The 121,896-nt window shown below is 50.0% G+C and overlaps 1 protein-coding gene and 1 pseudogene across 1 annotated transcript; one reads left to right on the top strand and one right to left on the bottom strand.

Moving 5' to 3' along the window:
- Positions 1 to 4,788: 4,788 nt before the first annotated feature.
- On the top strand, positions 4,789 to 4,889 carry LOC111749180 (U6 spliceosomal RNA; annotated as a pseudogene).
- A 3,800-nt stretch (positions 4,890 to 8,689) lies between these two features.
- NKD2 (NKD inhibitor of WNT signaling pathway 2) lies at positions 8,690 to 55,207 on the bottom strand. The gene is made up of 12 exons (XM_064279267.1): positions 55,051 to 55,207; positions 54,684 to 54,830; positions 54,234 to 54,517; positions 51,098 to 51,731; positions 50,900 to 51,006; positions 14,737 to 14,797; positions 13,734 to 13,861; positions 13,241 to 13,336; positions 12,200 to 12,347; positions 11,376 to 11,460; positions 10,889 to 11,016; positions 8,690 to 9,671 (listed from the first exon to the last, which is right to left on the bottom strand). The coding sequence occupies exons 1-12, from the start codon at positions 55,205 to 55,207 to the stop codon at positions 9,106 to 9,108; spliced, it is 2,541 nt and encodes an 846-aa protein (XP_064135337.1). The 3' UTR covers positions 8,690 to 9,105.
- Positions 55,208 to 121,896: the final 66,689 nt, after the last annotated feature.

Below are 121,896 nucleotides of genomic sequence, written 5' to 3'. Positions count from 1 at the left end.
AACTTCACAGGGGGAAGGAGGAACAAGATCAACAGCCCCCGAGGCTGATTGCTATGACGTGGAGGTCAGACATGCCTCCTCTCTGCCATCTTTACCAATTCAGACATCAACCATCCTCCCCGCTCCTCCACGGCACTCTCTACTTCCCTGCTGGTTTGATAATTCATTGCAATGACTACACAGAACTTCCAGACAATACTCACAATTATGGGGTTTATTAGGGAAGTAACAGGTTACAAGTCAAGTTCAGGAATGCTTAGGATACAGTTATTCCATCAGGGCAGCCTCTTCCAAGCTGTGCCTGCAGGCACGCCTGTCTCTGGCCCTCAGCCTCTGTCCTGCTCAGGCAAGTGTTACAAAGCTCTTTAGCTTTGCTGATAAGTGCCCAGAGGCACCCCGCTCTGCCAGTAAGCCTTGGCCCTAATGAGCTCAGCTCTAGCTCTGTGTGCCAGCAAACGTAGCCCCACCAAGTGCCCAGAGGCACCTTACTCCACCAAAGGCACTCAGCTTTTTTGTTCTGTGGGCCAGGAGGCCCACCAAACTGTCTCCTGCCAGTCTCTCCTGTCCCTGCTTTTCTGACACCACTCTTTGCCACCTTCAGTGTTACAGCTTTCTCTAGGTCTCCTGGTTCTAGGAACTTCTCAGCTCAGGGATCCCAGGTCCAAAGGACGTGCTCTGCTCTTGGCTCTTCTTCCTTGGTGGTAGTGAGATCTGGGATGGCTCATTTCAAACCACCGAGATGGCAAAACTGACCAATCCCCTTGTTAGGGTTCCATATACCTTATTAGCATGGTCCCACCCAATCATTTTGTGGGAGTTACAAGACCATGGCAAGAAAGGCCACACAAAAGTGATCCATCACACTGCACAAACCTTTAGCTAGACTGACCAAGAAAAAAAGGAAGACTCAAATTACTAAAATCAGAATGAAAGAGGGGGCATTATTTCCAACCTTACAGAAATGTAAAGGCTTATAAGAGAATACTATGAACAACTGTATGCCAACAAATTAGGCAACCTAGATGAAATGCTCCAATTCCTTAAAAGACACCAATTACACTGATTCAAGAAGAAATATAAATAGACTTAAGTAAAGAGATTGAATTGGTAACAAAAAAACTTTTCAAAAATAAAACACAGGCCCAGATGGCTTCCCTGGTGAATTCTACCAAACATTTAAAGAAGAATTAATATCAACTCATCAATACCAATTCTTCACAGACTTTCAAAGGAGAGAAGAGGAGGAAACACTTCCTAACTCATCCTATGAGACCTTGATGAAAAATCAGACAAAGACATCGCAAGAAAATTATATATCAATATTCCATATGAATAGAAACACAAAAACCTTCAACAAAATGCTAGCAAACCAAATCCAACAACATAAAAAGGATTATATATGATGACTGAATGGAATTTATCCCAGGGATACAAAGTTCAACATATGAAAGTCAATGTAATACACCATATTAATGGAATAAATGCTGAGTGTCAGCATGATCATCTCAGTAGACAAAGAAAAAGCAGTCGAGTAAACCCAACACTCTTTCATCACAAAAACACTCAAAAAACTCAAAATAGAAGGGCACTTCCTCAACCAGATAAAGGGCATCTATGAAAAACTTACAGCTAACATTATGCTTAACGGTGAAAGATGGAATATTTCCCCCATGACCAGAAACAAGACAAAGAAGTCCACTCTCATCACTTCTGTTAAATATTGTACTGGAGCCAGGACAATTAGGGTGGAAAAAAAAAAACGGACATCCAGTTTGTAAAGAAATAAAATTATCTCTACTCACAGTTGAAATGACCACGTATATAGGAAATTCTAAGGAATCCACGTGTGCGCACACACAATCTATTAGAACTAATAAGTTCAACAGGGTTACAAGATCAACATACAAAGTCCATTATATTTCTATACGATAACAATAAATCTAAAAATAAAATTAAAAATTATAATAGCATCAAAAATAAAATATTAATAAATCTCGCAAAAGAAATACAAAACATTCTGAAAACTTCAAAACATTATTGAAAGAAGGAAGATCTAAATAAACGGAAAGACAGCCCGTGTTAACAGATCAGAAGACTTTATATGGTTAAGGTAGTAATACTTTCCCAAACTGTTCTACAGATTCAACACAATCCCAGTCAAAACTCTAGCAGGCTTTTTGCAGACAAACTGATCCTAAACTTCATATGGAAATGCAAGGGACTCAGAATAGTCAAAACAATCTTGAGAAGGAAGAGCAAAGTAGGAGGGTTTACACTTTCTGGTTTCAAGACATACTACAAAGCTGCAGTAATCAAGACACTATGGTAAATACATAAATCAATGCGATAGAATTGAGAGTCCAGAAACACACACATTTATGGTCAACTGATTTTTGACAAGGGTGCTAAGTCCAATCAAGGGGAAAACAATTGTCTTTTCAACAAATGGTGCTGTGACAACTCTGGATTTTCACATGCAAAAGAATGAATTTGGACTGTCTATCTCACACCATATGTATGTATCATAGATCTAAATGTAATAGTTGAAACTAGAAGATGCTTAGGAGAAAACTCTTAGAAGAAAACATAGGAGTAAATATTTGTGACTCGGCTTAAGGAACGGCTTCTTAGATATGAAGACAAAAGAATAAGAGACGAAAGAAAAACAGATCAATTGGATGTCATCAAAATTAAAAATGTTTTTCAAAGAATACCATCAAGAAGTGAGAAGACAACACGATGGGAGAAAATATTTAAAAATCATGTATCTGACAAGAGACTTGTATTCACAATATATAATGAACTCTTAAACTCAACAATAAAAAGAAAAACAGCCTTGTTTTAAAGTGAGCAAAGAATTTAAATAGACATTTCTCCAAATAAGATATACAAATGGCCACTAAGTACATGAAAAGATGCTCAACACCATTAGTCATCAGGGAAATGCAAATCAAAACCACAATGAGATACCTCTTCACATCCACTCACTAGATGGCTAGAATCAAAAAGACAAACATTAAGAGTTGGTGAGAATGTGGAAAAATTGGAAGCCCCGTGAGGAACCCCTACATAGATCAAGAGGCAGTTGTTCCAACAGAACAAGGGGATACTGGGTGGTTTAAGGTAAGGAGAATCTGCATCAGCACTGTATCATTTCACTATACCTATTCAATCTGTTTTTATTCAATCTGTATGCTGAGCAAATAATCCGAGAAGCTGGACTCTAAGCATCAAGATTGGAGCAACGACCTGTGTTATGCTGATGACACATCTTGCTTTCTAAAAGTGAAGAGGACTTAAGCATTTACTGATGAAGATCAAAGACTATAGCCTTCAGTATGGATTATACCTCAACATAAATGCAACAAAAATCCTCACAACTGGACTAATAAGCAACATCATGATAAATAGACAAAAGATTGAGGTTGTCAAGGATTTCATTTTACTTGGATCCACAATCAACACCCATGAAAGCAGCAGTAAAGAAATCAAGACGCATTGCATTGGGCAAATCTGCTGCAAAAGACCTCTTTAAAGTGCTCAAAAGCAAGGGTGTCACCTTGAAGGCTAAGGTGCACCTGACCCAAGCCATGGTGTTTTCAATCACCTAATATGCATGTGAAAGCTGGATGATAAATAAGGAAGACTGAAGAAGAGTTGATGCCTTTGAATTGTGTTGATGAAGAATATTGAATATACCACGGACTGCCAAAAAATGAACGAATCTGTCTTGGAGGAAGTAAGTACACAAGAATGCTCCTTAGAAGCAAGGATGGCAAAACTCCGTCTCACATATTTTGGACATGTTATCAGGAGGGACCAGTCCCTGGAGAAGGACATCATGCTTGGTAAAGTAGAGGGTCAGTGAAAAAGAGGAAGGCCTTCGACGCAATGGATTGACACAGTGGCTACAACAACGGGCTTATGCATAACAACGATTGTGAGGATGGCGCAGGATGGGGCGGTGTTCCGTTCTGTTGTACACGGGGTGGCTACGAGTTGGAACCAACCCTGCACCACCTAACAACATCAACAACTTTGCTGGGGGAATATAAAATGGTGCAACTGCTTGGGAAAACAGTGTGGCAGCTCCTAAAATAGTTAAACATAGGGTTGTCGTATGACCTAGTAATTCTACTCTTGTTGTTATTATTGTTGTTAGGTGCCGTCAAGTCTGTTCCAACTCATAGTGACCCTATGTACAACAGAAAAAAACACAATTGTTGCTATGCTTGAGGTCATTGTTGCAGCCACTGTGTCAATCCATCTCATTGAGTGTCTTCCTCTTTTTTGCTGACCCTTTACTTTTTTTTTTTACCAAACATGATGTCCTTCTACAGGGACTCTTCCCTCCTGATAACATGTCCAAAGTATGTGAGACAAGTCTCATCATCCTCCATTCCAATGAGCATTCTTGCTGTACATCTTCCAAGACGGATTTGTTTCTTCTTCTGGTAGTCCATGGTATAGTCAATGTTCTTTGCCAACACCGTAATTCGAAGGCATCAATTTTTCTTTGGTCTTCCTTATTGTCTAACTTTTGCATGCATATGAGGTGATTGAAAATACCATGACTTCGGTCAGGTGCACCTTAGTTCTCAAAGGAGCCCTCCTTGCGCAGTGGTTAAGTGCTCGGCTGCTAAAACCAAAGCGTAAGTGGTTCCAACCCACTGGCTGCTCCTTGGGAGAAGGATGTGGCAGAGTCTGCTTCTGTAAAGATTTACAGCCTAGGAAAGCCAGTGAGGCAGTTCCGCTTTGCCCTGTAGAGTCACCATGAGTAGGAATTCGGTGCTCACTTGGGCAGCAGAGACACTAAAATTGGAACAGTACAGAGGATTAGCATGGCCCTTGCACAAGGTGGTTTAAAAAAATAAATTTTTTTTTTTTTTTTTGCACAAGGAGGACATGCAAATTCATGAAATATTCTGTATTCTACTCCTAGGTATATACCCAAGATAATTGAAAACACATGTTCACAAAACTTGTACACAAATATGCATAACACCAAACACTGGAAACAACCAAAATGTCCAACAGCTGATGAGCAGATAAACAAAATGTGTATGTCTTTACGATGGGGTGTTAATCAACCATACAAAGGAAAGAGTTACTGACACACGTTACGGATTGAATTGCGTCCCCTAAAAATTATGTCGTAAGTCTTCACCTTTGCACATCTGGATGCGATCCCATTGGGAAAAGGGATTTCTTTGTTGTGTTAGTAAAGCCCATGTCAGTGTACGGCGTGTCTTAAGCCAACCACTTCTGGATACATAAAATAGAACAGGCACAGAAGAAAGCAAGCAAAATGGGGGAAAGTTAGACGCCCCGTGGAGATTTCCAAGGAACAAGAAGAACGCTGGAGAAGCTGAGACAAGGATTTCCCCCCAGAGTGGACAGAGAAAGAAGGCCTTCCCCTAGAGCCAGCACCCTGACTTGACTTCTAGCCCCCAAACTGTGAGAAAATAAATTTCTGTTTGTTAAAGCCACCCACTTGTGGTATTTCCATTATAGCAGCCCTAGGTAACTAACATACATGGTACAGCATGGATAAACCTGGAAAACATCCTGAGTGAAAGAAGCCAGGCACAAAAAGCCACATGGTGTATGATTCCATCTGTATGAAATGTCCAGAATAGGCAAGTCCATAGAGATGAAAGCAGGTTGGTGGTTCCAGGGGAAGGAGAGAAGGGAGGGACTGCTAATTGGTACGCTATTTCTTTTGGGGGACAATGAGAATGTTCTAAACTTGACCGTGGTGGTGGTTGTACAACTCTGCAAGCATACTACAGCCCACCGACATGTGCACTTTAAAAGGATAGACCTCACGTATGTGGACTGTATCTCAGTAAAGCGCTCAGTTACCAGGTCTGCGCTGGCCTTCCCCATGTGGGCTCGGGGGCGGCAGCAGCACAGCCGAACATCAGGGCCCCACTCAAGTGCTCAGGCCCTTGGAGACAGACCTCGAGAGCAGAGTCATCCTTCAGGCCCCAAACGGCAAGTGCCTGGCAGTGCCAAGGTGTCCACACCCTGGAAGCAGGAAGGCCCAGCCAGCAGGAGGTGCTCTGGGGCTGAGGGACCAGAGTAGGCAGAGGCCTGGAGTGGCAGGGGTGAGGGGTGGTAGCTGCGCTGCAGATCACGGAGCACCCGAGGGTGAAACACATGGTTGGTTCTGAGGCCCCATGGGAGGCTGATGAGGAAGGACGGAACAGCCTGGCCTGCCCTGCCGGTCCTGACTCAGCCCAGAACCCTCAGGTATCCACCACAGCTGGTTCTGGGGTCAAGTGAGTGCAGGTGGCTTGGTCAGCCCAGGGCAGAGGTGTCATGAGCCCTCACACTCCGCATTGAGTGTGTACAAGTGTCCTGGGGTGGCTGTAACAAAGCACTGCAGAGTGGGGGGCTTAGAATGACAGCCTGCGCCTGTCCACCAATGTGGAGCGTGTGCCTGCACGTGTGTTGATTTTTCTTCACTCTCCATGCATGCACCCACCATGGCATGCCTGCCAGTGCCTGTCCCTGAGGCCCCATGGTGACATGGACCTGCCAACCACATGGAGTTTGAAAACCCGACATGACATAGTACAAAACACGCATACTTTATTAGGCTGGGAAATGGTTGCAATTAAAAGTTGACCATCAATTTGTTCCATCCTTAAAAGCAAAGCTAAGTTTACAAGGACAGAGCAAACCACAAGTCCACAAATGGCCAGAGGCTTGTCTGCTAAGCAGGGGCCACAGAGCCGCTGGGCTTCCTGCATCAAGTGGAGTGGTTGGCTGGGCAGGAGCCAGGTGCAGGGTCCAACTCTGGTGCTCACTCCCATCTGCACCCTCAACTTACCCTCCGAGACACAGAAGGAAACTCTCCTGCCAACGGTCAGCTGTCGTGGACCCGAGCCACAGGTCTCTGGCAGCTTTTTGTCTCTATGAGCCAGGGTAGAATCTGCCCTCTCCAGCTCTGTGTGCTCTCACAGGGGGTGCTGCTATCCCATGGCTGCTGCCCACACCAGCGTCCACTTCAGAGCCGGTGCCACATGCCCCATGGCAGCACCCTCCTCCCCTGGCCTGCCTATCTGCTCCCACTGTCTGTCTAGGACCTGTGCCCGGGTGTACCTTCCTGCACTTGCCGTCAAGGAGTTGCTCACCAGACCACATTCCGTGACCTCCTCGTGGGTGAGTCCCATGGAAGGTTGCCATGCCTACGCTCACTGCAGAGTGGCAGGCATGTGCTCACAGGTGTGGTCATCACTGGCCCTGGGGACAGGCCAGAGTGCCAGGAGACAGCGCCACACAGGAAGCAGGGAGAGCACCGAGCGGAGGCCTGTCATGAGGGACTCACACTGCACACAGGAATATGCGTGTCTCCCTGTGCTCACGCATGGCTTTCGTGAAGCACACAGAGGAGCTGTGTGACTGGGGAATGTCAGTGGCATCATGTGTGTTTACCATACACGGGTCTGAAGATGGTATCATGAAAGAGGCTCAGAGGAGGATGGAGGGACAGCATTCCTGGTCCCTACAAGGTCTCCACCACCATGCCCGTGCCTAAGGCCAGAGGATGCTGAGGGGCTGCAGCCATGCTCAGGATGGTGGTGGTGAGTTTTGGTGGTGGAAGTGATGATGGTGGTGTCGGCGGCCATATCAGGATGGGTGGTAGTTTTGGTGGTGGTAACAGTGGTAATGGTGGTGGTAGCTGAGCTTGGGATGGTTGGTGGTGATGGTGGTGATGATGGGGTGATGGTGGAGGTGGTGGTAGCTGCTCAGGATGGATGGCGGTGGTGGTAGTGGTGGTAATGGTGGTGGTGGTGGTGGTGATGGCGGTAATGGTGGTGCTGGTAATGGTGGTGGTGATAATGGTGGTGGTGGTAATGGTGGAGGTGGTAATGGCGATGGTGGTGGTGATGGCGGTAATGGTGGTGCTGGTAATGGTGGTGGTGATAATGGTGGTGGTGGTGATGGTGGAGGTGGTAATGGCGATGGTGGTGGTGATGGTGGTAATGGTGCTGGTAATGGTGGTGCTGGTAATGGCAGTGGTGGTGGTGATGGTGGTGCTGGTAATGGCGGCGGTGGTGGTGATGGCGGTAATGGTGGTGCTGGTAATGGCGGTGGTGGTAATGGCAGTAGTGGTGGTGATGGCGGTGGTGGTAATGGTGGCGGTGGTAATGGTGGTGCTGGTAATGGCGGTGGTGGTGGTGATGGCAGTAATGGCGATGGTGGTAATGGTGATGGTGATGGTAATGGCAGTGGTGGTAATGGCAGTGGTGGTGATGGTGGTGCTGGTAATGGCAGTGGTGGTGGTGATGGCGGTAATGGCGATGGTGGTAATGGTGATGGTAATGGCAGTGGTGGTAATGGCAGTGGTGGTGATGGTGGTGCTGGTAATGGCAGTGGTGGTGGTGATGGCGGTAATGGCGATGGTGGTAATGGTGATGGTGATGGTAATGGCAGTGGTGGTAATGGCAGTGGTGGTGATGGTGGTGCTGGTAATGGCAGTGGTGGTGGTGATGGCGGTAATGGCGATGGTGGTAATGGTGATGGTGATGGTAATGGCAGTGGTGGTAATGGCAGTGGTGGTGATGGTGGTGCTGGTAATGGCAGTGGTGGTGGTGATGGCGGTAATGGCGATGGTGGTAATGGTGATGGTGATGGTAATGGCGGTGGTGGTAATGGTGGTGGTAATGGCGGTGGTGGTGGTAATGGCGGTGGTGGTAATGGCGGTGGTGGTGGTAATGGCGGTGGTGGTAATGGCAGTGGTGGTAATGGTGGTGCTGGTAATGGCGGTGGTGATGGTGGTAGTGGCTACATCAGGATGATGACAGTGGTGATGATGGTGGCATGGTGATGGTGGTTCTGGTGATGGTGGTGGCTATGTCAGGATGGTGGTGATGATGGTGGTGGTGGTGGGGACAACTATGTCAGGAAGGTGGTAGTGGTAGTAGTGGTGGCGATGGTGATGGTGGCTACATCAGGATGGTGATAGTGGAGGTGCTCGTGGTGGTGGTGATGGTGGTGGCTATGTCAGGATGGTGATAGTGACGGTGGTGGCGTGGTGGTGGTAGTGGCTGCATCAGGATGGCGATGCTGGTGATGATGGTGGTGGTGGCTATGTCAGGACGGGTGGTAGTGGTGGTAGTGGTGGTGGTGGTGGTGCTCGTGGTGGTGGTGGTGTTCATGCCTCTGCACCACAGGCACCGTGAAGCCTTCTCCTGCCAGCACGGGTGGCAGGTCCCGCACCACCTCATGTTCCACTGCACCGGGTGGGGTGTATATGGCCTTGAGTGGTGAATAGCTCTCCCTGCTCTTCTGCCGAGACCTCTTGTGGTTGTAGGGCTGCGGCTGCGCTGGTGGTGGGGGCTGAGGTGGGAGGTAGTGCCCATCCTGGGGGCCCTGGGCTGGTGCTGCCAGGTGGTAGCTGAAGGCTTTGCCTGGCCTGCTGCCCCCCAGCCCCACGGGTGGCTTCCCCGTGCCCTTGGGGGACTTGAGGAACTGCTTCTCCAGCACCTTCGGCCGCGGCGGGGTGTCCAGGGCCCGGGTGGCAGACTCAGCAGAGTCAGCCAGCACCTGGGACCGCCGCTGGTGGCCCATGTGTGCGTCTGACTCCTGTGAGCGGGACCGGCCTTGGGGGTGCAAGCCCTTGCTGGGGTGCTCCTGTTTGGGCTGTGCTGGCGGGGACCCTATGGACAGCAGAGACAGACGTGAGCCCAAGAGTGCTGCTGTGCCAGGTCCAGGGCACACGACGAGGGTCCACCTGCCCCTCCACTCCCCGTGAGTTACTAACTGAGGGCCCTCGGCATGGGGTCTGAGCCGGCTCCTCTGCTGCATGAACTCGCAAGAGGACTCCAGCAGAGGGGGCTGTGTGGCCATGTCTGGGACCAGACAGAACTCTTGGGCACCCACCCTGCCCTCCGCAGTGGCCTCAGCCTGCCCTACCTACAGTCTCCAACCTGTGGGCTAGCTCTAGGGACCCCAAATGCCACCTCTCAGTAAGGGGAGTGCCGCCTGCAGCAACAGCCACCGCCTTGCCATCCCCCTCACAGGGAGGGCATGTTGTGGCCATTGTGCCAGGAATCGCGGTGACCCTCACACCCAGGGCCCCACGGCAGGCCCCACAGTGGAGCTTCCGTGAAGGTTGCCCCTGGAACACACTTTGCCTAAACCTAGTAACATACCTATAAGCTGACTTGACCTAAACCCATAACCTAGATGATAAGCTAACCTTTGCCTAAGTGCTCCTTACAAAGGAGACTTCTAGGTCAACTGGGGCTGCTGCTTTTACAACGCACAGTTCATGCCTTTTGGGGCACAGTCGACTGCCTGGTGATGTCCCTGCTGCAAGGTGTGGGGGCTGTGCAGACAAGGCCCCCAGTGCTCTGATCTGGGCCTGGTCTGTGGGGTGGGGTGGGGTGTGGACACGGTCCCTGGCCTGCAGGGCTGCCCACAGTTTTGCCACAAGTGCCCTTTGCTGGAATCCTTCTGTCAGGATGTTCCAAAAAGTTGAACAGATATTTTAAAGTCTTCAAACTGCTCAGGCCACACCCTCCGCCCCCACCAGGCAGCCTTGGGGAACCCTGGTGGAGGAGGGACCACAAGTGTCAGGAGCAGGGGGCAGACGGGGCTCTGGTTCAAGGCTCTCTCAGAAGGCCTGAGGGGCAAGCGCTGACAGGCTAGGAGGATGTGTGTTCCAAATGGCAGCTGATGGCCCCTTCCAGATGAGCTGGTCATTCTTCCTTAAGGTGCTGAATGTCCATCCAAACCCAAGCCCACCATTTCCATCTCCAGCGCTGTGTACACCCCCACCCCCCACACCACGGGGCCACCTTTGCGCAGGGCTGGGTGACTGGGGGCTCAGAGCTAGTGGCCATGGCACAAGTGAGTGCAGTCTGGCACCTACCAGGCCCGAACTTAGAGGTGTAGTTCTCGATGCCTGCCAGGTCCAGGTAGTGATTCCTGCGCTCCGTGTTCTCGTCCACACAGTAGGGGCCCCTCACAGGGCAAGGGGTGGCATCGGCCCCTGGCCTCCTGCATGGAGGAGGGAGGGGTCTGAGCTCGCAGCCCACCAGGGGGATGCAGGAACACCATGCGGTGGGCAGAGGGCAGGGCTGGGCCCCACACACACCCTGACACTGAGGGGCAGGAGAGGAAGGGTGGGCAAGGACCAGCACAGCCACATGGGCCAGCTGAGCCTCAGCCAGGACACAGGCCATGTGAGTCAGGGTGGTGATCCCATAGGAGACCCAGGGTCATGGTTACCAAGCGTGTCACATTGTGGTCCTTTCTGGTCCATCTAAGGCTTTGCTTCAGGCTCATCGCAGACAGGAGTCACTTCCAATTGTCCTCCTTGCAGACCTGAAACCCCTGCGGATGGCCCCTACACTCACCTAACATGAGCAGGGAGCCTCCTGTCAGCCATCCGCTCTTCCTCAGCCTGCTCCCCCTCTGTCCGGAAGCGGCCCAGCTCCCTGTCTGCAAGAGGTTGTCATGCTCTCAGCAGGCCACTCTAATTCACTCGCACCTTCTTGCTCATCCATCCAACCGCTCTTCCTTAATTCACTCACCCTCACTCACTCACTCACTCACATTCACTCACTCAATCACTCCTTCACTCACTTTCTTACTTGCTCCCTCACTCTCTCATTCACTCACTCACTCACACTCACTGTCTCTCTCACTTTCTTACACATTGTCTCACTCACTTCCTCACTCTCACTCACATACTCACTCTAACTTTCACTCGCTTTCTCACTTTCACTCACTTTCTCCCTCTCTCTCTTACTCTCACTTTCTCTCCCTCTCTCTCCCTCACTCACTCTCACTCACTCTCACTGTCACTCTTACTCTCACTCAGTCTGTCACTCACTCTGTTACTCTCTCACTCACCCACTCTCACTCTGTCACTCACTCTGTCACTCACTCTCTTATTTACCCTTTCACTCTCTCACATTCCCTCCCTCACTAATTCCTTCGCTCACTCAGCTCTGGGCTGTGGGTGCCTTGGGTGCAGCCCCTGCAGGGGCCGGTGAGTCATGAAGTGAACGAGTGACCTGCAGACCACTGGAATGAAGGTGTAGGAGCCATGAGACACGCAGGGGTATCAGGGTGGCGTGGGGGCTGCCACCAGGGCTGGCCTCCCTAGGGTTGATGCTGTGGGGGCAGGAGGACAGCCAGGAAGCCCATGGCACCCGTGTGGCCCCACCCCACTCACCCTGGCTGACAGCTAGGCCTTCTTTCCTCTTGCCGGGGGGCTCCGGGCTGAAGGTCAGCTTTACACGGAGGGTCTTGCTGCTGCCGGAGGAGTGATTGACCGAGGCATCCACGACCTCATAGATGGTGTGCATCAGGCTGGACATGTCCTGGGGGCAGGCAGGGGCAGGCATCACAATAGTGTCCAAGCCCATGCTGCCAAGACAACCATGCACACCAGCACCTGCCCTCTTGCTTGTCCACCTGCCTGCCTCCAGACCGTTGATCTATCTGGTCACCCACCTGCCCACCTGAGTGTCTGGTTGCTGGTTGCCTGGCTGCCCACTCACTTGTCCACCTGCCTGCCTGCCCACCCACTTATCCGCTCACCTGCTTATATGGTCACCTGCCTACCCACTTGTTCACCTGCCTGCCTGCTTGCTTGGTCACACACCCACCTGGCCATCCACCCATTTGTCCATCTGCCTGCCCACCTGCTTGGCTACTCAGCTGCTGGCTGCTTTCCTTTTCACTCATCCAAGCATCACAGACATTTTATCTGGGAGACCCTTGTTGCACCCCCAGATCTAACCCCTTTGGCATTAGCCTGAGAATGGCCCACCTCTTTGTGGCCATTCACATTTCCAGCAGAACCTTTGTCCAGAGGACTGGGCAAGCAGACAAGAGTTTTAGTCCTAACAGTCCACTCAGCAGTGCCCCATGTGGCCATCCTGTGAGTCTGGCTCCTTCTGGGGCACCTGCCCCTCCTGGACACAAAGGTGGCATGGGGGACATGAGGGGGCACTACTGGGGCCTATGGTTGGCCATCAGGAGGGTAGAGGGCTCCACCAGGAAACACGGGCATAGAGAGCAGCCACCTTGGGAGGGGACGCAATCACTGAGCAGCCCCAGGCGGGAGCTGGGTCCTCCCTCTGCAAAGTGGGGCTCCGTCTGGCTTCCTTTGGCCTGGTTACCAATGTCTGTCTATCTACAAGACCCAGCTTGGCTCCACAGTATCAACATGGATGGCTGTGGTCACCTGACATCAGCCTGGACGCAGTACCTCTCGGGTGACCTTCCCACTGTTGTTGAAGTCGTACAGTGTGAACGTCCACTCCTGCCGGTTGTCCTCCTCCAGCGAGATGTCACACTGCAGCTCCTGCGCCCGTGGATGGGAGGGAACAGAGCATCCTTGGACCTGGCGTGGGGGGGGCTCTGAGCCATCCCAGTGCCCCTCCCCCACCCAGACAGGAAGGAGGCAACGCTAAAGGACTGAAGTCCAGGGAGAGCTCCTTGAACTGTTGCAATGCCATGCAGGCCAGTTTTAGCCAAGTTCACGGCAGGCGGCACCCTCCACCCAGGTGGAGCTGCTGACTCCCAAAAACATTCAGACTTCCCACAAGGGCCCCCTGGCTGTGCTCCAGGGGACAGTGTCCTGGCTGAGAATTGGGTCACACCGGCATGCACACCTGACCACGCCCACCCTCACTCTATGGTGGCCCCTTGACCCCTGTGCCCTGGGACCCTGGCTAGGGCAGAAGGAAACATAGACCCACATCTATGTGCAGGCACTTCCTGCCTGGCCCGAGGGCGCCGTCCCTGCAAGCCGCCTGGTCTCCATTCTCAGCGCCGCAGAGGTGTCTGGAACCTTCGTGGCCCTCAGCCTTCTCGGGGCTTAGCACCACTGTGGGGAGACAGGTGAGGAGGATCTCGGTCCTGTCAGCCAGCCGCAGGACATGGTGGATGGTGTAGGTCTCCAGGTGGGGTGAGAGTGGACAGATGGACAGTGGAGAGGTGTGCCCAGGCCTTGCTTTGCCTCTTATTGACAGGATGCCAGCTGAGGACCCTGCTTCAGACCTAGCAGCCTCATGGACCATGTGGAGGGTGGGGGGCCCTTGCTGGGTCATGACCGTATGGTTGGCCATCCTGCCTCCGCCCAGTGAGTTCACAGTGTCTACTGATGGGTACAGTGTCCCTTAAGCCACAGGGCTGCGTGGGGATGCCCTGCAGGCCTCAAGGGCTGGCCTCTGCTCAGGGGGTCTTCCTGGAGTTTCTGACAACCCCAACCCCAACACCAGATGCAGCACTGGGGGTCAGCTGAGCACCCTCTTCCCACGGTTCCCAAAAGAAGAGGGGAATCCACCCCCAGACAGGAGGGGCCCATCCCTGAGGGGGGGCCCATACCAGAGAGGTGAGGGGGCCCCCCATACCACAGAAAGGAGGGGTCCCATGGCTGAGTAAAATGTCTCTCAAGCATGTTGTAAGCATGTTGTGTGCATTTGTAAGGATGCTGTGCGTGCTGCAAGCATGTTGTGTGCATTTGTAAAGATGCTGTGCGTGCTGCAAGCATGCTGTGTGCATGTCATAAGGATAAGTCACATCTGACCCAAAGAGCGCTGCTCACAGCTCCCCAGCCCTGCTAGCAAACGCATCGGGAGCTGTGGACACCCAGAGGCTCGTCTGAGTTTAGTTCCACGCAGGTGAAAGACACGGAGCACTCGAGAACTGCAGGGGCATGGCTCCCTCTAGAAGGTTCTGAGGCCTGGGTGGCGTACTCACCCTCCAGGGGGCCCTGGTCCTCGCAGAGGTGTCCATCCTTCGGGTCCCCATGGGGCAGCTCCTGGGAGGAGGATGCCTGTGAGAACCATGGGCAGCTGGGCAGGGCAGGGGCTCCGGAGACAGTGCAGGGGCTGGGGCCACAGGTCCTCTGCTCCTCCTGTGGTGCTCACGGGGCTCTCAGGAAGCAGAATGCCAGGCTCCTTTCCCTGCCCTGCCTGCTGCGTCAGGCCCCGGCCAGTGGCAACCAGCCCGTGTGTGCACTGCCCAAGGGAGCCCATCTCCTGGGTGCAGGTGTTGCAGCACGGGGCTCGCACACCATGCCTGACGTGTGAGGACGGGTCTTGCTGAGAAAGCAGAGGCAGAAAAGCCAGTGGGTGTAAATGCTCAGCCGCCTGTTGTCCCAGCCCAGCCCAGGGCCACCCGCCAAAGCCACATAAGACCCTGAATCACACTGAGCTCCTGTCCCATGGCAGTCGAGGGTCCCTCCCCGCCCCGCCCCCAGGACCTGAACCACTGTTCCAACCCAGGGGGTGGTGAGGGCCCCTCCCTGCCCCCGTAATCAGTGACACAGGACTCAATGTCTCCTATGACACCCCCAACAACGCCTTCACCCAGATGCTGCACAGCACAGCCCGTCTGTTCTCCAGGCTCATCCAGAGAGCAGAGACCTCAGGGGAGGGGTGATGAGTGACCAGAGAGGCAGGCTTGGAGTCAGGTCATCACACCCCCCGCCCCGGGACGGGACAATCAGTGCATCCCAGGATGCGGTTGGTCGGTGGGCCTGTGTCTGCAGAGTGCTTGGGAGGCTGCCTGGCCCCATCTTCCCTGTTAGCTGAAAGCAATCCCTCGAGTGGATGTGGGGCCAGGGGAGGGCCTCGGGGAACGACCATGCCCACTCTGCTTGCAGACCCCCCTGGCTTTGCTGTGTCATCCTGCATAACTGGGGACCCCGACCCACGGCTTTGCTGTCGTCCTGTGTGACTGAAGAGCCCTCCTAACACAGCTTTGCTCTGTCGTCCTGTGTGACTGGAGAGCCCTCCTACCACAGTTTTGCTCTGTCGTCCTGTGTGACTGGAGAGCCCTCCTAACACAGCTTTGCTCTGTCGTCCTGTGTGACTGGAGAGCCCTCCTACCACAGCTTTGCTCTGCCGTCCTGTGTGACTGGAGAGCCCTCCTACCAGAGCTTTGCTCTGTCGTCCTGTGTGACTGGAGAGCCCTCCTAACACAGCTTTGCTCTGTCGTCCTGTGTGACTGGAGACCCCTCCTACCACAGCTTTGCTCTGTCACCCCGTGTGACTGGAGAACCCTCCTAACACAGATTTGCTCTGTCGTCCTGTGTGACTGGAGAGCCCTCCTACCACAGCTTTGCTCTGTCGTCCTGTGTGACTGGAGACCCCTCCTACCACAGCTTTGCTCTGTCACCCCGTGTGACTGGAGAGCCCTCCTACCACAGCTTTGCTCTGTCACCCCGTGTGACTGGAGAGCCCTCCTACCACCGCTTTGCTCTGTCACCCCGTGTGACTGGAGAACCCTCCTACCACAGCTTTGCTCTGTTATCCTGTGTGACTGGGGAGCCCTCCTACCACAGCTTTGGTCTCTCGTCCTGTGTGACTGGAGAGCCCTCATACCACAGCTTTGCTCTGCTGTCCTGTGTGACTGGGGAGCCCTCCTACCACAGCTTTGCTCTGTCGTCCTGTGTGACTGGAGAGCCCTCCTACCACAGCTTTGCTCTGTCACCCCGTGTGACTGGAGAGCCCTCCTACCACGGCTTTGCTCTGTTGTCCTGTGTGACTGGGGAGCCCCTCCTACCAGAGCAGTCCTCATCAGGGGATGGTGGAAGGTTCCAGATCTACCCTCTGCCATGGGGCAGAGGGAGGTACTGGGACCCTGACCCCATACACAAACCAGCCCTAAAATCGTGTCCCCTGGGGCAGCAGGACTGAGGAGGCAGGTGTGGGCAGCAGCAGGAAGTTTCTGATGTGGAGTCCAGGGTGCTTGGCAGCAGGTTCAGGGGCTTCTCAGTGGGTTGGTTCAGGGTCTGCCTGGTAGGGCCGCTCTGGGGAAGCGATATGAAGGCCACACCAGCCAGTGGGTGCACATCCCCCCACTTCCCGCTTCCGGACGCTTCCACGCCATAGCGGGCAGCAGTGCCACCATGCCAGTCAGTGACCAAGGGCACCTGTGCTAGGCAGAGACCGCCCAAGGCCGCTGGTCCCACCTCGGGCACAGGGGGCTGTTGTTGCCTGCCAGGGGCTGTGTTCAGGGGACACTGCCATCCAGGGCAGGAAAGCTGGTGGTCCTCGCTTCTGCAGGACACCACAGACCATGCAGCTCTGAGAGCTGAGCCCAGGGCATGTAAGTCATTCCTTCGCTTGTCTGGAGACATCAGATGAAAAGCAAAGCCACCCCGTCCTCTATGCGTGAAGTTCAAGTTGTTGAAAATTCATAGGAGTCTCTGGGTGTCAAAAATGGTTAAGTGCTGGACCACCACCCAAAAGGCTGGCGGTTCCAATGCACCCAGAGGCGCCTTGGAAGGCAGGCCTGGTGGTCAGCTTCCAAAAGGTCACGGCCTTGAAAACCCTATGGAGCAGTTCTACTCTGCACACACGGGGTCGCCATGAGTTGGAACTGACTCCTCGGCAATTAACAACAGCAACGGTAGCGACCTCTAAGAAAAGAAGTGACAAGAAGAAGGAATAGTTAAAAATTCAAAGTTACACTTTAGGTTTGGTTCTTAAGGAATCCCAGGCGTTTGCTTTTGGCACTTGGCATTCCAAGGGGTTATCCCACTGTGCATCTCCTAAATGGCAGGGGCAGAGAGTCTGCAGACCCTGATGCCGGCCCAGATGGGGGCACTCGGTGTCTGCGACTGATATGGCAACCCCACGTGTTCTCGTTTCCTAATGCAGCTGAAATTTCATTTGGAGAAAATACATTTCCACACTGACCCCGATATTAGAATGCTGGTACCGGTTAACGTCAACCCCAACACGTGGCGACCCCATGTGTGTCAGAGTAGAACTGCACTCCATAGAGTTTTCAGTGGTTGATTTTCCAGAGTTGATAGCCAGGCCTTTGTTCCAAGGTGCCTCTGAGTGAGCTCACACCTCCAACCTTCCAGGTAGCAGCCAAGCATGTTAACCATTTGTACCACCCAGTGTCCAATCTAACACTTAAGTCCTCAGCCATCGGTGATGAAAGAGGGCTGAGTGAGAAAGAGGTGCATTTGTGAAGAGAGCGACAGCTTGGCATCTGGGATGGTGGTTTAAGTCAGACCCGCTCCAGCGACATAACAACGCCCTCTCACCGAGTGGCCTTGAGCTTTCCTGCCCTCCGGCAGAGCCGCTGGCCAGATGTGTCCCCAGAGGTGATGGCCCCAGTGGCCATCCCTTTCACCCTGAGCAGAGTTTGCCTTGTCCCTGCTCTGCCATTCTGCCCCTCCTCCCACGGGCCGGCTTCTGGGCCCTTCCCCCTCCTCCAGTGCATCATTGGTCCCATAGCCAGTTTCCTGGCCTGGATGTTGCTCCTTTTGTCATCTGCATGAGGAGCTCAGTCACCCAACGGGCACACCACAGAGCCCAGACCCACCCTCACCCTGCAGCCAGGTGCCCTGTCCGTTTCCCTTAGCATCTGGGAGGTCTCAGCACCCGCCAGTCCCCCATCCAGTCAATCCTTGGAGGCCGCAAGGTCTGCACCGGCCTCCCTCTGGCCACGCCTGTGACCCTAGGAGCCTCACCTCCTCAGCCAGCCTCTCTCGGGGCTCTGGCTTGGCCTTCAGATGCCTCCCAGATGGCCTCACAGTGAACAAACAGATAGACACATGGACTGACAACCTGTGCTTCCCTCCTCCCACCTACGCAGCAGCCGGGTCGCACAGGGGAGGTCCAGAGCTGGCTCTGCATGCACCTTGACCCTAATGGCCTACCCCCTGCCCTGCCCTCAGCCATGCCCAGGGCCCCTCCCCCGACATAATGCAGGGCCGGCCTGACGGGGCACAGATGCCAGAGGGGGCACAGAGAGATGCCCCCACCCCTAATGTGGGGGAGCCAGGGACCAGCCTCCCCGCAGCCCCTTCCCCACCCTGGGACATGCCCCCCATGTCTGAGCCTGCACCCCTCCCTGTATTCTAAGTCTGGATCCCCACCCCACACTCCCACAGCCCCCTGTGACACCAACCTCCCCTTTCACTCCCTCTGCCCCCCACAGGCTGACCATGATCTCTGACCCTGACCTCATGACCTCTGACCCTGCCCTGTGCCAGCTCCCCTCCTGGCCAAGCGTCTAGCTAAAGGAACCTTCATGTCTGTACCTCTCTACCTCCCACTCTGGGAAGTCTGCTTGTCCTACCCAGCATGGGGCCCTGTGGCTGCTCGGCCCACCTCCCATGCTCAGACCATGAACAGACTGTCTGTTGATCCCTGGCCCCGACCTGCTCCCCAGCACCCCTGCCTGCCCAGCTGGCCCCACAGGGGCTCAGGTGCCCCCAGGGGCCAAGTCCACTCTCCCGAGCACAGATGTGAGGTGACTCCATTGTCCTCCCGACACCCCGGCCTTCCTGGACCCTGTCCCAGTGGCAGCCCAGAGCCATTGCTCAGAGTAGACAAGGGCGGCCTGAGGCACGAGCCCAGTCCACCTGAAGAGGCCTGGGCGGCCCCCTCCTGGGTAAGGCACAGGAGGCGGGCTCCTGGAGAGGCCACACAGGCGTGGGTGCTTGGGGGCGCCTGGGGCATTTGGGGGCGACTGAGGGGTGGAGAGAAGGAGAAGCCTTGTGCGCCAAGTCAGCTTTTCACATTCTTGTGCTGAGGCGCCCTCCAAAGCAGGCAGCTGTGTGTAATCTGGGCATACGCGTTCCAGAGCTGGGAGGGGTCTGTTTTCCTTGGGAGCCGGCACCTTGAAGGAGGAAGCAAAATGTTCTCCACTTTTCGGATTCCTCTGCAGAGGCTCTTCAGGAAAAGCAGTATGGTGGAGGTGCTCGTCTCCTGGGATCTGGTGTGGCGACCCTGTGGCCACCCGCCCCGTGAGGCGCACTGCTTTCACCCATGGGTCCTCTACCTCATGAGTCATTCATGGGCCGTCTATCATGAGGGCTGTGTCTGCCCAGGGCCAGAGTCTACGTGTGGGTCGGGGGCTGCATCTGCCCAGGGCCAGGGTGACAGATAAGGGTCCCCTCAGCCAGGTTCGCTCCAGCCTGTTAACATGCTGAAGGGTCTAATGTAACCCTGCTCTTGACCGGCACTTCCAGGCATTCTAGAAGGACCTAGAAAGGTCTGTTTCGTAAACTAAAGGTGATGGGCAAGGCCCTCTCTCTCTGTTGTCAAGGCCAAGCCCACACATGGTAGAGTTTCCAGCCCACACGCCCCTCCTTGAGTGTGCAGGGTGGGCAAACCTCTACAAAGGCCTGACCACGAGAGCAACAGGAGACGCTGGATGCTGGCACTCACCTGTGCCCAGCAACTTCCTGGAAGTCCATTCACACCCAGTGTCCAAAGTGGCCATGTGGGTGCTCAGCAGCAGACAAAGCTGGGGGGACACATTGAGGAGACCCTCCTCAGAGCTTCCGCCAAGGCCTGGCTCAAAGGTGCCCCAGGGGCATGGAAATAAATACCCTTGAGGGGGAGAGGCATCAGCTCACCCCCCAGTTTGTCCAGGAAGGGCACAGTGGCTGCTCATTTCCAGCCACACTTGCACCTATGTCATGTTCACGTTGGCAGGTGGGTTAGTTCAACAGAATTGTCTTTATAGGAGGTGGTGCGACCCATCTCTCAGTTGGTGCTACCGCGGTGGCTCACATGTGGCAGTGTGAATGCACAGATAGGAAAAAAGGCCCGGTGATCTATGTCCAAAAATTAGCCAATGAAAACCCTACGGATCACAACAGACTATTGTTTGATACGGCACCAGAAGATGAGCCACAAAGGTTAGAAGGCACTCAAAGTACACAGTGGCTGTAGCAATGACTTGAGCACACCAACAATCCTGAAGATGACACAAGGCCAGACAACGTTTTCGTACATGGGGTTGCCATGAGTTGACACCAACTAACAACACACATCTTGGGACCACGCTGGTGTAAACAGGGCTTGTCAAAAGTAATGTGGAGCCCAGGGTAGGTGCGGTATCTGCGGGCAGTGTGCTGGACATGGGGCCTGGGGTGGGTGGGGTGTCTGCGGGCAGCTGGGTGAAGTTGGCACTCAGATAGAGGTGGGGGTTTGGGGTCAGCAGTACCCAGGGAGAACTGGACCACGTGGGAAAAGGCAGGGGTGAGACCAGTCCTGAGGAACCCCCAAAGGCTGAGACATCCAAGGAGATGTGGAGAGTGAGCGCAGCGTCATGGGTGAAAGCCGGGCAACTCACGGGGTGGGTGGCCACAGGGTCACCACACCAGATCCCAGGAGATGAGCACAGGGAGGGCACAGCTCTGGGGACAGGGGCTTGGTAGGAGTTTGGGGACCCTAGACGCATCTCCAGAGGCAGTGGCCAGCAGCAGGGCCACTGAGAAGGGGACTCGGGGCCAGTGCTGCCGGGACCCCAGCCTGACCACAGCTCCAGGCCGAGAAATACTAGACCTTGGAGGGCGCCTGCCTTAAAACTCCTCAGAGCAATGGGACTCAGGTCTGAGGCTGTGGTGTCTCGTCGCCACCAAGGTGCCCCGTGCCACCAGGCCAGGACTGGGGTGAGGGGCACATCCACCGTTGTGTATCTAGAGGCCGAGGGAGCGGGCTGAGTGTCTTTCTTTAATAAGAAAAAGCTCTGAAAAGCCAGGCGCGTTTCCTGAGGTCACCCTCCCGTGGAATCCGACTTCAAGGTGAGCCACCGTTAGTCTGTCTGAAAACGAGACAGCTTTGAAGTCAGGTCTCTGTTTCAGCTGCTAAACAGTTTCAGATGTGACAACACCACATTACGGGCGCGATAACGCAGACACGTGCGGTCAGATGTGACAACACCACATTACGGGCGCAATAACGCAGACACGTGCGGTCAGATGTGACAACACCACATTACGGGCGCAATAACGCAGACACGTGCGGTCAGATGTGACAACACCACATTACGGGCGCAATAACGCAGACACGTGCGGTCAGATGTGACAACACCACATTACGGGCGCAATAACGCAGACACGTGCGGTCAGATGTGACAACACCACATTACGGGCGCAATAACGCAGACACGTGCGGTCAGATGTGACAACACCACATTACGGGCGCAATAACGCAGACACGTGCGGTCAGATGTGACAACACCACATTACGGGCGCAATAACGCAGACACGTGCGGTCAGATGTGACAACACCACATTACGGGCGCAATAACGCAGACACGTGCGGTCAGATGTGACAACACCACATTACGGGCGCAATAACGCAGACACGTGCGGTCAGATGTGACAACACCACATTACGGGCGCAATAACGCAGACACGTGCAGTCAGATGTGACAACACCACATTACGGGCGCAATAACGCAGACACGTGCGGTCAGATGTGACAACACCACATTACGGGCGCAATAACGCAGACACACGTGCGGTCAGATGTGACAACACCACATTACGGGCGCAATAACGCAGACACGTGCGGTCAGATGTGACAACACCACATTACGGGCGCAATAACGCAGACACACGTGCAGTCAGATGTGACAACACCACATTACGGGCGCAATAACGCAGACACACGTGCGGTCAGATGTGACAACACCACATTACGGGCGCAATAACGCAGACACACGTGCAGTCAGATGTGACAACACCACATTACGGGCGCAATAACGCAGACACACGTGCAGTCAGATGTGACAACACCACATTACGGGCGCAATAACGCAGACACGTGCGGTCAGATGTGACAACACCACATTACGGGCGCAATAACACAGACACGTGCGGTCAGATGTGACAACACCACATTACGGGCGCAATAACGCAGACACACGTGCAGTCAGATGTGACAACACCACATTACGGGCGCAATAACGCAGACACACGTGCGGTCAGATGTGACAACACCACATTACGGGCGCAATAACGCAGACACACGTGCAGTCAGATGTGACAACACCACATTACGGGCGCAATAACGCAGACATGTGCAGTCAGATGTGACAACACCACATTACGGGCGCAATAACGCAGACACACGTGCAGTCAGATGTGACAACACCACATTACGGGCGCAATAACGCAGACACACGTGCAGTCAGATGTGACAACACCACATTACGGGCGCAATAACGCAGACACACGTGCAGTCAGATGTGACAACACCACATTACGGGCGCAATAACGCAGACACGTGCGGTCAGATGTGACAACACCACATTACGGGCGCAATAACGCAGACACACGTGCTGTCAGATGTGACAACACCACATTACGGGCGCAATAACGCAGACACACGTGCAGTCAGATGTGACAACACCACATTACGGGCGCAATAACGCAGACACACGTGCAGTCAGATGTGACAACACCACATTACGGGCGCAATAACGCAGACATGTGCAGTCAGATGTGACAACACCACATTACGGGCGCAATAACGCAGACACGTGCGGTCAGATGTGACAACACCACATTACGGGCGCAATAACGCAGACACACGTGCGGTCAGATGTGACAACACCACATTACGGGCGCAATAACGCAGACACGTGCGGTCAGATGTGACAACACCACATTACGGGCGCAATAACGCAGACACACGTGCAGTCAGATGTGACAACACCACATTACGGGCGCAATAACGCAGACACACGTGCGGTCAGATGTGACAACACCACATTACGGGCGCAATAACGCAGACACACGTGCAGTCAGATGTGACAACACCACATTACGGGCGCAATAACGCAGACACACGTGCAGTCAGATGTGACAACACCACATTACGGGCGCAATAACGCAGACACACGTGCAGTCAGATGTGACAACACCACATTACGGGCGCAATAACGCAGACACGTGTGGTCAGATGTGACAACACCACATTACGGGCGCAATAACGCAGACACACGTGCGGTCAGATGTGACAACACCACATTACGGGCGCAATAACGCAGACACACGTGCAGTCAGATGTGACAACACCACATTACGGGCGCAATAACGCAGACACGTGCAGTCAGATGTGACAACACCACATTACGGGCGCAATAACGCAGACACACGTGCAGTCAGATGTGACAACACCACATTACGGGCGCAATAACGCAGACACACGTGCGGTCAGATGTGACAACACCACATTACGGGCGCAATAACGCAGACACACGTGCAGTCAGATGTGACAACACCACATTACGGGCGCAATAACGCAGACACGTGCAGTCAGATGTGACAACACCACATTACGGGCGCAATAACGCAGACACACGTGCAGTCAGATGTGACAACACCACATTACGGGCGCAATAACGCAGACACACGTGCAGTCAGATGTGACAACACCACATTACGGGCGCAATAACGCAGACACACGTGCAGTCAGATGTGACAACACCACATTACGGGCGCAATAACGCAGACACGTGCGGTCAGATGTGACAACACCACATTACGGGCGCAATAACGCAGACACACGTGCTGTCAGATGTGACAACACCACATTACGGGCGCAATAACGCAGACACACGTGCAGTCAGATGTGACAACACCACATTACGGGCGCAATAACGCAGACACACGTGCAGTCAGATGTGACAACACCACATTACGGGCGCAATAACGCAGACACGTGCAGTCAGATGTGACAACACCACATTACGGGCGCAATAACGCAGACACGTGCGGTCAGATGTGACAACACCACATTACGGGCGCAATAACGCAGACACACGTGCGGTCAGATGTGACAACACCACATTACGGGCGCAATAACGCAGACACGTGCGGTCAGATGTGACAACACCACATTACGGGCGCAATAACGCAGACACACGTGCGGTCAGATGTGACAACACCACATTACGGGCGCAATAACGCAGACACACGTGCGGTCAGATGTGACAACACCACATTACGGGCGCAATAACGCAGACACACGTGCAGTCAGATGTGACAACACCACATTACGGGCGCAATAACGCAGACACACGTGCAGTCAGATGTGACAACACCACATTACGGGCGCAATAACGCAGACACGTGTGGTCAGATGTGACAACACCACATTACGGGCGCAATAACGCAGACACACGTGCGGTCAGATGTGACAACACCACATTACGGGCGCAATAACGCAGACACACGTGCAGTCAGATGTGACAACACCACATTACGGGCGCAATAACGCAGACACGTGCAGTCAGATGTGACAACACCACATTACGGGCGCAATAACGCAGACACACGTGCAGTCAGATGTGACAACACCACATTACGGGCGCAATAACGCAGACACGTGCAGTCAGATGTGACAACACCACATTACGGGCGCAATAACGCAGACACACGTGCGGTCAGATGTGACAACACCACATTACGGGCGCAATAACGCAGACACACGTGCAGTCAGATGTGACAACACCACATTACGGGCGCAATAACGCAGACACGTGCGGTCAGATGTGACAACACCACATTACGGGCGCAATAACGCAGACACGTGCGGTCAGATGTGACAACACCACATTACGGGCGCAATAACGCAGACACGTGCGGTCAGATGTGACAACACCACATTACGGGCGCAATAACGCAGACACGTGCGGTCAGATGTGACAACACCACATTACGGGCGCAATAACGCAGACACGTGCGGTCAGATGTGACAACACCACATTACGGGCGCAATAACGCAGACACGTGCGGTCAGATGTGACAACACCACATTACGGGCGCAATAACGCAGACACGTGCGGTCAGATGTGACAACACCACATTACGGGCGCAATAACGCAGACACGTGCGGTCAGATGTGACAACACCACATTACGGGCGCAATAACGCAGACACGTGCGGTCAGATGTGACAACACCACATTACGGGCGCAATAACGCAGACACGTGCAGTCAGATGTGACAACACCACATTACGGGCGCAATAACGCAGACACGTGCGGTCAGATGTGACAACACCACATTACGGGCGCAATAACGCAGACACACGTGCGGTCAGATGTGACAACACCACATTACGGGCGCAATAACGCAGACACGTGCGGTCAGATGTGACAACACCACATTACGGGCGCAATAACGCAGACACACGTGCAGTCAGATGTGACAACACCACATTACGGGCGCAATAACGCAGACACACGTGCGGTCAGATGTGACAACACCACATTACGGGCGCAATAACGCAGACACACGTGCAGTCAGATGTGACAACACCACATTACGGGCGCAATAACGCAGACACACGTGCAGTCAGATGTGACAACACCACATTACGGGCGCAATAACGCAGACACGTGCGGTCAGATGTGACAACACCACATTACGGGCGCAATAACACAGACACGTGCGGTCAGATGTGACAACACCACATTACGGGCGCAATAACGCAGACACACGTGCAGTCAGATGTGACAACACCACATTACGGGCGCAATAACGCAGACACACGTGCGGTCAGATGTGACAACACCACATTACGGGCGCAATAACGCAGACACACGTGCAGTCAGATGTGACAACACCACATTACGGGCGCAATAACGCAGACACGTGCAGTCAGATGTGACAACACCACATTACGGGCGCAATAACGCAGACACACGTGCAGTCAGATGTGACAACACCACATTACGGGCGCAATAACGCAGACACACGTGCAGTCAGATGTGACAACACCACATTACGGGCGCAATAACGCAGACACACGTGCAGTCAGATGTGACAACACCACATTACGGGCGCAATAACGCAGACACGTGCGGTCAGATGTGACAACACCACATTACGGGCGCAATAACGCAGACACACGTGCTGTCAGATGTGACAACACCACATTACGGGCGCAATAACGCAGACACACGTGCAGTCAGATGTGACAACACCACATTACGGGCGCAATAACGCAGACACACGTGCAGTCAGATGTGACAACACCACATTACGGGCGCAATAACGCAGACACGTGCAGTCAGATGTGACAACACCACATTACGGGCGCAATAACGCAGACACGTGCGGTCAGATGTGACAACACCACATTACGGGCGCAATAACGCAGACACACGTGCGGTCAGATGTGACAACACCACATTACGGGCGCAATAACGCAGACACGTGCGGTCAGATGTGACAACACCACATTACGGGCGCAATAACGCAGACACACGTGCAGTCAGATGTGACAACACCACATTACGGGCGCAATAACGCAGACACACGTGCGGTCAGATGTGACAACACCACATTACGGGCGCAATAACGCAGACACACGTGCAGTCAGATGTGACAACACCACATTACGGGCGCAATAACGCAGACACACGTGCAGTCAGATGTGACAACACCACATTACGGGCGCAATAACGCAGACACACGTGCAGTCAGATGTGACAACACCACATTACGGGCGCAATAACGCAGACACGTGTGGTCAGATGTGACAACACCACATTACGGGCGCAATAACGCAGACACACGTGCGGTCAGATGTGACAACACCACATTACGGGCGCAATAACGCAGACACACGTGCAGTCAGATGTGACAACACCACATTACGGGCGCAATAACGCAGACACGTGCAGTCAGATGTGACAACACCACATTACGGGCGCAATAACGCAGACACACGTGCAGTCAGATGTGACAACACCACATTACGGGCGCAATAACGCAGACACACGTGCGGTCAGATGTGACAACACCACATTACGGGCGCAATAACGCAGACACACGTGCAGTCAGATGTGACAACACCACATTACGGGCGCAATAACGCAGACACGTGCAGTCAGATGTGACAACACCACATTACGGGCGCAATAACGCAGACACACGTGCAGTCAGATGTGACAACACCACATTACGGGCGCAATAACGCAGACACACGTGCAGTCAGATGTGACAACACCACATTACGGGCGCAATAACGCAGACACACGTGCAGTCAGATGTGACAACACCACATTACGGGCGCAATAACGCAGACACGTGCGGTCAGATGTGACAACACCACATTACGGGCGCAATAACGCAGACACACGTGCTGTCAGATGTGACAACACCACATTACGGGCGCAATAACGCAGACACACGTGCAGTCAGATGTGACAACACCACATTACGGGCGCAATAACGCAGACACACGTGCAGTCAGATGTGACAACACCACATTACGGGCGCAATAACGCAGACACGTGCAGTCAGATGTGACAACACCACATTACGGGCGCAATAACGCAGACACGTGCGGTCAGATGTGACAACACCACATTACGGGCGCAATAACGCAGACACACGTGCGGTCAGATGTGACAACACCACATTACGGGCGCAATAACGCAGACACGTGCGGTCAGATGTGACAACACCACATTACGGGCGCAATAACGCAGACACACGTGCGGTCAGATGTGACAACACCACATTACGGGCGCAATAACGCAGACACACGTGCGGTCAGATGTGACAACACCACATTACGGGCGCAATAACGCAGACACACGTGCAGTCAGATGTGACAACACCACATTACGGGCGCAATAACGCAGACACACGTGCAGTCAGATGTGACAACACCACATTACGGGCGCAATAACGCAGACACGTGTGGTCAGATGTGACAACACCACATTACGGGCGCAATAACGCAGACACACGTGCGGTCAGATGTGACAACACCACATTACGGGCGCAATAACGCAGACACACGTGCAGTCAGATGTGACAACACCACATTACGGGCGCAATAACGCAGACACGTGCAGTCAGATGTGACAACACCACATTACGGGCGCAATAACGCAGACACACGTGCAGTCAGATGTGACAACACCACATTACGGGCGCAATAACGCAGACACGTGCAGTCAGATGTGACAACACCACATTACGGGCGCAATAACGCAGACACACGTGCGGTCAGATGTGACAACACCACATTACGGGCGCAATAACGCAGACACACGTGCAGTCAGATGTGACAACACCACATTACGGGCGCAATAACGCAGACACGTGCAGTCAGATGTGACAACACCACATTACGGGCGCAATAACGCAGACACACGTGCAGTCAGATGTGACAACACCACATTACGGGCGCAATAACGCAGACACACGTGCAGTCAGATGTGACAACACCACATTACGGGCGCAATAACGCAGACACACGTGCAGTCAGATGTGACAACACCACATTACGGGCGCAATAACGCAGACACACGTGCAGTCAGATGTGACAACACCACATTACGGGCGCAATAACGCAGACACGTGCGGTCAGATGTGACAACACCACATTACGGGCGCAATAACGCAGACACACGTGCAGTCAGATGTGACAACACCACATTACGGGCGCAATAACGCAGACACGTGCAGTCAGATGTGACAACACCACATTACGGGCGCAATAACGCAGACACACGTGCAGTCAGATGTGACAACACCACATTACGGGCGCAATAACGCAGACACGTGCGGTCAGATGTGACAACACCACATTACAGGCGCAATAACGCAGACACGTGCGGTCAGATGTGACAACACCACATTACGGGCGCAATAACGCAGACACACGTGCAGTCAGATGTGACAACACCACATTACGGGCGCAATAACGCAGACACGTGCGGTCAGATGTGACAACACCACATTACGGGCGCAATAACGCAGACACACGTGCAGTCAGATGTGACAACACCACATTACGGGCGCAATAACGCAGACACGTGCGGTCAGATGTGACAACACCACATTACGGGCGCAATAACGCAGACACGTGCGGTCAGATGTGACAACACCACATTACGGGCGCAATAACGCAGACACGTGCGGTCAGATGTGACAACACCACATTACGGGCGCAATAACGCAGACACGTGCGGTCAGATGTGACAACACCACATTACGGGCGCAATAACGCAGACACGTGCGGTCAGATGTGACAACACCACATTACGGGCGCAATAACGCAGACACACGTGCAGTCAGATGTGACAACACCACATTACGGGCGCAATAACGCAGACACACGTGCGGTCAGATGTGACAACACCACATTACGGGTGCAATAACGCAGACACACGTGCAGTCAGATGTGACAACACCACATTACGGGCGCAATAACGCAGACACGTGTGGTCAGATGTGACAACACCACATTACGGGCGCAATAACGCAGACACGTGCGGTCAGATGTGACAACACCACATTACGGGCGCAATAACGCAGACACGTGTGCAGGAGGGTGGGGGCCAGCTCTGCAGGCGGTTCCACCAGAGGGCCGCTCCCACGGTTGTTGACCACGTTGACTTCATAATGACAGGCTTGGGGACGAGGTTGGGGACGAGGAAACCGCGTTTCACAGGAGAGAACTGAGGGGCCCTGCAGGCAGCCACAGGCACTTTAGCTGTTGGAACGTCAAACCTGGAGGCCTCTTCCTGCCTGTTGGTCCGTGTGGGTTTGGAGGGTTTTTTTAATCAAAGGTGCTATAGCAACCAGATTTGGGCTTCCATCTGGAGACTCTGGCTTTGGGATCAAATGTAGTTAAGGGGTGTCAAGTTGGTTCCAACTCATAGTGACCCTATATACAACAGCATGAAACACTGCCCGGTTCTGTGCCATCTTCATGATCATTGTTATGCTTGAGTCCATTGTTGTAGCCACTGTATTAACCCATCTCGTTGAGGGTCTTCCTTTTTTTCGATGACCCTCCACTTTATTAAGCATGATGTCCTTCTCCAGGGACTGGTCCCTCCTGATAACATGTCCAAAGTATGTGAGACATAGTCTCGCCATCCTTGCTTCTAATAAGCATCCTGGCTGTACTTCTTCCAAGACAGATTTGTTTGTTTTTCTGATAGTCCACAGTATATTCAATATTCTTTGCCAACACCATAATTCAAAGGCATCAATTCTTCGGTCTTCCTCATTCATTGTCCAGCTTTCGCATGCATATGAGGAGATTGAAAATATCATAGCTTGGGTCAGGAGCCCTGTTGGTGGAGTGGTTAAGAGCTTGGCTGCTAACCAAAAGGTTGGCAGTTTGAATTCACCAGCTGCTCCTTGGAAACCCTCTGGGGCAGTTCTACTCTCTTCTATAGGGTCACTAAGAGTTAGAACCCACTCAATGGCAACGGCTTTGGTTTTTTTGGTTTGGGTCAGATGTACCCTTGTCCTCAAAGTGATGGCCTTTTGCTGCAGATTTGCCCAATGAAATACATCATTTGATTTCTTGATTGCTGGTTCCATGGGCATTGATTGTGGATCCAAGTAAAATTAAATCTTTGACTTCAATCTTTTCTCCATTTATCATGGTGTTGCTTATTGGTCCAGTTGTGAGGAGTTCTGTTTTCTTTATGTTCAGGTGTAATCTATACCGAAGGCTGTGGTCTTTGATCTTCATCAGTAAGTGCTTCAAGTCCTCTTCACTTTCAGCAAGCAAGGTAGTGTCATCTGCATATGGAAGACTGTTAATAAATGTTCCTATAATTCTGATGCCACATTCCTCTTCATACAGTCCAGCTCCTCAGACTATTTGCTCAGCACGCAGAGTGAGACATCATGCTTGGTAAAGAAGAGGATCAGCAGAAAAGAGGAAGACCCTCAATGACATGAATTGACACAGTGGCTGCAACAATGGGCTCAAGCATGACAATGATTATAACCATGGCGCAGGACCAGGCAGTGTTTTGTTCTGTTGTACACAGGGTCGCTGTGAGTTGGAACCGACTCAGTGGTACCTAACAACAACATACAGAATGGGAATTCTAAAACACTTAATTGTGCTCATGCAGAACCCGCACACAGACCAAGAGGCAGTTGTTTGAACAGAACAATGGAATATTGTGTGGTTTAAAATCAGGAGAGGTGTGTGTCAGGGTTGTATCCTTTCACCATATTTATTTAAACTGTATGCTGAGCAAATAATTTTGTCTATAGAATCTTTCACTGTTGCAACTTGAGGCTTGGATTATTTCTTCAGTTCTTTCAGCTTCAGAAATGCCCAGTGTATTCTTCCCTTTCAGTTTTCTAATTGTAGGTCTTTGCACATGTCATAATGCTTCACTTTGTCTTCTCAAGCTGCCCTTTGAAATCTTCTCTTCAGCTCTTTTATTTCATGATTTCTTCCATTTGCCTTGATTACTCTGTTTAAGAGCAAGTTTCAGAGTCTCTTCGTACATCCATTTTGGTCTTTTCTTTCTTTCTTCCTTTTAATGACTGTCCTAGTTACCTAGCGCTGCTATAACAGAAATACCACAAGTGGAGGGCTTTAACAAAGAGAAATTTATTCTCTCACAGTCTAGTAGGCTACAAGTCCAAATTCAGGGCATCGGCTCCGGGGAAGGCTTTCTCTCTCTGTCAGCTCTGGAGGAAGGTGTTGTCATCAATCTTCCCCTGGACGAGGAGCTTCTTAGGTGCGGGGACCATGGGTTCAAAGGATACCATCTGCCCCTGGCACTGCTTTCTTGGTGGTATGATGTCCCTCTGCCTCTCTGCTGGCTTGTCGCTTTTATATCTCAAAAGAGGTTGGCTTTAGACAGAATCTAATCTTATAGATCTCATCAACATAACTGTCACTATTCCATCTCATTAACATCGTAGTGATAGGATTTACAACACACGAGAAAATCACACCAGATGACAAAATGGTGGGCAATCACACAATACTGGGAATCGTGGCCAAGCCAAATCAATACACATATTTTTGGGGGACACAATTCAAGCCACAACAATGACCTTTTGCCCTCTTCATGTATGATGTCCTTGATGTCATCCCACAACTTGTCTGGTCTTTGGTCATCAGTGTTCAATGCGTCAAATCTATTCTTGAGATGGTCTCTAAATTCAGGTGGAATATACTCAAGGTTGTACTTTGGCTCTTGTGGACCTGTTTTAATTTTCTTCAGCTTCAACTTGAACTTGTACATGAGCAATTGATGGTCTGTTCTGCGGTTGCCCCCGGTCTTGTTCTGACTGATGATACTGAGCTTCTCCATCGTCTCTTTCCACGCATGTAGTCCATTTCATTCCTGTGTATTCCATCCAGTGAGGCCCACATGTATAGTCACTATGTTGTTGAAAAAAGGTATTTCCGATGAACAGGTTGTTGGTCTTACAAAATTCTATTATGTGATTTCTGACATTATTTCTATCACCATGACCATATTTTCCAACTACTGATCCTTCTTTTTTGTTTCTAGTTTTTGAATTCCAATCATCAGTAATTACCAATGCATCTTGATTGCATGTTTGATCAATTTTAGACTGCAGAAGTTGGTAAAAATCTTCAATTTCATCATCTTTGGCATTAGTGGTTGGTGCATAAATTTGAATAATAGTCATATTAACTGGATAGACTTATGGATATTACCCTATCACTGACGAATGCAGTGCTGGAGGTGCTCCCTCATCTGTACCAAGAAATTTTGAAGACAGCTACCTGGCCAACCAACTGGAAGAGGTCTATATTTGTGTCCATTCCAAAGAAAGGTGATCTAACAAAATGCAGAAATTATCAAACAATATCATTAATATCATACTCAAGTAGAATTTTGCTAAAGATCATTCAAAAATGATTGCAGCAGTACATCAACAGAGAACTGCCAGAAATTCACGCTGGATTCAGAAGAGGATGTGGAATGAAGGATATCATTGCTGATGTCAGATGGATCTTGGCTGAAAGCAGAGAATACCAGAAAGATACTCACCTGTGTTTTATTGACTATGCTAAGTCTGTGTGGATCATAACAAATTATGGATAACATTGGGAAGAATGGGAATTCCAGAACACTTAATTGTGCTCATGAGGAACCTGTACATAGACCGAGAGGCAGTTGTTTGAACAGAAGAAGGAGCTACTGCATGGTTTAAAGTCAGGAAAGGTGTGCATCAGGGTTGTGTCCTTCCACCATACTTATTCAATCTGCATGCTGAGAAAATAATCCTAGAAGCTAGGCTATATGAAGAAAAATGTGGCATTAGGATTGGAGGAAGACTTATTAACAACCTGTGATATGCACATGACACGACCTTGCTGGCTGAAAGTGAAGAGGACTTGAAGCACTTACTGATGAAGATCAAAGACTACAGCCTTCAGTATGGATTACATCTCAACATAAAGACAACAAAAGTCCTCACAACTGGACCAACAAGCAACATCATGGTAAATGGAGAAAAGATTGAACTTGTCAAGGATTTCATTTTACTTGAATCCACAATCAATGCCCATGGAAGTAGCTGTCAAGAAATCAAAGGCTGTATCGCATCGGGCAAATCTGCAGCAAAAGACCTCTTTAAAATATTAAAAAGCAAAGATGTCAGTTTGAGGACTAAGGTGAGACCGACCTAAGCCATGGTGTTTTCAATCACCTCACATGCATGGGAAAACTGGACAATGAATAAAGAAGACCAAAGAACTGATGCCTTTGAATTATGCTATTGGTGAAGAACATTGACTATACCATGGACTGCCAAAAGAATGAACAAATCTGTCTTCGAAGAAGTACAGCCAGAACGCTCCTTTGAAGTGAAGATGGCAAGATGTTGTCTCAGCTACTTTGGACGTATTATCAGGAGGATCCAGTCCCTGTAGGACATTGTGCTTGGTAGAGAGTTAGCAAGAGAGAGGAAGACCCTTAATGAGGTGGACTGACACAGTGGCTGCAACAATGGGGTCAAGCATGGCAATGATTGTGAGGATGGTGCAGGACTTGGCAGTGTTTTGTTCTATTGTACATAGGGTTGCTATGAGTTAGAACCAACTCAAAGGCATCTAACATAACACTGCTATCAAGTTGATTCCAACTCATGGCGACCCTATGCGTCAGAGTAGAACTGTGTTCCATAGGGTTTTCAGTGGCTGATTTTTCAGAAATAGATGGCCAGGTCTTTCTTCCAAGGCACCTCTGGGTGGACTCCAACTGCCCACCTTTTGGTTACCTGTTGAGTGCTTAATCGTTCACTAGAAAAAAGAAATATTTCCATCTCAACCTTTGATCTCATCCCTGCCACAAGCTTTATGTAATTTGGGTCATTCTAAAAGAGAGAGTATGCAAGGCACTATACAGTTCGCCTGGCCCTAGTCTCTGGAGCCTGCTTTGTGAACACACCTCCCAGCCACCTGACACACACCCCTGACCCTGAGACCTCGTGTGGGCCACACTGTGATCAGAAAAATGGCTGGTGTCTGGCCAGTGGGCTGAGAACACAGGCCACCATGGTCGCATGTTCCCTACGGTCATCCCCACGATTCGTTGTGGATCAGGCTGCTGTGATCCATAGGGTTTTCATTAGCTGATTTTTGGAAGTCAATCCCCAGGCCTTTCTTCCTAGTCCATCTTAGACTGTAAGCTCTGCTGAAACCTGCTCAGCATCACAGCCACATATAGGGCCCTACTGGCAGACGGGCGGTGGCTGCGCGAGGTGCCTTGGCCAGGAACGGATCCCAGGTCTCCTGCATGGAAGGGGAGAACCTACCACGAAATCAGCACTGCCTCATATAATCCCGTCTGTGTACACAGACGACGTCTGCCCAGGAGCTGAGAAGTGACGGCACAGTACGCCGGGTGTTCCCAGGCGGCCTCAGCTCTCTGCCTCTGATGTTTCCTCTTCTCCCTCTAGCACTAAATGTTAGACAATCATTCCTCAGAGAGCCTGCATTTTGCTGCCCTCCTCCCATTTCGTCTCCAGAGCTAACAATTCCGCATTTTACAGAAACGAGAAAATCCAGCATGGTCAGCCCTTCAGATTTTGCTCCTGAGCATAAAAAGCACAGAGCTCACCGAATGCACACAAAAAAACGTCCCCGAGCCCCTGACCCAGCACACCCCAACATTCCCGTGTAGACACGTGTTAACTTCCCTGGGTTAAAATATCCAGACCCGGGAGCCAGCACACCCCAACGTCCCGTGCAGACGTGGGTTAACTCCCCTGGGTTAAAATGGGGACCTGGGACCCTGCACACCCCAACGTCCCATGCAGACGTGGGTTAACTCCCCTGGGTTAAAATGGGGACCTGGGACCCTGCACACCCCAACGTCCTGTGCCGACGTGGGTTAACTCCCCTGGGTTAAAGTGCAGACTTGGCTTCCAACGTCCTAACGCTTCCAGGGGAAACTCACCTGGAAGTCTTCTCTCATTGTCATTAAAGTCTTAAGTTTCCATTTCAAAGGAAGAATAGATCCAAAGGTGGAAGACCCCTACTGTGTTGTGTGTGTGTGTGTGTGTGTGTGTGTGTGTGTGTGTAATTTACCAGCCACCATATGTTAACATGTGGTGTCCACGCCAGAACTGAGGACCGAGCTGTTTTGAAAGAAAATCATAGACTTTTTCCTCGTGCATGGAAACATACCTCGCGCACAGCAACATAATAACCTTTAGACCCATGCTGTTGGTGTTGGTGAGCTGGGTTGGTGATCAAAGGGCCAAGCCGCCAGCTGCCCAGGGGTCTGCTCCGCGGCTCGTTCCCTTCAGCTTTGAGAGCCAGAGGGTCCGCAGATCAGTACTTAAGCTGCTCTTGCAAGCACAAACTAACATCCCTCAATAAACTGAGGAATTTAGTTGAGCCTCTGTGTGTGGAAGATAAAAGGTGTCAGGAGGAAGCCACACACACCTCTATTAGTTGGTAAGTTGTCTCGTCCCAGAAATGGCACCACAAGGGCAAGGTGGCTGGGAAATGTGGGTGGGACAGGGTGGATGGCAGAAAAGCCCAGCCTGACAGCACCTGAGAGGCCTTTGGGTGGCACGGTTTGCACTCAGCTGCTAACGTAAAGGTTGGTGGGTCAAGTCCATCCAGCTGCCCCATGGAAGAAAGGCCTGGTGATCTGCTGCCATAAAGATTTCAGCCAAGAAAACCCTATGGAGCCCTTCTACTCTGTAACACATGTGGTCACCCTGACTTGCAATCAACTCGACAGCAACGGGTTTGGTTTTGACTAATTTGGCAGCACTGGCTGGAGGGCTCAACCATGAAAGAGCAGAAGGGATGGGCCCTGCCTGGTGCTTCTCGGATGAGGACAAGATCTGGCTCCAGCCAGGACCCACTGTTGGGGGGACAGGGTGCTTGGCAGGGGCCACTCTGCTCTTTGACTAGCCCAGGGCCCCCCCAGGGCTCCGAGCCTCCCAGTCAGAGCAGGCAGCACCCAGGAGACAGGCGAGGTCTATGCCTGCCGGCCCTGAAGAACCCTCAGGAGATCCTCCTTGCAGGGGCCCTCCTCCTCCAGGGTGATGTGAGTGGACAGCGTCAGTGGGGCTTTAGCCCATCCACGAGGCCCTTCGCTGTCCTGAACCCACACGACAGACAAGTCGGCCAGTGTCCACACGCCCAGCCCGTCCACCTCCTCTGCTCACACAGCAGATTTTATCTCATACACAGGGAAGTTTGCCTCTTCCAGGTTTGACTGGTGTTCTGGAATTCATTCAGTGAGCTCCGTTATTGTGCCCTTTCCCCTGATCCATCTCGAACACGATGTTCTCTTACTCTGAAATGCTGCCTAGCACCGAGACAGTACAGTCCCAGGGCCCTCGGACAATGGGAGGAGGCCTGGCTGCAAGCCCACGCAAAGCAAACAGGACACCCTCTGCTGCCGGTATCTTTGAGAATGAGCTGGGGGGTGCCCTGGGGGCAGCACTGGGTGGAGGGCCAAGAGGCCAGGAGGACATGGCCAGAGGCACAGCCAGCGAGGACACCCCTTCAGGGAGACAGAGGGCCTGGAGCCGCAGGGCAGGGGTGTGTGGAGGCAGGTACAAGGCTCTGGGCACCCCCCACCCCATGAAGGATGTGCAGCTTGTCCGTAGAATCTCAGAGGCCCCCACCCTCTGGCAAGGGGCACAGGGCCACTGTGGAGGCGGGTGGACCTGGGTGAGGGGCAGCCCAAGGTTTTGGCAACAGGGCCCAACCTCGGAGCGAGCAACACCAAGGTGGCTAGCAAGGCCTCGGGAGCCCGTAGGGCAGGACAAGGTGAGGCTGGTGGGTGGGACCAGGTAGGAGGCAGTGAGCACAGGTCCCCCAGGGAGGCAGCTTCTCCAGGTGGGGAAGGCCAGGCCAGAAAGGGACGTCTGACAGCAAGGGCCGGGAAGAGAGGACGGCTGGGGCAAAGCAGGGCCATGCTGGGGCATGCTACTGGGACTGGCAATGCACTGGGGTCAGTGAGGCCCAGGTGTGGACAGGTGTGTTCCTCAACACCAAGTACAGGTGAAAAATACAGGTGACACTGAGTACAGGTGTGCAGAGGGTTGGCAAGACCCGGATGTGGAGGGGCCTGTTCCTCAACATAAGGTACAGGCGACAAGCACAGGGACACCAAATACAGGGGTCATCGAGTACAGGTGACACTGAGTATAGGTGTGCTGGCTGTCAGCAAGACCCAGGTGTGGAGGGGTTTGTTCCTCAACACAAGGTACAAGTGACAAGCATGGGGACACTGAGTACACGGGACACTGAGTACAGGTGTGCTGGCTGTCAGTGAGACCCAGGGGTGGAGGGGTCTGTTCCTGGACACCAAGTACAGGGGACCCCGGGTACAGAGGACACCGAGCACATGTGACCCCAGGTACAGAAGACACTAAGCAGAGGGAACACCGAGTACAGGGATGCTGAGTACAGGTGACAGTGAGTACAGGGGACCCTAAGTACAGGGGACCATGAATACAGGGGGCCTAGAGTATAGGGGACAGTGAGTACAGGGGACACCAAGTACAGGGCACAGTGAGTACAGGGGACAGTGACTACAGAGAACACTGAGTACAGAGGACACTGAGTATAGGGGACACCATGTATAGCAGACTGAGTACAGAGGACACTGAATAAAGGGTACACTGAGTACAGGGGACACCAAGTACAGGGGACACCGAGTACAAGGCACAGTAAGTACAGGGGACAGTGAGTACAGAGAACACTGGGTACAGAGGACACTGAGTACAAGGGACCCAGAGTACAAGGGACACTGAGTACAGGGGACAGTGAGTACAGAAGACACTGAATAAAGGGGACACTGAGTACAGGAGACACCGAGTACAGGGGAGAGTGAGTACAGGGGAGAGTGAGTACAGAGGACACCAAGTACAGGGGACAATAAGTACAGGGGACACTGAGTATGGGGGACAGTAAGTACAGGGGACACTGAGCATAGGGGACAGTGAGTACAGGGGACACCAGGTACAGGGGACAGTGAGTACAGGTGACACCAGGTACAGGGGACAGTGAGTACAGCAGACCCAGAGTACACGGGAGAGTGAGTACAAGGGACACCAAGTACAGGGGACAGTGAGTACTGGGGACAGTAAGTACAGAGGACACCGAGTATGGGGGACAGTGAGCATGGGGGAGAGTAAGTATAGGGGACAGTGAGTACAGGGGACACCAGGTACAGAGGACACCGAGTACAGGGGACAGTGAGTACAGGGGATAGCAGGAGCCTAGGACCTTGGGGACCTACATAGAGGTGGGGAGTCAGAAGCTGGTGCTATTAGCTGACAGATGTGCCAGGACAGTGGCCCTTCTCTCAAGAACTGCAGGGAGGAGGGCATTGTGGTGACTCGTGGCTCAGTCCTTCCGCCGAGGCCTGGCCAGCCATGTCCTGACTCAAGACAGCAGAGACCTGCAGTGCCATTGCTAAAATAACCCCTGTTTGAATGTTCGTGCAGAAATACCCTCCACTCTTCAGCTTCTCTGACTTCAGAGCACACAGCTATTACAATTTCCCTGAAGGAACTGGAGAATAAAAGGAAAATAAACCCAACTCCCTGCCTCAGGCTGCCAAACACTGGCCGTCACCAGCCAACTCCAGCACACATGGTCAAACAGACCAATTTTTCTGACATTCCCAGGCCATTGGCGGGTCCTGTGAAGTGGTCCATTGGCACGAGAGCAGATTGGAGGTCGCCAGAACCCAGGGGTCGTGCAGCTCACCCGTGGGCAGGTCAGGCCAGGATGCAGCATCCCTGTGGCACCCACGAGGGCCTGTGCCACGATGCTCTCAGACTCCATGGCACACGTCACCTGCAGGTCCTCTTGGGCTTGGTGGGAGGTGCCTGGTGTGGGTGGGATTGTGCTTGGTCACAGCAGAGTGAAGCCAGTGTTGCCCCTTCTGTCTGAGGGTGTCCAGTCCCAGGACCAGCACGGCTCTGGCTCCTCAGCTGCTCCACAGTCCCTGCTGGCCAGGCTAGTAGCGGGCAGACCCCCCACTTTGAGACTTCAGTGCCGGTGCCTTCTGAGCACCGGGCTCATCGCCACGACTGAGGGACATGCTGCTGGTGCAGGGCGGTGGGCCAAGCTGGGCCAGAGAACCACTGCCCAGATCAAGCCAAGGGCTGGGAGCCTACTGCCTCCTGACCTCTCCCAGGGTCCACCTCATTTCTGTGAGAAACTGCCCACAAAGCTTCAGGAAGCACAGAATCCAAACACTGGCTGCATCCTGAGCCTGTGGTTCTCGGCCAGATGCCCTTCACCTTAAATTCTGCCCCATGGCTGTGACTTGTAAATGGGACTGCAACCCCTGCCCTCTACCTGCAGCCCCTGCCCTCCACCTGCAGCTCCTGCCCTCCACCTGCAGCTCCTGCCCTCCACCTCCTGCCCTCCACCTGCAGCACCTGACCTCCACTTCCTGCCCTCCACCTGCAGCACCTGACCTCCACCTCCAGTTCCTGCCCTCCATCTGCAGGCCCTGCCCTCCCCCTGCAGCCCCTGCCTACCACCTCACCTCTAGCACCTACCCTCCACCTCCAGCCCCTGCCCTCCACCTCTGGTACCTGCCCTCCACCTGCAGCACCTGACCTCCACCTCCAGTACCCGCCCTCCACCTGCAGCCTCTGCCCTCTACCTCCAGCCCCTGCCCTCCACCTGCAGCCTCTGCCCTCCACCTCCAGTACCTGCCCTCCACCTGCAGCCTCTGCCCTCTACCTCCAGCCCCTGCCCTCCACCTGCAGCCCCTGCCCTCCACCTGCAGCCCCTGCCCTCTACCTGGAGCAGCTGACCTCCAACTCCAGTACCTGCCCTCCACCTGCAGCCTCTGCCCTCCACCTCCACCTCCAGCCCCTGCCCTCCACCTCCAGTCCCTGCCCTCCACCTGCAGCCCCTGCCCTCCACCTCCAGTCCCTGCCCTCCACCTGCAGCCTCTGCCCTCTACCTCCACCTCCAGCCCCTGCCCTCCACCTGCAGCCCCTGCCCTCCACCTCCAGCCCCTGCCCTCCACCTGCAGCCCCTGCCCTCCACCTCCAGCCTCTGCTCTCCATCTCCAGCCCCTGCCCTCCACCTCCAGCCCTCCACCTGCAGCACCTGCCTGTCTACCTCACAGGCTTATGGCCATTGAGGAGCCAGGGCATGAGGAGACACTTTGAAGAGTTGTAAGCATTGTGCAGGCAGATGTCCCAGAACACGAGAAAATGCAACACCTTCGTTTGCCCAACTGAGTCAGAATGCACACCTACCACCTGTCGGGGGCTGCAGTTGACAGGGCCTGGTGGGCAGTCTCCTGCGCTGGTGGTGGGTGGTGAGATGGATCGTGAGTGCTGGTTTTCGCCTAGGTCTGGACTCAGGGCACTATGTTCCAGTGTCTCCGACCTGCTCAGGACATCCCAGGCCCACCATGGCCAGTGGCCACTGGAGGTTCCTCCACACAGGTGGGAGGTGATGTGTCTGTGACATACCTCCAAGGAGCCCCAGAGCAGCAGAGTGCTCAGCGGGGAGCCAAGGTGTGCCAGGTCCCACATTCATCTCAGCTGGACCTCGGGGTGGGCTAATGTAGTCCCTGGGGAGCCGGCCCTGCTGTCCTCCAGGCGCTGCTGGGTTGGGAAGCGTGGGCTGAAATGTAAGAACGTACCGCACTTCTGCCCTTGAATATGGAGCCAGAGGGTGCCCGCAGCCACCCGGCTCTGTCCCTGGTATATACGGTGCACCCAGGTCTGTGTGGTACAGGGTCCATGCGCTCTGCCCCCTACTCAGCTAGGCATGGCCTCCCCCCACAGCCACCATGTCACAATTCCATGGTTGGTTCTTCTGCCCTCCTGGGCCACTCTCTGGGCCGTGTGCACAGAGGGTCTCTGCAGGCTGTGCTCAGGACCAGCCCGGGGAAAGAGCCTCAGACCCTGGGGCTCGCATGGGCGGGGAGTCGGGCACAAGCAGGCCCCCGAGTGGCGGTGCGCGTCCTTAGGGTTCCCTCGGCCATGAGTCCAAGTGTGCAGCCCTTGCCTTCGGTGCTAGGACATGTCAGTGACAAAGCACATCCTCTCCATTCGCGTCTCACCAACCCAGCATCATGGAGAGGAAAGAGCGCGCAGCCTGTCCTCAGAGGCCTCCTGAGAGGGAACATGGCCGGCCACCTGAAGGAGGTGAGGCATCAAGTCATGGGGTGGGCCTCCAGGCAGAGGACCTTGTGCAAAGGTCCTGGGGCAGGACAGCAAAACCTGGGAGCAGAGTGGGTGTGGTTGAGGAGTTTCGGGGGGCCAGGACCTGGTGGGAGGGTGCTGCTCCCAGAGGGCTCTACCCCAAGGGCGAGGCTGGTGTCTGTCTTATTCCACTGGGGCAGTGCCTTAGAGGTCGCGGGAAGAGCAGGAGCAGGGAACATGAGGAGGTGGCCCTGGCATCCAGGCAAGAGCTGCCACTGTCTGGAACCAGGTGGAAGTGGTGGCGGAGGAGGAGAGACACGGGCCACTGTGGCCTGCTTTAACGACAGAGCCGAAGGTTTGCTGAGGGGCGAGATGTGGTACAACAGAAGACAGCGGATGGTGCCCATACAGCTCGTGGCTGGGATAGAGGAGATCCCCGGGTCGTGTTCCTGTCCTGACTCGTCCCACCAGGAGGGGAGGAGCTGAGCGGTCAGGCAGCTACGTCCTCCTGGCTGAAGGCAGCTCTGAAGAGGGACTGCAGGGCCATCAGGGCAGGACATCACTGGCCTTCAAGGATAGGGTGACCATAGAGCTGGTCAGGGCTGATGACACTGCCCAGCCAAGGGGCATCCGTGGTCAAAGGGGACACCTGGGGGTCTCCTTTCAAGTCAGATAATCAAATGTTTTTAGATTGGTCCTAAGCTCTTGAAAGTTGTTCCAATTTAGAAAAGTCAGCTGAAGGCCACATCCATGCTGAGGTAGCACAGGTAGGTTCTGCAGGAAGTGGACAGCTTGGAGTCAGCCAGACAGCCTTGGTCTACGGCCTCCAAGATACGCTTGGCTTGTGTCTACCCTTCACCACTGCTTTGTCACTGGTTTTGCAAGGAGAGCAGAGCACAGGGCTGCCAGATATCCAAATCGGGGCGCCAAGGGGCGGGGAAACCACGTGTCTGCGAAGGGAGCTTGACCTGGGCTGTGACCGAGCGCTGGAGCCAGGCTGCCCCTCTGCAGCTCTCAGCTCTTGGGGGGGACCGGCCCCACCTGCCGCTCAGGTTCAGTCAGGGAGAAGTGGGGGGGCGGAGAGAGGGGGGCAGAGTGGGGGAAGGGGGGGCAAAGGGCAGAATGAAGGGTTCTGAGGTCTAGCCCAGCACTTGGCCCTCAGACAGTGTCCTGGACCAGTGCAGCGCATCCTCGGGGACCTGGGCAGATGCGCGTTCTCCGCCCACAAATCAGAAATTCTGGGGTGGACCCGTGCTACAGGAGCAGCCTGGGAGTGAGCCAACAGGAGCCCAAAGCTTTTCTCCTGGCCTTGGCCTCACCGCCTTTAGGGCCGGCTCATGCCCTTGCCCAGGTGTGTGGCCGCTGCTCCTCCAGGACAGGTCCTCTGCTCCTGCCCTCACTGGGCCCCGCCCAGCCCCCACACGGGACACCAGCGGACATGGGCAGGGGTGAGCCAAGAACCTGGGTGGGACAGCGGATGCCCACAGCGAGTTTGCTGGGATGTGAGCAACCTATGCTGACCGCAGACTTGGACAGGGCAGCCATTGCACTGAGCCGCATGTGACCACCAGATGTCCCCACCACACAGGGAGCAGAAGTCAAGGGTCGGTCCAAACGCAAAGGAACATGCCCATGGAGGGCAGGCGGCACCTGAGTACCCACACCGCTGCAGACCAACCACCTGTGAATGTAAGTTGAAGGGTGGGCAGACTGCCCAGACTGGCTGAGCCCAGGCCCACTCAGAGCCCTGCAGGTGGGATACCACACGGGCCCAATGCTGTGCCCGAAGGCAAAGGGGCAGGCCCAAGGGTCTTTGGGCAACATTAAGGGACACGTGGCCCCTCCCACTGCAGGTCTGTTTTCATTGATAAGCTTAGCAACTTTAGTTTTCCTGGGCAACTCCTCCCCCCACCACCTTGTCTGTCAGTCTGTCCTACTGTGGTGGCTTGCATGTTGCCGTGATGCTGGAAGCTATGCCACTAGTATTTCAAACACCAACAGGGCCACCCAAGGGGGTCGGGTTTCAGTGGTGCTCCAGGCTAAGACAGACTGGAAGAAAGACCTGGGAGATGTATTTCAGGAGATCGGCCAATGAAAACCTCATGGATCACAACAGAACACTGTGCGATGTGGCGCTGGAGGATGAGCCCCTAGGTCGGAAGGCACTCGAAGTACATGCGGCCTCAATAACAGACGTGAGTGAACCAATGATGGAGAAGACGGGGCAAAACCTGGCAATGTTTCCTTCTGTGGTACACGGGGTCGCCATGTGTTGAAACTGAGTCTACCACAACTAACAACATCAACAGTTTTCCTGAACAGATAACTAGGACATAAAGGACATATTTTTAAATCAACAGATACTAAAATTGAGCCCCTCTAACTGCTGCTCAGTGTGGATGTTGTCGGGGTGGCCTTGACATGGCTCATGGGGTTTTCAAGGAGGAGTTTTACTGAGTACACCCATCACACCCTAAGCCCGCTTCCATCAAGTAGATCGGAAAACCCTCAGCATTTTTACCTTGATGTTCTCATCGGAAGCAAAAGAGCTGCTTGTTTCTATATAAACCAGAAACAAACTTGTTGCCCTCAAGTCGATTCTGACTTAGACCGACCCTGCAGGACAGAGTAAAACTGCCCTGTAGGGTTTCCAAGGCTGTAAATCATCACGGACGCAGGCTGCCACATCTTTCTGATGGGTTCGAACCTCCAGCCTTTCAATTAGCAGCCAAGTGCTTTAACCTCTGTTCCACCAAGGCTCCTCTCATTTCTATGTAATTATCTCAAAGTATTTCTCTTAAGGCACTGCCAACAAGTGCTGGTATTGATTAGCTATGAACATACCAAAACAAAGTCTCGTGATTCCAGAAAAATCTCCCACCAAATGTCCCAGCCCCTCACTGACCATGGGGCCCAGTCTGGGTTCAGAAGGAATCCTATTTCCTTCAGGGAGAGGTATCTAAACCCTCCTGGTGGGGGCAGCTCCAACCTTCACTATCAAGCCAGAGAGTCTATGGTCACAGGGAGGAGCCATCCCAGCCTCAGGACACACACATGGGTGCCATAATTTCCCAGGCTGGGAACGGTTAGCCCTCCCCACGGGACAGAAACCTCAGCAGAAGCAGGTGTCCTTGCAGACTATGACGGCAACACACCCAAGGCAGGTCAGAGTCAGCCTGGGCCTGGAGAGACCCAGGACAGGGCTCAACTCAACTGGCCAAGCCAGGCATCCTCTTTCTGAAAAAAGAATGAAGAGGAAGAGAAGGAGGAAGAGAGGAAGCTGGGGAGGAGGGAAGAGAAGGAGGGGGAGGAGGATGAGAGGAAGGAGGAAGAGAAGGAGTGGGAGGAGGGAGGAGGAGGAGGGAGGAGGAGGAGAGGGGGAGGAGGAAAGGGGGGACGAGAGGGAGGAGGGGGAGAGGGAGGGGGAGAGGGAGGAGGAAGAGAGGGAGGAGGAGGAGAAGGAGGAGGGGGAGGAGGAAGGAAGAGGAGAGGGAGGAGGAAGAGAAGGAGTGGGAGGAGGGAGGAGGAGGGAGGAGGAGAGTGTGGAAGAGAAGGAGGAAGAGAGGAAGGATGGGGAGGAGGGAGGAGGATGAGAGGGAGGAGGAAGAGGAGTGGGAGGAGGGAGGAGGAGGAGAGGGAGGAAGAGAGGAAGGATGAGGAGGAGGGAGGAGAAGAAAGGGGAGGAGGAGGGGAGGAGGAAGGAAGAGGAGGGGGAGAAGGGAGGAGTGGGAGGGGAGGGGGAGGAGGAGGGGAAGGAAGAGAAGGGGAAGAGGGAGGAGGAGGAGGGGAGGGGGAGGAGGGGAAGAGGGAGGAGGAGATGCAGAGGGAGAAGATAGAGGAGGAGGGGGAGAAGGAGGAGGGGAAGAGGGAGGAAGAGGGGCAGGAGGAAGGGGAGATAGAGGAGGAGGGGGAGGAGGAGGGGAAGAGAGAGGGGAGGTGGAGGTGGAGGAGAAGGAGAGGAGGAGAGGGAGAGGGAGGAGGAGGGGAAGAGAGAGGGGAGGTGGAGGGGGAGGAGAAGGGGAGGAGGAGGGGGAGAGGGAGGAGGAGGGGCAGAGGGAGGGGGAGATAGAGGAGGAGTGGGAGAAGGAGAAAGTGGAAGAGAGAAGGGAGGAGGAAAGGGAGGAGGAGGAGAGGGAGGAGGAGGGGAGGGGGAGGGGGAGGAGGAGAGGGAGGGGGATGGGGAGGGGAGGGAAGAGGGGCAGAGGGAGGAGATAGAGGAGGGGGGAGGAGGAGGAGGGGAAAAGGGAGGAGGAGGGGGAGGAGGAGGACAGGGAGGAGGAGGAGAGGGAGGAGGAGGAGAGGGAGGAGGAGGAGAGGGAGGAGGAGGAGAGGGAGGAGGAGGAGAGGGAGGAGGAGGAGAGGGAGGAGGAGGAGAGGGAGGAGGAGGACAGGGAGGAGGAGGAGAGGGAGGAGGAGGAGAGGGAGGAGGAGGACAGGGAGGAGGAGAGGGAGGAGGAAGAGAGGGAGGAGGAGAGGAAAGAGGAGAAGGAGGAGGAGGACAGGGAGGAGGAGGACAGGGAGGAGGAGGACAGGGAGGAGGAGAGGGAGGAGGAAGAGAGGGAGGAGGAGAGGAAAGAGGAGAAGGAGGAGGAGGAGAGGGAGGAGGAGGAGGAGGAAAGAGGAGGAGAAGGAGGAGGAGGAGAGGGAGGTGGAGGGTCCCCTTCCCTGGGAAGACAGGGCAAGGAGGAGTAGAGGGTCACTTCCCCCATCACAGCCCCCCATCCCTCCGCCCCCCAGGCCTGTGGAAAAGCACCCTGCCTCCACCCTGTCTGCAGCCTAACCAGCCTCCGCCCAGCTCTGCCTCCTGAAGGTTCTTCACTGCTTCCTCTGCAGAGAGAGGAAATTAGCGCTCAAAGTGGACGCCCATTTAAATGCACTTTCTTTTCTAGATGAGGAGGGGGAAACAGTTTTACAAGTGCTATTAAAAAGGGGCTGGTTGAGCCACAGTAAAAAATATCCACCCTCCTTCCAACCAAAACAACCTGGAGGAATTACAGTAATTGGCTTTGGAAACAGGAAACAGAAAATGCACAAACCAGCTCTCCACCCCCAGGCCCCTCCTTAGCTGAGACCCCTTCCAGCGGTTAGTGCAGTCTGGAGACCCCAGACGTGCTGGCAGGACCCTCCCTAAGGTGGGGGTCACAGCAGGGAGCAGCCCCCCGCCCCAGACGACGCGGTTGATCAGACTATAACATGGAGTGTGTTCCCCACCCCTCCCTGCCTGCATGCTGTGCTGGGAGGTGGCAACATCCACCCGTCTGCAGCCACCCTATCTCTGCTCAAGGACCATGCGGTTTTCATCTCTCGTCCCCTCCCCATACCTGACCCCACTGGACAGGGCCTGCTGTTTGCCGGATGTGCCAGCTGGGGGACGTGGAGCGAGAGGGTCTGGTCCTCAGGGCCCGGCCTCCAGGGACAGGGAGCAACAGTGCCCCGGGCAGCACGAGGTGAGAGGCTTGAGAGACCACCTACGTATAAGGCCCCCACCCTATCACAGTCTCCCTCCCTGGCCACGGCCCCCCTGACCACCGTTCATGACTACCATTCCTGGACGTTCTCCTTGACTTACGCACCGGCCATTTCCACTCAAGTCCCAGACGTTCACGGGAACATCCCTTTCTCAGGCTAAACTCAGTGGAGATCTGTGCTGGGTTCCCAGTTCCCATCGTCAGTGGGATTCTTGCACTCTGCAGACTCTCCTGCCAGCCTCAGAAAGCGACAGTGAGATCCACTGTCGTAGGCCTACTGAGTGCCATCCCCTAATTGTTCACTACAGATTAGTAAGTAAGCACAAGTAAGCTCGTGTTTACCTTGCTTACAGGGTAATCTACCTCTGTCAGGGATGTAAACTTGAAAAGAGGCTTTGATTCTGTAGGAAGGTGCCGTGGGGCTGAGAGACAGATGCCAGCCATACCCAGAAGGAGAATCTCTGATGGGGTGAAAAAATATAAAACTATTCACTACAGATGATCTGGTAAGCAAGACAAGCAGGGTAGTTACCTTGGCTATTCGATAACCTGCCCCTAGTTAGCTCCAACTCATGGCAACCTTAGGTACAACAGAACAAAACATTGCCTGGTCCTGTGCCATTTTCATGATCATTGGTATATCCGAGTCCATTGTGGTAGCTATTGGGCCAATAAATCTCGTTGAGGGTTTCCCTCATTTTCACTGACCCTCTACTTTACTGAACATGATGTCCTTTTCTAGAGATTGGTCTTGCCTGAAGCCATCTCCAAAGTAGGCAAGAAAAGTCTCACCTTCCTTGCTTTTAAGAGCATTCTGGTTATATTTCTTCAAAGCCTAATTTTTTTGTTCTTTTGGCAGTCCACGCTATATTTAATATTCTTTGCCAACACCATACTTCAAATGCATCAATTCTTTCTCCCTTTTTCACTATCCAGTTTTTACAAGCACATAAGGCAACTGAAAAGACCATGGCTTAGGTCAGATGAACACCAGTCCTCAAGGTGACATCTTTGTTTCTTAACACTTTAAAAAAGCTTTTTTTTGCAGCAGCAGCAGCAGATTTGCCCAATGCAATAACGTCATTTGATTTCTTGACTGTTGCTCCCATGGGCTTGATTGTTGACCCAAGGGTGGTTCATCCCGTTTTGGGGATGGAAGCTCTGCTCTGGGAATGCTCCCAGACCTCCCCGCCCCGTCTCTTCATTTCCATCCCTTTTGCTGTAATAAAGCTATAATCGTAAGCACAGTGCTTTCCTGAGTTCTGTGAGTCATTTTAGCAAACTGTCGAACCAGAGTAGTGGAGGCCAGAATGTCAGAAGTGAGGCGGGCTGGGGCCCCTGAGCTTATGGCCGGTATCCTGCGGGTGTTGGAGGAAACCCTAAATTTGTAGCCAGCAGATCAGAAGTGAGGATACTGCAGGAAGACCAGTTTGTGGCTGGCATCTGAGGCCTTGGGCTGACCTGGCAGTCTGAGGTCTGTACCTTCATTAGTGAGCTCTGCCCCAGCTCCGGGTTTTAGGTCAGAGGAACAGGGCTGCATGTGTGGCTGGTGTCTGAACAGAAGTGGAGCAGAGGGGGACAGAATCGGAAGTGATCGTAGACTGGTCTGCTGTCAGAAAAGTGGGGTTAAAGGTCCTCACACCTGAACAAGAGGTGAAGAGACAGAGGACAGACATGTGATGGGGGAGGCAGAGACTGGAGGGATGTAGCTACACCAGGGATGTCAGGAATTCCCGGGACCCACCAGAAACTGGAAGAGGCAAGAAAGGGCCTTCCCCCACAGCCTACGGAGAGAGCATGACCCTGCCAACACCCTGCACTCAGACGTCTGGCCTCCAGAACTGCATGAGAACAGATTCCGGTCCTTGTAAGCTACCAGTTTGTGGTACCTTGTTAAGGCGGCCCCAGGAAGCAGACAGTACGCTGAGGTGAAGAAACGCTCTAAACGCCCGCCACACGTGGAGAAGCACCAGCTGTTTGACCCACCATGTTCTGACAAATGTATGCACTCATTCAGGCTGCGTGAACTATTAGGGGCTCCTCGCACATACGCTCCCCCACCGCCCCGGGCCAACAGGGTCGCCAGGGGCCAGCGTCAGCCCCTGACCCAGAGGCCCACCCTGGCCAGCCCCAATTTGGCAGCCTGAGCTTTGACTAATTACCTGTTAGAGAACCAGACTGTTAAGAGATGCCAGTATCCGAAAACACACCCCCACCTCCCTCAGGCAGACAGGGCTGGCAGAGGAGAGAAGAGGGCCCTCACAGTCCTGGCACCTCACACCTGGGTCTCACGGGTCCCCACTGGCCCCAAGAGCCCAAGTCCCCCCCAAACTTTCAGACAATGCACCCAGTGAGTGTCTACCATTGTAGAGTGGGGAGAGAAGCGTCCCGGGAAGCAGCCATAACTCTACATGAGTTCAGTGTCAGGCAGAGCTGGGCCCTCACAGGACTCGCTGCACCATAAAAAAAAAAAAAAAAAAACCCACTGCGGTTGAGCTGCACCATACTATGCGACAAACTTGCCAGAAGTCCTTCCCAAGGAGCAGGGAGCATTTGGCTTACGGGTCCTCGGGTGTGAGGGTGGGGATCTCAGCCATCCACACTGACCTGATACCCCCTTTCCTCAGCCGGGCAAGTATGTGCAGGGGTGTTGACCCAGGTCTGCCCGTTTGGGCCCAGCAGCACCACCTGGGCTGGAGCAGGTTCTCTGCTCCCAGACGGACAGCACCCTCCGAGCCCACCGCGCTCAGGGCTCCTGTGGCCTGAGCCCGACCCTGTGGTCCGGTGGCCTCCGCCACCCATCTTCAGCGTGGCTTTCCCACGAGCCTCGGGCAGCGTCTGTGGCCGGCTGCCCCGGGACAGGGAGGCGCTGCACCGCCTCTAACTCCGGCCATGTTTGCTAGGCAAGCAATTGACCCCAAAGCGAACGGAGGCCTGCCCTTGAGCACCCCCCGCCAGTGACGTCAGCCGGTGCCCCCTACCTCACCCGCATGGGATGTTAGGGACCCCTACCCCTCCACCCTACCCGCCACCCGCTCCAGCCCTAGAAGGAGGAGGCCCCTCTCGAGGGCTCCCCAGGCTGGAACTTAAGCCCTGACCCTAGTTTCCCCAGCCTGGGACGGCTCTCCAGCCCGGCCAGCTCGTGCCGCGGCTTCCCAGTCCCGGTCCGGCGCAGAAGGCGCAACTCTGGCGCGCTCCCCCGACCCCGCAGGCCATCCGTCCGCGTCCCGTCGCCCCGGCCCGCCTACCTGCTTGTCCCGCGCGCGAGGCTCTGCGCAGCCGCCACCCTCGCGCCGCTCCGCCTCCTCTGCGCCTTTGCGGCCGCTCGCGTACGCCGACACCACGAAGCTGTCCCCTGCGCCGGCCGGCGAGCGGACGCGCGGGAAAGTCACCGGGAGGGAGGGAAGGAGGGAGACGCGCTGTCAGCCCCGCCGGGCTGGCCCGACCCCCCCCGGGGTCGGCTGGACGGGGGACTGCGCGCTCCCGGGACCCCGCGGCGGCGCCACCCCCCGGGCCGGGGTCGCAGGGCCTCGCGGCGCTCACCTTCAGGGCTCTCTCTGCGCTTGCAGGCTGCGCGGGGCGGGGCGGGAGAGGAAGAACAGTGAGCGGCCGGCGCGCCCTGCCCGCGCCCCCCGCCCGGTGCCCGGTCCGCCGCTCACCGTGCTTGGACTGCAGCTTGCCCATGTTGCCCGGCCGGCTCAGGTGCAGGTCGAGCCTCGGGAGCCGGGGCTGGGCGTGCAGGGGGGCCTCATGGGCTGGGGCGCGGCCGCCTTGGCGCGGGCGGGATCGGGGTCCGGGCGGGAGTCGGGGTCCGGACGGCCGGGCGGAAGGCGGGGCGCGGCCGGCTCCGCGACAGCGGCGGCCGGGTCCCTCTGAGCGCGCGCGCCCGCGGCCCGAGGCTTTAACGCGGCCCTCGCAGCGCCCCCCGCGGCCGCCGCCCGTAGCGCACCCGCCCGGCAGACCCCTGCCCGCCCGCGGCCAGGAGAGCGCGCCACCGGGTAGGGAGCGAACATGGGAGCGGGAACGAGGTGGAACCGCGCCGCAGACGGCGCCCACCGGGGTCAGGCCCGGGCAACCCACCTAGGACCGTACGAACTCTTGAGGAGTGGCACTCAGACCACCCCGGTCACGGGGTCTCTAGTTGTAGTGTGGCAGAGGGACACGGGTGTCCGCCTCTGCTTTCCAAGGGGATGACCCTGGGGACACCGCCTGGAACCGTGGAGACCAGCGACCCAAGGCCGGTAGTAGTAGGGATGGAGGGCAGAGTGGGGGAGGGAGGGACCATGGAGGGGACCAGTGTGGTCCTCAGGCCACTGGCAGCTCTGCCTACCGCCCCCCCCCCCCGCCCCGCGCCCACTTGGCTCTGGCATGGCCTTGCTGAACCCCTGGGCGGTAGATACGCGAGTAGTGTGAGAGGGGTCTGCGTGCCCTTCAGAGCCCCAGGCCTCCCTGTGCACTCGGCCTCCTCTGTGTCCCTACACTAGGTCTAGCTCCATCTAGCCACCCCTCAGTTTTAAAGGCCCCCAATGTCTTTTTTTAATGTCTGGCAGCGACACCATAGGTCTAGCCCAGTGCATGGTCCACACAATTGAGTGGAGAGTTTATGAGCCTTTGCTACGCCCAGGCTGTGGCACGGAAGGGCAGCCCTCCACCCAAAAGAGGTGTAGTCACAAACAGAAAGTCAGCCGCCCAGAGCAGCAGGCAGCAGCTGGGAGGAAAGCACAGAGCCCCGGAGGAGGCTGAGCCAACTCACGCATCTCTGCTACAGGGGCCCCAGAGCCTGTGTGCGTGTGCGTTTGTGTGCAAGCGCATGTGTGTGTGCATGTGTGCGTGTGTGTGCACATGTGTATGTGTGGGTGTGTGTACATGTGTATATGTGTATGTGTGGGTGTGTGTACGTGTGTGTGTACATGTGTATGTGTGCATATGTATGTGTGGGTGTGTGTACATGTGGGTGTGTGTGCATGTGTGCATGTGTATGTGCGGGTGTGTGTATGTGTATGTGCGGGTGTGTGCATGTGTATGTGTGGGTGTGCATACATGTGTATGTGTGGGTGTGTGTGCATGTGTGCGCGTGTGTCGCATGTGTATGTGTGGGTGTGCATACATGTGTATGTGCGTGTGTGTGCATGTGTATGTGTGGGTTGTGTACATGTGTATGTGTGTGTGCATGTGTGCGTGTGTGTGCGTGTGTGTGCATGTGTATGTGTGCGTGTGTGTGCATGTGTATGTGTGGGTGTGTGTGCATGTGTATGTGTGGGTGTATGTGTATGTGTGAGTGTGTGTACGTGTGTATGTGTGAGTGTGTTCGCGTGCATATGTGTGTGTGTACGAGTGTACGTGTGGGTGCGTGTACTTGTGTATGCGTGGGCGTGTACATGTGTATGTGTGTGTACATGTGTATGTGTGCATGTGTGTGCATGTGTACATGCGTGTGTGTTCACGTGTGTGCTTGTGTGCATGCATGTCCCTGTGTGCATGTGCTAGCTGGGACATGAACACAACATGCCTCCACTGTGCTGTGATAACTCTGGCCAGGGACGCAGACAGCAGACTCTGCAGGCTAAGGGGGTGAGGGCATTTCTGGAGGGGGCACCAGCAAAGGGTCAGGGGAAGGTGAAGCCCTGGTGCCAGGGAGCAGCCACCACCAGGGCTGGGGGCAGTGAGGGCACAGACAGCTTGACTCGTGCAAACCTGAAGGCCAGGCCTGAGCTCTGAGCGGGTGTGTGGCCAGGACTGCATCCTGAGAGCCTGTGTCCCGAGCTATGCCATGGCTGCATGGGGGGGGTGGGGGTGGAGGGCAGAGTGAGGAGAGGAAGCCCCTGAGTGGGAGCTGGCGGCAAGGGGATGGTGCCGTCGGGGCCTGTGACTGACCCCAGCCCTCTGCCCTCTCCCACCAGTCCAGCGCTCCTCATGCTGGGGGCCTCAGCCATACCTCATCCCCAGGTGGCCCAGTTCCACCTTTTGGTCTTGTGGTGCCATCTTCAAGGCAGGAACACAGTGAGGCTGCTCTGTCCAAAGCCAGAGCTTCTTGGGGGCTGGATGGGGACCAGGAAGGACCAGTCACCACCCAGTCGAATGCAGATCCCCAGGCCTCCAGGGCTCCTGAAGCCCCAGCTCAGAGCCGCCCCCACCAACACAGCCCCAAGCCAGGCTGGGTTGTGAAGTGGCCTGAGATGTGGGGGCCGCTACCCCCTCAGCACTCACATCTTCCCTGGGCTGGGCTAGCCCCCCGGCTCCTTCCAGAGCTGACCTCCCGGCCTGAGGGCCCCCCGTGCCTTATGCAGGTGTGCTCCCCCCAAGTCCATGCAGGCTTCCTTGGAACACTCCCAGGGTGGGGTTGCCCCTGTTGTGTGGTTCTGTGTCCGGCAACGCACGCTGCTCACGGCCTGTGGGGAGATTGTGGTGTCTCCTCAGGGGTCCCCGTGCCCTCACAGCATGCTGCAGCCAAACCTCCTCCTTGGACAGCCTCCAGCTCCCACCTGCCCATCTGGGAGGGGAGCAGGCAGGGCCAGTGGAGCAGCAGGGGCATCTGGCCAGGGTTGCGGAGAGCCTGGGCAGGGTCCAGCCATCCCTCATCACCTTCTGGACCAGCTGCATTGGCAGCCCTCTGCCCCCCTCTCCCAACAGCTCCCCAGGGTCAAGATCTCGGTCCACAGGACACCAGTGGAGCAGGGGCCCTGGCAAGGTGGCGTCCACAGCTGGCCTAGGGGACAGGGTCTCCAGAGCAAGGGGGCTGTACCAGCCCTGTGTGGGGCCTGGGGGCTGTGGGGGCTGGGGCCCCAGGAGGCCCCGCCCTGCCCCCTTTCCGAGGCCGCTCACGGAGCCCCAGGACAGTTTCACCTGGAATGCAGTCCGCTCTGGGTCTTTGAAGAGGAGGGCGGTGCTGGGCCACTTCTTTAAATGCTAATTTGCCATCTTGGCTGATATTCAAAGTGCTTTCTCTATCTCATCAGTGCTCCCAGCTCTGATGGGCAGAGTGGTGGCTTTATCTCTACTTTGAAAGATGAGGAGACGGAGTCACACCCCCACCCCCCTGCCCTGCGGACGTGCCCGAGGGGTGAGGATGCCGGGCCACCGCACAGGTGGCAATCTCCGAGGCCACGAGGGGACTGGTGGCAGTCACCAAAGCCGTGGTAGGGGTGGTAATCACCAAGGCTATGGCGTGGGTGGGGGTCACTGTGCCGGGTGGAAGCACCTGTCCGCTTACCCACGGGGGTCCTTGTGGGCAGCCCCTCCTGCGCCGACTGCTGTGAGGAAGCTGGTTCACAGGCTAGCCAAGCCCCTGACTGTCCTAGGGCTCTGGGCTCTGTTCTGCACAGCAGAGCCCGACAGGGAGCCTCTGAGGAAGGACAGCAGCAGCCTCGGCCTCATTGCCCTGGGGAAGTCTCCCACTGACCGAGACAGGCCCAAGGATGCAGGGGCTGGGGCTTGGTAGGGGGCAGACAGACAAGGAGGGAGAGCTGGCGCTGGAGGGTCCAGATGGCCCAACTGGGGGTGCCATTTAGCTGGCAGGGCAGCGTGGGGCAGAGGGCACCTGCTGTCTGGATGGCCATCCTGGGCGAGTCAGCCCCTGCCCCCTAGTGGCCCCTCAGCAGGGTCTGGCTACACTGGACACCGCTCTGTAGGGGACCAAGCCTCCCTTTGTATAGGGCAGGGCCAGGCTGACCGGGCATATCGGCACTAAGGGCGCAGGCAGAGCTGACAGGGCCTCAATTGTAGGGATGGAGATACAGGTGGGGTTGGGCCTCCCCAAGGCCTCGGCAGAGTGGGGGTTCAGCACACACCTGTGACAGAGGGTGAGGGAGTGGCGAATGGCTGTCCTGGCCCAACGCTTACATGGGGGTGGGGGGCACGCCCTTCACTGTGCAAAGGGACCACTGCATTTTTTTTTTATTGTGCTTTAAGTGAAAGTTTACAAATCAAGTCAGTCTCTCATACAAAAACTTACATACACCTTGCTATGTACTCCTAATTGCTCTCCCCCCATGAGACGGCACACTCCTTCTCTCCACCCTGTATTCCCAGTGTCTGTTCAACCAGCTTCTGTCTCCCTCTGCCTTCTCATCTCCCCTCCAGACAGGGGATGCCCACATAGTCTCATGTGTCTACCTGAGCCACGAAGCTCACTCCTCACCAGTATCATTTTCTGTCTTATAAAAAAAAAAGTCTTATAGTCCGGTCCAATCCCTTCCTGAAGAGTTGGCCTTGGGAATGTTCCAGTCTTGGGCTAGCAGAAGGTCCAGGGACCATACCTTGGAGGTCCTTGTAGTCTCAGTCAGACCATTAAGTCTGGTCTTTTTAGGAGAAGGGCGGGGACACATTTAAAGCACAAAGTAACCACAGAACCAGGCCCTACCTGGCACTCTGGGTCCCTGTGTTTTCCATCCTCGTCCCCCTTTGATGTGTGCTAACCCAAGCCCATGAGACTTAATTGTGAAAGGCCGGCTTCCAGCTCCTCTCGCGTGCCATATTTTCTCTTCGAACCAACACGCTTTGAAGTTTTATAGATTTCCTTCGCGGGCACAGACCAAGAGTTCACCAGGGTTAACGAAAGAGAAGTATCTTACGTTTCAGGCCGTGTTCCTTTCTCTCTTCTTCAGTGTTACCACATAAAAGCTTTTTCTGAATTACAAGTGCATTGTGATATCATTTCTGCTATGTCTGCTGTTAAACACTATTAAAAGGAAAGTAGATTCAGAACACCGATACCTGTTTCCTGGCAAACCTGTGAGGTTGCCAGACCACTCAGTACTTTGAAGGTTAATTCCACACTTATCCCCAACTTTCATTCTGACCGTATCCAAAAGGTGAATCATACACACAGCTAATATTAAATTTAATAACTCTGTTTCTCAAGGGAACTTGCCTCACAGGGACCCAGTCTGACTTCGCTTTGTACTTGAAAGAAGACAGTTTTCAATTTCAGGTAAATATCCATGCAAATTGGTGTTTAGGGCCTCCACGAGTTTCCTAGGTCTGCCATAACGAAGAATCACAAAGGGTGGGAGGACTCAGGAGGTCCCGTGGCCTACTGTGGGTGGGTGGTTGAAAACAACAGAAGTATATTTTCTCACAGTTCTGGAGGCCAGAAGTCCAAAATCAAGGTGTTGGCAAGGCCACACTCCCTCCAAAGGCTCTAGGGGAGAATGCTGCTTTGTCTCTTCTAGCTGCTGGTGGCTCCAGGCATTCTTCAGCTTGTGGCTGCATCACTCCGATCTTCGCCTCTGCCTTCAAGTGGCCCTCTTCCCTCTGTGTCTCTTCTCTTTTATGAGGACACCAGTCATATTGGATTAGGGCCCACCTACTCTAGGATGACCTCATGTTAACTGATAACATCTTCAAAGACCCTATTTCCAAACAAGGTCACATGCACAGGTACTGGGCGTTAGGATTTAAACATATCTTTTTTGAGGACACAATTTAATCCATAATGGGGACACAGGAGAAAACACCCTATATACAAAATGGTTTTCCAGAGGAGTTCTAAGCAAAATCCTATATGCATTGTTTTCTGGGTTTTGTCACACTCAAAATAAAATAACACGTGTGAAAGGGTTTGTAAGCTTTAAAGCAGGGAGCAGGTAGGAGGTAAGATAAATAAGCAATGGAGAAACTCTTAAGGCAAGTCACTGTTAGGTCAAAGAGCACACATATACACAGGCATGTGCACAATTTCAATTACTCTTAGATACAGTAGAATATTATTCGGAGCAAGACAAACAGCAACGAACTTGAGAAGGCACCCTCAAGTGATTAATTTTTAAAACAACACCTGGAATCTTAGCGAGGAGCTAAGGAAGCAGCCCCGGTCCTTGAGAACTTTGCTTAGGAGCTGGTTAATGATCATTTGGGTCCTCTCCAAGTATACATTTGCTGTAATCCAGTAATATTTTTTCCGTGCCAGCTTGGGTAGTTTTAGGAATATTTGTTCTCTGTATTTTATCAGCTAGGACCTCCCCGAATTTGAAGTGAAAGTGAATCGATGTGTGAGGGGATGTTTTGCCTAAGGAGACACCCTGTTAGAGGACCATCTTGTGTGAAGAGACATGTTGCACAAGGAGGCATCTGTGTGAAGAGATGCCCTGTGTAAGGAGACACCCTGCCTGAAGAGGTATCTTTGTGAGATGTCTTTGGTGAAGACAATTCTTGGGTGAAAAGACACCCTGTGTGAGGACACATTCTGCATGAGGAGATGTCCTGCATGAGGACACGTCCTGCGTGGGTGAGGTGATGCTCTTTGTGAGGAGACGCGGCACGTGAGGAGATGTCTGTGTGAGGAGACACCCTTCATGAGGACACATCCTTTGTGAGGAGACATCCTGTGTGAGACGCCCTGCATGAGGACACATCCTGCATGTGTGAGGTGATGCTCTTTGTGAGGAGATGCCCCACATGAGGAGATGTCTGTGTGAGGAGACGCCCTTCGTGAGGACACATCCTTCATGAGGAGACATCCGGTGTGTGTGAGGAGACGCTCTTTGTGAGGAGATGCCCCCCATGAGGAGATGTCTGTGTGAGGAGACACCCTTTGTGAAGACACATCCTTCGTGAGGAGACATCCTGCATGTGTAAGGAGATGCTGTCTGTGAGGAGATACCCTTCATGAGGATGCATCCTTCATGAGGAGACATCTTGTGTGTGTGAGAAGATGCTCTTTGTGAGGAGATGCCCCCGTGAGGAGGTCCCCCGCATGAGGAGACGGTCTGCGTGGTGAGGACATACCCTAAGTGAGGAGATGTCTGTGTGAAGAGGTGTCCTGTGCATGTGAGGACATTCCTGCAAAAGGATTCATCTGTGTGAGGAGACACCTTGTGTAAGGACATGTCTTGAGTGAAGACACATCCTTCGTGAAAAGATGTCCTGCGTGAGATGACCTGAGTGAGGGCATATCCTGCGTGTGTGAGGAGACATCACATGTAAGGACACGTCCTATGTGCATGAGGACATATCCTGCATGAGGAGATATCTGTATGAAGAGACACCTGTGTGAGGAGATGCCCTGCATGAGGAAACATCTGTTCCTAGGTGACAGTGCTCACAGACTCCTTCTCTCCTCAGCTTCCATCTTATCCTCGCATGTTGTCTTCCTGCACTGGACACTGACGCCAGGACTGGGAGAGGGATAGGGCTTGGCCTGGTGTGGAGAGACCCCTGTGGGACAAACTATGGAGAATTTGGGAACGAGTAACACACGGAAGAAAAAAAGAAGGGCAGGCAGTGAGAGAGGAGCGAGGTCTAGCTTTTCAAGCCTAGAAGGAGCTACAAAACAGTTCACCAGGTCGCCCTGCCCAACTGAACCCACATTTCCTTTCCTCCTTGCTGTTGTGCACTGTCATGTGACAACATGTGATACCATGCAGACAAGGCACATTCTGGAGGTGCCTGTGTGACTGTGGATGGCCCAGATGGCTTCTGGAGTGTGGCTGGCTGAGGTCTGCTCCTGCCTCAGAGTCAACCATTGTAGTCACACACTCACATGGGTTTGGAAATGAAACTTGCACTAGGAAACAAAAGAAAAACACATATATATGACACCAAATGACACCACAGCTCAGAGATCTCTCCATATTCCCGCAGGGGTCACCTGAGGAGCAGGAAGGCGCTGGCCTGAATCATTAAGCAGTTACCCCATGTTGGAGACACTTCCCGGCTTGTTACCCTGTCCTTCAATCAAGGGGCAGTGTCCACAAGGCTCCTTTGAAGGTTCCTGTGAAACCTGAACAAGGGAAGGGCCTCAGGTCCAGAGATCCAGGGTGCGGAGGCACAAACCACAAGGGTTTTGCCCCTGGCACAGGGGTGGGGTTGGTGGGGATGGGAGCGGCACGGGAGTTTGTTGGGGGCTTTTTTGATGGCTGTTTTTCTTTCTGGATGTTTTGGGTTCCTGGTTTTCACTGCGTGGATGACGGCTGAGTTTACTCCTGGGTTCACAGGTAGCCAAGCCTACCTGAGTCAGGGTCACAGTACATACAGCAGGAGATCACGTCTTGCCGTCCACAGAGGCCCATGACTGTGGTGTCTGCTGCTCCTCAACCCTGAGAAGTCCCACATCCCCTGCTTCACATGGTGTCACCGGTCCCATGGCCACCCTGACATACGCTTGCTCTGTTCACCCAAGAATCCCAGGGGCCATGTGGCTTTGCTGGTGTTCCCAGTGACACACCACAGACCCGGGTGCAAAGACACCCTGTTCACAGGCTGAACCATTCAGTCCCTGATGCTTCTGAGACAACAGCACTTGACGATGTTGTGCTGCTTGGTGGTAGCGGCAAGGAATCCTGAAGCCAAGTACTCCTGAAGCCATGGCACTGAGGCCACATCACAGGGCAGTAGGCCAGGGAATCGGGTTAGAAGACACCAGGAACGGTGGTCTCCCCACAATGGAGAGCACTCTCCTTCAACTCTCCTCCCTCAAGTAGGGGTTACCACTCAGAAGACGGTCCCAAACCTTTACTTAACATTTTTCTCCCAAGTGTCCGCTTTAATCATTGCCGTGGTCAAAAATATCTTTAACAATTTTACCTGAGATTGCAGTGGGCCCGGACCAGCGCACTCTTGGCGACTAGGGCTTTGGAATACTTGGGGACAGTCATCAATGACCGCAGCCACAGGCATGGCAAGTGTAATGGGCCGTCATCCATTCCAACTGTGGTTTAATCTCAGGAGGGTGGTCCTCCAAGAGCCTCCAGCCTGGCCAAGGGGCCTCAGGGGCTTTGAAGAACTTCCCCGAGGTGGCCGCTCTCCCTGCATGTTTGCATCGCCTGGCTGGCCCCTTGGATCTTGTCACTAGCTCCTGCAGAATGACTGCGCCTGCTTGCCTGGAGAAGGTGCGATGCCTCCTTACCAAGTGGGATCTGGCAGTTCGGTCACGATGCCCCACGGACTTTGGACTTGAGGTGGTGGTGGACCTACAGGGCTCTGCTTAGTAGGGACAGGAAGGGGCTGGCCAGAGTGGGCGTGGCTGGCTGGAGAGGGGGCGTGGCTGGCTGGAGTGGGTGGGTGGGGCTGGTGAGAGATGGGGAGGGACTGGCATCTCCTGGAAAGTGAGGTGTCATTTGTGGGGGCAGAATGTGTGTACCTCCAGGTGGAGGCCAAGAAAACTGCGGGCCCCTAGAGAAAGCTTGGCTGTCCCTCAGGCAGGTGCAGCGCGAAGGAAGGGCAGTGAGAGGGATCTGGCAGCCATGGGCAGAATCCCAACCACGGGAGGAAGGGGCTCCGAGGCCAGGGAAGGGCTCCGGCCTCTCTGGGCATGGGGACATGAACGCAGATGGAGGAGATACAGTGCACCAAGGTGGTCCTGGGCCAGGTGGGCACGATGGTACAGCCTGCGGGGTAGGGCTGGGCTCCAGAGGGTAAGTACTGGGGAGGCACGGAAGGTTCTAGGGGAGGAGGGCATGGACTGGAAGAGTCAGGGGACCTTCCATCCTATCAGGCAAGGTGCTCAAAGGGAAGGGGAGGGCAGAAGGGAGAGACCTGGGGTGGAATTGGCAGGACCCAGCGTGGGTGGAGCAGGCTGTCCAGCCAGGGGTTGGAGCCAGCTAGAGGTCAGAGCTGGGAGGGGGTGGGGAGTCCTGGACCCCTGGCTGGAGGTGCTGGTGGGCACAGGTGATGATGTTGCAGGTGAGAGGGTGGAGGTAGCATCTCCCCACTGTGGGCCAGGCTCCTCAAGGTGGGGGGCAGACAAGGAGGTGAGGCCTGGGTCGGTGCAGCCCTTGTGTTCCGTGAAGCAGGGCACAAGCTCACGGTCCGAAGGCCAGATATCACAGAGCTGGGCTTGGAGCGGGGATGAATCAACTTCCCAGACAGCGTTGGCCCTTTAGGCTTGTTCAAGGTATTCCAGCTTATTACTTCAAATTCCAAGGACTTCTCCACTGTTGTGGATGTTCTGGAATCTTGTAGCTCCAAGGGGTGGTGCTAAGCCTGCAGACCATTAGTTGAGCGTGACCTCCATCGATGTATGCACAGGATCAGTGTGTAAGGGTGGCAGGGACGGCGGGCAGGGCAAGCCCTCCCAGGGTGGCAGGTGGCTTCAGGGTCTCTTTCCAGGCTGCAGGCCAGCAAGACTCAGGGGCATCTTATCCCCTGGTCACCACTGCCCTTTAGGGTGGGAGCACATTCACGCCCACCCACACCTTGGAGCAGGTATGGTAGGAAAGACCTCCTCCTTGTCCTTCTACTTTCTCCACACTTTTTTGCTGAGCAAGTTTCCAGAGCTGCAGTGGACCTGACAGTGACCTGCCACAGCTCTAGTCAGCTTTGGAGGGCCCCGGCCTGGTCTGGCCCCACCCTCAGGGATGACCCCTCCTGAGGCCACCACCCTGCCAGCTCCTGAGCCTGTCCTAACTCTGGCAGGTGGAGGGCGAGGCAGGGGTCTCAAGAACCCTGGTGAGCTGGGGGTTTGTTTCCTGCCTCGGGGCTGTTCTGGGTTGATGCAGGGGCTCAGGACCCCACAACCCTGATATTGATTGGGTGCCCCTCCCATGGCTTCCCTGAATCCTCACCTCCTGCAGCTTCCCCTGGGCCTCCCCACCAGCCGTAGCTGGGCCTGGCCTCGAGGTCTCCTGCTCTGAGCCTCCCAGCTGCTCCGGCTGGCCTCTGCCCTCCCCCTTGCACCATCCTTCTGGGGGGTTGGGAGAGCTTCCAGAAGGCTCCATCCCTCAGCCTCCTTCACTGTCTACCCTGGCCACGGCAGCTGTGGCACATATAGATGTCTGGGCCCAAGGCCTCTGGAGAGAGAAGAGGCAGTGCCTTCAACACCCACACAGCCAGGGCTGCTGCTCGACGGAAGGCTGTGCTGGGCCTTGATGCCAGCACAACTGACAGCCCCTGAAGCCCTATCAGAAGGCCGAGGGAGTCACACCCTCACCCACGGGTGCCAGGCAGAGGCTGGAGTCCAGACCCCACCCGCAGGCTCTGTGCTGTAGAAGTCCTCACTGTGGATTGTTTGGGAGGGTCCAGGTCTCTCCGAGGCAGTGATCTCTTCCTGCAGCCCGCCCAGGCCCATTTGGAGGGAGCTGAGGTGCCAGCCCTTTGATTCCATCAGAGGTCCCCTGGGGGGTGGCATTACTGCAGCCCCAAGAAGGGGGACGGGGGGTGGCAGCTTCTCAGAGCAGGGATTCAGGCCTGCTCAGCCTCCCCCAGTGGAAGCCCAGGGCCAGAGCTGCCAGCACAGACTGGGCTTGGAGGAGGCAAGGAAGCCAAGATGAGTCCTCCCTTCCCCAGCCCCTACCCTCCCTCTCCCCTCCTCTGCAGCCCTGAGGGAAGGCGGGCTGCCTCCCGTATGCAGATGGAGAAGCCAGAGATGAGACAATGTGTTTGTTTAGAGATTGTTCCCAGGGGAGGAGGAGGGGAGGGTGACACACCTGCGTTTGGTAGATGCCTTTGTCCTTGGGGGCTGTAGCTCCAGGCTACCCCCACCACTCCCCAGCCTTCAGGTCTCCCTTGGGAGGAGGGTCGCCTGGCCTCTGCATTCTGTGGGTGTAAAGAGGACCACAGTCAGGGAGGCTACTGGACCTGCGCTGTTTTAGTGAAAAGTGATTCCCCAGGGTCACCACAGGCACCGCCCTGACCAGCGCAGCAGCCCAGGTGGGAGTCCGGGTTTGGTAGTTTTCAGAGAAGCCTAGAAGGACAGGAGGAAAACGGCAATTCCCACATGCCCAGCGTGGAGAGAGGCACGCCTCTTCCTCCCTCCTTCAGGCTCCAGATCAGGCCCCTGTCGAAGCCCCGGGTGGGGTGCTCTGGGTCCCTGGCCAGCATGACCTCAAGGGGAATTAGCTCCCAGCCCAATGCCCTGCCATGCTCTGCAGGGGAGGGAAGACCTGGTGGCATCAGGAGGAGGGACGTGGCTCAGGGAGGGAGAAGGGGTGTGGCTGAGGTGGAGGGCGTGGCTCAGGTGCAGGGCGCAGTGCACTACCTGCACCTCTGCAGGGCTCCACCACCCGCAGGCTCTGGGTCCCTCAGCGGTGGTCAGAGCACACTGGGCTCAGCCTGGCTGCCTGAAGGCTGTGGTCCCTCCACCCAGCACTCCAAGGGAGTCCTGAGCCCCTCTCTACCGGGTCCTGAAAGCCTTTAGTCACCTGAGGCAGTTTACAGGGCGCACTCAGGTGGACCCCCGGACCCCAAGACGAGCGGGTGGTGAGCCTGTCCTTGCGCTGGGGCCAGATGCCAATCAGCAACTGCAGATCGCCATCTCTCCTCTCGGCAGTCTCGAAAAGCCACATTTGTCCATTTTTTTGAGAGTTAAATTGGTTGAAACTGGACGCCATCATCCAAAACCCACTCGTCCAGCTTGGCTGAGTTGTGTTGGGGAGCTGAGGTTGGACGGGATCCATGGTGTCTCCCCATCTCTGCTGGACGCTGGGCCATGACTCCACCACTGCCCAGGGTGGGCTGGCCCAGCTCCACCATGTGGGATTAAAGCCTATTGCTGAGAGCAGTTAAGATAAGCAGGAGTCCTTCTCACACCTCAGCAACCACCTGTACACCCAGAGGAGGGAGCACTGGCTTTGGGGAACCCCTTATTAAATGTCCGCTCTGGGTGGGCTGGTGGAATGAGGAGCCCTTTCCCTGGCCCTGGAGAAGCCCGGGTTTGCCCATCCCCTTTGCAGGCTTGTCCACGCTTTCCTGTGATGCCCACTGGCCAGCCCACACCTGGTGGGTGAGAGAGTCCCCAAGTGTCTGGCCCACCCACTGGGTCCCTGCTCCCCTGAGGTGACCAGGTGGTTCCTCCTACCCTGGGCAACAAGCAGGACTGGCCAAGCGTTTCCGTGGCTCTCCTGCAGGCTGGCGGCCTGAGGAAACAGGGTCTCCATGGGGCTTTGTGGCAATGGCTCAGATCAGGAGGCCTGGTACTACCCACAGCTGAGGTGGGCCTGGAGGGGAGGGGCTGGAGCCGCTCTGCACACAGAGAATGTAAGCTGCCAGCACCTCCTTGCCTCACTGTCTTTGTGACTCACCAGATATGTAAACATGTGAAGCTGAGACCAAGACTGACCAGGGCGTCCAGTCCAGAGATGGCGTTGCTACCCAGTCAGGGTGCAGAAGCAGAGCGGCCCCACCTGGCTCCACAATTTCCCACTCAGCTTGCGTGTCCAGTGCTGCTCTGTATGCTTATGGTCTATGTAGGAGAAACCAGTCGCATGGAGTTGATTCCGACTTGGTGACCCCATGTGTGTCAGAGTAGAGCTGTGCTCCATAGGGTTTTCAATGTCTGATTTTTCAAGTGTCAATCTTCAGGCCTTTCTTCCCAGGTGCTTTTGGGTGGACTTGAACTTGCAGCCTTTTGGTGTGCAGTTGAGCATGTTAACCATCTGCATCAGCCGGGGACACCGTGCATCATCCCCTGTTAGCTCGGCTCAGCATCACTTGGAGTCAGGCTTGGCCTTGGCCCATTGGCCAGCGGGTCTGGCATTGCTGCTGGTCAAGCTGCTTGATGATCGTACCAACTAACCTGACAGCGACAGCCTTGCTCACAAGAGCCACGCTCCCTTTTGTGTGTTTTAAAAAGCAGTTTCTTTCTGAAAACGTAAAGCTCCAGATTGCAAATTAATTATTCCCAGATGTATCAAGAGCATCTGGTGCCCCCACCTACCTTTCCTCATTACTCGTGTATGTGTATGGGGGGAGGCTCAGCTTATTGTCGCCAAGATGCTCTAGCAACCAGGAGGTGCAGATGGTTTCTGGTTAGCCCAGGGCAGGAAGTGTGTGTGTGTGTGTGTGTGTGTGTGTATGAGAGAGTGCGAGCATGTGGATGTGAGGGTGTGTGTGTGTGCATGTATGTGAGACTGTGTGCATGTGTTTGTGCATGTGTGTGAGACTGTGCATTGTGTGAGTGTGTGCACATGTGTGTGAGACTGTGTGCATGTGTGTGAGACTGTGTGCAAGTGTGAGTGTGTGTGCATGTGTGAGTGTGTGTGCATGTGTGCACATGTGTGTGAGACCGTGCATGTGTGTGCACATGTGTGTGAGACTGTGTGCATGTGTGTGAGACTGTGCATGTGTGAGAGTGCATGCATGTGTGAGAGTGTGGGCGTGTGTGCATGTGTGTGAGAGTGTGTGCATGTGTGAGCGTGTGTGCATTGTGTGAGTGTGCACATGTGTGTGAGACTGTGTGCATGTATGAGAGTGTGTGCATGTATAAGTGTGTGTGCATGTGTGAGTGTGTGTGCATGTGTGTGTGCATGTGTGTGAGACTGTGCATTGTGTGAGTGTGTGCACATGTGTGTGAGACTGTGTGCATGTGTGTGAGACTGTGCATGTGTGTGCACATGTGTGTGAGACTGTGCATTGTGTGAGTGTGTGCACATGTGTGTGAGACTGTGTGCATGTGTGTGAGACTGTGCACGTGTGAGTGTGTGTGTGTGAGTGCATGTGTGCACATGTGTGTGAGACTGTGCATGTGTGTGCACATGTGTGTGAGTGTGTGCATGTGTGTGAGACTGTGCATGTGTGAGAGTGCATGCATGTGTGAGAGTCTGGGCTTGTGTGCATGTGTGTGAGAGTGTGTGCATGTGTGAGCGTGTGTGCATTGTGTGAGTGTGCACATGTGTGTGAGACTGTGTACGTGTGTGAGACTGTGTACATGTGTGAGACAGTGCATGTGTCTGTGCGTGTGTGTGAGGCTGTGTGCATGTATGAGAGTGTGTGCATGTATGAGTGTGTGTGCATGTGTGAGTGTGTGCATGTGTGAGACTGCATGTGTGTGCATGTGTGTGAGACTGCGTGCATGTGTGAGAGCATGTGTGCATGTGTGTGAGAATGTGTGTATGTATGAGAGTGTGCACATGTATGAATGTGTGCATGTGTGTGTGCATGTGTGAGATTGTGTGCATGTGTGAGTGTGTGCATGTGTGAGAGCATGTGTGCATGCGGTGTGACTGTGCATGTGTGTGTGCATGTGTGAGAGTGTGTGCATGTGTGTGAGACTGTGCATGTGTGTGCATGTGTGTGAGAGTGTGTGCATGTGTGAGAGTTCATGCATGTGTGAGAGTGTGTGCATGTGGTGTGACTGTGTGCATGTGTGAGAGTGTGTGCATGTGTGTGGGAGTGTGTGCATGTGGTGTGACTATGTATGTGTGTGAGGGCATGTGCATATGTGTGGGAGTGTGTGCATGTAGTATGAGACTTGTGCACGTGTGAAAGCATGTGTGCATGTGTAAGAGTGAGTATGCATGTGTTTGACTGTGTGCATGTGTGAGCGTGTGTGTGCATGCGTGTGAGACTGTGCGTATGTGAGTGTGTGCATGTGTGTGAGACTGCATGTGGGTATGTGTGCATGTGCGTGAGAAACTGTGTGAATGCATGTGCGTGTGTGCGCATGTGAGTATGTGGAAGAAAGTATGTGTGTGAGTGTACATGTTTGTGTGAGTGTGTGTGTTGTGTGTGCATGTGTATATGTGTGTAAGAGTGTGTGTGCAAAAGTATGTGCATGTGTGTGAGTGTGCATGTGTGAGAGTATGTGTGAGGGTATGAAAGAGAGTGTGTGTGTCATGATTGAATAGTGTCCCCCCAAAATACGTGTCAATTTGACTAGGCCATGATTCTCAGTATTGTGTGGTTGTCTTCCATTTTGTGGTCTGATATAAGTATCCTGTGTGTTGTAAATCCTAATCTCCCTGTGGCTAATGAGGCAAGATTAGGTTATGTTAAAGGGGATTAGGGTGGAATGCAACACCTTTACCCTGGTCCAATGTAAGCGGAGTTTCCCTGGGGTGTGGCTAGCATCGCCTTTTATCTTACAAGAGAAAAAAGGAGACAGAAAGAATCAGAGAGAGAAGGGCCTCATACCACCAAGAAAGAAGTGCTGGAAGTGGAGTGTGTCCTTTGGACCTGGAGTCCCTGTGCTGAGAAGCTCCTACACCAGGGGAAGATTGATGACAAGGACCTTCACTGGAGCCAAGGGAGAGAGAAAGCCCTCCTCTGGGGCTGGCGCACTGAATTCAGACTTCTAGCCTCCTAGACTGAGAGAATGAATCTCTGTTTGTTAATGCCATCCACTGGAGGCATTTCTGTTACAGCAGCACCAGATAACTGAGACAATGTGTGTACGGCTTCTTTCACGCCACAAGCCCAGGGGCTTAGGACCACATTCACCTGGACTTCTGAAGAAGCAGGTCTGCTCTGCAGCCTGAGGGGAGGAGGGGTGAGTGGGCATCCTGGGCAGTAGACCCTCTTGTGGAGCCTTCTGCTTCCTTCCTGATGCCTGTAATTTGCTGAATAGTTATGCCATGAGAAGTCTTTATGGAGAAGAAATTGAAGTTGTCAAGGATTTCATTCTACTTGAGTCAACAATCAACGCCTATGGAAGCAGCAGTCAAGATATCAAATGATGTATTGCATTGGGCAAATCTGCTGCAAAGGACTTCTTTAAATGGCCAAAAAGCAAAAATGTCACTTTGACGACTAAGGTGCACCTGGCCCAAACCATGGTCTTTTCAACCTCTTCACGTGCATGTGAAAGTTGGACAATGAAAAAGGAAGACACAAGAAGAGTTGGTGCATTCAAACTTTGGTGATGGTGAAGAGTGCTGAATGTAACGCGGGCTGCCAGAGGAGCAAACAAATCTGAGGAGAAATACAACTTGAATGCGCCTTAGAAATGAGGACGCTGAGACTTTGACTCACTTAGCTTGGATGTCTCATCAGGAAAGACCAGCTGCTAGAAAAGACATCATGTTTGGTCAGCAAAAGTGAGGGAAGCCCTCAGTGTGACAGACTGACCCAATAGCTACGTCAACGGACTCGAACGTGCCAACGATCATGAAGATGGCACAGGACCGAGCAGCGATCTGTTTTGGCATATATGAGGTCACCAAGAGTCGGAGCTGGCTCGATGGAAAAAAACAACATGCAGTGAAAATCACCAAGAAAAGTTGAGAAAGTGGTCCTTCCCTCCGTGAGCTCCGAGGTATTTGAAATAAGGCAGCCTGAGCTTGGTGACAGACAGACAGATGTGGGGCACTGGCGAGAGTGGGGCACGGGCCCTGGGGGTCTGACCGAGATAAATGACTTACAGATAAACGATTCAGAGACTGCTGTGCTGAGCACGTCACCCTCCTTACGGGACTGGGTGCTGGTTATTTGTAACTTCCTTTTCCTGCCTTTCTACCTTTTACACCTAAGTTAGTTGCTCCATATTCTTCCCACACCTTTCCTTGCCAGATTCCTCTGTCACCCTGCCTGGGGACACGCATAGCAATGGAAAGGCTGCGTGGGCTTGGAGCAGCCCTTGTGCCCGGAGCCAGCATGGCATGTGTGCAGGGTGGTCCCTGGAGCATGCCCCATACGGTGCTGAAACTGAGGCCCCACTCCTGTCGTGGGGTGGGGTGGGGAGGCTAAGGCAGTTATAGTGCACGTCCATGCAGGTGCCCTGGAACTTCTTGCACACGCTCCCCATCGCAGACTGTGAGCCAGACACTGCTCTCAGACACAGGATGTGTGCAGAGTGAGGGACCAGGCCCGCCCTCAGGGGTGCATTTTAGAGGGGAGGCCATCCACAGGTAAGTCACCAGTACAAAGCATTTACAGAGAAAACACAGCAGGTGACATGGGAGACAGAGGACGGGCACCACACCCGATGGAAGACACTGACCCGTCAGCTGCCACTGCAAGACTAGCCACCTTGGACCAGACCAGCCCTGCATTCCCTGAGCTCACACCTGTGGCTGTGGGGGGCTTAGCCCTGGGCTGGGCTGGGGGTGCTAGGCAGCCAGCTCCACGTGGCTCTCACCCCTCCTCCTAGGACCCCAGGCTGGGCCAGACGCGCCCTTCTTAGGGCAGCAGAAGGTCAAGAAGGGCCAAGGCGCGGGAAGTTTCTAAAGAGGCAGTGAGCTGCAGAGCTCATTTCCCTGGTGAGCGTCGGGGAGGTGGTGTCCTCCTGCGTCCTTTTAGTCTGCAGGAGTTGCTCCAGAATGGATTGATGGATTACATTGCATTCGGTTACTTTATGGAAGATGATTATATTACATGACATTAAAACCAAACCAGTCGCTGTCAAGTCAGCCCCAACTCCTGGTGACCCCGTGTGTGTCAGAGTAGAACGTGCTCCACAGGGTTTCCAATGGCTGACCTTTCAGAAATAGGTCACCAGGCCTTTCTCCCGAGATGCTTCTGGGTGGACTTTAACTCCCAACCTTCTAGTTAGCAGCTGGCGTTAACCGTTTGCACCACCCAGGGACACCAGTTGCTCTGGGCTTCCCCCCCTTCCTGTAGTGATGGAGACTCAGTGCTCTCTGGCAACAGGCTGGCCAGCCAAGGGCCACCATCTGATTCCTTTGCAGCTGGTGGGGCTCATGACAAGGCAGGGCCAGTAGGATATGAGCTCAGGTGGTCTTGCCCTCTCTCAAGTGAGCAGTGATGCAAGAGGTGAGCCCCCCAGGCAGTAAGTGGTACCTTGTCTCTAGAGAAGTTGATATCTTTTCTGCATGGTTTGGCCCCTGGGTCACTCTGAGGCTTCAGGTATGGCGGGGGAGGGGCGGCACACCTTCAGAGGTGGAAAGGCCCCCTGGGGTCTGCCTGTTGCAGCCCACGTATGGCCTGTGAGAAGTGTTTGCCTTGGACCAGCCGTCTTGCTCACAGAAAGCGTGTCCGGCCACTGTCGTCTGGGTGAGCCTGCTGTGGGGACCGGGCAGCAGGCAGCCCAGAGAGGCCTCCACCACTGATGGCCTCGGGGCGTGGGCAGAGCCAGACGGCCTTGTTCTCTATCCCCTGGCTGTGGAGGAGATGTGGGACAGACTGCGCCCTGATTCAGCTGCTGCTGGAGGGTCTCCTAGACTGAGGACCCCTTACAGCGCAAGGACCCACCTGATCAGGCAATGTGGGTAGTCAGAACTGCTTTGTAGCCTGAGGGGAGTTCTTCCTTCTTGAGGGGTGGCGTGTTTACTGTAACCTGCACACTGATGCATGCACATGCCCATGGCCAGCCCCAGTCGGGATCTAGAATATTCCCTGCCCCACAAAGACAGCCTTGGGCCCATCAGGAAGGGGGACCTGCTGCCCCACAGGGCACTGTAGCATTGGGGTCACATGCCTGGCCCTCTGTGTCTGGCTCTTTCCCTGGCCGTTGCCATGCCGCGGGCCCTTGAGCCATTGTGCAGCCTATGGAGGCGTGTTACTGCGTCCTGGTGCACCACAGCCCATTTGGTTGATGAAAACGTGGACAGCACTTCTCAGCAGCATGGCTTGTGGCCACACCTGCCTTAGGCCTTTAGTGTCTTCGCCTGGTTGGGGTCCTGGCAGGGTACTGAGAGGTTCAGGTGCCCCAGATGTTCAGCTCATGGCAGCCCTGTGATCCTGGCTGGCCCGGGGAGGACCTGTGGCCACCACTGGCCAAACAGCCCTGGGCTCACCACCCTGACCAGGGCAGGGGGCCACACAGTGGCCTGAGGTCTCCATCAGGCCCCTGGGTGCCAGGGCCCCCACTCCACAGCTCACAGCTCACGTGGAAGACCACCTCCAGGTTCTGTTGGTCCAGAGAGAAATATTTCCCGTTTTGCCATACGGACTAAGCATCTGGGTCTCTCTGTGCTGCAAACAGCTAACAACCCTGTACAGCAGTACAGTAGGCACAGCTGCCAGGTCCCCTAGCCTCACACTGGGACACTGGACCCTGGAGAGGCTCATGGGCAGGCTTGGCTGCAGGAGCGTGTGGGACCAGTGCAGGCGGTGGCTAGATGTGCCAGGCTTGTTGGGAGCAAGCGGAGGTGAGGAGATGCCTCTGCAGGAATCCGGGACACCAGGCAGTTTATTGTAGGAGCTCGTTTTAAGAACAGAACCCACTGTCGCTGCCAGAGCAAAGCACCACCCCCACCCACTGCTGGGGCCACCAAGATGCCTGCCACCTGTCACCATGGATGTGTCCCAACAAGCTGCTTCCTTTCATCTCGGTGGCAGCTCCAGATGCCCAAGAGAATTAATTTAGGAAGCTTGGATTGGTTCGGAATCCGCAGTGTCATCTGCCAAGGCACATGCTTGCCTGCTGGGCTTTGAAAGCGCCTTTTGCTAAAGTGTTGAGGGCATGGTATATGTTAAGAACAGACACCAAGGTGATGATAAGATTGAAATAGAATTGAATGGAAAAGTGTCAGTTATAATTGCTCTCTCTTGAGATCACTGAGTGTCTTTGTCACCACAACCAAGTGAGGCTGACTCACCTTATTGGAAAAGTGGCCACATTGGATGTTTTTCTTCTAAAAAAGATAACACAAATAACTCGGAGTGGGGGAGGGCCAAGAGGATGTGCAGAAGATAACATGATCACCCAGAAGGGTCTGCTCACCATCAAGTCAGAATACGTTTAAATCCATAAATCTGCACAAGTGTCTAGTTATTTTCGTTCAAGCTGGATGGCAGTGAAATGGTGGGGTGAGTGATCCCAGCAGAGGTACGGCCGGCTGTACCCCTGAGCTGAACGTAGCCCCATCCCCGCCCCAGGTCACTCAGGGAGCCAGAATTCACATGAGACCCCTGGTTCTTTCCATTGGCAGACATGACGGGCAGGTCCGGCTCCCCTATCCCTGCACACACAGCCACATGAGCACACTCATCTCCCAGCCTGCAGAGGGCGCATCACCACCGCATGTGCGCACTGAGACATCACCAGGCAGGATGGCCAGACGCCGAGGCACCATGCAGGTCCTGCACTCACAGCCCGGGGTCCCAGCTCTCTCCTGGAAGTCCCGCCCACCCAAACAGGGCGTCAAGCCCCTCCCAGGGTAGTCCTAACACACCCCTCATAGGAGAGGACATGGGGGAGTCCACACCTTGGCATGTGACCAATTTCCATGGTCACTTGAGACGCATTTGGGGTGGGATGGTGAGGAGTGGGTAGGGCGTGGAGTGGAGGAACTGCAGTACAGGGGCACCCTGTGAGTGGCCAAGGACATGTGGGGGTCCTTGGGTTCCCCAGGACCATCTGGTTCTCTGAGGGCTGGACCCCAGCCCCCCCAGGGTAGGAATGGTGTCCCAGGACGCTGAGTTCACCCCACTGCACCTCACACCTCAGGGTGTGAAGCCACCAGGTCACATGGGACAGGTAGACTGACCTGCTGCCTGTCTCAGACTTTGTTGGAGGGAGTGTTAGGGAGAAAGAATTATCCTATGTCCATATACAAGACCAGCTGAAAGGAGCCAGAAAGACGTCTAAAACCACCTTTGTAAAATGACCCATTTGGCAGTCTTGGTGCTGAACTTCCCCCGGGAAGGGATCACCCGGAACCTCCTCCCTGGGGGGTGGGCAGGAGTCTGTGGCCCGTCGCCAACACTGGCCGAGGTTCTGGGACAAGACACAGGGCACATCGACCTCGGAGTGTTTGGCTGTGAGGGAGACACATGGAGCCGATGCTGGTGCTGTGAGTCAGCACCGCATAAGGGGCCAAAGGTGGAGTGCCCACATGTGGCAGAGCCAGGTGGCTTCAGGTGGGGTGGGGCCAGGTAGGGGAGGGGCCAGATGGGGGTGGAGCCAGTGGAGACAGGGGCCTCCCGCCCTCCTGGAGAAGGCACCGCTTGAGGTTCAGTCTGAAGACGCCTGTGCAAAGGGGGGGCCGGGCAGGGACCAGCTCATGCAGGGGCTGAGACCACCACTAGGCGAGTTCAGGGACTCGGGACTCAGAGGATGAAGGAGGCGTGGCCCCATTCTGAAGGCCCGAGTGGGTGGGGCCCTCCTGTGTTTGACTGGAAGACCGGTGAGCCCAGGGGCCGCCAAGGCCCCACGCCTTCCCTCCACTACCCCAAACGTGCACACATGCATACACATGTATATACACATTTCCACACACGCCATACTCATGCACACATGTGCACACATAAACATACGCAATGCACACCTGTGTTCACCCACGTTCACACACATGTTCAAGCACACACATGTTCATGCACACCCATGTTTGTACACATATATTCAAGCGTGTTCACAAACATACCCATATTCATGTGCACATGGATACATGCATACCTATGTTCCCATACTTGTTCACATGCACACAAGAACAGGGCGTGGTGTTCCCCAGGGCCCAGTTGCCCTCTGCACTCGCTCTCTCCTTCGTGGGCCCCAGGCTTGGAGCAGTGCCCGCTGTTGCCATCTTGAAATCTTAACAGTTTTTGCATTTGCCCTGGACCCTGACGCCTATGCAGCCGCAGTGCCCCAGGGAGCAGGGTCACAGCCGCTTCTCTGTCTCCTGGACGGGGGCCATCGGGGGCCCTCCCCCTTCCCTGCCAGGCCTACAGACCCTTCCCTAGGAGCACTCACAAAGGGGAGCTTTCCCAGCTTCTGCCACAACCTGAGGTTCCAAGCTGTGTCTGGATTGTGCGATTTGAAAACAATTTTCAGAACCCAGGACTAGGTCTTGTGGGGAGCTGGCAGCGCAGGCATCCTGGTCCCTAACCCTGCCCTCCCTGACCGCAGCCTGACCTCGGCCACTGTCCTTCCAGCCTTGGTCTTCCTCTGGAGGTTGGACTACAAGAGAGGGGATGGCTGAGGGGCAGGGACCACACTGCAAACTTGCCAAGCCCGAACAGGCAGTCTAAGCTGTCTCGAACTGCCTCGAACACTCAGAGTTCCTGGTGTGTCCTGCCTGTGCCCCGAGGGCAGGGGCCCCGTCTCACTCAGGGCACACAGTAGATGCTTCATAACTCTGCTTGGGTTTAAAGATCCCTGGGTCCCAATGTGCAGAGAGCCAGAACTGGCCCAGGGTCATTAGGAATCAGAAACGTACAAGCCCGCCCACTTCAGACTGTGGAATTCACCAGGGGCCAGCGGGGCTGAGTGTGAGGGTCCCCCCCCAGACAAAGATGACCAAGTGCCATTCGGCTGTGGAGCGGACCTTCTAGCTGTGACAGAATGGCTGGAATCGTGACATGGTGGAAAGGCTGGAGTCATGATGTTGTTCGTGGGGCCTGCTGGGCAGCGCTGACCATGGTGCTCTGTCTGCCTCTTAGGAGTCACGTACCCTCAGCTAGGCTCTGGCCGCTCCCATGGGCCGTGAACAGTCAGCTGTGGACCCCCAAGTCCATTACATACCATGGCATGGCTACGTCCCCCTTTGCTGATTCTGTAGTGAAGCTGAGCTCTCAGCGGCTCTGGGCACCATCGGGAGGGTCTGTGAGCTCTCAGCGGCTCTGCGCACCATTGAGAGGGTCTGTGAGCTCTCAGCGGCTCTGGGCACCATCCAGAGGGTCTCTGGCTCTCAGCGGCTCTGGGCACCATCGGGAGGGTCTCTGGCTCTCAGTGGCCGCTTTTCTCAGCAGGTAAACACTGCTCTCGGATGCAGCATTTGAGATGGGATGGGACAACTTGGTCAAGATGAAGAGGCCAGCATCGAAGAAGTGTAGGCCTCTGAGCCAGGAACCCCACTCTCGGCACTTTCCTTACAGACCCCCTCAACTGTGTGCGAGCGCATGTGTGGTGTGCCTGTGTGTGGTGTGCCTGTGTGTGGTGTGCATGTGTGTGGCGTGTGCACATGCACATGTGTGAGCATTGGTGTGCATGCATGTGATGTGCATGTGTGCACATGTGCGTGAATGGTTTGCACACGTGCATGTGTGTGTACAGATGTGTACACGTGTGTGTGCCTATGTGCGGTGTGTACATGAAAGCGCATGTGTGTGAGTGCTTATGTGCACTTGTGTGCATGTGTGTGGTGTATGCACGCATGCAGGTGTGTGCATGTGTGCATAAATGTGTGAGTGTCTTCACTGGAGTCCTGTTTGCAAATAGATCAAAACACTAGAAACACCCTAAATACCCATCAATGGGATGTTTGGTAAAATAAGTATTATTGATCCATGTCATGGTGTCTTAGGCTGGGTTCTCTAGAGAAGCAAAACCAGTAAAGCATATAAATATATACATATAGAGAGATTTATATCAAGGAAACGGCTCGTGTGATTGTAGAGGCTGCAATGTTCCAAGTCTGTGGATCAGAATAGAGGCTTCTCCCAATTCACGTAGCTGCAGGGGCTGTCAACCCCAAGATCGGCAGGTCGGAAAGCAGGGTTCTTGCTTACAGGCTGTGAAGATTGACGAGTCCCAAGATTGGCAGACAAGCTGAAAGCTCAAGTCCCAAGAACCAGAGGTCAGATGAACAGGAGGCAGCCTCAAGATCCAGAGCAAGCAAAAACCAGAACGTCTGCTTTTATTCGGATGCAGGCCACACACCCAAGGAAACTCTTTTTCAACTGATTGGCTACTCACAGCAGATCCCATCACGGGAGTGATCGCATTCAAACACTGAGAATCATGGCCCAGCCAAGCTGACACACCGTCTTAACTATCACACATGGAATACCAAGTGGCCTTTAACAATGGTTGCAATCTGAGCAGACTCACATGGAAAGACGCCGAAGACTCGCTGTGGAACGAAACACCACTGGTCCCAGAGCCTTGTTTTGCCTGATCCATTTATATAAAAAAAGCTTCTATCTGTGCACCCATGGAAACTGTCTGGAAGGGTACATATGAACCGTTCATAAAATTGATTTCTGCTAGAAGGGAGAACGAAACCCTGGTGGTGCAGTGGTTAAGCACTCAGCTGCTGACCAAAAGGTCGGCCGTCGGAACCTACTGGCCGCTTGGCAGGAGGAAGATGTGGCCGTCTGCATTCATAAAGGTTCCGGCCTTGAAAACCCTGTGGGGCAGTTCTGCTTGTCCTACAGGGCCCAAATCAATTCCACAACAATGAGTTGGATTGTGTTGTTGTTGTTGTTTAGGAGAAGGAGGGAGGCTTTTCTGGTTACAATCCTGAACCTTTATTTTTACCACAAACATGTGTTTTTAAATAGCTGGGGAAGGCTTTTTAAAAGTTAACACTTAAAGGACAGGCCAATGACAGAGTGTGGGTAACACTCCCAAAGAGGGGGGATCAGATGTCTTCACTAACTGGTTAATTAGACCCCAAGAAGCAGCTTGCTTTGGGCCCTGCTTTAACGGAAGACTCGCTGCCTGGCTTCCTGCAGCCCTGGGCAGCCCTGGCTGCAGCAGGCCCCACAGGGAGAGGGGGAAGGATGGGCCCCTTCAGGAGGGTGGAAACTGGAATGAGCTCTCCAGGGACCCGGGTGCTTTCTGAGATCCAGTGCAGGGCAGCTGGGCTTGGGTGGTGGGCTGGCATTTCCTCATCGCTCACTTTGCTTTGAAGGGATATCTGGAATAAGCAGACTTCCTCAGAGTCTGTGTGAAAACCACCTCCATACAGAGTCCCGGCTTCTCTGCAGGACCTGCTTTTAAAAAAGCAAAACCAAACCCAGTGCCGTTCACGACCCTATAGGACAGAGCAGAACTGCCCCATAGAGTTTCCAGAGAGTGCCTGGCAGTAGTAGCACTTAACCACTAGGGCACCAGGGTTTCCGGAAAAAAAAAAAAAAACCTGCTTTTAGGACACTGGAAGCCCGAGCACACCTGACATCAACAGCTGGATTTAAGATGTAAATTTCTGCTTTGGGGGCAGAGGCCCAGCCCCTGAGAAACAGGCTAGTTCTCAGGCTGCCCGGAAGCTCACACCGGTGTTTGGGGTCCACGGGGCTGAAGCTGAGGCTGGAAGGAGCCTCACTTGGGGGCTTGGAGAACCCACCCTCTGCTTCTCTAGGACAAGATGGGAAGGGTCCACTGGATGACTCCAGGAGTGGATCGTTTGCTTTTAGGATGGTTTTATAAATCGGTTGGCACAAAAACGTCAAGTTTTCTACACAAGGCACGCTGGAGGGTGTTTTTTCTTCTCTAAGTAAACCAAACCCATTGTTGTCCAGTCGATTCAGACTCACAGCGACACTACAGAACAGAGTAGAGCTGCCCTGCAGCGTTTCCAAGGCTGTAAATCTTTACAGAAGCAGATGGCCACGTCTTTCTCCCCCAGTGGTCTGTGGGTTCAAACTGCCAACCTTTTGGTTAGCAGCCGAGCGCTTTATCACTGTGCCACCAGAGCTCCTTCAAGAAAAGGGAAAACAGCTTCTCTCTGGCTCTGCAAACACTGCTGGCCCAGAGTCAAAGAAAAGCTGACGAAGAGGAAAATGAGTTTTGTTTTGTTCCTTTTCCACTTCTTTCTTCCCCACTTGTGTGGGCCCCTTGCTCAGGGGGCGGCGGTAACCTGGGGAGGGGGCTCCGGGGGCCTGGAGCAGCCAAGCATCCCCTAACCAAAGAGGGTTTTCTTTTTCTCTTTTTTCTTCCCTGCTCAGCTTTAAAGGGAAATTGAAGACAGAAAGGCAGGGGCTAATATTTCAGTCTCCTGGACAGGCCTTGCCAGCCCCCAGAGAAGAGCCGGCTTTCTTCTCTGGAAAATTGGCAGGACAAAAGAAGGAAGTTGACTTGCAAAAGGCCAGTGACAAGCACGGCTCTTGTGCTCACGGGAGGCAGCTCAGCCTCTGGGAGCTGTGCAGGCCCCTGGTTATAGGGATCCAGCACGTCGGAGGCCCAGGTGGGCACAGCTCCAGGGGCCCAGGTTTGCTGCCTCCCGGATCCTGGGGGGGCTCGTGCGGAGGACACGCTCCTCTATGCCCCACCTCCCACCCTGTGGAGGAACTGAAGGCGGCCTCACCAGAATTCTCTTCCTGAGTTGGGGGCGGGGGAGACAATTTCCACCCGAATTCTGCCATGGTGGAAAGGAGCTTCTTTTTTAAAACTGAACTAGACTCTTATTTTCTGAGGCCTCAAGCTGCCTTCAGGAGGAGCCACAGGAAGGTGACAGTGACGCCTGCAGCCATAGCTGCAGGAGTTGGAGCCTCCGGAAGCCCTTCCCAGCGGCCCTCTGGGGCCTCTGGGCTAACCCTCCCAGGACTGGCTGCCTAGCTTGAGATAAAAGAGAAACATCTAGAAGAGAAGGAGGAGGAGGCTGGCAGCAGTTGAAAGCAGCCAGTCTCTTCGTCCCTGTGAGCGGGGTCTGGGGAGGAAGTCGCAGGGATCTGGCAGGGGCCAGAGGGCGGCATGGCTGGGGTTGTCGTTTAGCATTAGCGGGCTTTGGGAGGAGACCTGAAAACCCCAAGAGAAAGAAGGGAAGAGACCCCCCTCATCTCTGAGCGGCAAGGCGGTGCAGCCAAGAGGGTTAGTGGCCGTTGTCCAGAGGAGGCTGCATTAACGCCCCGAGAGCCTTGGAGGCCTGGGTCACCTACGGACTTAATCGGAAGAGAGGAAACCTCACTGGTGAGGTCAGGCAGCACCATTGGCATCTACTGAGCAGTGACGATTTTACATCCCAATATAGAACTCAGCAGGCTGTTTCTTCCACCAGGACAGCGATCACCCTCCTATGAAAGAAAAAGATGACCCCAGGAACAAGCTGCCTCCCCCGCGTCCTGTGCCCTGCCAGACCACAGTGCCTGAGGGCAAGGACGCAGTGGGCTGCGCAATTTCACAAACGCCCACCCACGCCTGGGCTCACAGCTTCCCACTCAGGTATTGGCAGAGGAGGAGGTGAAGGTAGCAGGAGCCTCTCCACCCAGCTCAGCTTCCGGGGTCCTTACTCTGCACCTCGCTGAGGGCAAAGCCAGCAGGAGGGGCAGCGTGCTCCTCCAGGGCCCAGCTCGGTAAACCCACAGCAGAGGTTCCGGACTCAGAGTGGCAGCAGCAACCTTGTTCCAAAGCCTCCTCACATCCTCTCCACGAGTTCGGCCCCCAGGCAAATCCCAGTACCCCCCTCCCCACAGCCGTCCTCCTCACCTGTGGAAAGGGCCTACCTTGGCCCTTGCTCAGGCTGCTTCCCCTGTTCTTGCTGGCTCCTCCCTCTTCTTCATCCTGCCCCCCCACCATGGCTCTCGGAGATTCAGTGTCTCACCAGGGGAAGAACAGTGGTGGGCAGAACTGGGGTGGGGGGAGTCGGAGGCTGTGGACTGAAGCTCGCAGATGCAGACACCTGGCTGTGGTCTCTTGGAGGTCCTGGGTGTGAAGCTCGTAAGAGACAGCAGACGGAGGTTCACATTTAGCCCTGTTGTCACTCGGAGGGAGTCGGCCTGCCCCTCACTAATGGGATAGCACCCTCCTGCCTGCTGCACAGGGGAGGAGGGGTTTTGCAGGTGAGCAGAGCTTCCAAGACTTCTGAGGCCCCGAATTCCTTGGCTCATAGACACCATCCTCCTCAAAGCCAGCCCCAAGGGCCATGGGCTGAGCCCTCTTCCCCCAGCCCTCATCCCCCCAGCACTCCTTACCTCTCCTTGTCCCGCCCACCTCCCCTCAGCCTTCTTCCCCCTCTTTCCTCTACCCCGTTCCCTCTCCTCCCCAGCCCTCCTCCCATTGCCCTCCTCCCCCAGCCCTCCTCCCTCTACCCTCCTCCCCCTCCTCCCCCCTCCTCTCCCAGCTCCCCTCCCCCTCCTCCCCAGCTCTCCTCCCTCTACAGTCCTTGTCCCTCCTCCTCCAGTCCTCCTCCCCAGCCCTCCTCCTGCAGAATAGGCATGTGGTAGGTGCTGTCAAACCCATTTCCAGAGAGGGTGCGCTGATTCACCATCCCTCCAGGTCTGAGGGAGCTCACCAACCTCTCGCTCCCACCCACGGCTCAGCTTGTAGGCCTTGCACAAGCACAAGGTGGAAGTCCTCACTATGTGTAGGAGGAGCCTGTTGTGGTTTCAGTCTGCATTTTCCTGGTTGTTGAAGATGTTGAGCACCTTTGCATACACTTGCTGGTCATCTGGAAATCCTTTTGCTGAGTGTGCATCCAAGTCCTTTGTGCATTTTTAATTGAGTTGTCATCTTTCTTACTGGTTTGTAGAGTTCCTAACGTGTCCTGACCACGAGCTCTCCATCACACCCGTGGGTGGTCAGTATCTTCTCCAGGTGAGACTGGACTTTTGCCCTCTGATGGTTGTCTCTGATACAGTCCATCCTTCATTCCCGTAAAGCGCAATTCGCCCATCTTTTCTTTTCTGAAGGCTGTTTTCTCTGTCCCATTGAAGACACCTATCCCTAAGTCATGAAGATATTTTCCTTTTAAAAGTTTTAGCATTCCCATTTAGGTGTATACTCCAGTTTAAATCTATTTTTTGTTTGGAGTGAGATATGGGTTAAGGGTCACCTTTTCCTTCAATACAGATAGGACATTGAGTTGGCATCATTTATTGAAATGACTGTCTTTTTCCAGGAAACCCTGATGGTGTAGCAGTTAAAAGCTACAGCTGCTAACCAAAAGGCTGGCAGTTCGAACCCACCAGGCACTCCTTGGAAACCCTATGGGGCAGTTCTACTCTTGTCCTGTAGGGTCACTATGAGTCAGAATTGACTCAATGGCAATTTTTTTTTTTTAATCCTTTTCCACACATTGCATTGGTGCCTTTGTTATAAACTAGCTGGTGGGGTATTGTCCTCTGTTAGCTCTGGTCACCGGTCTGTGTGTCCATCCTGCACCAATGCCACGCTGTCCAGATCACTGTGGTTTGTGGTAAGTCTTGATATCTGAGGGTAGGGATCCTCCACCTGTGTCCTTCTTCAATGTTCTCTTAGCTATACGAGGTCCTTTACATTTTCATATAAATTTTAGAATAAACATGCTAATTTCCACGAAAAAGCTCAATAGAATTTTAATTGGTGTTTCATTGAATCTATAGATTAATTTTGGGAGGCCTGATGTCTCAGCAATATTGAGTCTTCCAATCCAAGAAATGGTATCTCTTTCCATTTATTTAATCTTTAATTCTCTAGACAATGTTGGGTAACTTTTGTGTAGAGTTCTTTCACATATTCCTTTAGATTACTTAATAGGTATTTGATCTTTCTGGTGTTATTTAAATGGTATTGTTTATTTACATTTTATTTTCAAATGTTTATTGCTTGAAATACAATTGAGTTTTATATACTGAGCTTGTAACCAGTGAGTTTGCTAAATCCAGTTCTTAATTCTAATACCTTGTATTTACACTATGTACGTAATGTAAGTATGAGCCTGAGTATATCCCACCTGAATTTGGAGGCTATTTCCAGCATAGATTTGATGCATTGAACTAATGACCCAAGACCAGATGAGTTGTGGGATGACATTAAGGACATGATACGTGAAGAAAGAAAAAGGTCATTAAAAAAACAGGAAAGAAAGAAAAGACCAAAATGGATGTCAGAAGAAACTCTGAAACTTGCTCTTGAACATTGAGTAGCTAAAGCGAAAGAAAGAAATGATGAAGAAAAAGAGCTGAAGAGAAGATTTCAAAGGGTGGCTCAAGAAAACAAAGTAAAGTATTATAATGAAATGTGCAAAGACCTGGAGTTAGAAAACCAAAAGGGAAGAACGTGCTTATCATTTCTCGAGCTGAAAAAAATGAAGAAAAAATTCAAGCCTCAAGTTGCAATTTTGGAGATTTCTATTTTTTTTTTTTTTATATGGGCAAAATATTGAATGACTCAGGAAGCATCAAAAGAAGATGGAAGGAATACACAGAGTCAGTGTACCAAAAAGAACTGGTCGACCTTCAACCATTTTGTGTTGTTGTTGTTGTCGTTACATGCTGTCGAGTCGGTTCCAACTCATAGCCACCCTATGCACAACAGAACGAAACACTGCCTGGTCCTGCGCCATCCTTACAATCGTTGTTATGCTTCAGCTCATTGTTGCAGCCACTGTATCAATCCACCTCGTTGAGGGTCTCCCTCTCTTCCACTGACCCTGTACTCTGCCAAGCATGATGTCCTTCTCCAGGGACTGATCCCTCCTGACAACATGTCCAAAGTATGTAAGATGCAGTCTTGCCATCCTTGCAGACTAGGAAGAAGGACCCGGCAGTCTACTTCTGAAAAGCATTAGCCAGTGAAAACCTTATGAATAGCAGCGGAACATTGTCTGATATAGTGCTGGAAGATGAGCCCCCCAGGTTGGAAGGCACTCAAAAATGACTGGGGAAGAGCTGTCTCCTCAAAGTAGAGTCGACCTTAATGACATGGATGGAGTAAAGCTTTCGGGACCTTCATTTGCTGATGTGGCACGACTCAAAATGAGAAGAAACAGCTGCAAACACCCATTAATATTTGGAACCTGGAATGTATGAAGTATGAATCTAGGAAAATTGGAAATCAACCATTTTAGGGGGTAGCATATAATCAAGACTGATGGTATTGAAGGGAGAAGCCCAAGCTGCACTGAAGGCACTGGCAAAAAACAAAGCTCTAGGAATTGATGGAATATCAATTGAGATGTTTCAGCAAACAAATGTAGTGCTGGAGGTCACTTGTCTATACCAAGAAATTTGAAAGACAGCTACATGGCCAACCGACTGGAAGAGGTCCATATTTGTGCCCATTCCAAAGATAGGTGATCCAACAGAATGTGGAAATTATCAAACAATATCATTAATATCACACACAAGTAAAATTCTACTGAAGATCCTTAAAAAAAAAAATGGTTGCAGCAATACATCAATGGGGAACTATCAGAAATTCAAGCTGGCTTCAGAAGAGGACATGGAATGAGGGATATCATTGCTGATGTCAGATGGATCTTGGCTGGAAGCAGATAATACCAGAAAGATGTTTACCTGTATTTTATTGACTATGCAAAGGCATTCAACTGTGTGGATCACAACAAGATACAGATAATATTGCAAAGAACGGGAATTCCAGAACACTTAATTGTGCTCATGAGGAACCTGTACTTAGACCAAGAGGCAGTCATTCAAACAGAGCAAGGGGATACCATGTGGTTTAAAATCAGGAAAGGTGTGTGTCAGGGTTGTATTCTTTCACCATACTTATTCAATCTGTATACTGAACAAATAATTCTAGAAGCTGGACTGTATGAAGAAGAAAAGGGTATCAGGATTGATGGAAGACTGCAATATGAAGATGACACAACCTTGCTTGCTGAAAGTGAAGAGAGCTTGAACCACTTACTGATAAAGACCAAAGACTACAACCTTCAGTATGGATTGCAACTCAACATAAAGAAAACAAAAATCACAACTGGATCAATAAGCAACATCATGACAAATGGAGAAAAGATTGAAGTGGTCAAGGATTTCATCTTACTTGAAGCCACCATCAACACCCATGGAAGCAACAGTCAAGAAATCAAAAGACGCATTGCATTGGGTAAATCCGCTGCAAGAAACCTCTTTAAGGTGTTAAAAAGCAAGGATGTCACTTTAAGGACTGAGGTGTATCTGACCCAAGCCCTGGTATTTTCAATAATCTCATAAGCAAGCAAAAGCTGGACAATGAATAAGGAAGGCTGAAGAAGAATTGATGCCTTTGCATTATGGTGTTGGCAAAGAATATTGAATATACCACGGACCGCCAGAGAACGAACAAGTCTGTCTTGAAAGAAGTAAAACCAGTGTGCTCCTTGGAAGTGAGGATGGCGAGACTTCATTTCACGTATCAGGAGAGACCAGTCCCTGAAGAAGGACGTCATGCTTGGTAAAGTGGAAGGTCAGAGAAAAAGAAGAAGACACTTAACGAGATGGATTGACACAGTGGCTGCAACAATGAGCTCAAGCATAGCAATGACTGTGAGGATGTCTCAGAACTGGGGCAGTGTGTCGTTCTGTTGTACATAGGGTTGCTATGAATTAGATTGGACTCAATGGCACCTAACAACAACAACAACACATATGTACGTAATCATGTCATACGCAAAACACGATATTGAATGGAAGTTGTGTGAGTGGATATGCTTATCTTGTTCTCAGATGCACAGTGTAAAGAATTCAACATTTCACCGTTAAGTATGGTGTTAGCTATAGATATTTTGAAGATACCTTTCCCTGCAGCTTGATGGAAACAGCTTGTATCAGTCAGGGTTCCACCAGAGAAACAGAAGCAGTAGGACACACACACATACACACCCCTCACTCACAAAAACAAAACTCATTGCCATCGAGTCAATAGAGTAGGACTGCCCCATGGAGTTTCCAAGGAGTTCCTGGTGGATTTGAATTGCCAACCTTTTGGTTAGCAGCTGTAGCTCTTAAACATTATGCCACCAGGGTTTCCTATACACACACCTACATACATACATATATATATATATATACACACACACACATATATATATATAGATACACACATATATATACACATACACATATATATAGCAATGACTTAGCTTCTGTGATTGTGGGCTCTGGCTGAGAAAGTCCCAAACCCATAGGGCAGTCTAGAAAGTTGGAAACTCTTGGGCAGGAGCTAATGCTGCAGTCCACAGTAGAATTTCTTCTTGCTCAGGAAAACCACAGTCCACAGGGGAGTTTCTTCTTCCTCAATGAAACCTCAGTCCAAAGGGAGATTTCTCCTTCCTCAGGAAAACTCACTCCACAAGGGGAATTCTCCTTCCTCAGGGAAACTGAAGTCCACAGGGAGTTTCTTCTTCCTTAGGAAACCTCAGTCCACAGGGGAATGTCTCCTTCCTCAGGGACACCTCAATCCACAGGAGAATGTACCCTTCCACAGGGACACCTCAGTCCACAGGAGAATGTCACCTTCCACAGGGACACCTCAGTCCACAGGAGAATGGCCCCTTCCTCAGGGACACCTCAGTCTACAGGGGAATGTCCCCTTCCTCAGGGACATCTCAGTCCACAGGGGAATGTCCCCTTCCTCAGGGACACCTCAGTCCACAAGGGACTGTCCCCTTCCTCAGGGACACCTCAGCCCACAAGGGACTGTCCCCTTCCTCAGGGACACCTCAGTCCACAAGGGAATGTCTTCTTCCTCAGGGAAGCCTCAGTCAACAGGGGAATGTCCTCTTCCTCAGGGACACCTCAGTTCACAGGGAAATGTCTCCTTCCTCATGGATATCTCAGCCACGGGGGAGTTTTTCCTTCCTCAGGGTAACCTCGTTCCATAGGCAGAATTCCATCTTCCTCAGGGAAACCTTGGTGTTGGTTTAAGGTTAAGGCCTTCAGCTGATTGGAAGACTCTAGGACACCCCGATGATCCTGGACAGTCAGCTGATGATGGACTTGTTTCACTTCACCTAAATGCCTCACAACACCTGAAGGGGTGTCTGAGTAAGTGGGGAGCCCAAGCCTGGCCTAGCGGACACGCCAGCTGCCCATCGCCCAGTCCCCCTCTCACCCAGGTCACCAGCACCCCTGTGTCTAGTTGCAGTGCGGTGCAACCAAGTCCAAGGCTGTGATGCGAAGCCTGGGTCCTGAAAGCCAGAGGGAAGAGAACAGAGAGACCAGGGTTGGGGCATGCCAGGCCAGAGGTGTGTGGTCAACGGTCACAGACGTGGTATGATCCAGGCAGGGGACAGGCAGTCTCTTTTTCTCACCCATCTACCTCTCTCTCTCTCTCTGACTTGACTTTAGAAAGCAGGGGCCCCACTTCCCCTGGGGGCGGGCTGGCTGTGAGAGGGCGGCTTGGAGACAGCAGGGAGAGGAAGCCGGGGGTGAGAATGCCCTGGCTTTGAACCTCTTGGGGGATGGGCAGGAGCCTGTGGGTGTGGGCCAAGGGATTGAGGCCTGGGTGTGGAAGCTTGGTAAGAGTGCAGTGCTGTCATGAAGCTGTCACACTGCAGAGGGTCACAGCTGGAAGGGACTCTTCCTGTCCCATCATGAGGTCAGGTGTGAGATGGCTATGTAGCGCCACCTGCGTACTTGGAGGGAGGCTGTTAGGATGAAGGGTGAAGGCTTTCCCACCTACTCCTGAGAGGAGGGGCCTGCCCTGAGGCAGAGCTCAGGGTTCCTCTGCTCCCTGCACTGCACCTCCCACCCAGAGCTTGACGAGGGCACCAGGGATTTTGGAGAGGGTTCCCTGAGAGGGGCCTCACCAGAGTGCCATCACCTCTCCCCCAGGTGTGGGCTGCCTCACCCCTCCCCCAGGTGTGGGCCACCTGGTGGGAATCAGTGCACTTCCCCAGGTATGGGCCACGGGCTCACAGTTGGTCGTCCACTGCAGAGTTCCATCCATGTAGGTTGATCTCCTACAGGGTGAGACCTGGGACCCGTGGAGACACAATTCACCCTTATCACCAGACCTCTTGTGGAAGCTCAGACTCAGACACCACAGAGAAGCCGGCTTCACTGGCTCCCTGCCACCTGGCCACCCGCGGACCCCTCTGGCTCCACAGAAAGGCCTTTATGAACTGTGATGTCCACAGTGTGCCGTCTTCAAGACAGCGCTGAACACTGCTCACCAGGCAGGATACACAGGAGAAACAAATAAGGCACAATCAAGGCCTTTATTTCAAAAATTCTAAAAACCGAGTCTGGTGGTGTTTTTCTTTCCCTGTTCTGTTTGCTCCACGACTTTGCAGCCTTCACGGTAACTGAGCCGGCATTTCCCTTCGACTACAAGGTTTATTAAGTATCTATTGCAGTCACAAGAAACGAGCTCTCCAAAATCAAGAGGAAAAGAAAACATATCAAGTAAACTGTAATGCTTTTAGCTTATTTCTGTTTTCAAAGGCAGCTTGAGAAATTTCTAAAGAGCCAGAGGGCAGTACCCACGAAAATAAAACCAACGCTTGCTGTCGGGTCTGCGGAATCAAGTGATTTCTCGGTTAACGGGCATAAAAAGGAAGGCTGGTTTGAGAACTGGTTTTGTTACACTTGTAATTAAGGATTGTCTTAAATGTGCTTTGATGAATGCAAGAAAAATAAGAAAGTCAAAAGCGAACACCTAACAGGAAGTCGGTCCCCACAGGCAGCCACAAGCACTGTTGAGCCTGCCCTGTGGGGACTGTGCCCATCCCTGAGGACACTTGGGTGGGCCCAGGGTGCCGCGTGGGCTCTGAGTCTTGTTGGCTGGGCCTGTGTTGTCTGCCAGGAGGGCGAGACGTGAGCACTGCTGACCCAGGGTGGAGTTGCTCACTGACCTTGTCCGTATGATGTTGGCCTGGTCAGTCGGGTAGGGGACCGCCACCCCAGGCCCATCAGAGCATCTGTCCCTGTGGGCCATCCCACTGCTACCTGTGCTCTGCCCCAAACATGGCTTGCTCTCAGGGGAAGAGGCTCTGCATTTCCAAAGTGCAGGGCTGTGGGCTTCTCATTTCTGAATTTGGTTCTGTCTCCCAAGCATCACTGAGAGCACTGGGCACAGCATTAATGAAAGGGCCACGGGTCCTTTCTTGTTCTTTTCCTGGGGAGAGGGGGGTGTCTCGTGGTCAAAGGACAGGGCTCCGAACAAACATGGTGTTCCCTATAGCCTCAGAGGGTGACTGGCAGCTGCTGCTGGAAGGAAGATGCCTCTGGGGCTACCCCAAGGCACAACCCTGTGGTGTCCTGCCCCTCAGGGGCCATGTCCAGGAGGGAACGGGGCCTACTGAGGTCTCTTCCCACGTCTCTGCTGGCCTGCCGCAGAGCAAGCTGTTTGGAAATTGATCAGGGAGTCCTGCGGCAGGACTTTCTGTGCTGTAAACGGTTAATGTGCTCTGCTGCTAATGGAAAGGTGAGGTTTGAGTCTATGCAGAGGTGCCTCCAAAGAAAGGCCTGGCAATGTACTTCTGAGAAATCAGCTACTGAAAACCTGAAAAAATCAGTCACTGAAAATCTATAGGGCACAGTTCCACTCTGACACCCTTGGGGGCGCCATTAGTCAGAGTCGATACGATGGCAGCTGGTTTTGATGCTTAAAGTGATTCTGCCATTCTCTAGTGTCCTGGAAATGTTGGAGGAAAATATAACTTTTTAGAAAATGTAATGGAAGGAGAGATTCCACTCACAATAGCATCAAAAACCATGCAGCACCTGCTTGATAACATATTCAGTAGGACAACCAATAAAACCCAAACTCAACGAGGGCCATGAAGGAAGACGGGCACGCAGTGTTGTCAGCCCCGGGGTCCCGGGACTTCCTGTTCACCTGGAGACTCTTCAGATCAACCCATAAATGAAATCCTAACGGTACTTCTTGGCAACTTATAAAAAAAATGAATCTTATGTTTACTTGGGAAGAAAAACTCGGTAACAGCCAGGAAAATCTTTAAAAGAATAAGGATTGACAGTGGCCTTTGCCCTAGGAGGCATTAAAACAGATGCCTGAAGTGTACTAGATAAACGAACGCAGGCTTGCCTACAGTCAACAATGGACGTGAGGATTTCTGGAATTTAACATTGATGAAGACAGTGTTTCAGATAAGTGGTGAAGAGATGGCTTGTTGATTTGGGGACAACAAACCAGACATTTAGGGGGACAGTAATGCAGATTCTCTACCTCATTGCTCAGGCCAAATAAATCCTTTATGGACTAACTGTGTAATACAAATACCCATCAGTGTCTTATTCTAATACTTGATAGTTTCACTTCTGTATGTCTGCTTTAGTTTGAACTTTGCAGTAAGCGAGTGTGTCAAACTTCTCAGACCCTGCACGCGAATCATTCCTGGTTGAGTCCAGCCTGGCTCAGTTATTTTCTGTAACTCTCTTTCCCCATGCTCTCAGTTTCCCCCACAACTCTGCCAAGTGCTCTCCTGATGCGCTTGGGCCTGTTTGGTTACAGTGTGTGTGTATCACGTAGACTCATTGTAGATACCTTTTGTTATACTAAGGAATTTCCTTGCTTTTCTCAAATGTCTTACTGTTCTCATAATGAATGGGAGTTGAGCTAAAAAAACATTTTTCTGTATCTGTTAGGGTGATTATGTAATATTTTCTTATTCTGTTAATGTGATGATTTAAATTAATTTATTTTAAATAAAATATTTTACCATTCTTGCATTTCTGGATTATACCTAAATTAGCTGTGGTGCATCTTACTTTTTATAGAGCACTGATGGTGATTTGACCATTTTAAAGGAATGTTTGTGCACACACTCATGTCAGAGAGTACTGTAACGTTTCCTTGGTGCACTGACCTTGTCAAGTTGTAATAACAAGGTCATCCTTGTTACCTCTTCCTTTTATTTTTTGGGAGAGATTGTGTAAGATTGGAGTTATTCTGCAAACATTTGGCTGATAGAACAAATGGACAAAAAAATCGGTAGAATATTGAAGATGTGAAAAGCACAATATATCTAAATTCTACACGGCATTAATGTTACTGTTGTATTCATTTGTAGTAATTTGGTTTACCCACCTTTGCCCTTCATATTATTCTAAACTTCATCTATTTTCTTGCTTTTCATCTTGCACAATTTCACTTCTGCCTAAAAAATTTCCTCTAGCATTTATGTACTGCAGATCTTTCCTGGCAAGTTATCTCACTTTTTGTTCACCTGAGATCATCTTTATTTTGCCTTTATTTTCAAACAGTATCTTCACTGGGTATAGAATTCTAGGTTAGCTGTTATTTCCTTTCAGTATTTAAAATATATCATTCCACTATCTTCTAGCTTCCATTATTTTTGTTGAGAAGTCAGCTGTCTGCCAATGTGGTTACTTTCAGGATTTTTCTCTTTCTTTTTGTTTTTGGTAGTCTGACTATGATATGCCTAGGTGTTAGGAGCCTGGTGGTGCAATAATTAAATGCTAGGCTGGTAACTGAAAAGTTGACAGTTCAAAACCACCAGCAGCTCCATGGGAGAAAATCTAAGAAACCCTATGGGACAGTTTTACTCCTTCTTATAGAGCCAAGATGAGTCAGAATCAACTAGACAGTACACAACAACAACATGCCTGGATGTGGTTTTGTATTCAATTTGCTTCATGTTTGTAGAGCTTTCTAAATATACGACTTAATGCCTTTCATTGTTTTTGGAAAATTCTTAACCAGTAACTCTTCAAATACTCTCTTTCCTCTCCCCTGGGAATCCAATTCTATGCCTTTATACATTTTCAAGTGTACCATATGCTTTTTGTGCTCTTTTTATATTTTTATTCTATTAATTTAGTTTTCATAATTCTCCGTATTTTCTACTGACCTATCATCTAATGAACAGATCTTTGTTCTGCCATCTCTAATAAATTGCTAAACACATGTTTCAAAAAGTTAATTTCTGTTAGTTTTTTTTTTTTAGTTCTAGCATCTCCATTTAATTTGCAAACAAAACAAACCAAGACAAATTTTTGTTCTCCTGTGAAATTGTCAATCTCATTGTATATTTTTGTGTACATGTTAAATACAGTTATTTTAAAAACCCATATCTGGTAAGTCCAACATCTGGATTACATTCGGTTCTCTTTATATAGTCTTTTTACTTATTTATTTTTCCTCTTTCTTAGTATTCGGTCCTTGATAAACCTGGAAATTTTGAGTTTATGATGTATGTGTGCATGAAAAGAGGTTTTGGATGATGTGTCTTCTTCCAGAGGTGATTTAACTCATTTCTGGAGGAAGGTAAGCTGTTGAGCCAAGGAAATTAAACACCCAGGAGGGGTAAATATTACAAAAGAAAAAGCTGAAAACTGGACATGTTAAAAGATCTGAAGCAAAAGTGTTTGGCAGAAAGACCAATAATTTAAAATACGTATCACAAATACACTTAGGAAGATAAGAGAAAATATTTTTAAAAAGTACTCCAAACATAACAAAGTAAAAATAGTATGTGTAAAAAGTACAATAGTTGAAAGAACGAAGTATTAAGATGGCGTAATAAAAATATGATCATAAGGTTTCAGATGGCTTGCCAGCAAAATCTACACTGCAAATGTTCTTGGAGGAAACCCCCAAATAGAAAGAGAAATAAATCCAGGTATTGCTGCAAGAGATACAAGAAGAAAGAAAGATCAAAACTCTAACTTTTTAAAGCCTATTGGTGTCTTTAAAAAAAAAAAAAAGAGCAAATAAAGGAAAAACACACTTGCCAACCCAGAACTAAAACTCTCAATATCCTCAAAATGAGGGATCTGGGTATGGAGACTGAGAGAAAAGAGAGTGTGCCAAAATCCTTGTCTGGTGAGGGTGAACTCTTGGCTATCAATTTAAATAAACCCCCAAAACGAGAAAAAGGAAATAGAAAAGATAGAGCAAGTGGAAATTTAAAGATGATGGAAAAGTCCAAAGGCATTGAGTCGTTGTAAAGTTAGTGGATTAAATAGCCTGCTGCAATGTTACAGGGATGACTTCAAAGTTTGGGGAGGGACCCCTGGGGTGCAGGTTGTTGGCCCTTCAGGTCTGCTGGACAACCCTCTTTTGTGGCTCTCTGTTCCTTGCCGAGTGCTCCCACTTGTGTTCCAGCCTTGGAACATAGGTGGTGTGGGCATAAAACCAAAATGTGTTGCCATCGAGTTAATGCCAGCTTATAGTGACCCTGTAGGACAGAGTAAAACTGCCCCATAGAGTTTCCAAGGAGTGGCTGGTGGATTCAAACTGCTGACCTTTTGGTTAGCAGCTGTAGCACTTAACCACTGCGACACCAGGGTTTCTAGCTTGAGCATAGGTGGAGGGGAATGGTGCCATTCACCAGGCTTCCTCCTCCTTTGTCCCCACGCTGACTACCCCTGGTTTCTATCACCAACTAATTCCTCTCCATGGGACCCCAGACCCGGATTCCCAACTGTCCATGTGACATCTGCTCTGGGGGTCCCATGAGCATCCCTACTAAGCATGCCACAACCAAATCCCTCATGCCTGCCCCCCCCCCATGGACCTCCCTCTCTCTTGGGAGCTGACAAAGTGTCCTCCAGGTGCTCTGGCCCAAACCCAGGGCCCACCCCTGCCCTCTTCTCATGCCCACATGGAGACCTGCCAGCAAACCCTGCTGGCTGTCCTCACAATCTGCCCCGTGTCCAGCACCTCCACCCCCTGTCAAGCCCCACCACCTCTTTGGACAATGACCCAGCCACATGTGGGTCCCACTCTTTACACCCAGAGAACCAGAGGACTCCTAAGACTCACAATCAGACCCGGCCACTCTTCTATCCAAGCCCCTGTACCTCCCTTCTTCCCTCCCAGTGGAAGCTGGACTGGCTTCTGGTCTTCGTGCCCACACTCAGACTCAGCCTGGCTGGCCACTGGACCCCTGAGCTCGGTCTGTCTCCTAAAGGTCAGTGCACTGGATGATGGTCAGTAACATACAGCTCCCTTTCCTTGGTGTTCAGTCCCTCGGGTTCCTGTTCAGGAGCCAACCTGTGGCTCACACCTTCCCCCTATTCCAGAGGGCTTCGTGGACAGCCCCGCATTGTGGGGTCAGTGCACCAGCACAGAGGAGTACTGGTGAGTCTGTCTAGTGCCTGGTCATTGAGCCCCAGCTGCCCACAGCACAGCCCACTCCTCAACTGCCCCTCCCTGCCCCCCTTTCCCACTCCCTCACATCTGGGACCCCCTCCCCAGTGCATGTCCTGTCCTGGGGTCTGCTGGGGCACAGCCTCTTGTCCCGCATAAAACAGCAGCCTGCTCTCCTTTCCTGCACAGCTAGCACCCTCTGCCGACTCCATCTCCTTGTTTATTGGTTGGCTGGCCCGTGTGGATGGGACTTCTTGATGCCTGACCCCCTGAAGCCTGGGCAAGCCCCTCTCCTAGAGTAGGTGCCCGCCAACTTTTAAAGAGGCGTCGAACAATGCATGAATGAATGCACAAACAACTGAGTGAACACACTCTTCTTTGCTGTGCGTGGCAAGACAGCGGTTCCTCGGTGTAGGCACAGGATGTCACGTCTCAGTGGAGAAGTGGAATGGAAAAAGGTGGGCAGAGGCTCTGGGTGGTGCGGGGTGTGTGTGTGTGTGTGTGTGTGTGTGTGTGTGTGTGTGCTTTTATTGCCATCATTACTCAAGGCTTCCCCTGGGCCCAGGTGAACTGTGTATTTGCAGATACCCCAGGCTGGCTCTCAGCTGAACGGGGATAAATTATCATGAAGATTTCTCCCTGGGCTCCCAAAATAAGGGCCCCAAGGAACTGAGCCCAGGGGCTGGAATGGGCACTTGCCATGAGTCAAACTCTGGACTCTAACTGCCTTCTTTCTAGTCCAGCTCCCTCATATGGAAATAATACTGGATCTCGTAAAAAAAAAAAAAAAAAGAAAGAAAACCCAGGTTCTTGTTTCAAATTATGAAACAAACATTCTCCTTGGATAATACCATGTCAAGCCATGAGTGAGGTTTTGAATTCCAACTTCAAGGGGAAGTTAAAATTAGTCCTAAACCATAGCATGTAAGTCTGTAATAAATTGGATGCCATATTCTGCTGCCAATTAAAAGTAACTGTTGGGTCCGTTTCTCTGAATTGTTTGAATTTATGAGTATGCTATGGTTTTCACAGAGCCTTAAAGTCGTGAACAAAAGTATGAACTTCAAAATAATTAATGCCGTTTAATGACAATAAATAAACTTCAAAGTCCTGCCAAAACAGCAGAGCTTCATCAAAGCAGAAAAAGCAAGCATGTTTCCAGCACAGATTGGAAACCCCACAAGCGGCCCCGCAGGCCCACCTCGGGGGGAACGGTTGTAAAACACTCCGGAATGAGGGGGAGGGGGGCGTGCGTCTTGCTTTGTCTTTTTCCCTCCCCAGTAATGAAGCGTTGTCATATGCTGAGGCTTGTTGTGCTAGTGAAGCTCTTGATGTTTTAAGTTTTCTGTACAGAGAAACGCTTTGTGGAGTAAGCAGATGAAATTAAACAATCATTCCTGAGTCTCCATTGAGACCCTCCTCAAAAGTTAGCAATATGGTCCTCACACTGTCGTTTTAACTGAACGTCACTTTTAGAATCAATCAGCTTCTCAGCGTTGGGCATTTTCTAGTCAACTTCAGCTTAGGGCTTTGCTGTTGGCAAATGCAGCTCTTAAGTTCCTACGAGAACTGAAAACAAAATGAACATTAACTAAAAATTAGTGCGTTCAAAAGACGAGTGTTCTGTCACGAGAGATTTGTTAAAATGCACGAAGGTTAATTTTAGGTGTCTGTTGCATGGGATTATCTAAGAAGGGACAATTAGCCCTGCGATGAGCCACAAACCTGTTGCATGGTTCACCATCTTTCTGGAAATCACAAAGGCAACTTAAAACGTGTGTGTAGATGACAGTGTTGCTGCGTTGCTTCTAGTGACATCCGGTGGCCCGAGGGTCCGCATCGCCCCCTTTGAAGGCACCTGAATGTCTCCTGAGCTCTTTCTGTGGCCACAGATAGGACTGTCCAGAGTTAACCCAGCTTCCCCCAATGAGGGAGAAAAATACCTCTTTCTTGGAAGTCTGTCCTGACGTTTAACATCCCCCACCCCCACCCCCACACCGGGTCAGGAAGTGACTGGGGGCGTCTCCAAGACACCAATGCATTAAGTCAATTAAGGCGAACTTGAGTCACTTGCCACATGTTTTGTCTGCACGGGCTCAACAACTGAGGTGACGGGCTTGACGGGCTGTTTTGACATCACTGAGTCCCAGACATTACATCTCGACAAGCGCCCCTTTGGTATAATTTAAGCCAGTGTTTCTTCCCGGTGTTCACTGCGTTCATGACAGGAGCCTCCACTACCAGGAGCCTGCTTGAACAGTGTTACGGATTGAATTATGCGCCCCCAAAATATGTGTTGTAAATCCTAGCCTCTATGCCTGTGGGTATAAACCCATTTGGGAATGGGTTGTTTTTGTTATGTTAATGAGGCAGGATTAGTGTAGGGTGTGTCTTGAGTCAATCTCTTTTGAGATATAAAAGAGATTAAACAAGCAAGTAAAGAAGCAGAGATGGGGGAAGATCGATGCCAAGCCACGTGAAGATCACCCAGGAGCAGAAGCTCAGAGAGACAAGGAGCTTCCTACAGAGCTGACAGAGAGAAAAAGCCTTCCCCTAGAGCCAGCACCCTGAATTTGGACTTCCAGCCACAAACTGTGAGAAAATAAATTTCTGTTTGTTAAAGCCACCCACTTGGGGTGTTTCTGGCACAGCAGTGCTACAGAACTAAGACAGACTGGAATCACATGATTCCACTTCTCTGTGTCGTAGGATGAAGGGGGTGCTCAAAGCTCATGCATTGTCGCCATCACTGTCCAGTTACCCCTAGCGAGGCTGGGAGGTGGGTGGTGGGACCTTCCAAGGTAGGTCCAAGTGGCAGGAAGTGAGAACAGAGAGCAGTTCAGTCTGCTCCGCAGGGGTGTGGCTGTGAAGCCGGGCGAGGCCCAAACTCTCCCTGTTGGCTCACCACTCACTCCACATACATGCACTGGGTACTGACGGTGACAGGCCCAGGGTGCGCTCAGGGACATGGGAAGTCGAGAAGGAGGAAAAAGCAGAGAAACAAGAGAGAGGCCAGGCCCTCCCACCACAGCCCTGCCCTGTGTGTGGCCCCACTGAGCCCACATCTCTCAGGGTCCCAGTAAGACAGGGAACAGAGGGGCCCCCAAATCTGCAATTCACATAAACAAATTAAAGTAAAAAAGTAACAGGAAATGGGCCAGGGTACAGAAACAAAGGCATTCCCCAGAACAATGGGGCACAGTATCAGAAAACAGCCTGAAAACTTCCTTAAAGTTGTCTTTCAGAAGCAGCCGGATGAAACCAGCCCCATGGACATTCGCAGACATCCACCTGTGACCACTGTGTGACCTTCCACTAGGAGCAGTGAGGGGCTGCAGCCGCAGCTGGGGAATCGAAATTGGGTAACAGGCGACTTCACAGGCATGGCACCCCGTAATAAGTCCTGCTAAGAATCCCACAAGTCCCCAGGACAGGAGCTGTCTTAAAGCCATCTTAAAAAGCTGCTGCATGTGTACCGTAGTTAACATATCTCCTCCCAGATGGGCCACCTCCTAGAAAACCCCGCCTATACCTATGAATAAACACAAATCTTTTCCTGCCCAAAAACCTTTAAAAACCCATGCAAATCCTTTGTTCTGGGAGACAGGGATAAGCATCACCTAGGCCCTCCTCGTCTCTGCTTGCAAGCCTCTTTAATAAAGCTTTGCTAGTGTGGAAAATTCTCCATGCCTTACCTGTTCATTCTTGACCAGTGATTGGCAAGAACCTTATTTAATTAAAGGTCTAGAGGCACTGGCAACACCAGGATGGTGTCCACTGGGATGCTGAGCTCTGCTGCTGCCTGCGTTCCAGCCACAGCTGATGCCTTCTATGACCCATGCCCCGAGTCTGTAGCTGGGAAGATACGGGGAGTGTGAGTGGTCTCCCCGTGTCCTTGCAGCCTGGCTCCCAGCAGCCTAGAGCAACACAAACCAGCTTCTGTCTGCGTCCCACCAGCGGGAACCCTCACCTGTGACTGTCACTGTTGTCTGCTGAGCTGACAGTTGCAGTTTACGTTATTTCCTGGATCCCCCATTCAGCTCACCTACCATCTTGGTATGAACGAGACACTCCTCTGGGCCACACTCTAGTGATTAAAATAACCACTAAACCATGAGTTGACTCAGACTCGTAGCGACTCCACCGTCTGTGGTCTTCACTGGCTGATTTTTCTGAAGTAGATCATCGGGCCTTTCTTCCAAGGCACCTCTGGACTCCAACTGCCAACCTTCTGGTTAGCGCCGAGCATGTTCACTGTTTGCACCACCCAGAGACTGCAAGTAATGAAAACAGGTTGGGTGAAAATTTAGGGATCCCACCCAGTTCACAGTGAATGTTAACAGTAAAGCAATTGAAGGAGTGTCCTCTTACATTTGACACAGTTGAGTTTTTCTGTCCATGACAGTTCACTTATCCTTTCCAATCATTACACATTTTCTGTTTTTTTCTTACCTTATGACACTGGCCAGTACCTCCATCCACTGTTGGGTAGAAGTGGTGAAAGTGGACCTCCAGTCTTTTTCCCAATCTCAGGGGAACGCTTTCCATGCTTTTCCATCAAGTATGGTGCTGGCCGTGGGCTTTGCAGATGCCTTTTATCTAACTAGGGAAATCCTGTTCTATTCCTGTTGTTGTTGTTAGGTGCCGTCCAGTCGGTTCCAACTCATAGAGACCCTATGCACAACGGAACAAAACACTGCCCGGTCCTGAGCCATCCTTACAATTGTTGTTATGCTTGAGCTCATTGTTTCAGCCACTGTGTCAATCCACCTCGTTGACGGTCTTCCTCTTTTCTGCTGACTCTGTACCCTGCCAAGCATGATGTCCTTCTCCAGGGACTGATCCCTCCTGATGACATGTCCAAAGTATGTAAGACGCAGTTTCGCCATCTTTGCCTCTAAGGAGCATTCTGGCTGTACTTCCTCTAAGACAGATTTGTTCGTTCTTTTGGCAGTCCTTGGTATATTCAATATTCTTTGCCAACACCACAATTCAAAGGCGTCAATTCTTCTTCGGTCTTCCTTATTCATTGTCCAGCTTTCACATGCATATGATGTGATTGAAAATACCATGGCTTGGGTCAGGCGCACCTTAGTCTTCAAGGTGACATCTTTGCTCTTTGACACTTTAAAGAGGTCCTTTGCAGCAGATTTGCCCAGTGCAGAGCATCTTTTGATTTCTTGACTGCTGTTTCCACGGCTGTTGATTGTGGATCCAAGTAAAATGAAATCCTTGACTACTTCAGTCTTTTCACCATTTATGATGATGTTGCCCGTTGGTCCATTTGTGAGGATTTTTGTTTTATGTTGAGGTGTAATCCATACTGAAGGCTGTGGTTTTTGATCTTTATCAATAAGTCCTTCAAGTCCTCTTCACTTTCACCAAGCAAGGTTGTGTCATCTGCATAACGCAGGTTGTTAATGAATCTTCCTCCAATCCTGATGCCCTGTTCTTCTTCATATAGTCCAGCTTCTCAGATTATTTGCTCAGCATACAGATTAAATAGGTATGGTGAAAGAATACAACCCTGACTCAGACCGTTCCTGACTTTAAACCAATCATATCCCCTTGTTCTGTCCGAACAACTGCCTCTTGATCTACGTAAAGGTTCCTCATGAGCACAATTAAGTGTTCTGGAATTCTCATTCTTTGCAATGTTATCCATAGTTTGTTATGATCCACACAGTCGAATGCCTTTGCATAGTCAATAAAACACAGGTAAACATCCTTCTGGTATTCTCTGCTTTCAGCCAGGATCCATCTGACATCAGCAATGATATCCTTGGTTCCACGTCGCCTTCTGAAACCAGCCTGAATTTCTGGCAGTTCCCTGTCGATATACTGCTGCAGCCGTTTTTGAATGATCTTCAGCAAAATTTTGCTTGTGTGTGATATTAATGATATTGTTCTCTCATTTCCACCTTTGGTTGGATCACCTTTCTTGGGAATAAGCATAAATATGGATCTCTTGGCTAGCTGGAATTGGACAATCATATAGTCTACTATGCTGGGAATGACAACTTGAAGAGGAATGGTGTTGCATTAATTGTCAAAAAGAACGTTTCAGGATGTATCCTGAAGTACAACGCTGTCAGTGTTAAGATAATATCCATATGCCAACAAGGAAGACCAGTTAATATGACTATTATTCAAATTTACGCACCAACCACTAGGGCCAAAGATAAAGAAATAGAAGATTTTTATCAGCTGCTGCAGTCTGAAACTCATCAAACATGCAATCACGATGCATTGGTAATTACTGGCGATTGGAATGTGAAAGTTGGAAACGAAGAGGAAGGATCAGTAGTTGGAAAATATGGCCTTGGTGATAGAAACAATGCCAGAGATCAAATGGTAGAATTTTGCAAGACCAACGACTTCTTCATTGCAAACACCTTCTTTCCCCAACACAAACAGTGATTATACACATGGACCTCGCCAGATGGAACACACAGAAATCAAATTGACTACATCTGTGTAAAGAGATGATGGAAAAGCTCAATATCATCAGTCAGAACAAGGCCAGGGGCTGACTGTGGAACAGACCATCAATTGGCTTATATGTAAGTTCAAGCTGAAACTGAAGAAAATCAGAGCAAGTCCACAAGAGTCAAAATATGACCTTGAGTTCTAGTCCTAGTTTCCCTAAAAGATTTTTTTTTTCATGAATGGTGTTGTCATTAAATGATCTTTTTAAAAATCAGTTGAGATGATTACCTGATTTTCCTCTTTTATTCAGTTAATGCACTGAATGGCCAACCTTGAATTCCTAGAAAATTACAACTTGTCTTTTCTGTATCATCCTTTTTTATTTATCTCTGGATTTGATTTGCCGATATTTTGTTTAGGATCTTTGCAGTCACGTTCATGAGAATGATTGGTCTGTAAATTTGTGTGTGTATGCGTGTGCGTGTGTGTAATGTCCCTACTTGTTGGCTATTGAGCTTATGCTGAGCTCATGGAATTACTTGGGAAATATATCCTCTTTCTGTTCTATGGGAGAATTTATGCAATTTGGTGTTACTTCTTTCCTAAATGTTTGGAAAAATTCACTGGTAAACCTATTTAGGCCTAGAATGGTCTATGTGAGAAGATTTTTTTTTTTTTTTTTACAGGTTCCATTTCTTTTCTGGGTATGAGACTATTTAGCTTATTTTTCTTGTGTCAGTTTAGGAAAACTGTGTTTATCCGGGAATTTGTCCATTGCCTTTACATTTTTGAAGATAATGGAATAAAGTTTTTCAAAATAGCCTCTTAGTATCTTTGAATGTGTTCAGAAGATACAGTGACATCCTTCTCCTCAATTTTAAGGTTTGTACTTTGTGCCGTCTCTTTTTCCTTATCGCTTTTGCCAGGGTTTTATTAGTGTCATCGGTCTTTTAGAGAATCACATTTATTTAAAAAAAAAACAAAACTCTGTTGTGTATTTTTCATTTCATCAGTTTTCGTTCTTGTCTTTATTATTTCCTTCCTATTACTTTCACTAGCTTTAATATGTTTTTCGTTAACTTATGTCTTAACATGGATAATTCGGTCATTGTTTTTAAGGCTATGAAACCACTGTGACCCACAAGTTTCAATTGGTCAAATTTTAATTATCACTTAGTTCAGATAATTCTTATTTCCATTATGATTTCTTCTTTGACTCATGGATTAAACAGAAGGTGATTGTTTAATTTACAAACATTTGAGGATTTTTAAAAATCATGTTTTTTGTTATTCCATTGTGGTCAGAGAAAATTCTCTGAATGATTATTGTTAGGTGCCATAGAGTCCGTTCTGACTCTTTGCGACCCTATACACAACAGAACAAAATACTTCTAGGTTCGGCACCATCCCCACAATTGTTGCTATGCTTGAGCCTATCATTGCAGCCACTGTGCCAATCCATCCCGTTTGAGGGTCTTCCTCTTTTTTGCTGACCCTCTACTTTACCAAGCATGATGTCTTTCTCTAGAGACTGGTCCCTTCTGAGAACATGTCCAAAGTACGAGACGAAGCCTTACCATCCTCACTGCCAAGGAATATTCTGGCTCTACTTCTTACAAGAGAGATTTATTTGTTCTTCTAGCAGTCAGTGGTATATTTAATATTCTTTGCCAGCAACATAATTCAAAGGCATCGATACTTTTTCGGTCTCCCTTATTCACTGTTCAGCTTTCGCATGCATATGCTGTTGTTATGTGCTGTCAGGTTGGTTCCAACTCATAGCAACCTCATGTACAACAGAACAAAACACTTCCCCAGCTCTGCACCATCCTCACAATCGTTATTCTTAAGCCCATTGTTGCAGCCACTGTGTGAATCCATCTCTTGAGGGTCTTCCTCTTTTTCGCTGATCCTGTACTTTTTTTTTTTTTTTTTTTTAGCCTGATGTCCTTCTTCAGGGACTGATCCCTCCTGATAACATGGCCAAAATATGTGAGATGTAGTCTCGCCATCGTTGCCTCTAAGGAGCATTCTGGTTGTAATTCTTCCAACACAGATTTGCTCGTTCTTTTGGCAGTCCATGGTATATTCAATATCCTTCGCCAATGCCACAATTCAAAGGTGCCAATTCTTCAGTCTTCCTTATTCATTGTCCAGGTTTTGCATGCAGATGAGGCAATTGAAAAGATCATGGTTTGGGTCAGGAGCACATTAGTCTTCAAGGTGACATCTTTGCTTTTTAACACTTTAAAAAAAATTTTTTTTATTGTGCTTTAAGTGAAAGTTTACAAATCAAGTCAGTCTCTCATATAAAAATTTATACACACCTTGCTGTATACTCCTAATTACGTTCCCCCTGACGAGATAGCGCACTCTTTCCCTCCACTCTCTATTTTTGTGTCCATTTGGCCAACTTCTGAACCCCTCTGCTCTCTCGTCTCCCCTCCAGACAGGAGATGCCGACATAGTCTCATGTGTCTACTTGAGCCAAGGAGCTCACTCTTTACCAGTATCATTTTCTATCCCATAGTCCAGTCCAATCCCTGTCTGAAGAGTTGGCTTTGGGAATGGCTCCTGTCTTGGGCTAACAGAAGGTCTGGGGGCCATAACCTCTGGGGTCCTTCTAGTCTCATTCAGACAATTAAGTGTGGTCTCTTTGTGAGAATTTGGGGTCTGCATCCCACTGCTCTACTGCTCCCTCAGGGGCTCTCCGTTGTGCTCCCTGTCAGGGGAGTCATCGGTTGTAGTGGGCACCATCTAGCTTGTCTGGTCTCAGGCCAACGCAGTCTCTGGTTTATGTGGTCCTTTCTGTCTCTTGGGCTCATAATAACCTTGTGTCTTTGGTGTTCTTCATTCTCCTTTGACCAGGTGGATTGGGACCCATTGATGCATCTTAGATGGCCGCTTGCTAGCATTTAAGACCCCTGAAGCCACTCTCCAAAGTGGGATGCAGAATGTTTTCTTAATAGATTTTATTATACCAATTGACTTAGATGTCCCCTGAAACCATGGTCCCCAAACCCTCACCCCTGCTACGCTGGCCTTTGAAACGCTCAGCTTATTCAGGAAACCTCTTTGCTTTTAGTTTAGTCCAGTTGTGCTGACCTCTCCTGTATTGTGTGTTGTCCTTTCCTTCACCCAAAATAATTCCTATCCACTATCTAAACAGTGAAAACCACTCTTCCTCCCTCCCCCCTCATAACCATTAAAGAATATTTTCTTCTCTGTTTAAACTACTTCTCCAGTTATTATAATAGTGGTCTCATACAATATTTGTCCTTTTGCAACTGACTAATTTCACTGGTCATAATGCCTTCCAAATTCCTCTATGTTATGAAATGTTTCACGGATTCCATTGTGTGAATATACCATAATTTATCCATTCATCCATTGATGGGCACCTTGGTTGCTTCCATCTTCTTGCTATTGTAAACAGTGCTGCAATGAACATGGGCGTGCATATATCTGTTCGTGTAAAGGCTCTTATTTCTCTAGGATAAATTCCAAGGAGTGGGATTGCTGGATCTTATGGTAGTTCTATATCTAGCTTTTCAAGGAAGCACCAAATTGATTTCCAATGTGGTTGTACCATTTTACATTCCCACCAGCAGTGTAGAAGTGTTCCAGTCTCTCCACAACGTCTCCAGCATTTATTATTTTGTGTTTTTTGGATTAATGCCAGGCTTGTTGGGGTGAGAAGGAATCTCATTGTAGTTTTGATTTGCATTTCTCCAATGGCTAATGATCAAGAACATTTCCTCATGCGTCTGTTAGCCACCTGAATGTATTCTTTAGTGAAGTGTCTGTTCATATCCTTTGTCAATTTTTTAATTGGGTTATTTGTCTTTTTGTAGTTGAGTTTTTGCAGTATCATGTAGATTTTAGAGATAAGACACCGATCAGAAATGTCATAGCTAAAAACTTTTTCCCAGTCTCTAGGTAATCTTTTTACTCTTTTGGTGAAGTCTTTGGATGAGCATAGGTGTTTGATTTTTAGGAGCTCCCAATTATCTCATTTCTCTTCTGCATTGTTAGTAATGTTTTCTATACTGTTTATGCCATGTATGAAGGCTCCTAGCGTTGTCCCTATTTTTTCTTCCATGATCTTTATTGTTTTAGACTTTATATTTAGGTCTTTGATCCATTTTGAGTTAGTTTTTGTGCATGGTGTGAGATATGGGTCTTGTTTCATTTTTTTGCAGATGGATATCCAGTTATGCCAGCACCGTTTGTTAAAAAGACTGTCTTTTCCCCATTTAACTGGCTTTGGGCCTTTGTCAAATATCAGCTGCTCATATGTGGATGGATTTATGTCTGGATTCTCAGTTCTGTTCCATTTGCCTAGGTATCTGTTGTTGTACCAGTACCAGGCTGTTTTGACTACAGTGGCTGTATAATAGGTTCTAAAATCAGGTAAAGTAAGGCCTCCCACTTTGTTCTTTTTCAGTAATGCTTTACTTGTCCGGGGCCTCTTTCCCTTCTGTATGAATTTGGTGATTTGTTTCTCCAACTCATTAAAAACTGTAGTTGGAATTTGGATCAGAATTGCATTGTATCTATAGATGGCTTTTGGTAGAATAGATATTTTTACAATGTTAAGTCTTCCTATCCGTGAGCAAGGTATATTTTTCTACTTACGTAGTTCTCTTTTGGTTTCTTGCCGTAGTGTCTTGTAGTTTTCTTTGTATAGATCTTTTTCATCTCTAGTAAGATTTATTCCTAAGTATTTTATCTTCTTGGGGGCTACTGTAAATGGCATTGATTTGGTGATTTCCCCTTCCATGTTCTTTTTGTTCGTGTGGAGGAGTCCAACAGATTTTTGTATGTTTACCTTGTATCCTGTTGTTCTACTGAACTCTTCTATTAGTTTCAGCAGTTTTCTTGAGGATTCCTTAGGGTTTTCTGTGTATACGATCAAGTCATCTGCAAACAGAGATACTTTAACTTCTTTCTTACCAGTCTGGATGCCCTTTATTTCTTTATCTAGCCTAATTGCTCTGGCTAGGACCTCCAGCACAATGTTGAGTAAGAGTGGTGATAAAGGGCATCCTTGTCTGGTTCCCGATCTCAAGGGGAATGTTTTCAGGCTCTCTCCATTTAGGATGATGTTGGCTGTTGGCTTTGTATAAATGCCCTTTATTATGTTGAGAATTTTTCCTTCTATTCCTATTTTGCTGAGAGTTTTTATCATGAATGGGTGTTGAACTTTGTCAAATGCCTTTTCTGCATCAATTGATAAAATCTTGTGATTCTTATCTTTTGTTTTATTTATATGATGGATTACATTAATTGTTTTTCTAATGTTGAACCATCCCTGCATACCTGGTATGAATCCCACTTGGTCATGGCGAATTATTTTTTTGATATGTTTTTGAATTCTTTTGACTAGAATTTTGTTGAGGATTTTTGCATCTAAGTTTATGAGGGATATAGGTCTGTAATTTTCTTTTTTTGTGGTGTCTTTACCTGGTCTTGGTATCAGGGATATGCTGGCTTCACAGGGTGAGTTCCGGAGTATTCTGTCCTTTTCTAGTAGTGGTGTTGACTCTTCTCTGAAAGTTTGGTAGAACTCTGCAGTGAAGCTGTCCGAGGCAGGGCTTTTTTTTTGTTGGGAGTTTCTTGATTACCTTTTCAAACTCTTCCTTCATTATGGGTCTATTTAGTTGTTCTACCCCTGTTTGCGTTAGTTTAGGTAGCTAGTGTGTTTCTAGGAATTCACCCATTTCTTCTAGGTTTTCAAATTTGTTAGAGTACAATTTTTCATAGTAACCTGATGATTCTTTTAATTTCAGCTGCGTCTGTTGGAATATATCCCATCTTATTTCTTATTTGGGTTATTTGCTTCCTCTCCTTTTTTTTTTTTTTTATCAGTTTGGCCTCAATTTTGTTAGTTTTTTCACAGAACCTGCTTTTGATCTTGTTAACTCTTTCAATTGTTTTTCTGTTTTCTATTTCATTTAATTCTGCTCTAATTTTTATTATTTGCTTTCTTCTGGTGCCTAAGGGTTTCTTTTGTTTCTCTCTTTCTATTTGTTCAAGTTGTAGGGATAATTCTTTGATTTTGGCCCTTTCTTCTCTTTGCATGTGTGCATTTATTGATATAAATTGACCTCTCAGCACTACTTTCACTGTGTTCCAAAGGTTCTGATAAGAAGCCTTTTCATTCTCATTGAATTCTATGAATTTCTTTATTCCGTCCTTAATGTCTTCTATAACTGAGTCTTTTTTGAGCAGGGTATTGTTCAGTTTCCAAGTGTTTGATTTCTTTTCCCGTTATTGATTTCTACTTTTATGGTCTTATGGTCAGAGAAGATGCTTTGTAATATTTCAGTGTTTTGGATTCTGCTAAGACTTGTTTCATGACCTAGTATGTGGTCTATTCTAGAGAATGTTCCATGTGCACCAGAAAAGAAAGTATACTTGGCTGCTGTTGGGTGGAGTGTTCTGTATATGTCTATGAGGTCAAGTTGGTTGGTTGTGGCATTTAGATCTTCTGTGTCTTTATTGAGCTTTTTTCTGGATGTTCTGTCCTTCACCGAAAGTGGTGCGTTGAAGTCTCCTACTATAATTGTGGCACTATCTCACTTTTCAATGCTGATAGAGTTTGTTTTATGTATCTTGCAGCCCCGTCATTGGGTGCATAAGTATTTAATATGGTTATATCCTCCCGGTGTATTGTTCCTTTAATCATTGTATAGTGTCCTTCCTTATCCTTTGTGGTGGATTTAACTTTAAAGTCTATTTTGTCAGAAATTAAGATTGCCACTCCTGCTCATTTTTGATTGTTGTTTGCTTGATATATTTTTTTCCATCCTTTGAGTTTTAGTTTGTTTGTGTCTCTAAGTCTAAGGTGTGTCTCTTGTAGGCAGCATATAGACGGATCATGTTTAATCCATTCTGCCACTGTCTCTTCATTTGTGCATTTAGTCTGTTTACATTCAGCATAATTATGGATAGGTATGAGTTTAGTGCTGTCTTTTTGATGTCTTTTTTTGTGTGTTGTTGACAGTTTCTTTCTCCCACTTAATTTTTTTGTGCTGAGTAGCTTATCTTTATATATTGTCTTTTCCTCTTATTCGTTGTTGTTGATTTTGTATTTGCTGAGTCTCTTTTATAGTGTTTTATTTTGACGAGTAGGATAGTTAGTCTCTTTTGTGGTGACCTTAATATTTACCCCTGTTTTTCTAAGCTTAAACTGAACTTTTGTTTTTTATATCACCTTGTCTTCCTCTCCGTATGAAAGATCTATGACTACATTTCTTAGCCCTCTTTATTGTTTTAATATTGTCTTCTTTTACATCATGACATCACTGTTTTCCTGTTTTTTTATCTTGATTTATTTTTGTCATTTCCCTGTCTGGGTTGACCTCTGATTGCTCTGTCCAGCATTCTAGTCTTGGTTTGATACCTGATATTATTGATCTTCTAACTAAAGTATTCCCTTCAGTATTCCTTGTAGTTTTGGTTTGGTTTTTGCGGATTCCCTAAACTTCTGTTTATCTGGAAATGTCCTAATTTCACCTTCATATCTGAGAGACAGTTTTGCTGGTTAGATGATTCTTGGTTGGCAACTTTTTCCTTCAATTTTTTATATAAGTCGTCCCCTTGTCTTCTTACCTGCGTTGTTTCTGCCAAGTAGTTCAAGCTTATTCTTTTTACTCTCCTTTCTAGGTGATTTTCTGTTTATCCCTAGCTGCTCTTAAAATTCTTTCTTTATGTTTGGTTTTGGCAAGTTTGATAATAATACGTCTTGGTGCCTTTCTTTTAAGATCTACCTTATGTAGACTTGGAGGAGCATCTTGGATGGATATCTTCTCATCTTTCACGATATCAGAGAAGTTTTCTTCCAACACATCTTCAACAATTCTCTCTGTATTTTCTGTTGTCCCTCCCTGTTCTGGTACTTAAATCACTCATAGGTTATTTCTCTTTATAGAGACCCACACGAATCATTTTTTTTTGTTGTTGTTGTAATTTTTATTGTGCTTTAAGTGAAAGTTTACAAATCAAGTCAGTCTCATATAAAAATTTATATACACCTTGCTATATACTCTTAATTGCTCTCTGCTTAATGAGACAGCACACTCCTTCCCTCCACTCTCTCTTCTTTTGTCCATTCTGCCAGCTTCTGATCCCCCCATCTCCCCTCTAGATAGGAGTGCCAACATAGTCTCACCACATGATTTTTAAGGTTTCTTAATTTTTTTTAATTATTTTATCTGATTTTTCTTCAAATATATTGGTGCCAAGTGCTTTATCTTCAAGCTCACCAATTTTGCCTTCTACTTCCTCAATTCTACTTCTCTGATTTTCTATTGAGTTGTCTAATTCTGTAATTTTATTGTTAATCTTCTGAATTTCTGATTGCTGTCTCTCCATGAATTCTTGCAGCTTATTAAATTTTTCATTATGTTCTTGAATAACCTTTTTAATTTCTTCAGCTACTTTATCTGTGTGTTCCTTGGCTTGTTCTGAATATTGCCTCATCTCCTTCCTAATCTCGTTCCTGATGTCTGGAAGAGTTCTGTATATTAATCTTTTGTATTCTGCATCTGGCAATTCCAGGAAGGCACCTTTATCCAGAAGATCCCTTGATTCTTTGTTTTGAGAGATTTTTGGAAGAGATCATGCTTTGCTTCTTTATGTGATTTGATATTGACTGTTGTCTCCGAGACATCTATAAGTTATTGTATTAGTTTATTTTATGTTTGCTTACTGTCTCCTAGCTTATTGCTTTGTTTTGTTTTGATATGCCCAGATGGGTTGCTTGAGTGAGCTAGCTTGATTATTTTTGCCTTTGAAGCTCTGATGTCCTGTCACCAGTTGGCTAGATCTGTTATCAGGTACATCAGTCTAGGAGCTCATTCACTTTTCTTTTATGAATTCAGCTCAGGAGTCTGGGTAGCTGATCATCAAGTGTGTGGTACAGGCTCTGTCCTACAGTCTTAGAGGGATGGGGTGCTTGGTGTAGGTACTGGTATCTGGTTGCAGCAGGGGGCCATGCTCTGAATAAGGCAGGGGGCTGAGAACCATCCCCTGAGTGTGCGGAAAGCATGTCCCTGTTATTTAGATCTTACAGGTGGGTGGGTTCTGCAGATGGACCATGTGCATGCAATGCTTTTGGTTGTAAGGACTGGGAGGTACCAGTTATCCTTGGACCCCTATCGTGGGTGGCTGGGTGACCTGAGTGAAGCCACTAGTCCTAGGGCCCCTGATATGGGTAGGTGAGGACCCTGTTTAATAGGCAATGTGGTGTCAAATATCAAATACCCACCTCTTCACCACTCATCTGAAACAGTTGCAGTCTGCCAATAACGGCCTATTCTCCTGAAATAGGCCCACACAGGTCCATGCAGGAGGGAAAGGTATTCAAAGTCCATGGACCACTTATGCCTGGACAGAAGCTGCTTCTGTCCTGAGCTCTCCCAGTTAGCAGAGCTGGCAAATTATCTTTTCCACCAGTTGTGAATTTATTCCTACTCCAAGTCCAGGAGAATGTCTCTGGTTACTCAATAGGGCCTATCTCAGGCCCAGGGAAATGAAAAGCCTCTGACGTCAGCTTGGGGGAGGAGGGCGGGGTAAAATTATGCAAGTACTTAGCTTTTGCAGAGAGCGCTGTTCTTCTCTGGTTCTGGAGGTGTGAATAGGTTGTGCGGCTGGCTGCTTCTCCCTGAGGAAACTGTGGCTGAACACTACTAATAGCCCACCTCAGCCACTCCCAGGAGCGGTGCCTGAGGGATCTCAGTGATTCAGGTCTGGCAACTCCTCTCTGCTTCTGAACCGCCTCTTCCTCCCCCTGCCACTCAGTCTGTTTTCTAACTTTGCCTTTGATGTTCAGGGCTCCTAGCTTGTCATAAATATAATAATTTCACTTGTTTTTTTGGGTCTTTGTTGCAAGAGGGATCGCAGGAAGTGTCTGGCTATTCTGCCATCTTGGCCCCGCCTCCCCTTTAACACTTTAAAGAGGTCTTTTGCAGCAGATCCGATGCAATATGTTGTTTGATTTCTTGACTTCTGCTTCCATGGGTGTTGATTGTGGATCCAAGTCAAATGGAATCCTAGACAAATTCAATCTTTTCTACTTTTTATCATGATGTTGCTTATTGGTGTATTTGTGAGGATTTTTGCTTTCTTTATGTTGAGGCGTAATCCATATTGAAGGCTGTGGTCTTTGATCTTCATCAGTAAACACTTCAAGTCCTCTTCACTTTTGGCAGGCCAGGTTTTATTATCTGCATCACGCCGGTTGTTAATGAGTCTTCCTCCAATCCTTATGCCACATTCTTCTCAATATTGTCCAGAATTGTTTGCTCAGGATACAGATTGAATATGTATGGTGAAAGGATACAACCCGGATGCACAACTTTCCTGATTTTAAACTACACAGTATCATCTTGCTCTGTTCGAATGACTGCCTTTTTGTCTACGTAAAGGTTTCTCATGAGCACAATTGTCCTGGAATTTCCATTCTAACAATGTTATTCATAATTTGTTATGATCCACACAGTGGGATGCTTTTTCATAGTCAATAAAACATAGGTAAACATATTTCTGGTATTCTCTGCTTTCAGCCAGGATCCATCTGATATCAACAATGATATTCCTTATTCATGTCCTCTTCTGAATCTGACTTGCGAGCATTAAAACTTTGTTGAGTCTTGATTTATGAGCTGTTTATGGCCAATTTAGTTATATGTTCTGAGTTCACTTGAAAAATTTGTGTATTCTGCATTGAGTGCATTTTTTTTGTAAAGCTTATCAAATCACATTTGACAAAAAGTGTATCTTTTAGGAATTTATTACCAGTTTTACAAGTTCCTCAGATTCACCTGTTAAAACCTTCCAAGATGATAGTGGATTAGTCTGTTTTAACTTTTGGGTTCTGTTAATTTTTACATCATATATTTATAGGCTATGTTACTAGGTGCATACAGATTTAGACTTGCTGTCACTTTGGGTATCTTCCTGTGGATCTTTTTTTTTTTTTTAATCATCATGAGAACTTTTTATTGCTATGAATGTGTTGCATGTTCTGTGGCTTCACTACAACGTGTCCAGGTATGGGTTTATTTTATTTGTTGCTCTATTATTTCCAGTTCTTAATTTTTTTCTATTTTTTTAAATAATTCATGTTAAAAACTGGTTGAATCTTTTTGTACTCTCTTCCATGTGTCTTAATTTCTCTTTTGTTTTTTCTATCTCTTTTTCTGTCTGTACAAGCATTCTGGGTTATTTCTTCAGAGCATAGCTTTCAGCTATGTCTGATTCAATACTTACCCCCCCCCCCTTTTTTGGTGTGGTTTTAATTCCAACAACTACTTTATACACTTAATTTTTAGAAGTTTTATTATGTTCTTTTTAGAAACTTCCAGTTTATTTTTGACAGAGTATTTTCTCTTAGTTTTAATTTCTTCTTTTACAATTAATACTTTTAGACATAATTACTTTAGAGTGATTTTCAGTGTTTGAACTCTTCAATTTGTGGCCTCTACCAGCTCTCTCTCTCTCTCTCATGATTGTTTCTTTCCTTGAGAGTTTTATCATTTAGAATTATGAGCTAATTTTCAATGGGACTCCTGTGGGAATCCTGGAAAGCTAGTTGGGGGAAGAGAATTTTGATATTTACTTTTAGCAGGCAGTATGGTTTATCACCAGGCTGAGACCATTTTTTTTTGTTTGCCTTTTTACCTTGGCAGATGGCACAAGATTTAAGTGCTCAGCTGCTAATAGAAAGGTTGGCTGTTCAAACTCACTCAGTGGCTTTTTGGGACAAAGATCTGGTGATCTGCTTCTGTAAGAATTATAGCCTGAAGAACACTGTGGGACAGTTCTACTCTGTAACACGGGGTTGCTATGAGTCAAAATCTGCTCAATGGCACCCCATAGGTTCCTGGATCACAGAAGTAATGTAGATGTTGTCGTTGTTGCTATTAGGTGCCTATGAGTTGATTCTGATGCATAGCAACCCCATGTACAACTGAATGAAACACTGCACCACCCTCGCAATTGTCGTTATGCCTGAGCCCATTGTTGTAGTCACTGTGTCAATCCATCTCCTGAGGGTCTTCTTCTTTTTTGATGACCCTCTACTTTACCAAGCATGAAGTCCTTCTCCAGGGATTGATCCCTCCTGATAACATGTCCAAAGTATGTGAGACGTAGTCTCACCATCCTGCTTCTAAAGAGCATTCTGGTTGTACTTCTTCCAAGACAGATTTTTTCATTCTTTTGGCAGTCCATGGTGTATTCAATATTCTTTGCCAACACCACTATTGAAAGGTGTCAATTCTTCTTTGGTTTTCCTTATTCATCACCCAGGTTTCCATGCTTATGAGGCAATTAACACCATGACTTGGGTCAGGTGCATATTAGTCTTCAAGGTGACATTTTGCTTTTTAACACTTTAAAAAGGTCTTTTGCTACAGATTTGCCCAATTCAAGGAGTCTTTTGATTTTTTGACTGCTGCTTCCATGGGTGTTGATTGAGGATCCAGGTAAAATGAAACCCTTGACAAATTCAATCTTTTCCCCATTAATCAGAATGTTACTTATTGGTTCAGTTGTGAGGATTTTTGTTTTCTTCTGTTGAGGTGTAATCCATACGGAAGGCTGGGATCTTTGATCTTAATCAGTAAGTGCTTCAAGTTCTCTTTGCTTTCAGCAAGCTAGGTTGTGTCTTCTGCAAAATGCAGGTTGTTAATGGGTCTTCCTCCTATCCTGATGCTACATTCTTCTTCATATAGTCCAGCTGCTCAGATTATTTGCTCAGTATACAGATTGAATAGGTAGGGTGAAAGGATACAACTCTGATGCACACTTTCTTGACTTTAAACCATGCGTTATCCCCCGTTCTGTTCAAACAACTGTCTCTTGATCTATGTACAGGTTCCTCATAAGCACAATCAAGTGTTTTGGAATTCCCATTCTTAACAATGCTATCCATAATTTGTTATGATCGACGCAGTCAAATGTATTTGCATAGTCAATAAAACACAGGTGAACATCTTTCTGGTATTCTCTGCTTTCAACTAGGATCCATCTGACATCAGCTATGATATCCCCGGTTCCATATCCTCTTCTGAATCTGGCTTGAATTTCTAGCAGTTTCCCATCGATATACAGCTGCAACTGCTTTTGAATGATCTTCAGGAAAATTTTCCTTGACTATGATATTAATGATATTGTTTGATAATTACTGTATTCAGTTGAATCACCTTTTCTGTGAATAGGCATAAATATAGATCTCTTCCTGTCAGTTGGCCAGCTGTCTTTCAAATTTCTTGATATAGACAAATGAGCAACTCCAGCACTGCATTAATTTGTTGAAGAATCTCAACTGATATTCTGTCAATTCCTAGAGCCTTGTTTCCACCAGTGACTTCAGAGCAGCTTGGACTTCTTCCTTCATTACCATCGGTTCCTGATCAAATACTATCTCCGGAAATGGTTGAACATCGACCAATTCCTTTTGGTGCAGTGACTCTGTGTACTCCTTCCATCTTCTTTTGATGCTTCCTGCATCATTTAATATTTTACCCATAGAATCCTTCACTATTGCAACTCAAAGTCCTGAATTTTTACTTCAGTTCTTTCTGCTTGAGAAATGCCAAGTGTGTTCTTCCCTTTCAGTTTTCTATCTCTAGCTCTTTGCAAGTGTCATTATAATACTTTGTCTTCTTCAGTTCTCTTACATCATCAATTCTTCCTTTTCCTTTAGCTGCTCAACATTCAAGAGCAAGTTTTAGAGCCTCTTCTGACATCCATTTTGGTCTTTTCTTTCTTTCCTGTCTTTTTAATGACCTCTTGCTTTTTTCATGTGTGATATCCTTGATGTCATTCCACAACTTGTCTGGTCTTCAGTCACTAGTGTTTAATGGGTCTTATCTATTCTTGAGATGGTCTCTAAATTCAGGTGGGATATACTCAAGGTCATACTTTGGCTCTCATAGACTTGTTCTAATTTTCTTCAGTTTCAACTTGAACTTGCATATGAGCAATTGATGGTCTGTTCCACAGTTGGCCTCTGGCCTTGTTCTGACTGAAGATATTGAGCTTTTCCATCATCTCTTTCCACAGATGTTGTCGATTTGATTCCTGTGTGTTCTATCTGGTGAGACCCACTTGTATAGTCACCATTTATGTTGGTGAAAAAAGGTATTTGCAATGAAGAAGTTGTTGGTTGTTGCAAAATTGTATCATGTGATCTCCAGCATCGCTTCTATCACCAAGGCTGTATTTTCCAAGTACTGATCCATCTTTGTTTCCAACTTTTGCTTTCCAATCATCAGTAATTATCAATGCATCCTGATTGTATGTTTGATCAATTTCAGACTACAGAAGTTGGTGAAAATCTTCAATTTCTTCATCTTTGGCTTTAGTTGTTGGTGTGCAAGTTTGAATAATAGTCATATTAACTGGTCTTCCTTGTAGACATATGGATATTTTCCTATCCGTGACATTGTTTGTCCTTCAGGATAGATCTTGAAATATTCTTTTTGATGATGAATGCAATGCCATTCCTTTTCAGGTTGTCATTCCCGGCATAGTAAGCCATATTGTTAGATTCAAAATGGCCAATACCAGCCCATTTCAGCTCACTAATGCCTAGGATATTGATGTTTACGTGTTCATTTCATTTTTGATGATTTCCAATTTTCCTAGATTCAAACTTTGTACATTCCATATCCCAATTATTAAAGGATATTTGGATCTGTTTCTTCTCATTTTGAGTCATGCCACATCAGCAAACGAAGGTCCCGAAAGCTTGATTCCATCCACATCATTAAGGTTGACTCACTTTGAGGAGGCAGCTCTTCCGCAGTTGTCTTTTGAGTGCCTTCCAACCTGAGGGGCTCATCTTCTGGCACTATATCAGACAATGTTCTGCTGCTATTCATAAGGTTTTCAGAAGTACACTGCCAGGCCTTTCTTCCTAGTCTGTCTTAGTCTGGAATCTCAGCTGAAACCTGTCCTCTGTGGGTGACCCTGCTGGTATCTGAATATCAGTGGCATAGCTTCTAGCATCACAGCAACAAGAAAGCCCCCACAGTACGACAAACTGACAGACACATGGGGGTGTTGGCGCTATAGACCTGTCTAATCTTTGGCTGAAGAGTAAACCTCAGGAGTGACTTCAGTAGTGAGTTAAACGTGTGTCCAGGGGCAACACTCTCAGGCTTTCTCCAGTCTCTGTCAGATCAGCAAATCTGTTTTGTGTGTGTGTGTATGTGAATTTGAACTTTGTTCTACATTTTTCTCCTGCTCTGTCTGGGATCCACTATTGTAATCCCTGACAGAGCAGTTGGTGGTGGTAATCAGGTACCATCTAGTTGTTCTGGACTCAGTCTGGTGGAGGTTGTGGTAGTTGTGGACCATTAGTCCTTTGGACTAATCTTTCCCTGTGTCTTCGGTTTTCTTCATTCTCCTTTACTCCAGCCAGGATGGGACCAGTAGATGTATCTTAGATGGCTGTTTGCAGGCTTTTAAAACCCCAGACACTACTCACCACAGTCAGATGTTTTTATAGATTATGTGATGCCAATCGAGCTAGATGTCTCTGGAGACCATGGTCCTCAGCCCTCAGCCCAGTAGCTTGGTCTCTCAGGGCGTTAAGATGTGTTTGTGAAGCTTCTATGACTTTGCCCTGGTCAAGTTTTCCTGACTTCCCCAGTATCGTGTACTGTCTTACCCTTCACCGAAGTTACCACTTATCTACTATCTAGTTAGTGTTTTTCCCTCTCTCATAGCTATCAAAGATTGTTTCTGTGTGAAAACATTTTTATGTGTTTTATAATACTGGTCTTATACAGTATTTGTCCTTTTGTGGTTGACTTATTTTGCTCAGCATAATGCTCTCCAGATTCAGCCATGTTGTGAGATGTTTTGAAGATTCATAATTTTTCTTTATCATTTTGTAATATTTCATCTTTGTGTTTATGTACCATAGTTTGTTTATCCATTCGTTTGTTGATGGGCACTTTGGTTGTTTCCACCTTTTTTCTGTTGTGAATAATGCTGCAATGAACATGGGTGTGCATGTGTCTATTCATGTGACAGCTCTTATTTCTCTAGAATATTCCTAGAAGTTGGATTGCTGGATCATACGGTATTTCTATCTCTAGCTTTTTAAGGAAGTGCCATTTCATTTTCCAAAATGGTCCATTCTGCATCCCCATCAGCAGTGCATAAGAGTTCCAATCTCCCCACAACCTCTCCAATATTTGTTATTTTATGATTTTTTTTTATTTGTACCAGTAATGTCGGGGTGAGATAGTATCTCATTGTAGTTTTGATTTGCGTGTCTCTAACAGCCAGTGATCTCAAGCATTTCCTCATGTGTCCATTAGCCACCTGAATGTCTTCTTTGGTGAATTGTCTGTTCATGTGCTTTGCCCATTTTTTAATTGGATTATTTGTCTTTTTATTGTAGAGGTGTTGGATTTTCCTATAGATTTTAGAGATTAGACCCTTTGTTGGATATGTCATAGCCAACATTTTTTTCCCAGTCTGAAGTTTCTATTTTTACTCTTTTGGTGAAGTTTTTGATGAACATAACTGTTTAATTTTTAGAAGATCCCATTTATTTAGCTTATCTTCTGGTGTTTGTGTATTGTTAATTATCGTTTGTATTCTGTTTATGCCATGTATTAGGGCCCCTAGTGTTGACCTTTTTGCTTTAGCTGCTTGACTTTTAAGAGCAAGTTTCAGAGTCTCTTCTGACATCCATTTTGGTCTTTTCTTTTTTTTTTTCTGTCTTTTTAATGACTCCTTGCTTTCTTCATGCATGATGTCCTTGAAGTCATTCCACAACTTGTCTTGTCTTTGGTCATTAGTGTTCAGCACATCAAATTTGTTCTTGAGATGGTCTCTAAATTCAGTGGGATATACTCAAGGTTGTACTTTGGCTCTCCTCAACTCGTTCTAATTTTCTTCAGTTTCAACTTGAACTTGCATATGAGCAATTGTTGGCCTCTTCCACAGTTGACCCCTGGCCTTGTCCTGACTGATTGAGGTTTTCCAGCATCTCTTTCCACAGATGTAATCAATTTGATTTCTGTGTATTCTATCTGGTGAGGTCCATGTGTATGGTTGCTGTTTACGTTGTTTAAAAAAAGGTATTTTCAATGAAGAAGTCATTGGTCTTGCAAAATTCTATCATGCAATCTCCAGCATGGTTTCTATCACCAAGGCCATAGTTCCAACTACTGATTCTTCTTCTTTGTTTCCAACTTTTGCATTCCAATCATCAGTATCTATGCATCCTGATTGCATGTTCGATCAATTTCAGACTGCGGAAGCTGGTAAAAATCTTCAATTTCTTCATCTTTGATATTAGTGGTTGGTGTGTAAATTTGAATAATAGTTGTATTAACTGATCTTCCTTGTATGTGTATGGATATTATTCTATCACTGACAGTGTTGTCCTTCAGGACAGATCTTGAAATGTGCTTTTTGACAATGAATGCATTGCCATTTCTCTTTTAATTGATGAAGTAAAAGAACCAAACACAAGATCTCAAATGGCAGCTTGAGAAGACAAAGTGAAGTATTATAATGATGTGTGCAAAGAGCTGGAGATAAAAAACTGAAAGGGAAGAACTGCTGGGCATTTCTTAAGCTGAAAGAACTGAAGAAAAAATTCAAGCCTCGAGTTGCAATAGTGAAGGACTATATGAGGAAAATATTAAATGAAGCAGGAAGCATCAAAAGAAGTTGGAAGGAATACAACAGAGTCATTATACCAAAAAGAATTTGTTGATGTCCAACCATTTCAGGAGGTAACATATGATCAGGAACCGATGGCAATGAAGGAAGAAGTCCAAGCTGCATTGAAGGCACTGGTGAAAAACAATACTCCCAGAATTGAAGGAATATCAATTGAGACGTCTCAACAAATGTATGCAGAGCTGGAAGTGCTCACTCATCTATGCCAAGAAATTTGGAAGACAGCTACCTGGCCAACTGACTGGAACCAAAAAAAAAAAAAAAAATCAAACCCAGTGCCATGGAGTCGATTCCAACTCTCACTGACTGGAAGAGATCCATATTTATGCCTATTCCCAAGAAAGGGGATCCAACCAAATGTGGAAATCATCGAACAATATCATTAATATCACATGCAAGAAAAATTCTGCTGAAGATCATTTTAAAAGAGGCTACAGGAGCGTATCAACACGGAACTGCCAGAAATTCAGGCCAGATTCAGAAGAGGACGTGGAACTAGGGATATCATTCCTGATGTCAGATGGATCCTGACTGAAAGAAGAGAAAACCAGAAAGATGTTTACCTGTGTTTTATTGACTATGAGAAGACATTCGACCGTGTGGATCATAACAAATTATAGATAGCATTGTGTAGAATGGGATTCCAGAACTCTTAATCGTGCTTATGAGGAATCTGTACGTAGATCAAGAGGCAGTTGTTCGAATAGAACAAGGAGATACTGCGTGGTTTAAAGTCAGGAAAAGTTTGCATCAGGGTTGTATCCTTTCACCATACATATTCAATCTGTATGCTGACCAAATAATCTGAGAAACTGGACTATATGAAGAAGAACAGGCATCAGAATTGGAGGAAAACTCATTAACAACCTGCATTATGCAGATGACACAAACTTTCTTGCTGAAAGTGAAGAAGACTTGAAGCACTTACTGAAGAAGATCAAAGACTACAGTCTTCAGTACAGATTACACCTCAACATAAAGAAAACAAAAATTCTCACAACTGGGCCGATAAGCAACATCACGATAAATGGAGAAAAGATTGAATTTGTCAAGGGTTTCATTTTACTTGGATCCACAATCAACACCCATGGAAGCAGCAGTCAAGAAATCAATAGACGCATTGGGAAAATCTGCTGCAAGGGACCTCTTTAAAGTGTTAAAAAGCAAAGATGTCACCTTGAACACTAAGGTGTGCATGACCCAAGCCATCATATGCATTTGAAAGCTGGGCAATGAATAAGGAAGACCTATGAAGAATTGATGCCTTTGAATTGTGGCATTGGTGAAGAATATTGAATGTACCACTGACTGTGAGAAGAACTAACAAATCTGTCCTGGACGAAGTACAGTTAGAATGCCCCTTAGAAGCAAGGATGGGGAGACTGCATCTTACATACTTTGGACATGTTGCTAGGACAGATCAGTCCCTGTAGGACATTGTCTTAGTCATCTAGTGCTGCCATAACAGACATATCACAAGTGTATGGCTTTAACAAAGAGAAATTTATTTCCTCACAGTAAAGTAGGCTGAAAGTTCAAATTCAAGGTGTTAGCTCCTGGGGAAGTCTTTCTCTCTCTGTTGGCTCTGGAGGGAGGTCTTTGTCATCAATCTTCCCATGGTGGAGGAGCTTCTCAGGCACAGGGACCCCAGGTCCAAAGGATGTGCTCTGCTTCTGGTGCTGCTTTCTTGGTGGTATGAGGTCCCCAACTCTCTGCTTGCTTCCCTTTCCTTTTATCTCTTGAATGATCAAAAATGGTGCAGGACACACCCAAGGGAAACTCCCTTTACCTTGGATCAGGGAGGTAACCTGTATAAGGGTGGTGTTACAATCCCACCTTAATCCTCTCAACATAAAATTACAATCACAAAATGAACAACCGCACAATACTGGGAATCATGGACAAACCAAGTTGATACACATATTTTGGGGGGACACAATTCAATCCATGACAGACATCATGCTTGGTAATGTACAGGGCCAGCAAAAAAGAGGAAGACCCTCAACGAGATGGATTGACACAGTGGGTGCAACAATGGGCTCAAGCGTAACAATGATTGTGAGCATGGCACAGGACCAGGCATTGTTTTGTCCTGTGGTACATAGGTTTGGTGTGAGTTGGAACCGACTCATCGGCACCTGCAAGTGTTGACACAATTTTTTTTCCTATGATCTCTGTAGTTTTTTGTTTTATGTTTAGATCTTTGATCCATTTTGAATTACTTTTTATGTATGGTATGAGGTATGGGTCCTGTTTATTTTTTTTTTTTTATGGATGGACATCCAGTTTTGACACCACCATTTGTTAAAAAGACTGTCTTTTTCCCCCATTTAATAGACTGTAGACCTTTGTCAAAGATCAGGTGGCTGGAGGTAGATGGATTTATATCTGGGTTCTCAATTCTGTTCCATTGGTCAAAGTGTCTGTTGTACCAGCAGTAGGCTGTTTTGACTACGATAAGCTGTATAGTAGTTTCTGATGCCAGGTAGCGTGAGGCCTCCTGCTTTATTCTTCTTCAGGAATGTTTTACTTATCCAGGGCCTCTTTCCTTTCCATATAAAGTTAATGATTAGTGTTTCCATCTTGTTAAAGAGTGCTATTGGTATTTGGATTGGGATTGCATTGTATTTGTAGGTTACTTTGGGTAGAACTGACATTTGACAATGTCAAGTCTACCTATCCATGAACATAGTATGTTTTTCCATTTACGTAGGTCTCTTTTGGTTTCTTGCAGTAGTGTTTTGTAGTTTTCTTTGTATAGGTCTTTTATGTTCCTGGTTAGATTCATTCCTAAGTTTTTTTTTTTTTTTTTTAGGGTATATTTTAAATGGTATCCCTTTCCTGATTTCCTTTTTGTAGTTCTCTTTATTGGTGTGTAGAAATTCAATTGATTTTTGTATGTTTATCTTGTATCCTACTACCTTACTGGACCTTTCTATTAGTTCCAGTAGTTTTCTGTGAAGTCTTTAGAGTTGTCTATGTATAGTATCATATCATCCATGAACAGGGACAGCTTTACTTAGTCCTAATCAATTTGGATGCCCTTTATTTCTTTTTCTTGCCTTATGGCTCTAGCTAGGACTTCCAGCACAATGTTAAATAGAAGTAGTGATAAAGGGCATCCTTGTCTTGTTCTGGTTCTCAGGGGGAATGTTTTCAGCCTGTCTCCACTGAGAATGATGTTGGCTGTTGGTTTTGTATAGATGCCCTTTATTATGTTGAGAAATTTCCCTTTAATTGCTATTTTATTGGGAGTTTTTATCAGGAATAGGTGTTGGAGTTTACCAAATGCCTTTTCTTCATCACTTGAGATGACCATATGATTCTTTTATTTATGTGGTGGATTACGTTGATTGATTTTCTAATGTTGAACCATTCTTCCATACCTATTACAACTCCCATGTGGTCATGGTATATATTTTTTATATGGTGCTGGATTCTATTGGCTAGAATTTTGTTGAGAATTTTTGCAGCTATATTGATGAGAAATATTGGCCTGCAATTTTCTTTTTTTGTGGTGTCTTTGCCTGGTTTTGGTATCAGTGTTATGTTGGCTTCACAGAATGAGTTCGGAAGTATCCCTTCCTTTCCAATGTTCTGAAATAGTTTGAGTAGCACTGGAGTAAGCTCTTCTATGAATGTTTGGTAGAATTTTCCAGTGAAACCATCTGGGCCAGGATTTGGGGGTGGGGGGGAAGTCTTTTGTTACCTTTTCAATCTCTTGTTATGGGTCTACTCAGATTTTTTACCTCAGTTTGTGTTAGTTTTGGTAGGTATTGTGTTTCTAGAAATTTGTCCATTTCTTCTACGTTTTCAAATTTGTTGGAGCACAGTGTTTCATAGTACTCTGTTATAATTCTTTTATTTCAGTTGGGTCTGTTGTAAAGTCCCCTATTTCCTTTCTTAATTGGATTATTTGCTTCCTTTCCTGTTTTTCTTTTGTCAATTTGGCCAATGGTTTGTTGATTTTGTTAATCCTTTCAAAGAACCAACTTTTGGTTTTGTTGATTCTTTCTATTGTTTTTCTATTCTGTATTTATTTCCACTCTGATCTTTATTTCCTTTCTTCTGGTGGCTGTGGGCTTCTTTTACTCTTCCCTTTCTATTTGTTTGAGTTGTAGGGCTAACATTTTGTTTTGTTTTTACTGTACTTTAGATGAAGGTTTACAGAACAAACTAGTTTCTCGTTAAAGAGTTAGTACACATATTGTTTTATGGCATAGATTAACAACCCCACAACATGTCAACACTCTCCCTTCTCAACCTTGGGTTCCTTAATACCAGCTTTCTTGTCCCCTTCTGCCTTCTAGTCCTTGTCCCAGGGCTGGTGTGCCCGTTTGCTCTCATTTTGTTTTATGGGCCTGTTCACTCTTTGGCTGAAGGGTGAACCTCAGGAGCGACCTCAATACTGAGCTGAAAGGGTGTCTGGTGACCATACTCTCAGTGTTTCTCCAGTCTATGTCAGGCCAGCAAGTCTGGTCTTTCTTTTAGAGTTAGAATTTTTCTCTAAGTTTTTCTCCAGCTCTGTCTGGGACCCTCTATTGTGATCCCTGTCAGAGCAGTCAGTGGTGGTAGCCAGGCACCACCTAATTGTACTAGACTCAGTCTAGTGGAGGCCATGGTAGATGTGGTCCATTAGTCCTTGGACTAATCTTTCCCTTGTATCTTTAGTTTTCTTCATTCTCACTTGCTTCCAAAGGGGTGAGACCAGTGGAGTATCCTAGATGGCCACCCACAGGCTTTTAAGAGCCTAGGCCCACCAAAATAGAATGTAGAACATTTTCTTTATAAACTTTGTTATGGCAATTGAGCTAGATGTTTCCTAAGACCATGATCCCCATGGGGGATAGCATTTTGATTTTGTCCCTTTCTTCTTTTTTGATGTGTGTGCCTATTGCTATAAATTAACTTTCGAACACTGCCTTTGCTGTGTCCCAGAGGTTTTGGTATGCTGTTTTTCATTCTCATTTGATTCTAGAAAGGTTTTTTTTTTTTTTTTATTCCATCTTTGATTTCATCTGTTACTCAGGGTTTTTTTTTTAGCAAGGTGTTATTCAGTTTCCAGGTATTTGATTTTTTTTCCTTGCTCTTCCTATTATTAATTTCTACTTTTAAGGCATTGTGATCAGAGAAGATGCTTTGTAGTATCTCAGTGTTTGG

Source organism: Loxodonta africana, chromosome 2 (assembly GCF_030014295.1).
Source record: "Loxodonta africana isolate mLoxAfr1 chromosome 2, mLoxAfr1.hap2, whole genome shotgun sequence".
NCBI classification, from domain to species: domain Eukaryota; kingdom Metazoa; phylum Chordata; class Mammalia; order Proboscidea; family Elephantidae; genus Loxodonta; species Loxodonta africana.
The sequence above is the reverse complement of the archived record's forward strand: the minus strand, read 5'-3'. Positions and strand labels throughout refer to the sequence as shown.

Coding starts and splice junctions, on each gene's coding strand:
- NKD2 (XM_064279267.1), bottom strand. CDS start 55,207: ATGGCCATCCAGACAGCAGGTGCCCTCTGCCCCACGCTGCCCTGCCAG. Junction 13,862..14,736: donor GGACCAGGGCCCCCTGGAGG/GTGAGTACGCCA, acceptor GTCTCCCCACAG/TGGTGCTAAGCCCCGAGAAG. Junction 9,672..10,888: donor CACCTCTAAGTTCGGGCCTG/GTAGGTGCCAGA, acceptor TGCTGTCCATAG/GGTCCCCGCCAGCACAGCCC.